General features: G+C 34.7%; 3 protein-coding genes across 4 annotated transcripts in view; 1 reads left to right on the top strand and 2 right to left on the bottom strand.

Moving 5' to 3' along the window:
- The window catches only part of LOC147077992 (facilitated trehalose transporter Tret1-like), a 40,038-nt gene extending 9,517 nt beyond the window's left edge, over positions 1-30,521 (top strand). Inside the window, exons 1-9 of one of the 2 annotated variants that reach the window (XM_085961086.1) lie at positions 4,845-5,232; positions 8,036-8,235; positions 8,898-9,045; positions 9,838-10,013; positions 11,964-12,081; positions 22,228-22,445; positions 28,769-28,951; positions 29,043-29,129; positions 30,240-30,521. In XM_085961086.1, the coding sequence (XP_085817212.1) occupies positions 5,127-5,232; positions 8,036-8,235; positions 8,898-9,045; positions 9,838-10,013; positions 11,964-12,081; positions 22,228-22,445; positions 28,769-28,951; positions 29,043-29,129; positions 30,240-30,410 (1,407 nt within the window). In that variant the 5' untranslated portion in view covers positions 4,845-5,126 and the 3' untranslated portion in view covers positions 30,411-30,521. Of the gene's footprint in view, positions 1-4,844; positions 5,233-8,035; positions 8,236-8,897; positions 9,046-9,837; positions 10,014-11,963; positions 12,082-22,227; positions 22,446-28,768; positions 28,952-29,042; positions 29,130-30,239 lie in introns of those variants that run through there. The other variant, XM_085961087.1, reaches the window with a different exon arrangement.
- Positions 30,522-33,424: 2,903 nt separating this feature from the next.
- On the bottom strand, positions 33,425-50,029 carry LOC147077991 (modular serine protease-like). Its single transcript, XM_085961088.1, has 9 exons — positions 49,898-50,029; positions 48,906-48,972; positions 44,848-45,050; positions 39,782-39,997; positions 39,123-39,299; positions 38,266-38,396; positions 35,617-35,796; positions 34,203-34,356; positions 33,425-33,897 (listed from the first exon to the last, which is right to left on the bottom strand). Exons 1-9 carry the CDS (start codon positions 49,947-49,949, stop codon positions 33,695-33,697), a joined length of 1,383 nt encoding a protein of 460 aa, XP_085817214.1. The 5' UTR covers positions 49,950-50,029; the 3' UTR covers positions 33,425-33,694.
- Positions 50,030-57,452: 7,423 nt separating this feature from the next.
- LOC147077990 (ovochymase-1-like) lies at positions 57,453-135,526 on the bottom strand. Its single transcript, XM_085961075.1, has 20 exons — positions 135,473-135,526; positions 122,125-122,212; positions 114,341-114,416; positions 107,122-107,202; positions 105,176-105,381; positions 103,576-103,791; positions 101,626-101,802; positions 101,123-101,253; positions 100,061-100,240; positions 98,856-99,015; positions 98,096-98,294; positions 94,411-94,613; positions 92,795-92,846; positions 75,323-75,516; positions 74,605-74,817; positions 70,520-70,696; positions 69,466-69,599; positions 67,235-67,414; positions 64,503-64,665; positions 57,453-58,844 (listed from the first exon to the last, which is right to left on the bottom strand). The coding sequence occupies exons 2-20, from the start codon at positions 122,210-122,212 to the stop codon at positions 58,645-58,647; spliced, it is 3,030 nt and encodes a 1,009-aa protein (XP_085817201.1). The 5' UTR covers positions 135,473-135,526; the 3' UTR covers positions 57,453-58,644.
- Between the last annotated feature and the right edge of the window lie 8,653 nt (positions 135,527-144,179).

The following is a 144,179-nucleotide window of genomic DNA, read 5'->3' as shown; positions in this document are numbered from 1 at the left end:
TCTGGAGAGTTGTAAGGTCGTTGATAGACCCTTCCTGAAACCATATTGGGTGTCCGGGAGGACTTGATTGTGGGATGGTAGAAAGCGTCGAAGGATCACTTTCTCGAAAAGTTTGCTTATGCCATCTAGTAGACTTATAGGTCTGTAGTTTACAGCCAAAGAGTGGTCTTTCTTGGGTTTTGCTATAGCGACAACGTGAGCCGTTTTCCAGGTCTTTGGAAAGTATCCGCCCAGCAGACATGCATTGAAAATCTTAGCAATATGTATCCGCGCCTTCTCGGGAAGTCGTTTCAACATGTAATTTGTGATATTGTCTCGTCCGGGTGCCTTTCTGGCGATCAAGGTATTGATAGATCTAGAGATCTCGCGCGGTTCAACAATTTTAACATCATCGGGATCGATGTCTTCTTTCGCAAGTGCAAGAATTGAGTTGTTCACCAAGGCTTTAGTAGCTGAATCGGTGTCCGACTGGATTTTTGTATTATTGACGAACGCATCGGCAAGTGCGTCTGCTTTTTCGAGATCTGAGTACACGAAATTTCGACTAGTTGCATTCTCTCTGAGGGGCTTTATAACAGACGGGCCCGTTTTAATCGCCCTGGATAATGCCCAGAGTGAGTTCCGCGGGTCGTCTGTATAAATTCTGCAGTCCTTGAGTTTATTGTCCCAATGCTCGGCTTGTAGTTCTGATACTATCTTCTTGATTTTACCTTGCAAAGTATTGATCTCACGTTTGATGAAGTGATTTGTGCGTCTAGCTTTGTTCCAGTCCTTGCGTAGCTGGTTTCTAGTATTGATGAGCTCTCTGGCCTCATCATTAAGATCCACCCTGATGGGATTTTTCTTGATTTTCGGAATATAGCGACGTCTCGCTGTGAGAATAGTCTCAGTGAGTTCGACAGCCGCTGTCTCTATCTCTACCTCCGTTTGAAAGGTTCTAGGCGTGAGATCAATGCATCGATTAATATGCCTCTTGAATAGGTGCCATTTGGCTTTAGAGTAGTCAAATTGGATTTTACTTCTCTTTATCGTATTCGCCTCCAACTTCGAAATAAATTGGCAGGTGATCCGATTTCAGAGCATTAACAACTCTCGGGACACCGGTTTCTGGGGAGTTGTTTGCTATCACAAAATCTAAAACTGCTGGGTTGCAACGAGCTTGGACACGAGTCGGCTCGTCAGGATGTGAGATTGAGAAATCGTATTTCTCTGTAATCTTTAAGAGGGCATTGCCACGGGCGTTGTTGGAATGGCAGTTCCAAATCTTATTATGTGCATTAAAATCACCTGCTAGGATGACTGAGCCTCTGAGGTTGGCAAGGTAGACCACCTCTACCTCGCTCACTTTTTCTTTGGCATGCCCATATAGGTACCGAAATTATGGCATGTAGGCGTCCATTTAAGTTTACTTCAACTGCCGTGGCTTCAAATCCAATGAGAGGCTTAATTGGGATGTGAGCATGTTTTAAGTCTTGATTGACTAGTATCATGACACCCCCACCCTTCGCTGGGAGAGGGCGGTCCTCACGATAACAGTCAAAACCGGGAACAGAGAAACGGTCTTTTGGTTTAAGGAATATCTCCTGAATTAAAGCAGTGTCCACGTCTAGCACCCGGAGTAGGTCAGTCAACTCCGGTCGCTTATCGCGCTGAGCAATGCTGCGGGCGTTCCAGGAGATTATTTTTAGTGGGCGTGTGTTAGCCATTTAGGGCAACATGCCGCATTTAATAAGCAGAGATTCGGCTCTGTCAAGCCTTTCCTCCATGGACAGGGTAGGGTTTGGGGGTCTGCCGCTCGGGAGACTGATTTGTGCGGCATGGCTTTGGTCTTAGGAGTCGCTGAGGCTGCTCTGAGAGCTGCTATTGCCTTAGCGTAGGCAATACGCTTAGGGCATTGCCTGAAATTGGCTGGGTGGTCCCCGCCGCAGTTGCAGCACCTGACTCCTGGGGAACCTATGGCACTACCTTTAGGGCGGGGGCATTCCTTTGATGCATGAGCATCCATACATTTGACGCACCTTGCGTCTCTATTGCAGTTGTGGGCCGAATGACCGAACTGTTGGCATCTATAGCACTGAGTGCCACCATTGTTTGACTTGCCCCTGAATTTCTCCAGGGACACCTTGACATGAAAAATTTCTCTAACCTTGTTTGACATAAACTGCATGTCGGAGCCAGGGGGCATTTGCACCAGGAGGAGGGGATTTCTGGTGGTGGTCGGATTTTTGGATCTCATTAAAGAGACTGATATTACCTCAAAGCCTCTCGCTCTGAGGTCCTCCGAGATTTCTCTCGGTTCTATGTTGGGAAGTCCCATTAATAACTACCTTGCAGGTTCTATCCTCTGAAAGGGTGAATGTGCGAAAAATGGCTCCAGAATCTCGTAGACCGTTAACAAGAAGTTTGTGCGCAACTACTGATTCCGTTTGCACGAAGTAGTTTGGTCCTCTAATTTGGATGGAGCATTTATTTTCACACAGGAATGTATTGAGACGGTCTATTACCGTCTTATGGTTTTCTCCTATTACTGAGAGAATGACAGGAGGGACTCGGGTTTTGCGAACCTTGGGAGGATTTGCAGAAGAGGGGAGGAGTTTTGGTGGGGCAGTTGGGAGTATTTCCTCTGGGTTAAGTGCCATAAATTTGTTCGCTGTTGGCACAGATGTTGGGGAAATCGAGAGCGGCCGTTTTGGGGCCTTTGCAGTGACTCTCTGCCACTTAAAAGGAAATTTGGGAATCTGAAGTTCCGGAAATTCCGTCTCCATATCCTGGGAGAGGTTATTGAGGGTGACCTCAATAGCGGTGTCCTCAGTGGGGGCTAGAGACCTTGACGAAAAAGTAGGGTTTATGACTCTATCATAGGGTTTTATAAGAGGGGGTATTTGGAGGGGTTTTCGCACTGAAGATGCTTGAAAGAAAGGTGAAGAAAGTGCTTTTTTCATATTTTTCTCCATGGTAGTTTTAAGAGATTTATCCTAACCGGCAGCTTGCTAGGCAGGCTACCGGTGAGGGCGAAAGGGGGGAGGAATGTGCCCCTTCTATTTTTTGATTGTGCCTGTTTACTTATGGGAAAATAAGAATAATTTGGGTTTATTTCTTACCACACTCCTCCGCTCGTCCTAGTCTAGGATATTTTATAGTGAGAAAATGCGCATGCGCGGATTTTTTGGGCGACCATTTTTTTTTCATAGAATGTCTTTTGTTTTCGGTTTAATGGTTTTCATATCCCAATATAATAATATCATAGATATTGCTCGTGAGTGCCAAGTGAAATTCAGATCACATCGACTGCATGGCTTTCAACTACAATACAATATAATCCAATAATCCAATAATATGTACTATCGCCAAATACATCGTTTGATCGTGGTTGCATTAAACATTGTATTATCTTGCTAAAGCTCTGTAAGCCAGATAAAAGAGTGTATTTTTGGCGTGTGACATGTAACACATAATTTATTTTTTCACACGAAAAAAAACGCACTCGATCGGATTCGAACCACCGATTGTTCGGTTATCAGCCGAACGCACTATCTTTACGCCACGATATGGTACTGCGATCGTGACGATTATACAGTATAATATTATAGTTTAGAATTGTTCCGTTGCCTAAGCAGCGAATTTATTATTTTTTGCCATTTGCAATTCCTTACGTAAACAAACTATTAAATGCCAGAGTGACAGTTGGTACTTAAAAAATAAAAACAACAGGAAACCATTAAATAATTTAGTAATATAAGTTAAAGTGTATAGAAATAAACCAACGGCATTCCAATAGCGGTCCTTTTTCCTGAGTGTGTAATTTTAGAAGATAATTAAGAGCTAGTCAAATAATCTAGTTTATCACAAGTTTTGTTTTTGTTTTCTTACGCCAAAGAAGTATAACTTCTAACGCGCGTACATAAGTATACACACCGACTATTTTTGTGGGTTTCCTAATAAAAATGATTATTTATCCAATATGGCGAAGGGTCGCATGTTACTTGGCTTTCACAAAAGAGCGTCGCGATCTGTGCTCAGTGACGTCCTGTGGGGGTAGGCAGAATGAGCGTCGCTTGGGGGCGGCAATTACTCGAAAGGTGGCAAATTGAGGAGAATCATTAGGTATATATAGAAATAGGTAGGTACCACAGCTTAGCTAAAATTCAGCTCATTGGTTGGAAATAAAATGTATTAGTTAACATAATAGGTTTAACAGGACGGTATTTTTTTGTCGGGGTCGTGATGTCTAGTTTACTTCCGTTGTCCTTGGATGACACGTCCTTGGTGAGCAGCAATGATACATGCAAGTTGTCAGGTGTAGTATTTTTAAATGTATCTGAAACCGTGGGCTCTCAATATTGTCTATTAAAGTAGAGATAGCATTTAAATTAGGTTTAGTGGTATATTTTGTTAGTAATGTATCCATACAACACCTTTCTCAGATATTGGAGTCATGAAAGGATGATAAAAAAATACTGTATAACAAAATGGGGCGGTATTCTGGCGCTGCCTAGGGGCGGCATTTTGTTTAGGGACGTCACTGCCTGTGTTAGTTAAGACTTTTAGATAGAAATAGGTATCCAATACAAATAAGAAAAATAAATGGAAACGCAAAGTACCACCATGTTATTTGTCTTCTTAAACGTCGCCCATGAAGTGGTTACCTATAAGTATATTAAATAAAAGATTCTTTAAATTAATAAAATTGTATCAATTATTATCAATCCAGAAACCTATTTTTACCCGGGCCCGGCCCTGTAGACACGTGCAGATAAAACATAGCATATTATATTGTTCGCGAATTGTACCTACTATAATATACTTTAAAAAGATAGCAACTCTCTCACCTTACATCATAATTTAGTATTATTTAGTATAATCAGAAAAACTCACGTATAGTGATAGAACAATGTCAATATAATAATATAATCTCTCAAATCTCAACGTATTATAAATATTATTATTTTTAAACCAATAGACTTTAATATTATAATGCGTAAAAAATCTATTTAAACTATAGAAAAGTATGTTTTACAGTGACAAAATAAAAACAATACAATATAGTTAAATATTACTGTTATTTATGAAAGTTAAGATCAAAATTTTAACTACTTTTTAAATAGTTAATTCCTTTTTATATTAAAATGTCTTTAGAAAACATACAATTCAACAGTGCTTCAAAAGAAAATGTCATTGTTAATAAAAACGAGAAAGAAACTGTTTTTAAACAATTCATAGCAGCTAGTATATGTAAGTACTTACCTATATTATAAATTTAAATTGGTATATATTATTATTAAATTCCGCTGTCCCACATGAATAAATTCAATCGTGGATTATCAACAGTGAACCGTAAGCGTTGTCTGAGGTAGGGACCAATATTTACCTTTGACCAGCCCCAAGGTATCGGCCGCCTTGTGCGAAATCCAAAAAAGCTTTACTTCTTCCCCGATTAAAAAAACACATGACAATTTTCAAGATTGTTTTTATTCAAAAGTTAATATTCCCCCTATACATTCGGGTCACTCTCGACTAGGGAATCCAATCGCGAGCCAAATTTATGATCCCGGGATTTCGGGATTACAATTTGACGATTGGTCCCGGGATTGGCATTTTTTCGAGAGTTAATATAAAATTTTTATATATACAAAAAACATTGATAAAATAATAATGTGAGAATAAAACAGTTTTGTTTATTTATGAAAAGATAACGAATACAAGTTCAACTGAAATAAAAAAAAACATATTGTGTTGATAATAAATATAATAGAAAAAATTTAATATTGAAGTAATTAAAACATTATTCTGAATAATATGCCCAAGTAATACCAAAGCATGAAGTGTTAGTTTGTTTAGTTTTTTCTGATGTTGTTACCATTGCGTAAGGCAGCAAAGAATGGTTATTTGTTATCCGGTGATTCCCCCTGTGACCAGTGGGGTCTCCAGATAGCATTTCCCGGTAGAAACGTCTCTCAAATGTTTCTTGACTCTATTTATCGAATTCATATCACGGATGTTATCAGAATCGTACATATTATATGGAATTTTTAATTTATGTTAAACTACTTATAAAACTAAGCGATTTTCATTTATAAAATTTCGTAGAAGTTTAAGTTTAGAAGGTAGAGTTTAGCGTTTACATTTATTATGTGGGATTGCTGTTTCTGATAGTAAAGACTTAATCAATGGATTAGCGAGATTATAAAATATAGTAAAGTAAATCATGGTTTATGGCCTTTCCGCTTCATAAATCTAATTAGTCAACCAAATATGAAACTGTCGTAAAACGTATGAGATCATGGTGGAATCACTTTGTTAAAACTGCGAAGCATTGTTTTTTTCCAATCTTTCTCATTTTTATTAATTTATGTGAAACAATAAAATGAATTGGCAACACATGGGTAATAAATCAAACTTCATTCAAACTCGGTTTATTTCTAATGTAGTTATAGTTTATGTTATTAAAAGTATTTTTTCTGTTATGTTTTATTTCATTTTCCATAAAAATTGATAAAAAAAAATCAATCCCGAAAGTTTCGGGATTATGTCTATCTTCCCGGGATTCATAGGTATCGAAAATAGTTCGGGATCCCGGGATTGGAATCCCTCCCCTCGACTAACGGTATATGGTTGTTAGCCCTCTCACATCAGTGTCGAATAAGTCGATGTGACGTCATCGTTATTCACAAAACACACGTTGCCAAATGGAGCTCAGCAGATTGGTCGAATGCGACTTTTTAGTTTGAAATAAACATAATATACTGTTGCAATCGACAAGTTGCATACTTCTCGTTCTACGACTGCTACGAGTCGAAGACGCACGGTCGCATACAATCACCTACGAATTGGTCATTCCTATACCGGCTCGTCAATCGCCGCATCCAAATATGTATACGTTTCGAAGGTTACGTGCGACTGTCGATAGGTAGATGTGTGCGGTTATCATATGCAACACCGAATCGAAGTTCTTGAAATGTTTGATTTATGGCTGTGTAGCAGACGGGCGGGTTTAGATGTGAGAGCCGGCTTATAGGTCCAGTCTCGTGAAGTTTTGTACCGGGATACGAAATTGAGGCATTATAACGCTTTGGTTTTGAAAAATGACCGTGCCCAAACAGCGGATACATATACATGGGGGCGCGCCAAGCGGGGGGTATTAGGTGTGCGAAATACCAGTCCGCTAAATGTCCCAAGAACAGTCACCTGAAAATTAACCGACAAATTTATTTGTCTCACGAGCTTGTTTCACAGATAGTAAAAATGTCGCATGCTGCGCAATTTTCTGACATATCATTAAAGACTATTTTTTTTATAAATTTTGATTTCCGTGCTCCATCGATACATATCGATCATTTTAAGTCACTTTAAAATACTACTATCAGAATGTTATATTATTAAATGGGTAAAATGTGTCATAATTTTTATTAGGCCTGATATTTGCCTTGCGACGCTTGCATTCTGACGGTGCTGCTTTACGGTAGCGAATCATGGCACCTTACGAAGGCTCGGAGCAACCGTATGCCGAGCTTCGAAAACAGATGTTTGCGATGGATACTGTGCCGTGGGGTAGTATGACTTTAGGAGTAACGAGGAGATAAGAGAACGCACCGAGCACCCTCTAGTGAAGAGGCGACGCTGGACCTGGCTCGGCCACGTGCTGCTGATGTCAGAAGAGAACCTCAACCTGGCTTGCCTGTTCTTCAAGCCGACCGGATTCCGTCCTTGAAGTCCGCTAAATTCTATCTATAATATAGTATAGAGTGTATACGGCGGAGCTACGGGATGCTGGTTTGATCTGGAACGAAGCAAGAAACTGGCGAGGGACAGGGATTCTTAGAGGCGCCGCGTGGTGTCCATATGCTCCAACTAAGGGGCGGATATGGCCGAAGAAGAAGAAGATTTTTTATTATGAATACTTTGATGATAAAAATAACTTTTGCCAGATATCTGAATTGGCGGGGGGTATTTTTGGGCACGCATCCGGTGGCAGACACGCGTCCCTGCTTATTCAAATTACGTGGAGATGCGGTAACTTTATCTATTTGACTTCCAGGTAGTATGTTATCTTATATGGACGGTTCCGCAATGGCCTGGACCTCCAGTGCTCTACCACAATTGGAGACTGGAGATGCTGGTGGATGGGTTGGTGGCGCATATTGCATAGGAGCTCTTGTTGCCTCTCCGTTCTTCGGAACAATAGCTGATGCCAGAGGACGTAAGGCCGCAGGCTGTGCTGTAGCATTATGCTTTTTGGTGAGTCAAATAGTGTTAATTTGTATATTTCCAGCCAAATTGTCTTATTTTCTACATTGGCAATATTATTCTCTCATGTTTAATATACAATTACATATTTTATGTTTTAATAAACTTTTATTATTCAACGAATAAGACACGATTTGAGAATGCAAGATCTATATTATATTGAACATACATAATTTTAAAATATCTCATGCATATGCCCACTAGAAATTATTCATTTTAGAAAAAAATACGACACCCGACGGGACTTTTTTATTATCAACTATTGTCAACTAACAGGATCAATCTGTGAATATAATAATATAATATAGAAAAAAAAATAATAATATGTGATGGTCCCAATAACAGGCGGACACAAAAATCATAATAAAACAAATTAAATTAGATAAAATATTATGTACAGTTGTAATGACTATAATTGGAGAGTTATTAAAAATCGTTAAAGAAAAATAAAGAGAAAAAAAAACAGACTTGAATCTATATCCACAGGATTCGCGCCAGTGTGTTTTTCCAATTAAACTACGGGCATCCTAGTTAACTAAGATGATTTTAACTAGTTATTCATTCTTACATGATATGCTTATCAAATTGCGTTACAATGTTGGCTATCGGTTTTTGTATATTAAATCTGTATTATTTTTTTTTTTAAATTTTAGATACACTGGACATTGATCCTATCAAGCAGAGAGATTGCTTGCTTGTTGACGGCTCGAGTGTTCGCAGGTGCAGGGGCCACTGGAGCCATCATTGTGCCATATATTTATAATACTGAGATCGCAGCGCCCAGATTACGAGCAGTACTAGGTAATCTGGTGGAATAATTTATAAAAATGGTTTCGCAAGACTTTCAAGCTATGATAGGAAGGGATGATCGAGAACTCTCGAGATATAATGAAAGAATGAAGCTAAAAAAAAGGTCTCGAAAGAATACCTAAAAAAGTCTCGACTTTGGTTTCGGATGATTTTTTTTTGTCAGAAGCTAAAAAGGCGTCTCGAAATAAAATTCACAAAAATTTTCTCGCTCAATCAAAAATCTAAATTTCGAGTTTTCGTATCGAGAATCGAGAAATGTCCTGAAATCACAAGCTCTATGCTCCACTGGTAGGTATGGCCCCCACATCCTGAAGCGGGCCCGCGTGTGTAACCCGGTAAAATTATTGTGTACATTCAGTGTTTTTTTGTATATTTTAATTCAGCTACTTATATTTGAATTATGGAGTTGTCGAGTATCAATACACAATTAAAAATTGTATCGTACAACCACATAATTTTAATAATAAGATCATTGAAGAAAAGTAGCGCCGCATGCGACTTCTTTACTATAAAGAGAGAATTTATGATGTGTGTTTATATCACTTATCTGGTCGACAGGCCACGTCGGGCCCTTACTGAGCCCGGCCCCCCAGGCTAGAGCCCTGTCAGCCCCCCCTTTGTGGGGGCCATGCTGGCAGGCTTGTATTTTGTGATTTTGATTGATTTATTAAGCTCGAATTTCATTTCCTTCGCCGATCTTCATGACGCGATAAATACCTCTTTTAAAGATGGTTCCGTTAATATATAAACTTTAAAATATTGACAGAAATTTTAACTTTTTAGGAGGAATGTTGGCGCTCTTCTACGCGCTCGGCATCCTAGTCGCGTACGCCTTGGGCCCATCTCTGTCATACGACGCAGTCGCTTGGTTTTATACTGGAGTTAGTTTATTATTCTACCCACTGTGGTGGAAAATGCCAGAGGCACCAGCTCAACTCATTCTTAAGGATAAACAGAAGGTACAAACGTTTCCACAAATTAATCCCCACAAAGTCGTGGTCGCGAATTCGAATAATCCGAGCACAAATTCTCTTATTTTTCAATATGTATTTTATTTAGAATGAAGACCCAATGGGATCGGCGCAACATCCATTCCTCATAAATAAAAGAATCAACAGCTCTGCTCTATCAACATTCAGGCATTTTTTCGTTCACTGGATGAACCCAGTGCATGCGTAACCTGCGAATTGCCTGCCTCAAAATGGCCGTTTTTCATGATGAATGTGCTAGCGCACGTAGTTTCATCACTGATGGATATCGTTTCAACATCACGCCAGTGTTGTCAACCGACTGATTAAACAATTTAAAACAGTGTATTATACTATAATTTTGCGCCAAATAAGCCAAAAATTTTATAATTTTGAAGGGTTCAATCAATGACATTAATATGGACGAAGCATCTGGGAAAAAAATGACACTCACTTTTTTGTCGGGTCTGCCGAATGGCATAATCTGTTCTAACGCCATTTACATTAAAGGTGGTATTGCAATAAATTCCCTATGCTTTTTGTCGGGTCTGCCGATTGGTTTGGTTCGAACGGGTTCGCTCGAATGAACATTGACACTAGAAACACTCTTCTAACGACATTACAATAAAGGTGATATTGTTATAAATTCCCGATGCGTGATATCGCATAATGGAAATTGCGTGACGTCTACCTATACATGTGCAAATGTCGCTATGCGCGAATTTACTTGCTAGCTACTGTACTGAGTGCGTTGTCCATTAATAATGTCATTGGGTTCAATACGAAAAATGTTCAATGTGCCTACTATAGTTTTTACAAATTTGTATTAACTGTTAACACTGTTTTCGCGTGAAAAATGAAAACTATTTTGATGTAGGTACAAACGTAATCGTGCCTGACACGCTTTTCAACGCATGCGCAAAATTACTCAGTTAAAACTAGAATTAAAAAGTTGAAGTGAAGTGATCAAATGTAGACATAGCTTATTATATTAATGTAACTAAAACCTACTTGGACACCGTTTAGAAGAGAAAACCGCATGTAGCTTTTTTATTTTAACCATTTTCCATTTGAGTTTCTTATTATAGTATTTTGGTTATATATTATCTGCCACTTATTGTGGCGGCATAATATGATATAATGATTGTCGTGCAGAACTGGAAAGAGCGGAGGAGATAGTGAGAGATATATCGTGTCCGCAAACTTGTACGTAAGCAGTTTGTCTTATTACAATTCACCGTGAAATGCTGTATCGGAAATATATGGAATTCTAATAAAAAGTGCCCATGGGAGAGAGGAGCACATTGAACTAACAACAAAATAAACGACTCTAATTAATAAACATATGTATTATTAAAAAAAAACAAAGACAAATACTGACAGACAAAACTATGCGAAGAAATCTTGACGTCGGTTTTTTTAAAGCAAAAAAGTTGGCCTTTTTGGCGACCAAGTCGGATGGCCCGATGTGCCCAACAGCTAATCGAATCGACTTGAGAATCTCTCTCCTATCCGGACACATTTTCAGACATTCCCAGAGGAAATTGTTTGCTTTCTGTAGTTTCCGTCACATGGACATGTTGGTAAAGTGACAAGGCAAAGCTCATAGATCTTGCAGCGAATCCACTGTGTCCAGTCAAAAAATTACAAGAGTCAAAGGAATTATTTCCAATCACTATTGCACATTAGGAAAAAAATAAATGTGTGTGCTTGCCCATGGTGGAGGCGTCCCATTTTCGCTGCCAGCTCTTAGGACAACGCCGCATCTGGCGTCATTTGACGTATAGTCCGTTTCCTTAGTGATACTTTTTCAGCATCAAGGTTTGGAGGCAGGGCAAGGTGAAAGTCAACCTTTGAGAAGCATCATGAGTGCATGATTATAGTCATCATAATTATTTCTCAAACAATCTGAAAGTAAACAATGCCCCGTTTATTTTTAAGGAAGCATTGAAGGCTTTGACCTGGTTGCGAGGATCCTCAGAAGTAGCTGAAGACGCACTGAAAAATTTGATTCTGCAGCAAGCTGGTGCAGTCAAAACTGCGTCTCTCGTTTCTTTTTGTAAGTTTACTAATATTTTACGTTACTAATATTGAATATACATAATATTATATTATTATTCTGAGACCCTTGTATACCATAGTCAACTGTGCTGTGTTGCCACGTGTATACTTCCGAATACATTATTATTATCTAGATGCTTTAGATAAGTTTGAATTAAAAATTAATTTCCATATTGTTGCATTTAACCGATAAGATTAATAATTGTTTATTTACTATTAGGTTGCATTAATATCACTATTTTACTGATTTAATTATTCAATTGTTACGTGTACATAACCCTATTATCTTTATCTCAGAAGACCATCATCATTGTTCTTCATTGTGAATAATAGAAACTGATATCAAGAATCAAATTGGGAAATGTTAAAAACTCATGCCGCAAATCTATAATTGCTAGTTTGCATCTATCATAATTATAATCTTTAGTTATATCTAAAATAGTTAATACACTAATGTTAGTAATTTTTGTTGAGTAGTGTCAAAGTTGCAGTAGTTGCAAACTTAAATAAATACTGTTAAAAAATTAACAAATAAAAATAAATTTGACACAACCTTGTTGACATTGAGTGTCAACCCTGCTTAAAACAATAACCGTTGTAAAAATCAACCAATAAGAAATCTTCCCGCTTTTTGAATATGATGCAATATTTTGTTTCATGGAGGGGGTTATACCAAACAAACTATTTCCGCCCACGAAATATTCACACTCCAAGATTAAAATCGAGACAGAATGGATGTCTTCCGGTTTAATTGTAAATAACAGCTCCTTCGCCATTTTGATGATTCCCTTTTTCGGACGGGGAATTGAACAAACAACAGATTCAGCTAAGCTGAAAATGCAGTCTTCAATTTAAAATAAAGCTAAGTACCATTTAAACTCTATGACCACCGTACCAATCGAAAATATCTCAATCTTGTATTAATTTTCTATTTTTTTTTTGTATTATTTCAAAATTTAAATGTAATACGTAATTGTGTTGTATAATTAAATAACTTTTTTAACAAATGTACGCAATATTCTTATTTCATTGTTCATTGCTATTTGTAAAATACACACTTTATAAATACCGCCCAAATATTATATTTTCATATTACAAACGTGATTAAAAATGACAAGTTAATTATGGGATGAGGCAATTCGTCACAGAAAGTTCAGGTTAACCGATAGCCGAGTCTATACGCTTTGAGATTAAAAAGTACTTTATTTCATGTTCTATCTATTAAACTATTTGGCATTTCATTTTAACTATTGTTCATTACAATTTTAACTCATAATTATTTTATTTTAACATGTCATTTGCTTGGCTATCAACCTTTAAAATATAACAGTAGTTAGCTACGTATTCGGCAAATAGTAGCTCACGCCTCACATATCAATCGACGATGGGTTTATACTATGTAATGTTAAAATATTCAATTAACAATAAAAACAGGACTCGAAATGGCCAGGAGCGCACCGGAGCGCCATTCTGGTTCATAAAATCCTCAAAACTATCGCTCCGTCTCGTGAGAAAAATAAATTGACCGTCTGAGCTAAATAGGCCATATAACGAAAAATCAAACAAACTTATTTTTATAAAATACATATAAAATTAGATAATGTCTTTTCCTTCCATTTAAGAAAGTGAAAAGATGCTGTCACTTTTATTCTTTTATGGTTTTTCGTCTGAGTTCGGGACTTAGAGGTGGACAAATAACACACCGGAATTGTGGTTAGAGTTTTATTTACGTTAATATCTACTAATGGTTACATTTTTATAATTTCTTTTATGCGAAGTGTGAGTCAACAATGTTTACTGTTTGGCAGTCTGCCGCGTTCTGTCCGCCATATTATATTTCGCTCTCAGCGAGAAGCGCCGTTTTCGACAGCGACCTCTTCCGCTGAAAGCGGTCTACAATGGCGACGTGGCAGATATTTTTAAACGGCCGCGATTTACAGCATTGCCGACTTATTATTATTTATTTTCGTAGTCGACCCTTACTATTTGTCGGTTTGGTACCGATTTGGGATTCTCCAGATTCACAGAGACATCCCCAAACGGGGACCATTTGGGAGTGTAACAATAACTATGCTGATATTTTTGTAAAATTATCACGCGCTCCGGTTCGTAAGATTTTCCATTTCGAGCGCTGAATAAAAAAACATATCCATAAGTATTTCAAACCACTAAAAATGAAGTCATTCCCGAATCGCCCTTACAGGGTGGGGAGGCAAGGGATGGGCGTGCCTAACGTTGAATGTGCCAAAATAAAGTTTTAAATTTTTGTATGTAGAAAACCAGTGATAATTTAATAAGATTTAAGAATATTATAAGTATTTTTCATTAGGTATAGAATAAACGAAATTTTGAAAAACCTAAGCAGATCATCTACTGTTTGGTGGAATTAAAAGTAGGGACCTTAGTTAAAAGTTATAAGAAAAATTTCATATGTTCCATAGACGGATATGATTAATGCGAATGGAAAAGTCTAGGAGCCGAAATGTCGAAAAGACGTGAGTTCAATCCCTGAGTGTGTTTCTGAGGTTTTTCAAAATTATGTTTTTATGAATAATATGTGTTAATCTAACAGTTTAAAAAAAATAGTAACCAAAATGGTTTCAAGTTGTGCAATTTTAGCAATATTTAGAGATTGCGTTTAATTAATATACAAATATAAGTTTACTAAGTACCTAATAACACCAAATAAACCCCTCCCGAAAGAATGTCTCTAATGCCGCACCAAAAATTAAATCTTAATATCAACATTCCTCAAAAGTTTACAAGCCCTGCCTTACAAACAATATCATGAAAACAGTTTCATTTCCCGCACGCCCGGACTGATCTCACAAAGAGCTACCTGAAAAGAGACATTCTACTTTGTAGATGCGGCGGAGTTTACCGTCAGATTTGTGTAGATTTCCAGAAATTTGTCCAGTCGACCCCTCTCCCCGCACCTTAGGAGTGAACAAATCAGTGCAATTTTGATCTGGAAAGGGTACGTAGGAGATGACCCTCACGCCCGCCGCCCGCGTGGCGGCTAGAGAGTAAAATGTAAGCTCCACTCGTTTCAGTATTATAAAAGTGTACCCCATAGAAGTATAAATAAAAATAGGGGCAAGCAATTGGCTTTCTCAAACAACTGAATGAAGCAGGCCAACAATAGCCAACAACTTACGAGAAATAGCGACGCGATAAAAAAATGCAGGGCATCACGGAGGATTTACTTTGGTCATTATAACGTACCCATATAATATAATGTTAACGTGGAAATTTTGCCGCAAATTGATTACCAGTCCGCCTCACCATACTTTTTCACCAGACTTGCCTGCTTCACCATACTTTCATATAATCTGCCGCCCCTAGGTGTACCCACTTAGTGTCCTCGTGTTAAAAATAAGCAAACAAACGTTATCTTTTGTTAACAGAAGTGATACCCCTTAACGTTATGGTGTTAATAATCAGCGACCCGTGTAACCTATTATGAGTTTTTTTATTTTTATTTTATTTATTAAGGAAACAAACAGTTACATATTGATTACAAAAATTTAAAATATAATAATGAAAAGTTATTGCAACTAGCAAAGTTTCCATGTATACATTATAATATAGTTAAGCCTAACAAGATAGAGAGTAAGATGGTATAAATATAAAGAAATTACATAAGAAAATTACATGAGAAAAATGAGAAAGAATAATGAAAAATTACATTATATACTTACAAAAAACAGTAACATAAAAAAATATATATATATCTATTTATACAAAATTTTGGAGATAGCGCGTTTAAATGAAACAGGTGAATTATTAAAAGGATCAACGGTGGAGAAATACATATTATAATTTAAACAAGAGCGCCGAATAAAAGAGTTTTGTGCATAATTAGAATTGCTACGACTGATATGGTACAAAGTTTGGTTTTGCGTAAATCTTGATGGACAATGGAAACCCACCCTTTCGAGTAGGTTTGGCCAGTCAACAAAACCATTGATATTTCTAAAAAGAAAATATTGATCAGATATAGAACGTCGACTTTCCAAAGATGGTACCATAAAAGTTGCAGTGGTCGAAATAGAATTAGGTAAATCATAACAGTAAGCTTTAAAATTGACGTGCTTACGAAATCGCTTTTGTCTTCGAGACGATTTATATATGTAACGTACTATGGATTCCACACGACAGAAGCAAACTCAACTATGGATCTAACATATGAGAAGTAAAGTACCTTCAGAACATCAGGTGATCTGAATGGTTTAGAGATCCGAAGAATAAAACCTAGTAATTTTAATGCTTTATTGATAGTTTCATTGATATGTGCGTTAAAATTCATCTTACTATCCATAATGACACCCAGGTCACGTATTTTTGAGCTGCGTTTCAAGGGTTCGACTCCTAGCTTGCATTCTGTGTTGATGGGGTTCATACTTCTGGAGAATGTTATTGACGAGCATTTGTTGACGTTTAGATAAAGGTGATTCAATTGACAGTATCTATACAGTCTATCTAAGTCAGATTGTAACTCAATACAATCATCGACTGATGAGATATTTTTATATATTTTTGTGTCATCTACATAGATGGAAAATTGTGAGTTAAGAAAACAGGTGCTCATATCATTAATATATAAGATGAATAAAAAGGGACCGAAGTGGGACCCCTGCGGTACTCCAGATGGAATGTGTATAAAACTTGAAACGAATTCTTTAATTGCAACAGCTTGCGACTGATTTGAGATGTATGAATAAATCCAACGAAATAAATCACCGTGAATCCCCAGGGCCCAGAGTTTTTCAAGTAAAATGTAGTGATTGATTTTATCGAAACTTTAGAAAAGTCCGTGTACTTGTGTTTTACTGCCCATAGAATTAAGTATGAAATCAGTGAACTTGAGTAGGTTAGTTTCTACGGAGCGTCTCCTGAAAAAACCATGTTGATTTGGTGTGATGAAGTTACGTAGAGCTGCAAAAATGTAGTCGGAAATGATCTTTTCTACCAATTTTCCGAAAAAAGGAAGTTTGGATATCGGCCTGTAATTAGTAATGACGCTTTTGTCCCCACTTTTAAATATCGGAGTAATTAATGCTTTCTTGCATACATCAGGAAAACATCTGCTTTTAACAGAAATGTTAAATAAAATTGATAATGGGGATGCCAATTCTTCTCCACAAGAAGCAATCAAAATGGAAGGAATACGATCAGAAACTGCGCCTTTATTTATGTCTATGTTTTTAATGTATGAAAGAACTGATGACGGAGTGAACATTATTGAACTAATTATCATAGTGCTAACATCTTGCAAAACAGGTGTTTGTAAGGATGACGAAATAAATACAGATATAAAATAGTCATTGAATAAATTACATATAGATTTGCCATCTGAAACAATTTTTTCATCAGGGAGCATTTCACCGGGAATATTGGACCCATTGGATTTGGATTTAATGAATGACCAAAAACATTTTGAGTTTCGCTTCTTCGACTTAGTTTTCATAACATTTTTTAGCAAGGCGTTTTTGCCTTTTTCTTAAAATGACAAATTATCATCTGCACTTTTTCCATTTTTGATGATACTTTAGTTTTTCATTTATAACTTTTATTAAAGGTTTGGAAAACAAGGGAGGATAACGATGACTTGGAGTTATGCATTTTTCCGGTACGTTAGTATCAATAAACTCCCAAAGCTTAGCATACAAACAAGCCGAGGCATCTTCCATATTCATGTTTGGTAACTTAATAGTTTCCCAAGACACTGCGGAGAGATTCTTTTTGAGTTCGGTATAATCGCAATTTTTAAAGAAATATGTCTCACGAACGTAACTTGTAACGTTTTCTTTTTGGTTATACTAAAACTAATAATAAGGGATTTATGATGTGCATCTTCTGGAATAAGGGGTGTAATACACGAGGTAACTACGCACTTACTAATGTCAGAAATTGCAAGATCAAGAATGCGATTATTAATATTACACTTAGAGTTAAATTCGTTCGTGAAAGATAAAAAATCAGTTAAACTGGTACAAAACGGATCATTGTTGTAATCAGGGTGAAGATAATTGACGTCATCAGATTATGTCTAGTCTAAATTTGGAAGATTGTAATCTCCTACCACAATAAAAACTTCATCAGTATGAGAATGGTATATGGTAGAGCTTTTTTCCAAGTGCGCGCTCAGATTGGTTTTAAAATCGGTTCCGCGTGGATGGTAGGAACAACATAAATTTATAATTTTAGTGAGACTTTCAGTCTTCAAGGTAACCCAAAGATCCTCATTACTACTATTCTATTGAGACTGAAGGGATGCACTGAATTCCAATTTCACTGCGATTAATACACCACCACCCATTTTTCCCCAACTGATTTATAATCGCGATCTCGGCGAAAAACGTTACACCTAAAGTCAATTAGTTCGTGATCCTTAATTTCGTCCATAAGCCAAGATTCAGTAAGACAAATTATATCATAGTCGCAGTTAAGGACACTATTTAAAAAGTCATGCGTCTTCTTGCGGACTCCACGTATGTTTTGATAATAAATTTTGTTGAAGTTAAGTTGAAAATGTCCCATTGAAGCGGACGAAACCGGTCCTAATATATTAATTAAGGTGGAATAAGTACTATAAAAAAAATTGCGTTTTATTAAATAAAAACAACAATACAATGCAGTTCCACCATGAATTGACAGTTAACAAAATAAAAGAAATTGGATATCAGAGCCTGAGATAACTTAAGTAATAAATAGTTAAATAAAAATATATCGTTGCGCCAATAATGTTAATTACACAAAATATGATATTCCTCGGTATCTCAAAATTAATAAAAAGTGAAGTGCTCACGAAGCTGTGTTTCATTGTATAGTTTATTTGCGTTTGATAGTGCGTCCTGGCCTCTTATACTTAAAAAGCTCCGGCTGAAGAGACTACCAGGAAATTTGTTCGCGTCAATTCAAAGTTATTTCACCAATAGATCGATCGAGTTTCGAGTTGGATCAACCACAATAGAGAGGAACACCAGCATGGGATGTCCCCAGGGCTCAGTCCTCAGGCCCCTTCTCTGGAACGTACTCTTCGACGATCTCCTTAGAATTCCGCTTCCAACCGACTGTACTGTCATCGCCTACGCAGACGATGCGCTGCTGCTGGTCCAGGCCGACAGCAGGGCGAAGATTGAGAGCACTGTTGGCGAAGCCTTAGCGTCAATTGAGGCTTGGGGTAGATTAACTAGACTATCATTCGCACCTTCCAAGACAGAAGCCATTGTACTCAAAGGACCAAGACGACTTAGCTGTTCGAGACCACCCACAGTCCGATTCGGTGACACGAGAGTGAAAGTGTCGAAGATCGTCACCTATCTAGGCGTCAAAATGGACACAATGTTAAATTTCCAACACCATGCCGAAACCCAAGTCCACAAGGCTGGGGTGGCCTTCCAGTGGGTCGGCCGCATGGCTGGTGAAAGATGGGGCTTAAAAGTAAGGGCGCTCAAGATCGCCTACGGCGCCATTTTTATGGGAATCGCGGCGTATGCCACCAGTGCTTGGTGCCCGCGCATTCCCAAAAGTGTCAAACTTAGAATCTCTCTGTTAAGAGGACAGCGCATCGCGCTTCTGTCCATTACCAAGGCCTACCGTACTACCTCAACTGACGCGCTCCCGGTCCTGGCCGGCATTCTCCCACTTGACCTGCACATTCAGGCCAGCGGCGCTTCAATATTGCTCCTCAAGGGCGAGGAGACCGACGTTGGTGATTTTCACCTCGTCCCCCCTCCTCGGCTAGCTGGCGAAGGAGTAGCATTATTGAAGCGCAGAATTAGACTTATGTCGCTCGATGCGGCCATTAAAACCTGGCAGTGAAAGTGGGACGAATCGACCAAGGGCCGGCACACATATACGTTTTTTCCAGACATACAGTGGCGAATGGAGATAACCAAATATCTGACGCCAGACCATTACACCAGTCAATTTGTGACTGGTCATGGTGGATTCGCTGGCAAGCCGTCCGACATGTCCATGCGGAGGGAAAATACAGGATGCCAACCACATCCTATGGGAGTGTTTGAGTATGTGCTCCGAACGGGAGGAAATGCTCAGGTCGGTCCAACCAGCTGTTGGACCCATCGGCCCGTCCGACCTGGTTGCTACTAAGGCCAATTATCTTGATTTAAAAAAATTTGCGGCGTTTTACTACGGGCGTGAAGATCTCTTCACATAAATATTGCTGCCTGTATGATTAGCTTCGTTCTTTGATTTAATAAACAAGTAGCTTTACTTTCTTTTTAGTAATTGCCATGTGCTTTTTCTCTCCCTGGCACTTTGCATTAGAGTAAACTCAGTAAACTCAGTCAGAGCTCACTTTGAGCGTAGCAACCTAAGTCTTGGGCACTTTCTCCCAGGACACTCCCAGGCCAATTCTTAGATGCTTCACATCACCAATTGACGGGTCCCGTGATACTCTCGATTAAGACCGAGGGTGGTACGGGGCGGGTTTGGTGGAGGGAATTTAGCTTCAATGTATAGTTTATTTCATTTTCTCTAAATCTTCCTCTTTTGCGATACAAATAGCAGTGGAGGTATCGTTTTTCCTTGTGAAAATTCGACCATTTCTGACCCAGGTATAAGTAAACCCCAAATCTTTTGCCTAAGTTTTGGTTAGTTTCAGCAGTATTTTGTTTTGTTTAGTCAGATGTTCGTTAATGTACACTAGGAGTGATATCGGCAGAATGTAACATTCTTCCGCTGGATTCAGATTTCCGCGGTCCCGATATAATTGCAGCTTTTATATCCCTGCGACATAACCTTAATATAATGGGATTAGGTCTATTCGGAACTTTTCTTTCTTCTTAGGATTCTTATTCTTGATACATAATCGACATCGTTGGGAGGAATAGCTACTCCAATTTTGGCCCCTAGCATAGAGACAATTTTTCGAAGGTCTTCGTCCTTTCTTTCTGGAATTTCAATTATTTCTACATTAAGGAGACGATCCCACTGAGAATTTTTGTTGTTTTCTTCTTGAAAGTCATTTAACTTTATTTTGACCGCTTCTAACTGCGTTTCTAAATTTGTTATTTTGTTAATTTTGTTTACAAATTCTTTAAACTTCTTGTCGAAGGACAAAAATTTTTCGTCCATAAAATTTAAGTATTTTTTTATGTCTAAGATTTCTTTTTTCAGATCTTTTATTTCCAAAACGTAAATTTGAATGACCTTAACCACATTAAATATGTCAGTTAAACTGGGATTATCATGTAAATTATGTGAACCGACGAGAGATTTAGCAGGGGTATTTGTAGTATCGCTGCAGCTACCGCACTACACATTTTGATCGGGTGCTGGAGGTCATTTTTTTGAGTGTTGATGCTGGTAATCCGGTACACTGTTGATGGAAGGTTGATTTGCATATGCTGCATTCCAAGTCAGCTGCAGCTCCGGTTGTCAACGCGCAGTTAAACTTAGCACACGGCATCGCAAATATTATTATGGTAGAATGTACTTGTAAATAATATCGTTGAGTGCGGAACACTAATAATGATTACGATAATTATGGCTATCACTGCTAATTGATCACGGCACTGGCAGCACAAACAGAATGAACAAAAATTGAATTTTAGGTTTAGGTTTTAGAAATTTAGGTTATGTAAGTATACTGCACGAGTATAAAATATTGATTTGTTAAACACATTAATATTTAAATAAACATCAATCAATATATTTATGTTACACACGTCACACACTGTTGTTAAATTGTCTTCTACGGCTTGCGTAATTTTAAAAGAGTTTACTTTTTAAGATCAATTATCAAGCGGTTAAAACAAATCAACCGTTCACTACGGCGGCTACAAGTATTTACTACAAGTATAACTTAATCAACACATCAGGATACAGTGTAATGTGAAACCGAACCCCCCCCCCAAAGTTAAATTATTAAAATAACATCATAATACTTGTGTTTGTATAATAATTGCAATAAAATCCAACCCTGCGCAGGGTTAACAAATCAAAGTTCGTGTTAATTTTGTACTTTTTGCTGACCTATAATATGTAACACAAATCCCGCAATGCCTCTCGGACACAACAAAATACCAGATTTGAAGAGACGCAACACACGTCAGTTCACCGTAGGTATTACTAAAAAGATTTTTATGGAAATAGTTTTTGTGTTGTTCTTTAGTCAAAGACAGAGCGGCAGTGAAGGCTTTCTGGATATGCGCTGTGATGGCGGCAGTCCAGTCATTTTGCGGGATCATGGCAGTCCATGCGTACGCGGAGACAATCTTCAGCCAAGCCGGCGGAGCGATTACTCCATTGGCGGGCACTATGATCTATGGAACTCTCATGGTCGTCGGTGCACTGGTTCCTCAAGTGTTCGGGGACAGAGCACCACGAAAGGTACCCGTTTTTAATGATATTTTTTCGCCAAACGTTGTATAGCTGATCTGAATGTTAGCACATAATACATTATGTATTACGTCAGAAGTTTATCTGTTTCCTTAACATTATTGTCTGTTTAAGACAAGTTTTCTTAACTTTTGAAACCGATATCTAGATTAGAGTAATCTATATATTATTTTTTATTGTTTTTTATTGTTCGGGACCCATAAGTTAAAAACCCCTGGCTTATACGTGTATGATTAATATATATAATTTATGATTATAAATCATGACATATAGTAAATAATAGGTACTGCTTTATTTAGAAATTGATTCTTAAAATTGAAGGGGCGGCATTTTAATTCTGATTAAAGGCAATACTTTGCCTAGGGACGTCACTGGTTTATCCATATTCATTCATTCAGTGATGTACATTAGTAGGTATATACCAGTGGCGAAGGGTGACTTTTGGAAACAGGTAGACTGTGGAGAAAGCACACTTGTTAGATTTATTTACGGGAAATAAGAAGATAATCCGACATAACTACTGATGAATAGGTAGGTACACAAAAACCGATGAAATTTCAAAAGCTTACTGATGGTATAAAAATAAGCAATTAATTTGAATTATGTATTTTCTTAAATATAAACGCAAGATACGCTCAAAATATTTTGAAAATATCCGTTTTTGTGAATCTGTTCCATAAAAATTTATAATTTAACCCGTAAACTAGACATTTTAAAATACTTCTACATTTAAAACACAGACTTAGATACAATATCAGATTTCAACTTACATAATTGGCTGAATAAATTGTCTTAGTCTATGAATAAACTAACTGACAAATAAAAATCACGAGATAAATTATTTATTATTTTTAACAATCAATATTTATATGTGATTGAATCCCATAGAAATTATTTTTTTAAATTATCTTATAAATTATTTTGAATAAATGTGCACTTACGTAAAATATAAGAGCTCCTTAAGAGGGGGCTCAAGAGGAAGAGATTGAAATATAATCTAGTATCAAAAGGACATCGGCGTCGTTAGGACGTTAATTTAAATCGATATTTTCGCAAAAACCACTAATCATCGGAGATTTTATTTAAAAAAAAATATATATTATTGGCATTGTCGGCCGTCTTACACATTATTATTTGATAAACAACTGCACGTGTCCGCCGATCAGAAAACAGGACTGTCAAAATATTATATCCATTAATATTTTTAAAATGTTAATTTCGTCATAGTATTATTATTACCTAATTCAAATTGAGCGTAGGTTGATACTCAAATACTATTATAGTATGTTTATGATTTCGAGAAAATAATACGATGATATATAATCCATATCAATTATTTGAAAGCAATACATTTGCATGTAGGTACATGTATAATATAGTGAAAAGGTCAGATACCTGTTTAATTTTCAAGATAACATCAAAATTTGTATATACTTACCTAAATGAAGAATATTCGACATTCATGAGTGAGCACGGCTCAAAGCTATGAAAATGTGTTTTTTTCAATTTGAAAATATTTTAATTGTGTATTATTTTATTACAGATTCATAATACGTTATATAACTAATACAACATACTGTTTTTTTCTATGAATAAAAAAGACTGGAAGGAACATATTGTGTCACGGCAATCAAGAAAGACCGGAAAATATGGCCAACAATGCATGATACACAAACATAAAATACACAAAATTACCTATTTAAGTTTACCGCACACGTGCAGACCACACGATATTTGTTTTCGCAAAGTCATCGCTTTCCAAAATGGCGAATTTGGTTGCCAGTTTTTATGGCGATGAATCAGTATGTTCCTTCCTGTCTTTTTTTATTCGTAGGTTTGTTTACTATGTACAACAAGAAATTTCCATTTATAAAATCCAAAATGAGTTTTGGAATATAATGCAACTAAAACTAGAAAAATTCTATCATGGGTGTTTACTTCTTGAATTAGTTGACCCGAGAAACAACAGGTCCATTCCACTACGTGAACCACAGTGGATATTATGCAGGGTCCACATTGGCAACATGTCGCCGGCAACCTCGTTAAATTTTACGATAAGTATGATAATTATCGTAAAATTTCTTAAGCCATTATGATAATTATCGTAAAATTTATCGAGGTTGTCGCGCGACATGTTGCCAGTGTGGACCCGGCATTAGATGCACAAAACTTGAATAAAATATATTATAAATAAAATTTAAAAAGTACAATATAATTAATTGCGTCGACAGCCCTGGCGTCGCCCGCCAGTCGGATGGTCTAATAAAAAAATAATGTATCTAGTGACTGTATGTTAATAATTATTTTTAGGCACTCATGATATAAATTATTTCGCCCATTGCCTTTACATGCAATAATGGTTCTACCTACCACTTGTTTCACTAGTATAAAAGTGAAGTTGCGCAGTCAATAAAAAGTCACTTTCTTTTTATAATAGGCAGACACTTAATTTTACGTTTTAAAAAATATGCATTAGAATTAAACAATACCTATTATTTTTAATACGTAGGTCCTAAACATTACAAATAAACACTATTCATTATTAATGTTTTTTGGATAGCACATGAAATAAAAATGTAGGTAGATATGCATTTCAACATCCTTCGTATGTTTAATTCTCGGACAATTTCAGGTTAAAAAGTTATTAATATATTATTAAGTTTATATTGTGGCAACCACATAATTGAAAATGTCACCATCATATTGGTTGCAATACTTTCTCCCAAACAGTTGATTAACAAATTGAATTTAGTAACATTTACGTACCTACCTATATTAGAAGATATTATTTTTTGGTCACCCCATTCTGTCTTCACGTCGACCGTGCTTATGATTTAAATTTAATTTAGAGACCATTTACATTTGACACAAGCATTGTCGGCGACCTTTGTATATTGCTAGTAGACCAACAATTCCGGACCAATTCTGTAGAGCTTACCCTTAAATAGCTTACCAATTTATATGGGCCGCCGCAGACGTCTTGAAATTATGAGAAACAAACTTCATATAAAAAAAGTTTTCGATTCACGCGAACGTAATCCATACAATATGTGAAGCGAAACGAGATGTCGCTTATTTTTTTAAACCTTCGAGACAATTGTACGATAGATGTCGTTGGGCATATTGAATATATTATTATGTGATTATATTATTTAATATGTCAATATAAAATTTAAAAATATTTTTCTTAAGAAGGTAGACTTTAAATAATCGCCTAGTATGGAGTCTTCGCCACTGGTATAAACGGTATCCATGGCAACCAAAATAATATATAAACTCAACGGGTATCGAACATATTGAAATGAAGTAAACTGATTACTTTTTTTTACTAAGAATACAGACCATATAATATGAATTTTAAACTGATTTTTACTTTCTTTTTTCAATTCATCACTTGGTGTCAATCTACTCCAAATGAGGAGCCAACACTGATTTAGAAGAAAAAAAGAAAAGAAGATTGTAATTACGTGTGTTACTGTTAACATATATTATTTACTTCTTAATTGAAAATGCCCACCAAGATGAGAGGATAATAATTATAAATCAATTGTGGACAAGATAGAAAAAAATATTTACAATTAACAAGTCATTTTGTACTGCAGGTGAATTTGTAGCAAATGTCACATTCACACCCAATAATTAATTCCTCGATTTGCCAAGCCCGCACTAAGAAGTATAAAACTCATATCGACCATTGGCGTTGCAAGCATAAAGCAAGCTGTATTTCATTCAAGGTTCTTGGTTCGATCCCCAGTCAAATCAAAATTTATATATAGTATTTATATTACAAAAATATACAAATCGCTGCATGTCAACAGCACTTTTTAAATCTATGTAACTACTTTTAAGCTAATGTGTTGAATTTGCTATGTTAATTTTTCTACAGTACCTAATTTATTATAACATTAATATGTGTTGATAATATAAAAGTATAAACGTTGAAAAACGCATTTTTAAAATAAGCCTGTTTTACAAATACAATGAAACATAAATAGATGATAATTGGAATTCATATAAACATACCCCCCAATACACTACATTTTGATGTAGGGGCTTGAATGTGTATTTTTTTTATAAACACACATTATAGACGTGCAATAGTGTATTGCAACCTTCAAATACACCAATATTGAATAAGCGTCAGTGCACAAACCTAGAGCAGAACAAGCTTAGAATGATGTATTCTTGAGACGTGTTTAAGTTTATCCCATATTTTTCCACATTTGAGATTGGTTGCCCGTTACTCCACACCCGCTAGGTATTTCAGTTCCCATTAATTCTTTGTTTCCTGGAAACATCACTATTTAAATGGAAAACCACGCAATGAACGTTATTAAGTTATATCTTTTAAATTGTAAGTTACCATTTTCGCTTCTATTTTCATATTATGGGCCTCCATTTTGCGTAGTAACTTTTTAGAATAGTGTTTTTAGCCATTCGATAAAAATTTTGATGCATGCTAGGGAAACATACAAACATTGAAAAAATAACACGTGAATTGGACGTTTTTGTCCTCAGCTCCACTACACTGCGGACGTAACATAATACATTATTAATATATCTACATATTTAATTGTATTAATGAGTAATGACGTTGATAATCGTATTACATTATACACAATCTTAAGTGGGATCTCAATTTTCAATACAAAAATATCAATTATAATGTCACAATGTAATCCATGGATGAATAATAATATTATACTGATTAAATTATTAAGCCGTGGATTATTATATATTATAATATAATATATTATGTGTCCAGATAAAGCGGATATTATATTATAGGTACATACTTACCAAGGTGACTCGAAAGATCAAATTAATGATCCACGATTACATGATTACGCAGCGGCGATTTTCTTTGACGCAGACGACGCTGATGGGACCAATACTGAATAACGGGTCGGAATGTTGGACCCTCGTCAGCGTGCACTCGATATGTGTTTTATTTGAAAGGAAGGTCCTGAGTAGGATGTAATATTATAAGCTCATACTAGAATGAGGAAAATTGCATATTCGACATAACCTAAAGCACTACAACCTCTACTTAGAATAATGTAGGTATCTCCGTATTCGTAAAACTTGGTAGACTCCGATGGGCAGGCTGTGTACCAAGAATGGACAGTGCTCAACCGTGGGGATCCTGGATACCAGACCGGGTGGAGGCTGTTAAGATCCTACATAAATAGTGCACATTAAACTTTGTCAGTCATCCTTATTAGTCTTCTAATCTAATGGATTAGGTTTTCTACTATTCCATTTGAGTCATTTTTGCGACCCTGGTTTCGCCTTTTGGCATCTTCAGACGCTGTGTATACTCACCAAAGGCAAACACAGACCGACAACGAACACTCTTAACTCTGACTTATATAATAATTAATCAATACGATAAAGTAGGTATAAACTCTATTACCTACATATCAAGTCAAGGGTCACAATAAAAAACATAATAAACAAATTATGAATAGTTGAAGTGTTAGTAAAAAACCCTTATCTTATTAATACCTAATAATACACTCGATAAGCATATTATAATAAATCGTCAAAACCTAATAATAGATCATTAGTAGGTACTTATAAACAATAAAAATACTACACTCAAGAGGTATAAAATCGTCAATTCTAGGAACAATGGTAACGTATTGGAGTTAACTAATGAGATATTAAAATTTAAATGCAAATTCCATCAAGTACCTTCGGTCGATAGTGTTAATTTTATTTGTTTTCGTTGAACTAAAAATACACATTGCAAATGGTGCTGGTTACTTTTAAAAATTCAAACCCTGCCCAAACTAAACCGTTAAGTTTAAGAATGCTGTGCGCGATCCGACAAAAATAGTATACATACACCTTTTCAGTCATTGTTTTCGGATGTGTTGAGAAGTTTTTTTTTTAAATTCATTAAGCCCTACCTAGCCCATAAAAAATATTATTCTATCTGTAAAATATCTACAATTTTGTATGATTTAATGGCATAATTTTAAATATTTTATAGATAGACGTATGTATATTTTTTGACTATTATCTATCGAGGCTTGATTTATGTAGGGTTTATTTGAATGTTAAAAACTAACCAACACTATCTGCAATTTGTAGTCTTAGTTCAATAAAACACACACATATGACTGACATTGTGTGCACTATTTAATATATCGGATCTTAATAGCTTACCTTCACCCTTCGCCACTGATAGGAGGAGATGGACGAAGTTCTTGCAGGAGACTAGAACCTGCCTTGGGTTGTTGGGCCACTTACGGTGATGATGGTTGGACTGAATATTCAGTGATTAATATAATTATTTTTGTGTTCAGGCTCTACTAGGATCCTCAACGTTAGTCATGGGTTTGGCAATGGGGGCGATGGGTGCTCAGCAAGTCTTCCCATCAGAAACTTCACCAGTTCCGCCCATAGCGCTTGGAGTCAGCGTCTTCTGTTTCAGCATTGGACTCGGATCAATCCTTTTAGTCGTAATGGCAGAAATATTCACGGACGAGGTATTATCTTATATTATCTACTAATGCTTTGCTAACGTAACCCCACGACTAATAAATCTTTCTCCTTTTTACTAATGTATTTGTTTTTTAGAACAGAGGCGTCGGTGGAATACTATTACTGGTGACTATCTGGATCACAAACTTCATTATTCTGCAATTCTTTGGACAAGCCGTTGAGGTAAAAACACATTTCCCCCCACTAAGTAATTTAAATTATTTCAAGAAAAATGGGTAGGTATATTATAATATTATATTATTATGCCTGACTGAATATTTTTTTTTGTAAATCCCCGGAAACTATTACACAATTTTTACTAAAATATCTAACAAAACACACATCTTTTATATTCCGGGTGAGTGCTCTATTAAGCTACCGATTCAACTTGTTCTTCTTGTGAATAATTACCTAATAACTGTGCTATCGGAAGTCTTTCAAATTCCGTCATATGCTACTATCTTCGCAATTTAACTAATTTTATTTAACGATTTTACTGACAAGATTGCATCAGTGGGTCTGTCCTATACACAAGGCGGCTATCGATGGTAGTTCATTATATTTATGTATCATAATTGTTACACGAAGTTAGCCGTCTAAACTGTCAAAACTGTCTATCTCGCTCTTAAGGTTAACACAATCAAGAGAGGGGCTGTTAAAACATACCACTCTGTTCACAGTTTTTAATATTTTTTGTTTGGACTTTTGATTTTTGCATTAATTATTATTCTTTAAATTGTCTTGAATTTGTAATTTCTAATAGTCACTACATGTAAATAAATAAATTTGAAATTTAAATTGAAAAGCATGGTTGTATGATATACACAAGTAGGGCTGTCAAAAAATACTTTAAAAGATACTTTCTTTCGATGGCGATACCATGTATACATATTTTTTCCGTATGAAAAAAGTAACATTTTTTAATGAACATAAATAATTTTGAAAACAGTTCGGTCATTTTTTCTGGGTGTCCATTTGGAAAAAATACCGTATTATAATATCGTATTATTGATTTTTTACCACCGCACTTGCACGAGTATTTTCAACCTGTCGTAACCACAAATGGTTATCGTGTACGTGTTATGTATTGAATAGCCCTAATTATTAGGACCATTATTCTGTGTCGTCCATTTGGGTGACAGTTACTTGATACGTGAGCGAAACACGTGATGAAAAGCAATCTTTACAATGTGATTATTTGATTTTATAAATTATCATGAATACCTATTGTCACCAAGTAAAAGATGAATCTCTTGGAAATCATGTACAGAGGTTTTTGTTATTAATTCACAGGAATTCGGAGATTACGTCGTCTTCTTCTTCTTTGCCGTGATGTGTTTGTTTGGCGCCGTTTTCTGCATGATCTTCATACCGGAAACGAGAGGCCGCTCTCCACCGGAAGTGGTTGCCATCTTGTTAGGAGAGAAGGACGTCAACAAAATGGACGACATATCACACTCGTAAATCTATAGCAGCTAATCCGTGATGTGAACATTTACTTATGTAGTTAACCAATTGTTATTGTTTAGGTGATTTCAAAAATAAAATAACATAGGTAGCATATTTAATTTTTTGAAATCAAAATATTTCATTCACTCTCTCCCATTCACTTTAAACAACTAATACCAGAAACAAAAACCTATTACTGGCCTAATAGTGGACCGGAAAATGTCAGTCCACATTATTAGTCCAATCGCCCTAAAATAAAATTTTAGAATATTTATATTATGTAATAGGTAAGTGTCTGTTCGTTTCTGTTTGTGACATTTGAGTTGCGCACATCGCTCACACCTCGCCGAACGCTGTCCACTCAGGCCTTACACTAAGAATTTATACATATTGTTCGATTAATACATACATTGAGGCCTGGAATGATTTACTCAAATCGATTTGAGTTCATTTGATAGTCGAGACGCAAGGCTAAGCTCTCGATAAATTGTTGTTAAAAAACTAATCACAATGTAAGGTTTCCTGGTGCTATTTTGATATTTTTACCCTGATTCCTTCCTTCCTCAATATTCTTGACTTGTTGCATCGGTCGTCATTATCAAATGATAATGTGGTATGTTGTATTGTTATAGATATACCATCAAAAATCGTCAGGCGTTCGAATTTAGAACTGAACTCATTACAGTATAAAAAATACTGAATGCTATGTCAAATGTTAGCAGTTGGTGCCCTCACTCAGTGGAAAACTTATACTGGTGGACCTTATAGTTGTATACGTATGGTTGTTACAATGATACCTCTGGTTTAAAGAAATGTGTTTCAAATTCTTATGGGACAGCCTGACAAGATAGGATAGGCACCTAGATGTCGTGTGGGTTTTTAAGATTTTTTTATAACTACGACAAATTACTTTGATACAGTTTTTTGATGAGAAGCATATTAATTCTTTTTGGTAACATGGTTGAAATCGACCAAAATATTTGGTGCGTCCTTTCAAGAGCTTAAATTTTTAAACTAAGTATTATGATTATATGAAATAGAAGACAAAAATAACATTCAAAAATCGATGACGAAATACAAATTATTGTTTTAAGCAATTGTGGTAATTCTATAACAATTAACGACCTACATAGAAAGGACAATTTTTTTAATAACCTTGAATTATTATTATTTAACAATAAAACTTAATATAACTTGAAAAATAGTTAATAATAAAATATATAACGTTTTAACAGCAAAATGTAAATGAACACAAATAATAAAATTGTCAAAACATTCAAAAAATTAACTATTTAAAATAATTATAAATTAGTTATCTGGCTTAAGGCCAGATGAGGCATGGTCTAAAAAGATCGAGGCTAGGCGATGCGCTGATTATGCAAATGACGCGTGCCGAACGAAATATAATTTGTCACAAAAATCCAACATGCGTCCTTTTAGTGTTATGTTTATTGTTATATTACTAATAATAATAGTATATTCATTGTCATGTTTTCTTTTTTAAGTACATACGTAAAGTTTTTTAGTCATCTTTACACGATTTAAGAATATTTTCATCCGACGCCATGATAAAACAAATCGATGTGCGCACACTTCGACTATCGGTCTCCGATTGGCGAGTCCAGGCGACGAGTGAGAAATTTCGTCGCACCTACTGTTGAAAATTATTTGCCGTTTCACTGAAGTACACTCTTAAAAATTGAGAAAAGAAATTTTAAAACAAACAAAATAAAAAAAAATAGTAAGATAGGTATCTACGTAATATGTAAATCTATACCATTATACAAACAAATATATGTTAGGTACTTCAAATCAAATCAAATAATTTATTTTTTATCAACCGTGTTATTTAATCGTGATGTAGATAGTAGAAGATAAATATTGGGAAACTTTGTTATATTTTCTAGGGCCGGATTTACCGTAGGGGCAAAGGCGAGCTTGAAAAATTAATTAAAAAAGTTTTGCAACAATAAATTACGCGCTTCATAGGTGTACACTGCACGTAGTACACCAGTGATTCTTAACCGGTGCACCGCTAGCTTGTTGCAAGTGCACCGCGAAAAAATGATAAAAACAGAAAAACCCGCAAAATATTGAAAACCGAAAAAGTCATTCGCGAAATTATGAAAGCCGACGAAAGATCAAATGTGATTTCGATTTTGCCGAATCGGCTTTAACGAAAACATTGCCAAGGGAATTATTTCTGCTATAACAGAACATTTAACTTTATTGGAAGAAAATATTGCATTACAACATGTTATAGAAATTATTACTGGATACGAAATTCATTTGCCATGATTGATACATCGAGTTGTGAATTTTCGTACTAAGAATAAGAATAATTGGTCACATTGTCAACGGATCGTACTCTAAAAATTAAATTTTCTGAAATAACTGTGGAGGAATTTTGTATTTCTGTCCAAGACGAATATTCAGCTCTCTACATAAGGGTACTGAAAATCTTGTTACACTTTTCAATATTATATTTGTGTGAGCTCGGTTTCTCAACAATAACTAATATAAAAACTAAACTAGAAAAACTTACGAATGTATAATCTTTTCTTTAACTGTTATATAATCTGTTAAATTTGTAATAAAAGTTACGTCCGCATATTTTTCTTTGTTTTCTGACCATTTGTTTTTGTTGCACCGCAATTTTTTCTTATGACCAAAAGTTGACCGTGACTTCGAAAAGGTTAGTAGGTACACGATAGACACATGTGTAACATCATAATATGCGCCTCGATATTTTTTTTTTGCACACTGTTATTTTAGTAATATGACATTAACAACAAAATGGAAAATTTTTATTGGATGAAAAAAATACTACTTCATAGTAATACGGGTGATTATAAATAATTTTATCAAGAAATATTAAAGGTAAATTAAGCACAGTTGGCAGAGCCTACCAATCATGAACGACCAGCTAACCTTCCCTTATAGCCCATTGTTATGGCCAATTTAAAGGTTTACATGCGAAATTGTAATTTTGTATAAAACATAGTATAAGTAGGATTAAAAAAAACTTAGCCTTTAAGTAAGTATGACAATTTAATTCGCGTACTGAATATATCTATTAATAGTGAGTAGGTATCACATTATCTACTACAGGTTTTTACAAATGCTTAAAATATTGAAAAAAAATATTTGATCCTTTACTTAGTAGGTTATAAGGTTTCTACCTTCTTTTAGTGCATTAATAATTATTTATTTTATATAAGCGAGAGAGACTTAACTGTATACGTTATTGAAAGGCGAAACGACTCAAATGTAAGTAAGTACCTATTACAAAACATCAATTACAGTTCAATACCTATTATTTTTTTTATAAAACCTCTTAAAGAAAATGTTCTAGTAAAAAGTGTGTAGGTATCATCGCTGCAGTCCTCATCTGCGTTCGGGCTCAAACTCACGACGCCTCTGAGGAACCAGATCTTGGTATTATCTAATGTGGTACTGACCACCAGTCCACTCCCACTGTCTCCTTTACAAAGTCCAGGTTCTGAAAAACAAAACAAAAAAGTTATGGGCATTATTTATTTTTATTCAAGATTATATAATCAGACACAATGGAAAATTATATTCATTGAAAATATATTATCGCAATTAAGCATAGAAATTGGATTTAAATAATTCCGTTAGAAATGAATGTCACATTTTATAACGATGCAAATATGAAAATTAGGTTTTCAATGTTTTTTTCTGACATCTGTTATACGTGCAAACGTTTTCGGCCTTATTGTATTCGTACAATTAAAATTTGTAAGGGGAGAAATGCAAACCTCGCCCCGCCACCTCCACACTCACCGTCAAGGTATCCTGCACAGATTTTATCAGCAACAAGATATCTTTCAGACTCCTCGGGAACACCAGTCAGGCACTGGCGTCTACTGACTATAGACATCAATGCTGTCTTTAATGAATGGTTTTCGTCTCTACTTTTTAGGCGAAATGCGGCTACCTGAAATTTAATATACGTAAAATGAGAAATAAAAAAAGATGTCTAAGGCTAGTTTCACGTAATTTGACGCAAACGAGGCAAGATTGGTCAGAAAATTTAAAAAGGGGCCTCCAACCAGTTCAAACAAGTAATACATTGTTAAATTATACCTAAAACTATGCGTATTTCTCATAAATTCATATTTGTTTAATATTATCGATTTATATTTTTCACAGAACAAACCCTCAACTATCATTCTGAAATCAGTAACGTCTTGTGGGAGTTAGCAGGGCGTGCGTTGCTAAGAGACAGCGAATGAAGACAAAGATCGTGGATATAATATTATATGTACCTACATCTTTAATAGTCGATTCCGAGGACGTGATTTTTTTCGTCTGTGGCGCTAACGTTTCGTCCTACGGCATTCATGAAAGTCTATTCTCTATCTATATTATAACAAACCTACTATATAGTATGAAGCTCCTAGTTTTAAAACCTCCTAAAACGATTTTAGGTAGTTTTGATAAAAATGAGAAATCTATTAAATCTGTGAACTTTATGTATTTATTATTTAATTCGTACATTTTAAAGAGTTTTTGGCTTTTCCATTTTATTTGAAAAGCACTCCCAACCAATTTAGACGGTTTTGAAATTTACCCTATTTTTTGATCATACGTATTGACGGTTTTTAGCGGTTTTTAAAGTTCAATCTTTGGCCATCATATAGGTAACAAAAATATCCATTTAAATACAAATCTAAATCAAAATTTTTCAAAAACCGTTTAAGGGGGATTTGAAACTAGGCGTTTCATAGATTATAAATATATACCTACTTATATAAAAAAAAATATTTTTGTTTTGTATTTGCGTGTTGTGTCCAATATGATTGACGAACTGGTAAAGTTCGGCGGAAATACGTGGCAGGGAATGACACAGGACCGAGAGTGTTGGAAGAAGCTTGAGGAGGCCTTCATCCAGCAGTGGATTGACCCCGGCTGATGATGATATAAAAATTTATGTATTTTAAAGATTTTAATTAAAATTACCATTATTATTGTAATTCACTGACTTACTTGACTACACTTTAGTACCCGACTTGATTCATTTACTTTGGAATCAGGCGGAAATAGTCATACCTAATATTTTCTTCAGGATGTGTGACTCCTTTTGAAGGATTTATTTTTGGCCGGAGTTTTTAAAACTGATTACGGAAACTAATTTGATTATTTTGTATGAATTTGGTACTTAAGAATTTCTATACTACTTGGTATTACTACATACCTTTGCCATTATTCCAGGTGAAGTCTGCTCATCGTCAAAACTCTCATCGCTGAGGTCTAAACATATCGGGAGTACCAAGTGGGAAAAGTGAAGGTCCTTTTCTAAAACCAGGATTGATATGTCATGTGTATAGCTAGATGCCTCCCCAGAATATTCTTCAGGAATTTTTATGTCCTTGATCTGAAATATTTTGTGTAAGAATCTGTTAGAATATTTAAATTACTAGCTGTCCGGATTAACTCCCTCTGGGAAAAAATTTGGTGTGATGTGAGATTTTGTATCTACGAAATAGTATATTTAGCAGAAATTTTAAATTTTGCTTTTAATATTATATAAAAGTGGAGTATTATAGGTATTTGTTAAAATTGATTTGTAAATAAGTTAATAATGTTTAGCTTGCCCACTTCACACACAAGTTTGTTAGATGGAAATATTTAGATCTATATAGGCTATTGCAATACCGAATGAAAATACAAATACCGGTATTTCGGTATTTCCTATTGAATACCGGTATTCGTGAAATATAATAAGGAAAAAAAGAAGTCTAGTATCTACTAATATATGACGTATATTATACATTATATATAAAGCTCTTTAAAATATTAATATTTTATAGCACGTGCCATTGGTGGTTTCCAAGGGCGTTGAAGGGCAATGGAAGTAAACCAGACATCGCGTAACCCGACCAAAATAGAGTCATGTTATATCTTTTATGTTAATTAATACATTTTGTTTCCACTTTCAATACCGAATATATCGATATTGTCTGATTTTTAAAACCGGTATTTCGGTATCGGAAAATATTATGATAACAGTTTTGAAATACCGGTATTGCAATCCCTATGCTGGCCAAACAACTGAATAAAATGTATCAATCGGCAGAAAATACATTAAAAAATTTCTGAGGGCACCAAAGTTATTCTGCTGAACCAATAATACCATCACATGCCTGCAAGTAGGTCCAATCACTTCGATATAATTGCATATGCTGCTGTAGTGCATTTGAGTTTCTTTGAAGCAGCTTGTTTAGTTAGCCCACTCCACAGGCATTCTTTTAGAAAAGCAATAATTATTAGATAAGTTATTTCGGAAAAACTGTATTATTTTAAATTCTAATGGATTTAAGTTTTATACTATTTCCATTTGAGGCGTTTTTTGAGACCCGGGTTTTGCTGTTTGTCATCTTCAGGCACTATGTGCACTCACCAACAGGTAAATACACAATGACAACGAATATTAATAATTATAACTTACATTAATTACATTAATTAATACATTATTACAATAAAATAGGTAAAAACTTTATCACCCACCTATTGAGCCAATTATGAATAGTGGAAATGTTTGTAAAAAATGCCTATCACTATTGACGATTTACACCTCTTGAGTGTAGTATTTTTATTGTTAATAAAGAATAATGATCTATTATTAGGTTTTGACGATTTATTATAATATGCTATCGAGTGTATTGTTATTAATAAGGTAGGGTTTTTACTAATTAGGTTTTTTACTGACATTTTAACTATTCATAATTTGTTTATTGTATTTTTTGTGACATTTGACTTGATAGGTAGGTAATGGAGGTTTTACCTACGTAATTTTATTGGTTTATTATATAAACTAGAGTTAAGAGTGTTCGTTGTCAGTGTGTATTTACCTTTGTTGAGTGTACACGGTGCCTGAAGATGCCGAAAAGCTAAACCCGGGTCGTAAAAAACGACTTAAATGGAATAGTACAAAGCTTGAATACATTAGAATTTAAATTGAAATTCCATCAAGTACCCTCAGTCGATACATTGTGAAACCCTAATATTATATCATTAAATATTAATCAATACTAATGTACTACATTCAAGAGGTGCAACATCGTCAATACTAGAAATTTAGTAGAGTTAACTAATGAAATATATTAATAATACCTACCAGTCTTTAAAAAATTATATTAGTTAAACAAATATATTCTTACACGCTACTTTTTTATTTTTATTTTATAACAAATTCACAAATATACACACATATGTACATAGTATATACTGATACCCAATATCATAATGCCTAAATCCCCCATCAAAAATCCTCCTATCGACAGAGTTGGGAATATAATGATATTATTATTGTAACTGTAAATGAGTCAAGGCTAGACCAGGATGCACCGCGAAACAAACAAAAATAAAGTACCGTTATCTGTTTCTGGGTGGACGAAGGGTTGAGAGTAGGTACGGTCAGTCGGTAACCTACCCTGGGCTTTGAACGTCGCCTCTAAAATACAATTTGCTACCTTTTTCGCGCCAAAGCGTGCGTTTACATATGTTGTTAGTAATTAATTATTACTTGTCAAGCGAAATATACTTAATGTCCCTGAATCAGTGTTTTTAATAAGTGAAAAGTATAAATCAACATCCTACGTAAACCCATACCCATCAATACATGCACACATACAAACAGTACAAACCTTAAATCCATTACAATTTAAATTCAAATTTCAACAAGTACCTTCGGTCGATAGTATTAATATTATGAATGATTTTTATTTGAATGAAAAGTGAAAATACATTTTGAAAATTTTCAGGGCACTGAAGTTGTACCGGTCGGTTTTTTAAATTGTAGAAATCAATAAATAAAATTGACTTGAAAAAATATAATATTTACCCCAAGTATTTGGACATGCATTTGGTTGTTTTCAATATGATTGTAGTCACTAAACGTTTTTCCAACTGCAGCTTTGAATAAGCTGTGGTCGTAAGTAGCTCGTATTTGCGGCCTGTAAAAGCAGTGAGCAGCTGAAACAAATACATACAAATACACTGTGGTCCACAGGGAACTCACAACTGTTCTGTGGTGGTCCATATTGCAGTCAATGGCCCCACCAAATCACACCCTGTCTTAATTGGGCAAATCACGGGACCCTACGTTAGGCTGAGAAGCAACATTTTTTTATGACTGCGAATGTCTCATGAGCACTTACCCAATACTAAGATCGTCATGAACTCTAATGTGCTTTGACTGAATTTAAGTTTTAAGTACCCATGTTGGGAGAGAAGAGAACGTAAAGGCAAAATTAAAAATTATAGTACTTAAGTATAATAAGCTAATACAAAACTGCCGAACAATCTAAGTGAAGAAATCTTCACGTTGGCAATATGACGCCGCAAATTTCCTAAATTGCAACAAAAATGGCCTTTGTGGTGACCAAGTCAGAGGGTCCGATGGGCCCAACAATTGGTTGAACCGACTTGAGAAGTTCTTCCCTTTCCGTATACATTATAAGAACTTGCCGGCGAAGCCACTGTGTCCAGTCAAGAATTTACTGGTGCAATGATATGGAGTCAAAGCGGACAAATATACAAGCTGGAACGTAGCTTTGGAACTGGTCTATAGAAGCAATATGACGTAATTATAGGGAAATTGTCTGTGATACGATTTCTGGCTGTCAGTCACAAAATGTCCGCCGTTCATTGCAAACCAACATAGTATTCTATATATTATTTTTATTATTGTAAACTTACCGCTGATAACTAGGTTTCTGGATATTATACTTCCTCCGCACCAATATGTTGGAGGCATGTCGCCACTTTCCTGTCCATTCTGAGTATACACTGCCACATGCCAAGGGAACTCTACATCAGTTATGGTTTGTCCATCAACCACATGATTAACATCATTTGGTGTTATGGTTCCACAATCTGAAAGATGTAAAATTAAGTTACCGAAACAATTAGGGACTTCATCATATATATGTTGAAGAAAACTTTATTCTACAGAGATTGAGCCTAAATATATAAAAAATGAAGCAAAAAGGGTCACTGGTCTACATATTAAGTTAGCTACAAGTCAATCTCGCATTTTGTTTTAAATAGGGCTTCACTCACATAAAAATGCTCATGTATTTCCAACGCTCTGCAAGCCTGATTGAAGTTTTTTTTAATATTCTTTGAATACTTTATCCTTTAATTTTTTCTTTTTAATTCAATTAATTCAATTTAATTTCAAATTTAATTTCAATTTAAAAGGGAATTTGCCGAATACAAAAGAAGGCACCCACCATGGCAGAGTGGTAACATGTCGTCTTGTAATGTCGAGGACTTCCTCATGGTTAATTTGAAAACGACTTTTATGTAAGTAGGTTAAGAATCGTGTCAGAAAAATAGTATCCTGCAAAAATTACCTGCAGTGCAGCGCGGCATGGGAAAGTCCCATGAGCCGCTCTTGCAAGTAAGCATTCGTTGAGGGGCATTGGAGCGATGCCCTCTTTGACACTTCTTGGAGGTGGCTGTTGATCCAGACGGCAGTTGTTTGTCAAAGTCCGTGATGACTTTGCCATTCGTTAATGGAATGGAGCATGAAAAATCTATCATCAACGATTTCGGAGGATGGCACATCTCTAAAAAACCATTAAAGAATATTATCAATAAGCCCATTTATTATCATAAAAAATGAATTTTTATTAGGGCGAAGAAATCATAAAGAATTATCATAAAATATTCTTCTTTCGACGACACAGTAGCCCAATGAATCTTGAACTCTTTTACTGCCTTCCTTCTTCTGGTAAAATCCATTAAAAGTATTCATTGTAGTGGATTATCATTATCAATCATCATATTATTTTATTTCACATTGTCTCGTATGTATGCAGGCGCGCACACAGAAAAAGGTTTTTGGAATGTTCCATTTTTTAAATATATCTATAATATTTTTTTTGTGATTTTTTAGATGGCGGGAGAGGTTAAAAAATCTAGCAGGGTCACTGATTATGCCACCACCTACTCATAGCTTCCCAGACACTACGAACTTTGAGTCTAGCAATAAGCACCTGTCCTGCAGGTATAGCTCAGGATGTTAACCTACGAGTTATTGCTAGATGTTGCATCCAAAATTCGTTATCGAATGTGCGTAGGTTAACGGTCTTAATAATTATTAGAATTTTACTGTCCGTTTGTGTCGTCCGCGCTGTCATATCTTTAAGATATCTTCTTCTTCTTCTTTCACCCTGTCAATCCACAGCATTGGGCATGGGGAAGCACATTTTCGCCCCACTTCCCTCGGTCCATCACCAACTCTTGCGCCTCTCGCTATGCCAGACCTGCAGCGCGTGGATCTTTTTTATAGCACCGCTGCAGGGTGAGGGAGAGCCGGCCATGGTTACGAACCCTTCAGGCTCTGCCACAAGGGTACAAAGTGTCGTACTCTCTGGCGGTATCCAGAACACATGTCTCAGCCACGTAAAGCTTCTCTTCGTGGATTAGCTCAATAACCGAGGGCTGCTGTGTCCGCTCACGTACTCGAGTATTTGTACCCCTAAGATTCGACGGAGACATCGATTCTCAAAGCTTAAAAGCCGAGACCTTTGAATCTTTGTAAGATACCACTTCTCACAGCCATACAGGAGCCCAGGTATAGAGAAAACGTTTTACAGAGTCATTGTTGTACGGCAAAAGTGCTTCACATTTGTATTGGTATTGTTTGAGTGTATACATTGAAGCTTGTAATAAAACCCTAATTAGCACGGCCTGCAATTATGGGTCTAGGACGATTTGGCACCGGGACAACTGCACGCCACGGAATTCAAAAATAAATATACGTTAGGTACTTAAAATCTTTATTATTATTATTTATATTTAAATGATTATATTATGATTTAATAGTTGGTGAGTATGTAAATATGCAGACGTAAATAATGATTTAATCGTGCATATGTTTAAGTTCCAACGAAAAAAGAGTTTTTTTATTTTATATAAAGCCTAAGGCATGGTAATTCTCAATCCGCAATAAAGAATACAATATTATATTAAGAGTAAAATGAATTAAAACTACTAAGTAGTAGATAGAAATTGATTAAAATACCTCGTCTACGTTCTGTACACGTGTCTACGACAGTGCGGCGTCCAATTGTCCGGAGTCCGGTCGTCCCATTCCCGCCGTTATTATCTTATCACCAATTATTGGTTAGACGTGCAGTGGAAGGGGCGTGCAAAGCGGAGTTTCATTGTCATTGAGATTCGATGGTAATAAATCCATTATTTGCAGAAACTTTTCATCGTCTACAGTGTGTCCATAATATTACTAATTGTTATCGAAACGATTTTGCGTACTGAATTATGATGTCCCGTTTAATTAATCATTATATTAATTCCCAAACGAAGGAAGTTATGTATAATATAAAAAATCGGTGCGTCTACTTATGTACGCGCGTTAGAAGTTATACTTATTTGGCGTAATAAAACAAAATAATCGCACTCCGTGTTAGTCAAAATTCACATCATCCAAAAATATTCAAACCAGTGCGATTCTCCCTTGAGAGCGCTGGAGCGGTGCACACCCACCCACTCAATTTATGCGAAAAGACTTTTTTTAAATGAGTATTTAATTTATATTTGATTAATTAAAAGTGTTCTGATCTATTACCGTAGTCATTAATTCATATACAAAAACAAATTTTAATATGTGTTTTTAACCGGCTATTTTAAATAATAATATTATATGTTGATGGGAGCGATATTCGCCATCGCTCGACCAAAGCGCCCAGTAATCTAATTTCGATTTCTTTGCAATGAGAAAGAGCGTCGTCTGTCGCGTGGAATAGCAATACGTAAATATTTTTTCTACGTGCTCGGGAGCGACAGTTTCAGTCGCTCTCGGCCCGAACGCAGATTCATCGGTTTTAAAACAATACAGCCCGTATCACACATACAAATATTGTTTGACAATTTTTATTCAATATTATTATAAAAATAAATTCTTTTCACAGTACGCATTTAAATTTCCGCACATGTTTACAACATTTCTCAAATTTAGGCGAAGTACAATTTAAAAATAAACTTCAAGTTTTTTTTCAGTTTGATAACTAAATTCACAATGTTTATCAATTATGATATCTCTCCAAACTAGCTCTGTAATACGTCTGACTTTTTAGATAAAAATAAACTCAAAAATGAATTGTCTGTTATTTACAGCTTGGATAATTTTTATATTGCTGACACATTTACGGAAACGGTTTTACTATTCAATTTAATTTTTACTATTCCGATGACATCAGTGGAAAGCGAAAGATGTTTTTTCACACTCAAACGGATCAAGTGTTTTAGTAGAAACACCATCGCGCAATCAAGATTGAACGCATTATGTATACTCAGTATCGAAAAAAGAATGATACAAGAGATTCCTTACTTCAACAAACGCGTAATTGAAAAATTTGTGTCAATGAAAAACAGAAGAATGGATTTCTCATACAAATGAACAATAAATCCCGGTCACTGCCAGATACGAGATATTTCAGTAGTACTAATAATTCGGTCAAAACAAAATAGTTCGTGTCAACCAGTTTGTGTTAATGTTTAAAATCCATTTTTTCAAGAAAATCTGTTTTAAGAGGTACAACAAATAATAAATAGTGAGTTATTTATGAGTTATTTTAAATGTACTAAATTAAAAAAACCAATAGTTTTATTTTTTATTTTTTGGTAAAGTTTTGATGAAGGCAAATGCCTTTTTACGGCAGTCAAAAGGTGAAAAAAGTGAACTACCAGTAAAATAACTCACCGGTCGCCACTGATTCAAACATAATACCAAACAAAAGTAACGTACCTATCACACTTAAAAATATAAGTAAGCTTAGTTTTGACAACTAATCACATAGAAAAAGAAGTACAATTTTATTATTACCAAAGCGAAAAAATATTTTTCACCAAGCAAAATAATCCACATTCTTTAGTAGATATATGGTCACTATGATTGGCTATGATCACATCATTGAGCGAGACGTCATGTTTCAGATCTGTCAAATATAAAGTATGATATTAGATAGAATTGATGTTTTAATAGCCCCATATCAATTACCAAACTAAAATAAAGGAGGGCCGCTTATTGGAGTGGCGCTGGTTTATTTCTATACACTTTAACTTTTATCACTAAATAAATTATATATGTACCTAATTATTTCTCGTTGTTTTTATTTTATTTTGGCCAACAATAATAAATTTGTTGCCTAGGCAACGGAACAATTCTACTATCAAACTTGCTTTGTAAACAACTGACAGATTCGCAGCTAACTTCATACTGTCAATTACTTTCGTAACGGCTCCCAATTTCATTCTCTACCAAACGCCCCAAAAGAAGTATAACTTCAAAAGCGAAATGTGTAGTGAACTGAGTGTTGTGACAGAAGTTTTGGATGCATAATACAAACGACATTTTGGTCATCACAGAACAGCTTTTTAGTTACCGTATAGATTTTACCGTTTAGATACCGTATCAAAATATTAAATGCCCGATATAGTTGTAACGATTTATGAGTCCTATGGGTCTTCTACAGACCATGCATGTCGTAGAATGGCGAGAGGAATGAAGCCACCCCGTTAATATACTGTTCGACAACCGAATCATAATTAAAGGCCTGAACAAAAACGATGCATAAGTGCGAGTGAGAAAGTATTCGGCACCCTTATAATCTCTGCGACACGCGCTAGAGTAAGATAAAAGGTGTACAGATGTGTAGAAGATTTTGTTGTCGGCGTAGCCGCCAAATCTTAGTTTTTTGCTTAATTAAGTCTACGTCCTGAGTGGCAGCGTTCGGCGCAGCGTTGAGCGTTGTGCGCAACTCAAAGGTAAAACCGTATAAATTTATAACCAAAAGAAGACATTGTCTACGAACACTTTCACACACGGTTATACGTTTGAGTTGCGCAAAACGCTCAACACTGCGCCGAACGCTGCCACTCAGGACGTACACTAAGCGTCGATAGCCTGCGAGCGCGTGTTGCTAAAATTGATATTTTTTGTGTTAAAAATAGAGTCAGTGGTAAATATTTTTAGTTAATTAAGTAGAAAAGATGGTTCTGTGTGCTGTATTAAAATGTGGTAGCCGTACTGATAAGCAAGAAGATGGTATTACGTTTCATAGGTAAGTTGATACATGTTCGTAATAATTTATTTGTATATTATTTTATATTTTAATATCAAGTGACCGTGTTTCTTTAAAATAACTTAAATTATGGATACTTTTACCTAATGGTTGCATTTTGACCGTTTAAAAATACTATATAACGTAACAAAAATAGAAAAATATATTTTAATTTTAAGCGTCTAGTGCGAGCACTTGCGAAATGGTCTGTGGTCTCGAACATTTGTATACGAATGCGTTCGCTCGCCCACAAATCAAACGCACGGCACGCAGCTTCATTTAGTGATGCAATGGGTGGCGTCTAGATGTATTTATAGTCTAAGGTCGTTACTCACCTTTGCAAACTGGTATTTTCCCACTCCAATTAGTGTCTTTGCAGAAGATGTGGTCTGTTGATGTGGGATAAAAATCACCTGAGCACTTCAAATTCAGAAAAAAAACTTCTTCACCCAAGGGCCCAAATTTATCGAGATTATTCACATGAACCAACACAGAATACTGAGCATACAAGGTACTTGCTGGCAATGTACAACGCATTCTGAAAAAAAATATAAGTAGTTACACATTTTGTATTAGCAGTTAGATCCTTTCTTTGCAAGAGGAACGTGTCGTATTTATTAGATTTTTCGTTGGGGTATGTTGGATACAATATTTATATTACATATATGCATCATAACCGGGTCATACAAAAACAATGTGACAAGTGGATTATATTTTATGGCGCGGCTGTACGAAGGTACCTATGATTATCGAGTGTGGAGAAATATGAGATAAACTTAAACACTTGTTAAAGAATATGTTATTTTCAATATTATTGACGTATGTAATATCATAATATGCATTATAGTTTGTTACGAAAACGAAACTCACATTCAATTTTGGTAATATTTTTAAACATTCAGGGGAAGTAGCGAAGGGTGGAGGTAGGCTGTTAAGATCCGCCATAAACAGTGCACCATACAATTTGTTAGTCATACGCATTTGTTTTTATTGAACTAAGACTACAATTTACAAATGGTGTTGGTTAGTTTTTAAAAATCAATTAAACCCTGCCTGAACCAAAACATGATAGTTTTGGTATACTTTGGGCGATAAGACAAAATTTTGCACACTTTTACATTCATAATTATTTGTTTTCGTTGGATTAAGAATATAATATATTACACGTCATATTGTTGGTAAATTTTTTTAAATTTATTTAGCCCTGCCCAAACCAAACTACAATAAGTATATTCAAATATTATTCTATCTATAAAATATTTAAAGTTATGTATGATTTAATTGCATAATTTTAGATATTTTGTAGATAGACGAGTATTTTTTGACTTTTATCTATAATGACTTGGTTTCGCAGGGTTGATTTAAAAAAAATAACCAACACTATCTACACATTGTAATCTTAGTTCAATTAAAACAAATACTTTTACTGACAAAATTAAGTGTGCACTATTCATAGATAATTTTAAAACCCTACCTCCACCCTTCGCCACTGTTTAAGGGTTTGTATATTTTGCGGTAAATGACTTGCTTCCCACTTAATCATAAACTAAAACTAGCATCAAAGTCTTGGTATATGGCAGTTGTGGACAACCTATTTGCAAGAAGGGCCAATTTATCAATTTTCTAATGCCGCAGTGGGTAAAAGTGATAATAAAATAATGATATATTAGTATTATACTAGACATAAATTTTAATATTTAAATTTAGTAGTTACATTAATTGTCACTGGTAAATTATCAGCTATTGCAATCACTCTCCACTCTGCATTACGTACATTATACCTATGTATTCGCACGATAGAACTTAGTATATAGGAATTTAGAATTTTGTCGTATTCAATGAAAAATTTGGTGATGAAGTACTTGTTATTTTGGGCCGCAACATAATATGTTGCGGCCCAAAATAACAAGTACATGCCATTTTGGGCCGTATGCGGGTGACTGAATTTTGTAAGTATATCAATTTTAATAATCCCATGACATTTTTTACAACGTTTTTATTAGGTCGTATTCTTATTTGTCCGATGGTTGTTTATCCTGTACAAATCTTGCAATCGATTTTTAACTAACTTCCCGACCAGCTAGACATTTGAAACATTTAGAATATATCAGAACACGATGCCAATGCATTTTTTAATACTTTTAGCCATCTTTAAGTAGAATTGAATTCATTTTCAGTTAATTCTGTTTTGTATGAAAAGTTATTTCGGAAGAAATCCGTAATTCAATCCACTATTATTGGTTGCTAGGGTCTGGGGTTCTAGCAACTAAATTATTAATATATACGTGCGTTACTATGGAAATCAACATGAAATGTCAAAATGACATTTCAATGCCGCCACATAACCTTGCCATTTGGAATAGATTTTTTTGAATTAAAACGTGAGTAAACCAGTGCCTGGCTTTTATTAATATGGTTGCGTATACATAAAAGTGTGATACGGTGAATTATATACGTGCAAATTTCCGGACACGGAATGCAGTGCCCAAAGCCAAGGTTACAAAACAGGATTGGCGATGAAAAATGTACCGTTTGATACGATTTACACGCTGGTGGCATCATTGGACCTCATTTCTTCAAAAATGAGGTCGAAGCCCGCGGTTATGATCAATGAAAATCGTTACCTGAACATAATTCATATTATTTTTCGAAAATATGGATGACATTGATCCGGAGGAGATGTGGTTTCAACAGGATGACGCTACGTGCAGACGGCCACCGCAACCATCGGATTATTGAATTTGGCGATGAGTTGATTTCGACAAATAATGGACCTATCAATTGAATTCCAAAGTCGTACGATATCACTGGATTATTTCCTGTAGAGCAGGGGTAGTCAACCTTTTTATACCTACCGCCCACTTTTATATCTCTGTTAGTAGTACAATTTTCTAACCGCCCACCGGTTCCACAGTAATGGTGATTTATAAAGTAGGGAAGTAACTATATTTTATGTTTACTTTCTTCATCATATCTAATTTCTACCAGTTCTTCTTAGCAAGTTGTATCAGCATAGATATAGATAATAATTATCTTTTATCTGTGACGAGATTTATTGTGAATAGCATTCCTTCTCATAATGTATTGTTTTCGTCAAACGATACGGGGTTATTTTGTTTGCAGTCGCATTATAGCGCCATTTAAAGTCTGTATCATTCAACCTGAATCAAACAAACGAAATGGGACCGTTTGGTAAATATCCACGGAAACGCTTTTCTGACGACTAATTAGTGTTGCCAGTAGGTAATTAAAATTAATTCATAACATATTAGTCTCTAAAACAGAAACATATTTATTGAAACGTCAACTTGTTATGAAATTCTAACCTCCTATCGTGATATCGACATCATCGGATCATTCCGGGTTGATTTAACACAGTTTGCAAAATGAAAATAAATTCTTGGTCTGACTTAATAATTATTATAGTAATGATATTATTAAATTGAACTCTTTGCATAGAAAATATGTGCTGGATTTTGCGATAATAAGACCAAAAGCGGCGTCATGTTCGCTTATGGTTACTTACGAATAATGTGTATTGATTATTAATCTATAATATACATAATTCAAGTGAATTCCTATGGTGTAACTGTCTAACATATTAATATGAACACCTCACGATATATAAATGCCGAATAATGCTTATCAACACTTTGACAGATTGCCATTAGTCTATGGATCGTCCGAATTGGCTTGACGTTTCATGTCAAACCATTTCTGATGGTCCGAGAACGGTTTGATTTTCAATGATACACTGAACCAAACGTCAAATCTCAAACCATTTCCGGTCAACTTTCTACTCATACAATTTGTATGTATATTGTCATTATTGTCTATGGTTTAATTTGATTTGTTTCGTTCAGGTTGAAAGAAACGAACCTTTTGTTTCACTTACATAACGTGAACTAAACTTATTGCGAGGGCGATACAAATAGTATATTTTCTGAAAATTAAATTGTCACGGGGAATTTTATGAAAACATAATGGAAATGTTTTTAAAACCCCTACCGCCCACCATGAAAGCTGGAACGCCCACTAGTAGGCGGTAGGAACTACGTTGACTACCCCTTCTGTAGAGCTACGTAAAGTCACTGGTTTATGCTGGTAAACCAGCAACAACTAACATCTTGGAAGCCAACATCGTTCGTGTTTTTCGTGATATATTGCCAGCAGTGCTCGAAAAAGTCTAGATATAATGCGCTTCGCCATGAACAGCCGCGGTGGGCGTATGCCCGAAGCTATTTTCAACTGTTAATGCCAAGTATCGATCTTTAGAATAAAATAAAAATTGATTAAAATTTATTTTTGTGTATTATTTATTATTGACAATTTAAAGTTCTATCGTGATTAAAAAACACCTTTATTTATATTATGATGTCAATGGAATACCAACTCTTTGGATAATATTGACAGCTTCGATGTTGCTTCAGAAATAGGGGATGAAGTCGAAACCGTCACAACTGAAATAAAATGCAAAAATATGAGAGCTCCAATAATAATAATAGTTTATATACTAATAATGAAGATGGAAAGATTGTGAACATCTTAAAGTTAAACCTACATTATAAATAATAATATATTACTTTGTAGGCGGAAGTAAGATTTTTTAAAATGAATTTTCTGCTTTTTGCTTAGAAAACAAAGAAAAATATAGATATTTACGTACTTACTTATAATAAGCTTACATAATATATAAACTTATATTTTTTTTCTAGAGTACTGTAATACTTTGTATATTAATTCAGTGTTTTCAAACTAGTGTTGCTAGTTTAAAATGGTTGAAAAACACTGCCAGTAGCGACACTTTATTAGCCGCATATAATTTACAAAAAGAGCAAATAAATGACAGGGAACACAAAATAAATTATTAGTGGCTTACATTCCGGGTAGCAGAGTTTGCTTGATTATTTTAGGCCATAAAGCCGAAGGACACAAAGTGCGCAGACTGTGCTCAAATATTGAATGCGAGTTATGTTTACGTGACAAAATTTAATGCATATTATGAGACAGACGTAACTATCGAAAATAAGTAATATATTCTTTGACACGTCGTCTTTAAGTTTATCCCATATTTGCCGACACCCGAGACCTGAATCCTGTTATACCACACCCGGTAGTTAAAACCCACAGAACAGATTTTTGTATTCGGTAGGTAAACCAGTTTCCATTCATTTTGAGTTCCCTGGCTGATAATGTTAGGGTGTCCATGGACGAAATTCGTTTTTTAAGTGAATAAAATCTAATTGATTTTTTTATTAGTTTTACTGTGTTTTTTAACAACAAATAAAAATTCTTTTGGGGAAATTTTTATAAAACCAAAGAAATGTGAGTATAAATTTACAAGTAGGTACCTACTTACTTAATATATTATATATAAATACTTACCAATAAACTTAGCTAGCCATATAAGTATTCCATAGTATCTTTGTGGTGACATGGTATGGTAGTATATTCAAATAACTGTTTTAGTAGTTTTCGGTGTATCAGGATGTAGCACAATATGTCTAAACTCCAACTTTAAATAAAATATTCAATAATTACATTACAAAGTTTGAACATTTGTACTGTGTTCTTATGCGACTACATATATTAAAATATCAGCAATTTATTGAAATTTGACATGGCCACATTACTCCGAGATGCATCGCCTGTGAGTAACCTGGAGGTGTAAAAAATACAGTATTTCTGAAAAAACTATGATTCCCGACCATTTTACGTATTGAATCCTTAAAAATATGTCATTTCCTGTATATTTATTATTACTATTTTATATTTTTGGCGAAAGCCGTTATTATTTGTTGGCTTCGATACCGATTCGGGCCTCTTCAGATACACAAAGACATCCCGAAATGGGAACCATACGGGGGTGTCACATAGTGCTAATGTGATTGTTGTTTCGTATGGCTGTCGTGCAATCAATAATATCGCATCAATTTCTCTCGAGCGTCACTTCTCCGACTATGTCTGTTTTGAACTATCCCCGAGGTTATCGCTCCGTCTCGTGTAAAAGAAATATTTGAGCATTTGAGCAAGGTGGGCCACACAATAAAAAAATCTAATACACTCATTTTTACAAAACATATCGAGCGCTGCGGTTTGTAAAATTTTCCATTTCGAGCGCTAATTCACTTGTATTTTTAAAAATTGTGGGTTTAAAAAGTGTTCCACGCAGGAAAAGTTTGGGAAAATCTGTGCAATGATTGCTAAAAAAGATTTAATTTTGATATTTTTTAATAACATTGGTTAGATTTTTCAATTTTTGGTAAATTAGTAAATGAGTAAGTATTTTGAAATGTATTGACTATCCTACAAACGTGATGACTGTATTTCAGGGCTCCAAATGGACCGGCATGCACTGGAGCGCCGTTCCGGTTCATACAATCCCCAAAATTATCGCTCCGTCTCGTGTAAATATTAATTTGACCGTCTGAGCGAGATATGTCATATTATAAAAAAATCTAACACAATCGTTTTTTTTTAAATACATATAGGTATGTATAGAATTAGATAAGTAACAGTGTTAATATTTTCGTAAAATTATCAAGCGCTCCGGTTCGTAAAATTTTCCATTTCGAGTGCTGCAGTGTATTTATCATAGAACATCAGTTCTCAATCAAGATATAAACAGATAATAAACAAAAAAATGTCAATTAAAAATATGTTAAGCGAAATAATATGAATGATTCATGTTTTTAACACATTTTGAATGACTCTTATTTACTTTTAATATCACGATACGGTATGTATTTCGTAATGTTTATTCACCGTGCCTGTGATTCAGATTTTTTAAATATTGCCTACCATTGTATAGATACCTCCTTGTGACAATACAATGTTCAATCGCAAATAATAAATTAACAACAAAGGTAACGAAGCACGTAAAATGGTTTAATTTACCTGCGTGCGAAAACTGTATCCTCCGATCAATGCCGTGGACTATCTAAACACTTGCAGTATACGGTAGACTCAACCCACAGTGCACAGTGTACTGTCTGACCACTATATTATGATCAATAAGGTTAAAGTGACCGACTAAAAATCACATACGGCATGACTTAGCGATAAATCTAGCTTTTAAACAAACTCATTTTAAAGCGTTTTTAAATACCAACAAGACGTATGAGCGTTTTTGTCAATACTCATAAAAGCTCTCACACTGTCTTCATCAGAGAGTTTTTTAGAATCATATCAATTTTTTTCTCATCACAATATTCACGATAATTTTATTTATTTCATGAAATTTAGTGTTTTTTCTTTTTATTAAGAAGCTTTTTTACTTAAGTACTTACACGTTTATCGACGAGAGTTGGCAACTCACGCAAAATACGAGGTTTATTAATCATGTAAGCTAAATATAACTGCCGAGCATAAAATGTATAATGAAATTATTTTTAAAACCATCTGGAATAATAAACTCCGGTGCTACTCTGAGAAACCATTTTAATAATTATTTTATGAATCGATTAGTATTAATTTGTCTAGTTATAATATTAATGTGACACTACATGTAATTTTTCAGTGATAGGTATGGATTTAATTATATATTCCGTATGTTTATCAGTAAATGCATTGACAGGACCGCCTTATTCATGTGCGCGAAATATACATTGCACTAGATTTGAGCTATGTTTTTAAAATGATCAGAAGTTTGTGACCGCCGCCATTCGCAAAGATATCCTCCAATGCGAACAAAATCAATAAAAAATATCATAGAATATCATTTGGGAGTAGTCCTAGGTATTATTTTTGTATGCATTCCTATAATACCATTCATCTGATTGCGATGAAACTTTGGTGAGTTGTTGTGTGCATACCCGCAAAAATTTCTGAATTAGAAAATCATCTTCTTCTTCTATTCGTATGCGTTCCTATACCATTCAACCGATTGCAATGAAACTTTGGTGAATTGTTGTGCGCATGTTCGCAAAGGATTCTGAATTAGTACAATCGTCTTCGTCTTCTTCTATTCTATCTTTTTCTATTCGTATGCGTTCCTATACCAAATTTGAAAAATATATGCTTCTCACATGGACAGATTTATGTGGCATACTCACGCGGATTGGAAATGTGGCATTGGAAAATCTTCTGATTTATTCGTGTACGCACCAGACGGAAAAACAAAAAAAATATTGTATATCCATAAGCACTTCAATAAACAGAATTAAAACACAAACACTTTCTTTCATTGTGTGGCATTGCAACGCATGCCGGGTACTCGCTAGTTTAAAACGAAAGGCTTGAGTTAGGTATATTATTATCGACTAAGATTGATTTAACCGCCCCCATAGGTACTTATTATTTTAGTTTGCAACTGGACTTCATAATATCAACTTTAATTTGGATAATATAAACAGACATAGGTACCTACTTAGTTCTAATACTCATATAGGATTATATATATTTTTAATTTGATTATTTGTTATTTATAATATTTCGATGTATTTTTTATTTGTGATGGAGATGGGAGGCGACCGGGTCTCTTGTGGCGAATCTGGTATCTTAAACCAATTACATTTGACCATGTCCGATCCTAATACGATCATATGGGTCTCCACAGAGTAGAGTTTTGTATTAACAGATTTTGTTTTTTACGAGAAATATGCGTACTTGCCAGACCCAGGATTCGAACCTGGGACCCACGGCGTGATAGTCCAACGCTTAAGCCGCGCGGCCACCGTGGATGTCAATAAAACCAATTACACTCCAATTTAAGCTCACCGACAGCAAACCGAGAGATATTATATGCAGCGCTCGAAATGGAGTAGTTTACAAACCGGAGCGCTCGTCATTTTCCTGAAGATATTTACACAGTTATCAAAATATATGTGTATTTCATAGAAATAAGTGTGTAAGATTTTTATTATACAGCCTATCTAGCTCGGACGGTCAAATTATTAAGAATGTTTTACTTTTTACGAATTATTTCCGAAGTAACTTTCCATACAAAACAGAATTAAGAGGGGGCTCAAGAGAAGGAGATTGAAATATAATCTATTATAAAAAGGACATCGGCGTCGTTAGGACGTTAATTTAAATCGATATTTTCGCAAAAATCACTAATCATCGGAGATTTTATTTAAAAAAAAAAAATAATATTGTTATTGGTATTGTCGGCCGTCTTACAAATTATTATTTGATAAACACTTGCAAGTGTCCGCCGATCAGAAAACCGGGCTGTCAAAATAATACTTGAATTAATATTTTTAAAATGTTAATTTTATCATAGTTTTTAATCAAACCCGTGCAAGTACATACTGAAAATAATACGATGGTATATAATCCATATCAATTATTTGAAAAAATTACATTTGCATGTAGGTACATGTATAATATAGTGAAAAAGTCAGATACCTGTTTAATTTGCAAGATAACATCAAAATTTGTATATACTTACCTAAATGAAGAATGACATTCATGAGTGAGCACGGCTCAAAGCTTGGAAAATGTGTTTTTTTCCAATTGAAAATATTTTAATTGTGTATTATTTTATTACAGATTCATAATACATTATATAACTAATAGAACATACTGTTTTTTTCTATGAATAAAAAAGACTGGAAGGAACATATTGTGTCACGGCAATCAAGAAAGGCCGGAAAATATGGCCAACAATGCATGATACACAAACATAAAATACACAAAATTACCTATTTAAGTTTACCGCACACGTGCAGACCACGCGATATTTGTTTATGCAAAGTCGTCGCTTTCCAAAATGGCGAATTTGGTTGCCAGTTTTTATGGCGATGAATCAGTATGTTCCTTCCTGTCTTTTTTTATTCGTAGGTTTGTTTACTATGTACACCAAGAAATTTCCATTTATAAAATCGGAAATGAGTTTTGGAATATAATGCAACTAAAACTGGAAAAATTCTATCATGTGTGTTTACTTCTTGAATTAGTTGACCCCAGAAACAACAGGTCCATTCCACTACGTGAACCACAGTGGATATTATGCCGGGTCCACATTGGCAACATGTTGCCGGCAACCTCGTTAAATTTTACGATAAGTATGATAATTATCGTAAAATTTATCGAGGTTGTCGCGCGACATGTTGCCAGTGTGGACCCGGCATTAGATGCACAAAACTTAAATAAAATATATTATAAATAAAATTTAAAAAGTACAAAATAATTAATTGCGTCGACAGCCCTGGCGTCATTTTTTATTTGCCCGCCAGTCGGATGGGCGAATAAAAAAATAATGTGTATAGTGACTGTATGTTAATAATTATTTTTAGGCACTCATGATATAAATTATTTCGCCCATTGGCTTTACATACAATAATGGTACTACCTACCACTTGTTTCACGAGTATAAAAGTGAAGTTGCGCAGGCAATAAAAAGTCACTTTCTTTTTATAATAGGCAGACAGTAAATTCTACGTTTTAAAAAATATGCATTAGAATTAAACAATACCTATTATTTTTAATACGTAGGTCCTAAACATTACATATAAACACTATTCATTAGTAATGTTTTTTGGATAGCACATGAAATAAAAATGTAGGTAGATATGTATTTCAACATCCTTCGTATGTTTAGTTCTCGGACAATTTCAGGTTAAAAGTTATTAATATATTATTAAGTTTATATCGTGGCTAACACATAATCAAAAAAGTTATCATATCCATCATATCAGTTCAACAGTATCAATACTTCCCACCAAAGAACTGATAAAACATATTGAATTTAGTAACATTTATTAGAAAGTACTATTTTTTGGTCACCCCATAGCTTCACTTCACAAGCTTCACTTGGAGGGAGTTTATTGAGACAAACATTGGCGGCAACTTTTTTATATTAACTAGTAGACCAGTTATTATGGACCACATGTAAAAAAACCATATTTTCAATTCTTAAGGCCGATTCTGTAGACTGTAGAGCGTCCCCTTAACTGAAAATGAATTCAATTCTATTTAACGATGATTGAAAGTATTAAAAGAATGCATTGTAATCTTGTTCTGATATATTCTAAAAGTTTCAAATGTCTAGCTAGTCGGGAAGTTAGTTAAAAATCTTCAATCGTCCAATACAAATCTTGGAAAAACAAGATAGAATTTGTACTGGACAAACAAGAATACGAGCTAATAAAAACGTGGTAAAAATATTTTTTTTCACCTACTATTTGCATTTCTCTCTTTGTTTGTCGTCCTGTAGAGTGTGGTGGCCGTAAGCAACACATGACCTGTCTACTCACACAACACTTTTACTGGATCTTTATGCTTAAGCTTCAAAGTCGTTTATGCAAAACTAATGAATATCCCATTTTAGAGATCAAGAAAATTAAAAGTTTATATCCAAAGCGACATTTTTCCTAATTTATCAATTTGTACGATGATAAGTTGTTACTTTCTAATGAAACTACACTCATCATCTGCTTTATAGAAAACCGCCACTGCTCTCAAATCTTGTACCCAATCCTTCATTCGCCGTTCTTTATAATGTGCCGCCCCTATGCAACACATTACCAGTTTAACTCCACGGGACGTCAATGAGCACTGATGCATTCGCACTCTTTCCCCAATTTTCCGTCGCCTTATAATGTGCCGCCCCTAAATAAAATACAAATACTTCCCTGTAATGGACATCTTTGATAGTACTCCGTAAATTACAATTAATCATTACTTACATGTCAATTCCTCACTTATTTTCATTAATCATTACTGCAAAATTTCGTCAAACATTTTCAAAATACTTCATTTGTTTAAACTAGGTCATATAACATCTTTATTACCACAGACTTTCTGTGAATACTCGCGGAACTTCTGGTAGGTATTCTTCGAGGATCCCTAGAGTTCCGCGCAACCCGGTTGGAAATCTCTGTATAGGGAACGTTGGATACGAGTACAAAGCATATTAATAAAATAGAATAATATGAAAACCCTGTCACCATGGATTGAGGTTTTAAAGCAGGGTTCGATTTATTACTTTATGCCAGTCAGCATAATATTATGGTAAATGCTTAGGTATGTACTCAAATGACTATGGATATAGATAAATGCCATTTATATTAGGTATAAAGTTTATTCAAAATAATAGTATCTAAATAATATTATTATATTTACTTGATTATAAAATTATTGTTTCGGTAAATCGATAAAATTCAAAACATTAGTGAAACTATGATTTATTTTATCGAAGTCATTGGTGTGTATGTTGGTACATATATCAATTTGTTTCTAATAAAAACAACTAAAATGTCATAATAATTAAAAAATTAAAATTATTCGTGTTCTTATGTTCAACTATACCTACTTTATTTCAAACCAATTTAAACACTACCCCTGCGTGATATTTCCGCGAACTTAACCTTCATATTTGTAATGGAGAAGTTTGAACAATTACTGATCTATGGTATAGCAGTGCTCAAAATAGAAAATTTCACGAACAGGAACGATCTATAATTTCCCGAAAAAAAGTGTATGATTGTTTTTGTTACATACGTACGTACTTTGGAGGTATCACTATATTTTGAACTTTTTAGGTGGATGCGCCGCAGGCGAAATAATCTCGTTTCGACAAAGTATAGAGTCAAAACTTGCATTATTCTATATTCTCACTTTATCTACCACCCATAAGCAGTACATGATACCTCTATCACCACTCGTCACTGCTTATAACTTAATATATTACTGTCCATCCATGGTATTAATTGTGTACTGAAGAATAAATTTAATAAACTACACAAACGCAAAATTCATTGAACCTATTGCATTGCTTAATAACGCAAGTTAGGTTTTCACCATTTGTAATTATAATAATATTGTAATCAATGTCGACTATGTAGTTCACTCCATGTAATAAGAATGTCTATTACTTAGTGACTCTCGTCAGTAATTAAATTAGTATTTTTTAGATTTAGTTGTCCACAAACAATCGTGCACTATCGTAAAAAGTTGCATCAATAGTAGAAGGTATTAAATAATACAAGATATTAATAACTTATCAATTTATTTCTTTATAATATTGGATTTTGTCATCATCATCTAAGGGCAAATATTCAAATAAGAAATTTTGAAAACAAATAAAACAGATAAATAAATATAACAACCATTAGCTCATTTTGCATATTATCTTTAAAACGTACCTACACCATTTTTGACAATAATTTCGCAAAACACTCAGGGCTGTTCATTTGTCAGACAATGTTAATTTGTTCTAATGTGAATGGGTTACTAGAAAGTATAATGTTTTATGACGTTATATCATTATGCTATTTATAACTAAAACTTGACGACACAGTGTGCAGCGGAATACTGGATGAAAAATGTTGCTGTAGACCAGGGGTCGGCAGAAGCAGCTCGCGAGCCGCATCCGGCTCTTTGCATAGACGTTTGAGGCTCTACAGACATAAACTCCAATTTCACCTCATCTCAAGCAGCCTTATAACGAGTCATATGAGTTTATGAAATAGGGCTGCCGAACAAACTCCTACGTCCTCTCAAAATAAATGTCAATGAACTAAAATTGACACCGTTCGACACAGATGCTGGTTCACTCCAGATGCAGTTCATAGATAAAGCAAGGAACTCGAAAGAGAATTTGATCTCTCAGCACAAGTGGACAGCTATAAAATAACTGCCTAAAATAGAAACAATAATATTTGATACATGGAATAGTTTGCCTGAAATATAATTACGACGCGTTAAAAAAACTAGCTTTTGGTATTTTCAAAATTTTTGGCTCTACATATATATGCGAACAAACATTCTCATCTATGAATCAAATAAAAAAATAAACTTAGAAGCATAATAACGGATGATAATTTACAATCATGCATTCAATTAAAAATAAATAGCTATTTGCCAGATATAGTAAAGCTATCAGAAGCGATGCATGGGCGCCGTTATAATTAATTTTTCTAATAAAAAAGCTTGAACTTCCCCCCCCCCCCCTAAACATACATATGCATATAATATAATATTATGTATATTACATATATGCGGCTCTCTGGTACCTTTGTTATCCTGTTTTCTTGAAAATTTGGCTCTTCTCACTTGAAAAACTACCGACCCCTGGATATAGACCGTTGAATGCGTCAATATATTCATGATAAAAGAAAACAATACATTTAATTTGATTGAATCTTCTCATTTAATCAGATTCGATCCCTGTGATGGTTGGTAGACTAATATAATGAATTTTCTATAAAACTCTTTTGGTCGAATAGTCGTGTGTAAACTGAGTAAGTGTTAACGCTGCACTGGTCGCCATTTTCGTTTGCAGGGGCTACACTGGTGATGCCTCTTAGGTACCATGTCTCGATATTCTTTACTTTGGTGCTTACCACCAAACCGCCGCCGATGTCACCTTTGCAAACACCAGTACCTGAAAACAGAACATTAATTTATTGTCAGTTGCCTAACGAAAGCTATATTTATGTACCAAATCGGTGATTTTGAGGTATACTTTAGTTTCTAGGATAGGATGCAGGAATCGAATGAAAGTTACAAAATACGTTTAAAGATGAAAGCTTCAAAGACAAGATACCTAAATGATAAACTCCTTGACTGACTTACAAATGATATTAAAAACATAAGTTAGGTGTTCCACAATCAAAATGTTTTAAGCGATCGAACATTGCAGCGTCAATATGATGTACCTACTCTTTATTCATTTTTAATACCGAAATCTTGAAAATAATTTACATTAAGATGCTGCCTGCGAACAACAGGTAGGTGAGCAAAGAACACGGCAGTATTTACGACCTGTTTGTAGGTACGGAGGGTGTTGTTGTTTGATTCAACAAGTTCCAAACGGGATAGGGTCTATCGTGGTAATTCAGTGGTCGGCAAACTCATTAGTCAACAGAGTCAAATATCAATAGTACAACGATTGAGATTTCTTTTGAGAGCCAAATTTCTTAAACTTATACTATATACCTAGGTAGGTACACTGTTTAATAACATAATAAAGTTTTAAGTCTTAATTAAAGTATATTAATATGTAGGTGGTACACTGAATAAAATTTGATATGATACAATAATGATCTTATTTATTGATAAAAAATCAATTTTAAGTAAGGTACTTATTCATTAAATTAAATCACTACTATGACTGACAAACACTTTAAATGTGAACTGTGGCCTTGCATCTTCTTGGAAAGTTTGGGTAAATCAGATTTGTATTCTTTGTTTGTTAAATCGAGCAATTGCAGTTAAAAGTTGCCGGTGTCAACATTAAAGGAAGAAAAACGTAATTTTGTTACAGTAGTATCAAGAGTTTTTTTTTAACAAAGGCTATCGTCGCTTTGCTGTTTCTGAATTCCTGGAACCTGTTGAGAAAGGCTTCCCTCATATTGAAATTGTTGTTTTGAAGTAGCAAATGTCAATATCAGGATTATTTTCTTGGCGATGTTTCAGCAGGCTTGGAAAGTCAATCAAAGTTTCTCTTTCAAATTCTTGAGCAAAAAGGGATAATTTGTTTTCGAATGAAATAACTTCTTCCAATATCGAAAAAAAAGTGTTTCCTTTCCCTGTAGTTTACGATTAAGTTGATTTAGATGAGACGTAACGTCTACTTCGTTAATTCTGGATAGTGAACACCATTCTCAAGAAGAAATGCTTTAATTTCTGTTAAAAAGGAAGCAGAACGTTTCCTCTTCATAACGAACATACCTTGTTATGCAGCAGAAGATCTGCGTGCTCACTCTCCATTTCAACTAACAATTATTTAAATTGGCGATGATTAAGAGCTTTAGGTATAATGGGGTTGATAATCTTCATCACCAATTCCACAACTTCGCAAATTTATTCTGGAAATGTCTGCGCAAAAAGTGCTTCTTGGTAATGATGCAATTTTAAGCAAGTACCTATCTCGTGATTATTTTTATTTTCAAAATAGCGACAAACCATTTTCTTATGCCGATCATACTTTTCGCCCCATCTGTTGAAATTGACACAATTTTTTCGATTGGAATATATTGTTTTTCCATGCCCTCAATTACAACTTTTGTTATATCGTTAGCACAATCCTAAAAGTTCTTCTTTAGGACCTGTAGATGAAATAAATCATACAAAAAGAGAAACTTGCGCTGTATCATTTATGTAAGAAGACTCGTCAACTGCTATTGATAAAGCTGAAAACAATTTAAGATCTTTAAAGAATTTACTGGTTGGACATATTCGAAGACATTTTGACTGTTCTATCTTCCATTGTTTTAACAGACAATGAATGATGACTTTTAGAATATGTGCTCTGTTCTTAAAATCCCGAAATAGGTCTTCTTATGCATTTATACAACAACTTTTTATGTATTCGCCGCCTGTGTATGTATGGTTTTTCTCTCTTAGTGCTCTTGACTTACTACCAAACTTGCAATATTAATTGTTGGAAAATTGTATCCAGTAATTAAATACAGAACATGATTTTTCTCGACTCTTCTAAAGATCATCAACTGCTTTCTTCCTTGCATCACCGACAGAATATTTAGTGCCAAATGACGCGTGTTTAGTTGTAAAGTGTCTCTCCAAATTTGATTTCTTGTTATGCGCCATTTTTTTCTGACAAATAAGATAGGTCGGAAGGCCAGCTAAGTTTTGAATAAACGCAAAAGTCTCGGTCCATTTTCAAAGTCAAGGTTTTCGTTTTCCGTTTTTCTTTGCTTCTTTGTGGCCATGTCAAATATGGCACCTAAAAATGATTCATTTTATAAAAATAAAGCCACCAACACAAAATAATTACAATTTTTTAATTGATGACAAAAATACCTGTAGGATTTGCAGCTGGTAGAAAAATACAGGTAACTTTTATTCTTCGAGTGAGTACTTTTGTCACCCGCGCGTGATTTGCGTTGCGACGAGCACTGGGCAATGCACACAATGAGACTGCTGACTGACTGACTCACTCAACTCGTGCAGAGTCACGCGAGCCTCCCCCGCGCCGCATACCCCGCGGTCCGCCTGCGCCACGTCTCCCGTTACCCGACCCAACCAAATGACACCAAGGCGCGTGCCTGCGCGTCCGCACGTGGACATTTGTGGCAGAGCCGCACTCAAGGAGCCAAAGAGCCGCGGTTTGCCGACCACTGATAGGCGAATGTTGTATATTGTGTATTGTTAATATAACCATCCTGTGAAGGCCCATGCGCTCTGTTCACAAGCCAAATGGTACTTAATTAAGTTTTTGTTTATCATTTCTTCTTCTTCTTCTTCCACCCTGTCACGACCCAACATTGGGGCATAGGGCAAATACAAGTTCGCGCCACTTCCCTCGGTCCATCGCCTTCTCTTGCGCCTCCCGCCTAGGTCGCTCCTGTACCACCGCTGCAAGGTGAGGGAGGGCTGGCCACGACGACGGAACTCTTGAAGCTGTGTCACAAGGGTACGAAGTGTCGCACTCTTTGGTGGCATCCGGAACACGTGTCCCAGCCACGTGAAGCGTCTCTTTATGATAACCTCAATCACCGAAGGCTGCTGTGTCTGCTCACGAACTCGGGTGTTTGTAACGCGGTCGTACTAATGTTACCCTAAGATTCGGCGGAGACAACGATTCTCAAAGTTAAAAAGCCGAGACACTTGAAGCTTAGTAAGATGCCATGTCTCACAGCCATACAGGAGCACAGGTAGCATGCACGCGTTAAACAAACAACATTTAGTCCTTACAGAATACAGTCTTGACCTCCATGCGACTCCAAGTTGGTTGAATGAAGCCCGCCATATCCATGCGGATTCCAAGCTCACTAGAAATACCACCATTGTCGGCAACCGTGGCACCTAAGTATTTGAACCTGGATACCAGCTCGACGGGCAGACCGGAAACCCGCAGAGGAGTGTCGGCGTCGATGCATTCAGCACTGCACATGGATTTGGTCTTAGCCGCATTCAGATGAAAACCCACACGTTTCGAGTTCGCGGCGAGCCTGTTCGCGGCCAACTCATTATATTGTAGCATAGGAAACAACATTTTTTTTCCTTATTGAGGTTACAGTAGTAGGTACATGGTACCTACTAAGAGCAGCTACCCTCGAAGTCTTAACTAAAGCGTAAAGCACTGGGTCTGGATTCCATTCCCGGTAATGTCACAATACATCTGGCTATGTGTTTTTTTTTTCTTCCAAACTCTTTTGACGTTTTGAAAAATACGTTTCTTTGATTCTTTCACTCTTACTACCACACTACTGTTATTGGGCCTAATAACTTGTAATAATTTGAAAATACTTCTGCGAAATATATTATAACCAATAGATTTTTTTTAATTTGACACCCAGCCGTATTCAAACTTGCGTCTCTCGGGAATCGCGCCCATGTGTACAGACCATCATGCTATAGGTATCATATCTAATTGCGATGAATTTTGACTAATTGCACTTACAACACTCTGAAGCGCTTTCTAAATAAAATTGCTTTACTAATTGGGAATCCACTTTTGTATTTTAAATCTATGTATTAAATTACCAAGGGGGGACATGCTCGTCGAAGGTCAAAATTGAGTTTTTATTGTATTTTCAAACCATGATCCTGGACACTCCTTAAACGTTGTAGATAATCTATTTATATAATTTTGAAGCCATATTATCCTTTATAGTTATTTTAAACATTTAATGACTGCATAAAGTATTTTTGTTACATAAAATAGTATTCTTTTAAACCTCTCGCTCTAATGTTTTAGAATATAGTCATATTTCGGTACATAACTGTGCAGTGGTGTTAAGATTTTTTACATTTATTAATTTTTAAACGCATTTATAAAACTATTAGCATAATTTATTACGAGATAATTTTTGTAAAATATTCACGATAAAAAATTATATTGATAATCTCTGTGATCCCAAATTTGACAAGAATTAGGCATTTTATTATTCAAAAAATCGGCAAGATTAACACATTTGAAGATGATTCTAAAGATATTTATTATAAGCTATGTCTTTGACCATTCAAGTGTGATAAACATCTTATGAATAATGATTGCTTTATAATAATTATTGACCTAAGAATAAGGTAGTGTTTTTTTGAAATACGCCATTTCTTTTGGCATTCCCCAGTGGTTAAGCTACAACATACGGCCGTAGCCATAAATTGACAAACTATAATTAAAGTAGGAAGTAAAATTATGTTAACGCGCGTGTTTGAACATGTACCTAACCGAATTTATTTTTTTATTTTTTTTAAACGGTACATGTTCAAACACGCGCGTTAATATCATTTTACTCCCTACTTTAATTATAGTTTGTCAATTTATGGCTACGGCCGTATGTTGTAGCTTAACCACTAGGGAATGACAAAAGAAATGGCGTATTTCAAAAAAACACTACCTTATTCTTAGGTCAATAATAATTATAAAGCAATCATTATTCATAAAATGTTTATCACACTTGAATGGTCAAAGACATAGCTTATAATAAATATCTTTAGAATCATCTTCAAATGTGTTAATCTTGCCGATTTTTTGAATAATAAAATGCCTAATTCTTGTCAAATTTGGGATCACAGAGATTATCAATATAATTTTTTATCGTGAATATTTTACAAAAATTATCTCGTAATAAATTATGCTAATGGTTTTATAAATGCGTTTAAAAATTAATAAATGTAAAAAATCTTAACACCACTGCACAGTTCTGTACCGAAATATGACTATATTCTAAAACATTAGAGCGAGAGGTTTAAAAGAATACTATTTTATGTAACAAAAATACTTCATGCAGTCATCAAATGTTTAAAATAACTATAAAGGATAATAAGGCTTAAAAATTATATAAATAGATTATCTACAACGTTTAAGGAGTGTCCAGGATCATGGTTTGAAAATACAATAAAAACTCAATTTTGACCTTCGACGAGCATGTCCCCCTTAATAATTATTACTAATCAATGTCGGAATTAATCAAAGATTTTTGTTTTGTTTTATTTGAATAAAAAAAGTAGTTTATTAAAATTATTAGCAAGCGCGAGTATCTTCAATAAAAGAATGTTACATTCTTAAATGTTGTGATGTATTTGTTGAATAAAAAATAGCATTTTATAGTGTTAAAAAAGAGAAACTTACCATTTAGGTATCCTGCGCAAAATTTGCCACCAATAATGTACTTTTCGAAGTTGAGAGGAGAATTCTCTCTGCAATCTTTGATGGAGATGATCGGCATCGTAGTTATCTTTAATGTTTTTGATGGTACTCTCACGTCTGTCTGTTCCAGACCAAATCCTGCTACCTATAATTGAATATTAAATGATCATGATACAAAATAGTCATGGGATCTATTATCCCGTATGTAAAGCAATGGTCCCGTTTTATAAGCATATTTTATCTGCTCGCGAGAAGAAGGGGAAATGTAACTAAAATAAATAGTTTTCAGGAGAGCCAAAAGAAGCAGTGGGAATTTTCCATGTTAACATGATGTACCTTCTACGTTTTCATCTGGAGATATTTGTGGTCAATGACTGATTTCGTTGTAATGTTACCAAATTAACAGTTGAAGCATGTTAATTATGTATCACCTACATCTTCTTCTTCCACGGCGCTATATCCTGGGGTGGGATTTGGCCTCCTCCACAACCGCTCTCCACTCACTCCGGTCTCTCGCCACACTTCTTCAGTTACTGGTTCTTCCTATATGAAGCCAGTCCACTTCTACGGCATCAGCCCATCTCCTTCTTGAACGGCCTCTGAGTCTCTTCCGTTGGGGTAGCCACTTCGTCATGATCCTTGGCGCTCTAACTTCAGGCATTCTCTCCACATGCCCCGCCCATCGTAGTCTTTGGGACTTACAGTAACTTATGATTGTTTGCTGTTCAATCAGCTCTTCCAACTCGTGGTTCATTTTTATTGCGTAGTTCCCATTTTCCAACGTGGGTCCAAAGATTTTTCGGAGTATTTTGCGCTCGAAGACAGCTAATTTATTTTCTTCGTTTTGAGTTAACCACCAAGTCTCACAGGCATAAGTGACCACTGGCCTTATAATTGTTTTATATATTAGAAGTTTACTTCTTCGGCCTAAAATTTTTGACCCCATCAGTCGCTTGCAGGCATGCCAGCATTTATTTCCGGAGATAAGGCGGATTTTTATCTCCTCTGCTGTCTTATTCTGGGTATTTAGGCTGGATCTGAGATAAGTGAACTTGTCCACCCCTTCATATGCATGCTGTCTTATGTCTATATTCTGCAGCTGTACTTGATCGCGTGCGCTGACCATATACTTAGTTTTTGACTGGTTTGCAATTAAACCAGTCAAAAACTAAGTATATGCCCAGCGTTTTCTGTTTTTATTTTCATTGGGCCACCATGGTAAATCATCCTCTGTTTGAATCTGCTTGTAATTACTATGTCGTCAGCATAAGCGCACATCTGTGTTGTACAATTATCTACCCATCCTCTTATGTCACGAGCTATAGATTCCACCACAAGGTTAAATACCATAGTGGATAGCGCATCCCCTTGTCTCACAACTTATTCGATTTTGAAGCTTTCAGTTTGCACGTTTTGCATACTGACAACTGCTTGAGTATCCGTCAGTGTGGTCTTTATTGGCCTTAATAGTTTTAAGGAAATTCCCAGTATTTTTAGGCTTTGCAGCATCTTATCCCTATACACGCTGTCGAAAGATCAATAAACAGGTGGTGGAGTGTAAGATTGTATTCGTGCGCTTTCTCCATAGTTTGCCTCATGAGATAGATGTAATCTATGATGGATCTATTTGGTCGAAAACCGCATTGGTATTCTCCCAGGATTTCCTCATCATAGATCATTAACCTGCTATACAGTACAGATGAAAAAACTTTATAAACTGCGTTTAGAATTATGATCCCTCTGTGTTATCGCACATTGTTTTGTCTCCCTTTTTCAGAATTGGCACGATTATACCCATCTTCCATTCCTCAGGTAAAATTTCTTATTCCCAAATATTGAGAATTAGCTTGTGGATATTTGCTTCCAGTGTTGGGCCACCACTCTTTATCAGCTCGGCTGTTATCCTGTCGGTTCCAGGTGCTTTATTGTTTTTTAGCGTTCTTAATGCTCTTCTTACTTCAAACAGAGTAGGCTCATCAATAAATTCCTCAGCAGTGTGGTAAAATACTTCTTCCGTTTCCTCATGATCATTACTGATATAAGCCTGATTATGAGTGTTGTGAAGTAGCCTTTCCATCTTTCCATAATTTTCTCCTTTTCGATCAGCATTTGTCCTTCACTATCCTTACAGGAGTTTAATCTGGGTTGATAGGATTTCGTTAGATTTTGAAAAGTCTTGTAAAATTTTCTGGGATTATTGTTTCTTCTTTGATATTCCGTGTCTTGGAGTATTCTCTTGAGCATCGTTTGCTTTTTCTCTCGACAGAGCTTTGTTGCAGTTTTTCTCTTTTCTTTATAAGTTTCGTAATTTTGGCGAGTTTCCCTTTGTAGGCATTTCTTGAATCCCAGGCGCTTTAAACGGAAAATTTTACGAACCGGAGCGTACGATAAGTTAATAAAAATTATGACCTATTTATCTAATTTCAAGGGTATTTTATAGAAAAAAGTGTGTTATGAACCGGAACGGCGCTCCGGTGTTTTCGAGTTCTGACGCTACGAACGCATTGCCACGGTCACGACCAGCGTCGTTATGGCCACCGGTTTTCATAAATTTAACGTGAACTCGTGCATTTAAAACGTGGCTGGCCACAATACCGCCAGTGGCCGTAACGACTCTGGTAGCCGAATTGGTGCGTGCGTATCGTCTTGTAGATACTTGAAACGTTGTGGCATATGAATATATTCCTAAAGTAAGTATAGAATACACACCATACCTTAGCAATTACCCCGGGGGACGTCTGGTTACTGTCAAAGTTTCTATCGTCGAGGTCCAAACAAATTGGCAAAATTAAATTGGAAAAATTAAGTGGGGTCTCCAGAACCACTATCGCTATGTCATTAGAAAAACTGGTCGTCTCTCCACTATATGATTCAGGAATTATAATCACTTTCACCTGAAATATTTGAAAATTATAATGAAATGACCGTGTGTGTCCTTGAAGATAATTCTGGGTCATGAACTATATTTTACGCTGGATTGTTGAATAGAAGAATCGTTAATAAATTCAACGTAATATCAAAGCTCTAATAACTATTTCAATTTATCGATGTCGACGCTATGTCATTAGCATAATTGGTTATCTCGCTACTATGAGATTCAGGAATTCTAACCTCTTTCATCTGAAATATATTTGAAATTTATAATGAAATTACTATACGGCCTTCCCTTTAAAAATTATTATGGGAAACGCTAAACCATAAAATGTGCAGGAAAGCAAAATTTAGAAATTACGAACCTATACTTAATTCGATTTAGTTCTGCAATATAGAAATATAAAAAAAACGTTTTTTGTGTTTAAAATTACAATTAATTTTGTGGAATTTTTCCAATTTCAAATTTATTAAAAATTCCATACATTGGCAAATAATGTCACTTATGATATTTAAGACGTGGCACGAATACAATTGTTTCTTAAATTCAATATAATCATATGCATTTAGATTATTCAGAAATGTTGGAAATTTCACTGAGTATTGATTGACGTAAAAAAACGTATTTAGAAAAATTGGCGTTTAGAATAGTTTAGAGCTGAATAAAAGATGTCTTGTTGGACTGTTTGCAATCAAAAGAATCGTTATCAATTATGAAAGGTTTTATCTAATAACAATGATATTGTCTCGTTCTAATTTTCCTTTATCAGTTTTGGATTTATTCATTAGATCGATTACAGTATTTTTGTTTTTAAATAAATCACTACATCACAGATCAATATTAAATAACGTTATACGAAAAACTGTTAGCCAATTGACCGATTCATTAGGTTTTTGGTAAAGGGAAAAATAAAAAGTACTTATACTTATTACCGCAAGAATTTAAATTTATGAAAAACAAAATAATCATCGCAAATTGGCAAAAAAAAAAAATCACATCAAACTGATATTAAAGCGAAAATCCACCCCAAGCCAAAAATCATGCTGATATCCTAAATACCTACTACAATGAGTAATCAAACATCACAAGTTAAAGCAAGCTGACGAGATAGCTGGCAGTCTGTTGGTAACTGGTTCCAATAGTCATACAAATTAAGTTCATGAGGGGTATTTTCATATATTTAGTTGTAGATAATAAATAATTCTTAATTCAAAAGGCAATATTCTGGTATCCACTTATTTTACTCAAGACTTTTAAAAACAAATAAAAGAATGCCGCGTCTTATGTTACTTGCATACAATATAATTTTATAGAACAACCAAATGAAATTAATGTCAGATAGTATCTATGAAAAAGTATTTATGAAAAGTAATTATTTATTGATTGTATCTTTCATTACCAAATATAACATCTCACACTGCACCACGTTTGATCCCATAGGGAGTCGTTACTTGCAGCTGGTATAATATTACCGAAATTTAATAAACACCTCAGTCGTATATATATTTGTTATTTTCGTCGTAATTAGGTATGGTTCAGGTGGCTAAATTGGTCAACCACATTGGTTGGAATCCGATGGATGAGATTATGTACGATCATTAATGAAGCAATCGTCACAAAAATTTTATAAAAAAAAAATGATTCCCCATGCTTGTGTAAATACTATTAAATTTGTGTCATGCATTCTATGTTTTGTCGTAGAGATTTTTGACTAATTCATAGTTTTAATATTTATCTTAATAATTCGTGAGTAAAATATGGAGATATTTAATAGTTTATGAATTCTTCGTGTGTTATAAATGTTATACTATGTAGATCATTGCAAGAATCAATAAATGCCATCTTTTGACTTTTCTTAGTAATATTTTTCTGTGTAATATTCTAATTGTATCTATATTTGAAAATGTTACACATGTTTATATGGACTTTGTTATTCAAAATAGTCAATACTTCCACCACCTAACATATTAATTACCATTCCTCCCTAAACACTGGAAAACAATAATTTCACAGTTGTATGCGTTTTTGTCAATTAACAGTTTTCATAATAAATTATTATATAAAAACTAATACCGTGGATTTTTGAATTTCAGGTTCCGCGGTGTCTTCAATATGGTTAAACTGACTAAACTTTTTCCCAACTGCAATAGTGAATAGGCTGGGGTCAAAAGATTTATCCGTTAGGGGGTCATAAAAGCAATGCGCAGCTGAAAAAAAGACATACAATATAAAACACATTATCAATCCATATGCACGTTATTTTCACATTCCTTGAATAAACATTAGTAAAGTTAACACCTTATGAATTCTACAAATCTCTACATTTTTTTTAAAAATAGCTACGTCTCTAATGCAATTTGAAAACTATTCACGTTATAATACTCGTATTATTATCATATGCGATCATTTTCGTTATATGTAGTTAAGCATTTTGTTGAAATATATAAATGAATATACAATTATAATGGAGGGAGATTAGGTACTACAACATACCCCTCACCGGTATACGGAGTTGAAGCATGTTGAAGTTGAAGGAGTTGAAACGAACAGACAATAAGAACACTAGAGTTGTTCGAGATGTTGGAGATGTTAGCCAATAAAACAAGAGAAATTATAACTACCACAAAGCGCAGAAAACTTGCATACTTCGGCCAATTTTTCTGCAATGCAAAGTCTGATTTAATCCAACTCTTCGCAAGGTAAAGACGAGGGCGGTAGCAGAATAGGTAGAAAAAGATTCTATTGACCGTACAACCTTCGTAAGTGGTTCAATGTCGAAGGCGTGAGGGGTCACATACGACCAGCCCAGGGAAGGGAGGTGTACTGCAATTTCCTCGCGAGCCTTCGACAGGAGACGGCAACAAAAGAAAATGATAATAGTATAGGTACAGGTAATAGCAATATTTATTGTTTCAACCATATTATGGTCTATTCATGGGGTTTACAGCAATAATTGTATGATTCCTACGTGTTATTGATTTAATCCTACAACAAGAGTAAAATTTTGGTCGATTCTTAAATTTTACTACACCAATTATCGGATCATGTCATTTTAACGTATATAAAAAATAGTAAAAATAATAATATTACTATTACATCGATGATATTGCATTTATTCTGAACATACCACTGATGACAAGGTTCCTGCGTATGATGCTTCCTCCGCACCAATATTTAGGAGGCAAGCCTTGTTCTTTCTGTCCGTATTGAGTATATATTGCAACGTGCCAAGGGAATTCTCCCCTGGTAGCATTTTGTCCCGCAATTACATTTGGTTCTCCTTTTGGTATCACTATTCCACACTCTGGAATATATAGGTATATTTATTTTTCAACAAATATATTTGAACACCATGCATCGGATATTGGAATAACAATATCCTTGAGCCTCACGACTGTAAATGGTAACACTGCAGTCTAGTTATGCTTGGCCAAATCCAATATATTTCTCCTTTTGGTCTTATTATTCCACACTCTGGAATATATTATAAGAATAGGGTTTGGGTCGAAATCCCGAAAGCCGAAATCACAAACGCCTAAATTCCGAAAGCCAAAATCCCAAAGGTTGAAATCCCGAATGGCCGGAATCCCGAAGGCCGAAATCCCGAAAAAGAAACAAAATTTTTGAAAAAGAAAATGCAATTAAAAATATGTAATTTTACAATTTTATTAATGCCTGTATTAAAATCAGATTTTTAAAAAGTTACTTGAAAACAATATTTGCATTATAGCCAAACGTTTTCACTTTTTAATCCAGGGATTTCTAACCTTATTTTCATAATGAGCTAATTTATTTTGTAGACAAAGATGGAATGGCGGGCGCTATTTTTTTCAGTAAAACTTATAGGTGTACCTTACTTACGACGACAATTATTGACAAATAAATATTGGTTTTATTTTAAAACAAATTATACATAGTGAATAACCCGGTATTATTGACGATTAAATATAATTTAAGAAAACATTCGGGATTTAGGCTTTCGGGATTTTGGCCTTCGGGATTTTGGCCTTCGGAATTTTGGCCTTCGGGATTTCGCCCGGCACCCATATAAATATTATTTATCAACAAATACGTACCTTACATTACATAAAATAATTATATATAAATCAATAATATTTTTCACGAGTTAAAAAAACGGTTTATTTTCGGTTCTGTACATGTTCAAACACGCGCGTTAACATGATCTTACTCCATACTTCAGTTATCGTTTGTCAATTTGTGGCTACGGCCGTATGTTGTAGCTTAACCACTGGGAAATGCCAATAGAAATTATAAAACAATCATTATTCGTAAAATTTTGTATCACAGTTGAATGGTCAAAGACATAGCTTTTAATCAGTATTTTTAGAATTATCTTCAAATATGTTAATCGTGCCCATTTTTTAAATAATAAAATGCCTAATTCTTGTCAAATTTGGGATCACAGAGATTATAAATATATTTTTTTATCGTAAATATTTCACTAATGACACAACTTAACAACAATTTTACTAATGGTTTTATAAATGCCTTTCAATATTAATAAATCTAAAAAATATTAACACCACTGCTCATGGATGTACTGAAATATGCCTATATTCTAAAACATTAGATCGCGAGGTTTAAAAGAATAGTATTTTACGTAATAAAAATACTTTATGCAGTCATCAAATGTTTAAAATAAATATACAGGATAATAAGGCTTCAAAATTATATAAATAGATTCAGGAATGTCCAGGCTTATGCTCTGAAAATACCATAAAAGCTCCATTTTGACCTACGTGGCACATGTGGGCCCCGCTAAAAATGTTATATAACGATATAACGAGTAATGCTTATTACGAACAAACTCAGTCGGTCCCATCTTCCTCGTAATAACCAAGTTCGACTGTATCTGATTTTCTCTATGCTAACAACAGTAGCGTAGATCAGTGTTCCGCAACCTTTTCTCACCCACGGCAAGCTAAAGGTCTTCCCAGAATTCAGCGGCACACGACACGTAATAGGTACAATTTATACACCATAACATGGACCCCACATACTCTAAACTAGCGTTTTGAAATTGTGTTCGAGGTAAAATTACTAATGGTATTGATTGAATGTTCAGCATTTTTTTGTATTTATTAATTATACATCCACTTGAATTACGGTTAGTTGTCGGTAAGAATAATTTTTTGTCGAGTATTGACATAATGATAGTAAATTGTATCCTACAATCGCATGTTTTAAAGCATTAATACCTGCGCAGAAAAATAGCGCTATTACCACGCCGGCCCTACCCTGAGCCTGGGTCCCCAAGCTAGAGCCATGTCAGCCTCCCTTTGTGGGGGCCATGCACCAAAATTACACTGATTTATGTTTTTTTTATTTGATAAATTTAATAAGTAATTAAATATACAAACAACATAACACACGACGAAGAACTAAATGTACATATTTTCATGTGTTTGTATTATCAATATAATAACTAATTAATGTGATAACTGAGCTTGTTTCAATGAACGCAGATGTTTTATATATTTTGATTTGATATTTGAAAGAGCAACACGAAGTTTTCGGTGAAGACCCTTCAAGCAAGACTGTTCATTATTTTTAATTAGGTATATGTTGAAAATTTTTTCTCACCTAGATATGTCATAGAAAATGGGAGCTGAACTGCGATAGCCTTGTCGGAAATCCGAGGATATTCTTTATTAACCGAAATCTGGAAAATAGCCAATGGAACATCGGCGAAGTTCAGTTTTAGCATCCCGTCGTTTCTCAATTCAACCAATTTCTCTCAAATTTATAAAGAAAGTGTTTCTATTGAATTTTCGGCATCGGTTGCAAAAGGGTTTCGAATTCAGTCGTATTGATTGTATGAAAGTAATGATGAAATTTCTTTTGCAGCAAAATTAACTGTTTGTTTTCAATGGTAGGTCCTTTTGTACATTTGTAGAGATCCTTGTCTTAACTCTTTCTAATTTATCAGAGCACGTCAATTCTGACCTTGCATTGTTTTATTAAGTTCATGCAGGTGCTCAAATATATTACCTGCCATGTACGCAAATTTGGCTATTAAGTAAGTATTGTATAATTAATATACAAAATTATTTGTGTTTTTTTTGGAAGCAATGCACCGCGGCACACCTAGCATCGTCCCGCGGCACCCGGTTGCGGAGCACTGGCGTAGATGATAAGAGATTACACAACTAAATGCTTAATAGTTTTACGGAAGAGAAAATATTCAACCACTAATCAAATTGTGGAAACATTGAACCATTGAGGCCAATCCCGACTAGATGAACAAGTATTATAGGCCATCCATGGAGTGAAACCGTATGCGGTTTCGAACCCTGTACCCTACTAATCTTATATTTTCTGTTCATGGAAATATATTGTCACAAAGTATATTATAAATATCCGATCGTATCCGTTTATGCCATACAGTTACACTTACAAATTTAGTGAAATTATATTTTCATGAAAAAAAATCATAAGTTTAGTATGACACACGGTCCATGGATGGCCTCTTATTAGTTGCGTCACTTGCCATGTGCATTTTAAGGGAGAATATTATTAATATCCACTTCTTCCTATTCTCACTTCATAGAGTATTATGTATTATACTATAGACCAGTGACGGGTGGTGGAGATAGGCAGATAAGATTCGCCATAAAGTGCACACTAAACGTTGTCAGTCATATTTCTTTGTTTTCATTGAACTATGAATGCAATTTGATGATGGCGATGCTTGGTTTTCAACATTTAATTTAACCCTGACTAAACTTAACCATTATAGTTGTTTAGGTATGCTATGGACGTCCGAAAAAAATAGTGCACAGTTTCTCAGCAATACTTATTTGATTTCGTTGAATTAATAATACCAATTACATATTATGGTTAGTTTTTTTTTAATTCATTAAACCCTGCCCAGCCAAACCATAATCGATAAAAATATTCTGCTATCTAAAAATAATTTGCTTACTATTATCTGGATATTGGATTAGGCAGGGTTTAATTGATTTTTTTAAATTAACAAACACTATCTACACAATATTGTAGTCTTAGTTCAATGAAAACAAATACGATTTTCTGATAAAGTTTATATTGCATCATTTTTGTCGGATCTTAACATTCTGAACAACATAAATCCACTCTACCCTTCGTCACTGCTATAGACTATAATTATACAGGGGTTGGCAAATAACTAATCGTAGTAGATGTCTCAATGTGAACAGTGTGGGTACAAACTTGGAATGCATTCTGGCATGGGGTAGTCCCACAAGCCGTTTCTGCAAGTGAGCAGTTGCTGACGGCCACTATAGATGTGTCCTTCCTGGCAAGTGGGGGATGCCGTTGACCCCGAGGGCAGTCTTCGGTCGCAGTCCACCATGTTCCTACCCTCCGTTGTGGGAACCGTGCATGAAAATTTGACCGTCAGCGAGTCGTGAGGGTTGCATTGCCCTAAAAAACAAATATTGCACACACATATTATTAATGGTGATTCCCACATAGATGTTTTGGCGGTACGCGCGGGTACTCTACACCCGTTCGTTGCACATTTTTGTTCTGAAAATATTCTAAAAAATAAAGATTCCAGATATTAAATACCATTTGTGTGAGCGTATTTTAATGCCATATTACACGTAATTATTTGATTATTAACGCTAGACTTTTTAACAGTAGGCATGTATATAGGTATTTATTATTGTATAAACAATATTAAGGGAAAACGTGCCGTATGAGATCGAAAATGAAGAATTTTGTCTTTGGGGGCCAAGTCTGAACAATATATACACTTTGTAGAAAATTACGTGTATATAGTTTGTAATAATTATGTCCTGTTTTTGTAATCTGAAAGAATGGACCCTGAGATTATTATAAACTGATGACGATTGACCCATAATAGGGATTGGTAGCAATATTTTATCAGAAGATAAAGTTATAGGTTAACATGTATATAACTCACTCTCGCAAACAGGTATCCTATTGCTCCATTTGTCACCATCACAGTATATTCCAGGTGAAGTGTTAATCGTACCGGCCGAACATTCGACATTCAGGAAGGAGAATGGTTGAGCAATGTCTCCTGGATTGACGATGATGCCACCCATCACTGAATATTTAGTATCTCGGGTAGATGCAGGAATCACGCATGCATTGCTAAAATATACACGTGATATCAATAATATAATAAAGAGACGTCTAAAAAAAGTTTAAAAAAGTCATGTGTTTTTTAAAACAATAAAATATAATGATGTTGAGATATAATTTGATTTTTATAAAACTAGGTATCTATTTAAAATCGTCGATCAGTATTGTGACCATATCAAAACTTGATTTGATATAAGTAATATGGATTTCAAGGGATTCATATTTTGATTTAATTAAACTACATTTTAATGATAAACAATATATAAAAAATACCTTGGATGTATTTCTCTTGAATAATCTGTAACAAATAAGAGAAAACATCAAAATATGTGTGAGAGAGGGACAGGGAGAACAAGTCTTAAAGATGCATGTATAAAATAAATACAAATTCTAAATTTGACAAATGGAGGTATCGTTTATTTTAATCGGGTCATGAAAAAAACATATAACAATCTCATATTTATTTGATAGATGCTTACAGTGCGGTAATAGCATATCGAGTGATTAGAGTATCGAGTAATTAGTGTATTTTCCAAGAGATTAAGGGTAATTAAAATTTGGATATGGCGCTGTTGTTTAGTTATAACCTCAGGCGACATACACAATCAATAATAAATTGAAAATGGATGCGGGAGAACGATCAGCTAGCGTCGCGACGCACAAATGAAAGAGTTCAGCGATGGCGTGCTCGGCAAGGTCATGAGACGCTACAAATACTTCGCCAGGCTGATGCAGCAGCTCATAAACAAATAATTGAGTCTGACATAGCAGATCAAAGATAGTAAGACATATCATACACGTAAACGTATGAGATAGAGGGAGACAGGGAGAAGCCCATATGAGAATATTTACAGATGGTATTGCCACCGGGAAATATTTTTTAGTATGTAATAATATGATTGTATTCGAAGAACGCATATTTTAAACAGTTTTTTTATTAATATAATAACCATTACTCTGATTTTAGATAGGTTTAAAATATACACCATTTTTGACATTTTGTAAAACAGTAATTGCTATTCATTGGTTAGGTTAAACGATATTAGTTTGTTCTCGTGTGTGTGGGTTGCTAGAAAGTAAAAGGTTTGATGTTATGTCGTTGTTTTCTTTATAAGTAAAACTAGACGACACACTACGAGACAACTCATGGCATACCTACCAGTGTGCAGTGGCACACCGGTTGAAAAATCCTCCTATAGTTATTGGAAACGTGACTTTTTGGTCTTACTTGTAAAGAAGTGCAGCTCTTAGCATAATAACTGGCCGTAAAAAATGAATTTGACAATAATTTAAATTCTGAAAAAAAAATGCTTGCAAAAGAGGATTTCGACATCGACATCCAGACAAGAAACCTATCAGCTGCTAGAGCGCAGACATTTAATAAACCACGAGTTCTTGAATATGGGTCCATTATCTGGAGGATGAGAGGAGGATCTCGTAATGAGGTTTCCTATAAGCTTGTTTTAGATCGTGTCCAGAAGAAATTTCTTCGACATCTTTATTTTAATATTCTATATGACTATTTTCCTTTTGGTAATTTCATAAACGAATATTATGCATTAAGCATTTAAAGCATTTTCCCCGCTGTCACGTAGTATAATTTCCAATTCTGTTATTCTGGAAAATTTGAATTTCTATGCACCCGTCAATTACACGCGTGGTCGCAGCCTGACTTATTTCGGATGAACGCTGTTTCCTCGTGCAAGGCTTATAAGACACCAATATCGAGGGGTGTTGCGGCTGGTCAATGCACTCGCTAGAGACGTAGACATTTTTAGTGATGCTCTTTGTATTAATACTTAAACCAAAAATCTTTGAATTGACATACACACCATCTACTTAATAACTAGAGATTTTCTAAGAAACTTACTTTGAAACAATAGTGGTTTTAGCTGCACGGAGGTTTGTGACGCTGACAGTTTTGGATCACCCATATAAAATATTGCATGTGCGATGAACCACCATTAAAAACATATTACAATGGGTATTATAATATAACAATAGTTGAATGTAGTTGATTAGTCGATACTTTCTAATGATGTGACCTAGGGGCGGCATGGTATATGAAAGTATGGTGAAACAGGTTGGTAATCAATTTGCGGCAAAATTTCGACGTTAACATTATATTATATGGGTATGTTAGAATGACCAAAGTAAATCCTTCGTGATGCTCTGCATTTTTTTTATCGCGTCGCCATTTCTCGTCAGTTATCGGCTGTTGTCGGCATGCTTCATTCAGTTGTATGAGGAAGCCAAATCGTTGCCTATCTATACTTTTAATACATCTATGGATGTGACCTAATGGAAAACCGCCACTGCTCTCAAAAGTTGTAATATTTGCATTCATGACCTGCTTTCCCTCCCGGGACGTCACTGGTTTTTAGCTACGTATTTCTTGCCAAATTATGCGTGCTGTAAATGAAAACTCTGCTATCTTTACTTTAGCGTTGACTAATAATTATTATCCTTATTTTAATGTATATCAACTGATAAATAGGCAGACTAAAAAAGTCATGGGAGATTTTCTTCATATGAATTGTAAATTATTATATTAATCTATTAAAATAACGACAAAGTAACTTACTCGAACAGGTTCCCTGGTAAAACTTCCAATTGTTGGTGTTACTGTCGCAAATATTTGCTTCAGAAATAGAATAATTAAACCCAGGTGAACATTTCAAGGAGATTGATGAATTTGGTGGTACAATGTCTCCTGGTTTCTTGTCCTCCAGACCCAATGCAGTATATCTACCGTTTGGTGGATGATTTGGTATCACACAGCCCACACTGAAAATTTTAAATGTTAAGTTAGGTAATCAATTGGTTGATCTACTAGTCACTAGTTGCTTTCAGAACTACATGTCAAAATGTAATATGTATAACTAATAATGCCGTAAAGTGACGGCCAAAACACTAGATTCACGAATTTTATTCCCGAGGTTACGCCGAGGAAGAAGAATAAAACACATCTCTTGATTGTCACTGTATTATGGCTATTCACTCCCCGAGTAACGTCATGTATGACGCACAATCGTGTTTGTTATATACCTATTACCGTTTAGTTTCTTGTGGCCTGCAGCTTTTACGCAATCTTTCTTTACAACCATGCATTCAAGGATACTGACATGCTCCTGGACTTTATCTGGATAAAAATGTAAAATGTATTTTGAAAAATATGTAATAAAAAAAACCCTTTCAATGATTGAAAACCACTGGTATAAATGAGATAATGTTTTAGATTTAGAATCTCCTATATATTATTATCCTACAGCTTTGCCCGTTTTTGCGCGCGATTGTGTGCCTTAATCGTTATGTCCGATGGGTTCAAACGTCAAACACACTAATTAAATGTTCTTAATTCAAAACGGTCGAATAGAGTGTGAAAGAAAGGGTTTTCCGAATTTAAGTTATCTTGCGATATAATATTGATGTTTCTCTAAAGCTTTCCGGCACGAACGTCACTTTATTGACAATACGGGAATTTATTTTTTCACACTGTTTGCAACACTCAAACAAACTAAACAAAGATGGCCACTTTAAATTTAAAATGCGTTTTAACCGATATATAAAATCAATTTTCACAAACTAATCATAATAAGATTAACCGATAAACATATTAGAACTGATTTATTAAAATTTTTATGAATTAAGTTCTTTGTTTAAGTTAAGTTTCTACACCTCTGACGGAACGGAAGTCTTTTGACACTGCGCGTATTTATCACGCTATGTATACTAAACTACGGTATTTCAATTGACTCACCACATATTTACTTATCAGATGCATTCGAGTGACTATAATTTGAAGTGAGCACAATTTTATAAAACTTAACACAGTCACAAAAAAATCACTTTTAAAAACTAGGTACCATCCGTCATTTGTTGTTTATGTAAAAAACGACAGGTGATATTATTTACGTCTCATAATGGTTTAAAAATGCACAGCACTATATAATAACTCACATTTATAACAAGTACCCATAGATAACTATAATTAATCAAATAAATAATAACATTTATACGAATTCCGATTAAAACTGATCATTTCATTGAAACGCGGGCGCACGAAATATCGGCGTTTTAACATTACCAAGGAATAATATTTCAAAATGTAATGTCACTTTTTTTTTTTTGTACGGCTGTTGAATAATTTTTTTTTTAAACCAATGAAGCTTATATACATTTAATTAGCTCATTATATAGCCCAAAAATATTTAAAAGGTATCAACCAGTGTTGCCAACTAAAATTTTCAAAGTTCAGTAGATTTTTTGATTTTTTTTCAAAATATCAGTAGATTGACAAAAATGTATAAAATTCAACGATTGTGTTTGGTGAAAGCGTGCATATTGACATAACCTCACAAGTGTCTTTTGAAAAATCATGTAAAAAGTGACTTTTGTTCATCACAAATATCATAATTTCTTCTTTTCCTGAAAATGTCAGCAGATCTAATGAAATTCCAGTAGACATGGCAACACTGACTATGCGATCAACCCAGCAGTGTTGCCATGTCTACTGAAATTTCAGTAGATCAACTGATATTTTTTTCCAATATACTGAATTTTTGATTTTTTTTCGAAATTCAAGAAATCTACTGATATTTGTGTTTCTCCATAATTGTAAATTAACTGATGATTCTTTTAATAATAAACTTGAAATGATTTACGCATGACCTTTTTTGATGTTATACACTTCTAAATTGACATAAAAAGCATTGTAACTCTACCCAAGAGCGCCATTTTACCCATTAATATCATCATTGTTTACAGTAAATTAATTTAATTAGTTTTTGTTATTCTTATTATTTTTAAATCAATTATTATCTAATAAACCACATTTTTCAAAATTTACTGATATTTTATGAAATCTACTGATTTTTTTGTAAAAATCTACTGAAATTTAAAATTTTGAATTGGCAGCACTGGGTTGCAGTGTTGCCAAGTCAAAATTTAAAAATTCAGTAGATAGACATGGCAACACTGACTATGCGATCAAACCCAGTGCTGCCAAGGCAAAATTTAAAATTTCAGTAGATTTTGACAAAAAATTCAGTAGATTTCATAAAATATCAGTAGATTTTGAAAAATGTGGTTTATTAGATATGATTTAAAACTAATACGAATAACAATAACTAATAATATTAATTTATTGTAAGCAATGATGATATTAATGGGTAAAATGGCGCTCTTGGGTAGAGTTACAATGCTTTTTATGTCAATTTAGAAGTGTATAACATCAAAAAAGGTCATGCGTAAATCATTTCAAGTTTATTATTAAAAGAATCATAGGTTAATTTACAATTATGGAGAAACACAAATATCAGTAGATTTCTTGAATTTCGAAAAAAAATATCAGTTGATCTACTGAAATTTCAGTAGACATGGCAGCACTGGATCAACCATAGAATATTATTTCAAAATTTGATAACGTAACATTTTTTTTATGGCTGTTAAATGATAATATTTTAAACCAATGAAACTTATATACATTCAATTAGCTCATATAACCCAAACATATTTAAAAGGTACCTATTCAACAATAATTGGTGTTATACATATTATTTAAATCATTATCAACCAGGATCAATCCACTGCTGGATAAAGGCCTCCTTAGCCTGATTCTATTCCTTTCTGTCATTTGAATTCCTGTATTTATCAAAATCGGTGATATTATATTTATATACATATTCGTATCGTTATCATCATCATCATCAACTAGGATCAATCCACTGCTGGATGAAGGGTTCCGCAACCTGATTCTACTACTAGCAGTTAAACGAATTTATGATACTTTACCTATTTATATCATCCTTATCAACATCGACCTGAACCAATCCACTGCTGGATTAAGGCCTCCCTAGCCTGATTCTATATCTTTCTGCATTTTAATTACTGTATTTATCGAAATCGGTGATATTATATTTATCTAAATATTCATATTGTCATTATCATCATCGACCTGAACCAATCCACTGCTGAATAAAGCCCTCCCTAGCCTGATTCTACTCCTTTCTGTCGTTTGAATTGCTGTATTTAGCAAAATCGGTGAAACTATATTTATCTACATATTCATATCGTTATCATCATCATCATCATCAACTAGGATCAATCCACTGCTGGATGAAGGGTTCCCTAGCCTGATTATATTCCTTTCTGTCATTTGAATTGCTGTATTTATCAAAATCGGTGATATTATATTTATCTACATATTAATATCGTCATCATCACCATCGACCTGATCCAATCCACTGCTGGATAAAGGCCTCCCTACCCATATTCTACTCCTTTCTGTCATTTGAATTGCTGTATTTATCAAAATTGGTGATATTATATTTATCTACATAAAAATATCGTAATCATCATCATCATCAACTAGGATCAATCCACTGCTGGATGAAGGATTCCGCAACCTCATTCTATTATTATTAGCGAAATGTCAAACTGTCTGACGTGAATAAAAAACCCATCTCGAAGAGAAAACTATGGCGCCATCTATGCATACTTATCAATTATAATAAAATCCAACACCGCCAAGCCGTCTGCAAGACCTAGCGAGACAGACTGGCGAGAGCCAGCTGGCTCAGCTAGTCTCCTATATATTATTATCTTAAGAGATTTTGGAAAACGCACCAACAGCTCATTTAAGCGACATTTTATTGTTATTTTTACATCTTCACTTCAAAATGTGCGCTACCGATTCATCTACCGATTGAATTGATCACATTTCAGAAATTTTCAATGATTTTACAGAAACGTGACGTTTATAACCGATATTTTCTCATATTGCGTATACAATTCGCCATACTTCTTTTAACGTACGAATGACGTCTTCGTCGCTTAAGAACTTCTGATCCTTAATTTGACAAACGAAATCGATTATTTTTATTCAAATATCGTAATGTAGGCATTGGCGCACTTTTTTCCGGTGAAAAAAACATAATCTTGGTACAATTCACTACGTATAATATCTTCTGACGGCGGGGTCCGCCACTGTCCGCCATTTCATAGATAACGTGATATTCCAAATTTGATTTTTTTAAATACTTCTTTGTGGCTGTTCACTCAATCTTTTTTTATTGAATAATTACCTAGGCTACTAATTTCCATAGTAGTCATATTAAACTAACAAAGTTGCCATTGCAAACAATGAAAGAAATTAAGACGAATTGTTATAGTCATCAAAATGTGTGATATTGTATAATATCTACCTATTTTTATCGTCCCTATCATCATCAATCTTGACCTGCTAGATGAAGGCCTCCTTAGCCTTATTCTACTCCTACATGAATTGTTATATTTATCAAAATCAGTGATCTTATATTATTATCTACCTATCTATATATAATGCCATTATTATCACGAGCCTCAATAAATCCACTGCTGGATGAAGGCCTCTCATCGTTGATTGTATTCTTGACAGATTTGAATTTCTAATGTTATTTATCTACATATTTATATCGTCATCATAATCATCATCATCATCAACCAGGATCAATCCACTGCTGGATGAAAAGTTCCGCAACCTGATTCTACTCTTATTGGTTTAACGAATTTATGATATTATACATATTTCTATCCATCTTATCATCATCGACTTGAACCCATCCACTGCTGAATAATGGCCTCCCTAGCCCGAATCTACTCCTTTCTGTCATATGAATTGCTGTATTTATCAAAATCGGTGATATTATATTTATCTACATATTCATATTGTCATCATCATCATCATCAACCAGGACCAATCCACTGCTTAATAAAGACCTCCATATAGACTGATTCGACTCCTTTTTGTCATATGATTTTCTGTATTTATCAAAATCGGTGATATTATATTTATCTACATATTCATATCGTCAACATCATCATCATCATCACATCGATCTGAACCAATACACTGCTTAATAAAGACCTCCCTAGCCTGATTTTACTCCGTTCTGTCATATGAATCCCTGTATTTATAAAAATCGGTGATATTATATTTATCTGCATATTCATATCATCATCATCATCAACCAGGATTAATCCACTGCTTAATAAAGACCTCCCTAGCCTGATTCTACTCCTTTCTGTCATATGAATTTCTGTATTTATCAAAATCAGCGATATTATATTAATCTACATATTCATATCGTTATCATCATCATCATCGACCTGAACCAATCCACTGCTTAATAAAGACCTCTCTAGACAGATTCTACTCCTTTCTGTTATATGAATTGCTGTATTTATCAAAATCGGTGATATTATATTTATCTACATATTCATATCATCATTATCATCATTGTCATCATCAACCTGAACCAATCCACTGCTTAATAAAGACCTCGCTAACCTGATTCTACTCCTTTATGTTATATGAATTTCTGTATTTATCAAAATCGGTGATATTATATTCTTTATTTACATATTCATATCGTCATCATCATCATCATCGACCTGAACCAATCCACTGCTTAATAAAGACCTCCTTAGCCTGATTCTACTCCTTTCTGTGATATGAATTTCTGTATTTATCAAAATCGGTGATATTACTTTTATCTACATATTCATATCGTCATCATCAACCAGGATCAATCCACTGAGATGGGAAGAGAAGGGTTCCGCAACCTGATTCTACTACTATATTATACCTATTTCTATCGTCCTTATCATCATTGACCTGAACTCATCTACTGCTGGATAAAGTCCTCCCATGCCTGATTCTACTCCTTTCTGTCATTTGAATTGCTGTATTTATCAAAATCGGTGATATTATATTATATCTATTTATATTTCCCTTATCATTATGAGCCTGAATCAATCCACCGGTGGCTGAAGGCCTCTCTAAGTTGTTTGAATTTCTGTCGGTCATATGAATTGCTATATTTATCAAAATTGCTGATATTATATTTACCCATTCATAATATCGTCATTATCATCATCAACCAAGATTAATCCACTGCTGGATGAAGGGTATCCCAACCTAATTCTTCTTTTCTTGGTTATATAAAATGCTATATTTTTTAAAATTTGTGATTTTATATACCTATCCATTTATATCGTCATTATCGTCATCAACCTGTATCAATCCACTGCTGGATGAAGGCCTCTTTAAGCTGTTTCCACATCTTTAGGTCTTATAAATTCCTATTCTTATCAGATATAATATGTATTGCTTCATTATTTATCAGCATTTCTCTCAATATGAATGTCCCGCACCGGGAAACTATATTGTTTAAGGTTAATTTTTAATTCAAATTTTGATTTTTTAAATATTATTCTAAGGCTGCAAGCATTTATTTTTTATAGACAATGAAACAAAATAATGTTTAAACTTATTTTTTACACTGCTAACCTTCTTCTATTATCTCAATGGGACCCGAAGGAAATTAATATTACGTTATATTGGATCGCTATTTATGATAATCACATATTATATTGCTTTATATTCGAATGATTGAGATGTATAATTATTTATCATATTTAACTGTACATACTTACACATATATTGTATTAAAATTAAAATGTCAGTGGTAGCCCATCCCGAAGGGAAAAATATGGCGCCATCTATGCATACTTCACAATTATATTAAAATCCAACACCGCCAAGCCGTCTGCAAGACCTAGCGAGACAGACTGGCGACCGCCAGCTGGCTCAGCTAGTACTTATAATTATTATATGTTCATGGTTATAAAATTGCAAACCATAGCATTAAAATTGTAAATAATTTTGTACGTAGAACATTGTAAGGGTACAGTATGTAATAGTAATAGCTTGTAAGCAATGACATATTGTAAGTCTATATAGGATTTTTAAATGCGTATGAAGGAGATGGATGTTAAAGTTGCATCACTCGAGGAAGAGAGATAGCATGGGCGTCATGAGATTCTTTTTTTTATAGCGGTCTATGCGGCCATTTTGAAGCAGTACTAGCAGTAGAAAAAAAGACATACGCATGGACGTGAAAAATTAGCTCGTGAAGCGCGCCAAAACTTAACAATAACGCGAATTCAGATAATTATAATTAGAATATAAGCGATATTAAGATATAATTAACTTTAGGAACGTAAAAATCAGAGGCTCAGTCATCCTAGCAGGTGATTTTAATGCACATAATAAGATTTGGAACTGCCATTCCAACAACGCCCGTGGCAATGCCCTCTTAAAGATTATAGAGAAATACGATTTCTCAATCTCACATCCTGACGAGCCGACTCGTGTCCAAGCTCGTTGCAACTTAGCAGTTTTAGATTTTGTGTTAGCAAACAACTCCCCAGAAACCGGTGTCTCGAGAGTTGTTAATGCACTGAAGTCGGATCACCTGCCAATTTATTTCGAAGTTGGAGGCGAATACGATAAAGAAAGTAAAATCCAATTTGACTACTCTAAAGCCAAATGGCACCCATTCAAGAGGCATATTAATCGATGCATTGATCTCACGCCTAGAACCTTTCAAACGGAGGTAGAGATAGAGACAGCGGCCGTCGAACTCACTGAGACTATTCTCACAGCGAGACGTCACTATATTCCGAAAATCAAGAAAAATCCCATCAGGGTGGATCTTAATGATGAGGCCATAGAGCTCATCAATACTAGAAACCACCTACGCAAGGACTGGAACAAAGCTAGACGCACAAATCACTTCATCAAACGTGAGATCAATACTTTGCAAGGTAAAATCAAGAAGATAGTATCAGAACTACAAGCCGAGCATTGGGACAATAAACTCAAGGACTGCAGAATTTATACAGACGACCTGCGGAACTCACTCTGGGCACTATCCAGGGCGATTAAAACGGGCCCGTCTGTTATAAAGCCCCTCAGAGAGAATGCGACTAGTCGAAATTTCGTGTACTCAGATCTCAAAAAAGCAGACGCACTTGCCGATGCGTTCGTCAATAATACTAAAATCCAGTCGGACACCGATTCAGCTACTAAAGCCTTGGTGAACAACTCAATTCTTGCACTTGCGAAAGAAGACATCGATCCCGATGATGTTAAAATTGTTGAACTGCACGAGATCTCTAGATCTATCAATACCTTGATCGCCAGAAAGGCACCCGGACGAGACAATATCACAAATTACATGTTGAAACGACTCCCTGAAAAGGCGCGGATACATTTTGCTAAGATATTCAATGCTTGTCTGCTGCGCGGATACTTTCCAAAGACCTGGAAAACGGCTCACGTTGTCGCTATAGCAAAACCTAAGAAAGACCACTCTTTGGCTGTAAACTACAGACCTATAAGTCTACTAGATGGCATAAGCAAACTTTTCGAGAAAGTGATCCTTCGACGCTTTCTTCCATTCCACAATCAAGTCCTCCCGGACACCCAATATGGTTTCAGGAAGGGTCTATCAACGACCCTACAACTCTCCAGAATTACCGGGATTGTGATGGCCGATATGAGGCAGCACAAGACCACTGGTATGGTTCTGTTGGACCTCGAAAAGGCATTTGATACGGTCTGGCATGACGGTATAATCCACAAACTTTTTACCACGTACATGCCCGTGTACATCACAAAAATCATCCAGAACTACCTGAGCGGTCGAGCGCTTTTTGCAGTGGTCAAACGGGAGAATTCATCTCACCGCACTATCGATGCAGGGGTACCATAGGGCATTTTTGATGGGGCCTAGGCTCTTCAATCATTTCATAAATGATATGCCAAATCTCGCCAACTGCACACTGGCGCTATACGCAGATGACACAGCCATCCTTTCCACCAGTCGCCAGACTGACACGGCGATTAAGAACTTAGAAAAGGGCACTCGACAGCTAACTGATTATTTCAGTCGCTGGAGACTTAAAGTTAACGCGGAGAAGACGGAGGCGATTCTCTTCTCGCGGAGCCAAAAATCATATAAAGGAAAAATTACTGTTTGTGACATCCATTGTTCATTCAGTAACACTGTGAAATACCTCGGAGTATACCTTCGCCATAGATTGAACTGGACACCTCACCTATTAGAAGCCAGGCGAAAAGCCTTTATGGCGATGGGGGTTCTTAGACCCATCTTCAACCGTAGAAGTTGTCTCTCAGAAGAAAACAAAAAGGCACTATATAGCATGGTTATTAAACCAACCATGCTGTATGCATCCCCAATTTGGACTACTGATATCACCAAATCCAATTTAAAGATGCTGCAAACAATAGAGAACAGATGCCTTAGAATCGTCTACGAACTCAAGCCTCACCTACCTCACCAAACACATCAATTCAAAACACGATGGAATCGACATTGCCGAAACCATAACTAAATACAGAGAGACCTTCTTGAATAGATTGACAGAAGGGCCTCATAAGAAACCTACACTATTTGCCAACAAAATTCAAAATTTTAAGCACAAGCGCAAGGAAGCTAGGCTCCGTCATAAGATGATGCCCCCTGACTCTCCAAATCCTGATGATCCACCCCCTTCTCACTCAATTACAGGTACCTCTTCCACAGCGGATGCGGCCAGCAGTATTCTGACCCCGCCGGATCCCTTCAAGGGTCTAGCGGTAGAGGTAAAAGAATGTTTGGAAGCCCTAAGCGTTAAACTAGGTAGCTTTATAATGTACATCAGAATGAGACTCGGGCTCAAAGCCCAGGTGAGAGCTAAACTTGTGGAAAACAGAAAACGGGGTATACCCCCTAAGGACTGGGCGAACATCTTTGATGTTATAAAATGATCCACACAAGATCATAATAATTTAGAGCCGAACATCCTGCTAAAGGATGAACTTTTTGTTTGTTGGACCCATAAGGACAATATTTGGAAGAGGGTTTTTTTGTTTGTTTGTTTGAAAAGCGAAGGTAAATGTAAATTCAACAGCTCAATACTTAGCCAGATTACATGCGGGAAAGGGCAATAATGTACTTACAAGACCCAGCCCTAGAAATAATAGTCAGGAAACTGAGGTCTGCCTCTCAGACCTCACAAGGTCTCAGTTAAAAGAAAAGGTAGGAAAAAAAAATTGAACAATCAGTTAGCAATGAGCCGGACTTGGCCTTGACTTAGCTTAGCACTGTAGTGCTCTGACAACGGTATACACGGTTAGCCGTGACTCTATCAGAGTACAGTGAGCTATTGTGGTGAGCGAGGCACAAGATCAGGTTTCGCAATAGTTCCACCTTCAACATCACAACGAACTTATTTCAAATTTATTAAGGAAGTCCCTGAATTTACCCTTATATTATTTAATTTTGTGAATCTTGGGTTCTACCAACATCTTGAGCTAGCCACAGAACCCGGGATATCTCAGTACCTCGCTACCTACTTAAAAAGATGAAGGTCTTAATCAGATAGCCCCTAATAAGTGATGTTAATTTATTTAGTATGAACCCAATTAATTTTATGTAATTTCTACCACCAAGTTATGGTACATGCGACTTAGTTTAGTCAGTTGAGTGACACCAGGTTAGTAGTTTGAAGGAAAATAATTCATGTGGCCGCATCAGTTGTGTCCAGAAATTATCGATGACTACATCAAAGAAACCGTGATAAAGACTTGATGAAACCACCACAACTAAATTGTATACATAATAATATAGTGTGCGCGCGCAGGATGCATATACCGGTATGCACACACGTGGCGGTCAAGGCCTATTAATTTACACCAGCAAACTCGCAGACATAACCAAAATCAACGATAGTCGTGATCAATCGCCGACTTTTAATAGTAATTACACTGGACAATTCAGTTACCAACTCGATTGCGTGAACGTTTGATTCGATTGGTTCATAATATACGTTCAGTTGCTACTGTTACAATAATAAGTTAAACAAAAAATATCTCTTGGTCAGCAGGGTGAAAATACTAAACAGTAAAGTAAAGGGGAATATATATTCAAACAATAATTAAAGAAAATGTTTTTACAAAGTGCCAACAACGTTTAAAAAAATGAAATTCACATCGAAAATGGATGATTTTACAAATAATTGACAACTGTTAAATGTTGGATTTTCACTATGGAACGAATTTTTTATCACTTTTCAATATATTACTCAAAAATGAATAGGTATGATATCGAAGGAAAATATATTTTGCTGTTCTTTGCGGTAAGAATATTTTAACATGAGCATAGGTACTTAATTGTATTGTGCATATTATGATATTCAGATACAATAGTATATTTTAATATGTACTTATATAAAACTATGAACAAATTCATTAAAAAAGAAATGATCAATTTGATGAAAGGTTATAATTATTATATAGATACAACCAAGCCCTCCGCAATAGCCGCTTTTATTAAGTCATGTTTTAGCAAGGTGCATAGCCAACACGCCACGAAAACGGCAGTCAGTCAATAAACTGACATTGTGCCGACAACATCTATACAAAAATCGGAAAATATGCCGTCTTGTTCTATAAAACGATGTCAAAACACATCTAGAAACCAAAAAAAGGAACATGGGATTACTTTCCACTTATAAGTACTTCATAAACAGTGATTATTCTATATTATTCTGTAATCTGAAAACATTTCCTTGCTTAGCTTACATTTCGTTGCGTACACGCCAGAATTCTGCAAGTGTGGGTAAAAATGTTGCCAGATTTGTGATTTTTGATTTCATCTGTTTTAAAATAATATTGCACATTTTACGATATTATACACATATTTTAATATTTCGTATTCAAGCTTATCTGTTGTATGAATAAATCAGCTACGGCTGCTGGTGTATAAAATATAGCGGTAGTTTTTACATATCATTTATCACCTATTTATCGGATTCGTATCACCATAAGTAAGTACCACACTATATTTTGAAACGTCAGAGTTTGTTGAAAAACTTGTATACAAAACGACAATTTTTAAAAAAACTAATCCAAAACCAAGGGCTATAATATCTTATTCCTTGAATATCTATATAAATTGTCGTTTTATATTAAAATTCATGTTTAATTTTCAGAATTATTTTCCTAGCAAATTCCAGTACATATTTTATTCGCATTTAAACTAAATATGTCTCATTTTTAGTGTTAGCTACTAATAACGTGTTCTCCAGCATTTATCGAACGCATCACTTGCCTCTTTATAACGCGCCATCTCCGATGTACCTACTATATGATTGTAAATTTACGTAAATGTGAATTATTGATTTTGTTTTATGTATCTGATTTGACTAGGCTATTTTTTTAGATTTACTAGATTTGTGTAAACGTCTTTGTTCTTTCCGAATAGTATGTGGCGCATGGAGATAACCAATAGACTCCAGACCATTGGACTTCCTAGTTCTTAACTGGTCACGGTGGCTTCGTCAACGAGCTCTGTCAGCTTGGCTTAATAAAATTCGATACATGCTTATGTGGCAAATAGCAGGGTGCCAATCACATCCTCTGGTAGTGTTCCCATTCATCGGTTGAAAGGGAATGCTCCCAGCACAATTTTGAAGGACGCTTCTCGTTCGTTACGCCATGGTATATGCTTGCAAGGGTGTTGAGACGTGGCGGGTGATGGAGGGGAAAGCATGTATCCATAGATCTGTATTTTTTTTTTCTAATATAATCGTTACCTAATGTTTCGATATTTAAAATTCAGAATAAACCGATTTTTATCATAATGGGTCTATTTTTAAAATCTTTATAAATTGTGGTATTTTTGTGTTTACTTATGCGTCAATTACATTGAGCTACTTTACGAGCTGCTTGTTGCCGAATTTACAATCTGCCTGTAAAGTCGCTTAGTGTCATCATCGAACAAGCAGATTGTAAACAATTTACCGAGAAAAGTTGAAAGCCGGTCAACTTTGCACGCTACACGCCGGCGTTTTTATGAAAGCGACAATTTTATGAAAACATTATTTCTCCGAACACCTTTAGGAATGTAATAAATATTGATCGTATTTTTGAGATTGTGTGTTACCTAAATATATTTCTTATTACCAAAATTCACTCTGCTAATATTTATTAATATAATATAAAAATAAATCGCTTGTAAAATCATTCGAAATCTGGCAACACTACGCCAAGCAAATGTTCACGCACACTGTCATGTATTTCCGAAAAACCCTTGAAAGGGTCGTGAAGGACGCGTGGTGGGGGCGACCCAAGCGCGAGAAAAATTTCGTCATCTGTTCAGGGACAAACACTCATAATAGCTCCATCTATATTTTTCTATAATCTAAGGATACAACATACATGGTGTTTTATGTGTCTTCGATTTTATTGACATAACGCTGTTAAAACGACATTTTCTACTGTAACATCATTATGTACTTTATTTTGACAGATCTGAAATATTATGACGATTCGCACAATGACGTCACCGTAGTCGACCATCGTGAAGTTAGTCACGAGCGAGGATTATTTTGCTTGGTGAAATATTGTTTCGCTTTGTGAATTTCCTCTTTTTTCTATGTGACTAGTTGTCAAAGCTAAGTTAACTTATATTTTTAAACATGATACATTACTTTAGTTTGGTATTATTTAGTTTATGTGGAAACTATTTTATAAATGTTTGAATATTTTTTGTAGATATGAATCTTGGCTAACGCGACGTGCGATTAATTCCCACCCCTAAGTAAATACCATAGAGATGACAATTAACGAGTAACGAGTTGCTAGATGTATTTTTCAGTTCGAATGTTCCAATTCGTTCACGACTCTAGAAAACAACTCAAAAGTGACTTTTCACGTTGCGGGCACCTGTTAGATTTTTTCCGCAAAAAAATAATAAAATAATATAGGATGGATATTTTTTTTCAATGTAGTGCCCCAAACGATTTTTCTTTGTGCGCGCCTGATTGTAATTGTTGTCGTTGCTAAAATTGTAGCCATTGCTATAGTCCGGCAACATAAACGTGCACTTTTTGATGTTCGGTTGCGTTCGGCTGTTTTCGGCCAGTACCTACGCAGCTATAGGTCATGACATCGTTATATTATGTAAGTACTTTTTGTTCAATTAGGTATCACAAAAGTGACCAAAGAGATACCTTTACGGAAAATGAACACAATTTAAACACGAAAAGAGACAACTTGCTCATGTATATAATACTTATAGCATCAATACTACTACAAAAAATAAACTAAATATATCGCCAATGTTTTAAGTTTTAAAAAAATCAGAATTATTTTAACAAATGGGAATAAATAAAAATGTGTTGAGAATAATATTATGCCTTTCAAATTAATTTCATTAAGAGTAACGCCGCGTTCATCAATGCATACCATGTACATATTTTATTTTGGATGGGGTCAAAAAAGGGGGTCACGACGAAAAGTTGGAAACCTGCGTTCGGGGGCTTAATGTAATGTATCATTGAGTTTACTTGTTCGAGGCGTCTATTATTTACACATTATTAATTAGTTACTTACCTACTGGTTGATGGTTGGGTATCCGAAACACTATCTTGCGTCACAGGAGTCACTGAAAAGAAAATATTATTCAATAATCAACAGCTGTAACAATTCAACTAGGAAGTAAAATTTTACAAGGCACATATTATTATATCTCTGAGTATCAGACATTGAGACATTAACTTAATGATGAATGCAGCATGTGAAAAACAAAAGGACATTTGTAAAAAAGTGTATTTGAATGTGGTTGAAAAATAAATCACATTTTATTACAATACTGGTCTTTATTGAAATCCGCATTCACATCTTAAGGGCGGGCGTGGGTCAAAATGGAGCTTTTTTTCTATTTTAAAAGCATGATCATGGACATTCCTTAAACGTTGTAGATAATCTATGTATATAATTTTGAAGCCTAATTATCCTTTATATTTATTTTAAACATTTGAAGGTATTTTTATTACATAAAATAGTAGTATTCTTTTAAACCTCTCGCTCTAATGTTTTAGAATATAGTCATATTTCAGTACATAAATGTGCAGTGGTGTTAAGATTTTTTACATTTATTAAATTTTAAACGCATTTATAAAACCATCAGTATAATTTATGTCGACATTATTTTAGTGAAATATTTACGATAAAAAATATATTGATAATCTCTGTGATCCCAAATTTGATAAGAATTAGGCATTTTATTATTCAAAAAATGAGCAAGAAGACATTTGAAGATAATTCTAAAGATACTGATTATAAGTTATGTTTTTGACCATTCAAGTGTGATAAACATCTTATGAATAATGATTGCTTTATAATAATTATTGACCTAAGAATAAGGTAGTGTTTTTTTGAAATACGCCATTTCTTTTGGCATTCCCCAGTAGTTAAGCTACAACATACGGCCGTAGCCATAAATTGACAAACTATAATTGAAATAGGGAGTAAAATGATGTTAACGTGCGTGTTTGACCCACGCTCCATTTTGACCTACGCTGAGCCCCCTTTAAGTCAACTTAATCACAGGCTCAAATATTGAAGAATTTTTTTAACCATGCCCGATCCTAAAAATATCATAATATGGGCCTCCATAAAGTGGAGGTTGTATTAAGAGATTTTTTACGAGAAATGAATGTTAGCCACTTGCTCAACATATTAGGTCCATATTCTAGTCCAAAACACACATTGAAAATCAATTTGTGACTTTACCAGATTGGGGATTGGAACCCCGGACCAACGACAATATAAACCGACACATTATCCACTCAGCTATCGTGGGCATTAAATTGACACATATGTACCTACACATACAATGAGTAGGTATTGAAAAATTGTATTCATGTTAGATTGGAAATTGGCAGTGTCTACTACACATACCTAAGTCTTTTAAAATTTCGTCGTTAAAGAGTTTTCGTCGATTAGATTTCACATTTCTATTTGACTCACGAGTCAGTCAGGCCGAAATAGTATTTTCCTTAGTAACTGACTTTAATTCAACTAGTGATTAGTTGACCACCTCCGCGTTCTCACGTGGCGATTTTTGTCGTATTTTTTTTTGTCTAGGAATTTTTGTGATTGTACCACTGCTTCACTACTGTCATAGGGCTTAACAGCGTATTGTAGTGTTAAAATAAAAAGCCTACCTTCGCATATTGGAAGTTCTTTGATCCAATCATCGATAAACTCATCGCAGATATTGTTTTCAATGTCTGAAGGAGTATAACCTTTGTCACATCTTAAACTGATCTGTGACCTATGATTAACCCCTTCTCCGGGAGTAGTCTTCCGCGGTCCAATGAGCACGAAGTTTCCATTCAAAGGATTAATTGGCATCGTGCATCCTTGCCTAAAAATACAAACAAATATTTGGTAAGGTTCTCCACAAAGTTAGTCATCCAGTATACATCGATTCAAGGCGTAGTTGAAGTACCTACACAAATTGGGTATAATGCAAACATGACAATTTGTACTAAACTTGTGCGAATAAATAGTCAAATTAATAATTGACCAAGAAAAGTTCATAATCTTTAAGTTCAATTCATCAATACGCACGTAATGTTAAAAATCATGAGACACATAATATGTAATTACCTCTATAAAAAGCCACATGACAATCAGAAGGTTGTAAGAAGGGCCAAAATCCATAGTAACTAACTATCAAGCGCAAACTAGCATTTTTATAAAATTATTGACAAGGGCTCTCAAAAAACATCAGTAGCCTGATAATGAGTACCTCCACTACACGGAAGTACATTGGAACATGTAGATGTCTGAGAGCAATTGAAGACACATATCCACATTCCAATGTACTTCCATGTACGGAGATACTCAGCATTTACCCACTAACCAAATATTTTTTTCAAAATTGATTTTTTTACCCAGTCTCTCAAAAGGTTACCGACCACTGATGTAGATAGTGTTTGTTACTTTTAAAAATTAAATTAAATACTAAATCCAAGTCATATTATAATTGATAATAGTCAAAAAACATTCATTTATTTATTCAATATCTAAAATTATGCCATTAAACCAAACACAATTTTAGATATTTTATAAATAGAAGAATGTTTTTATCGTCAATTTGTTTAGTCTAGTGTTCACTTATTAACGTATATTTGTCTTACTATGGTAAAAATATAAATTAATGATTTAAGAAATACGTATAAGTAATAAAATAAAATATAAAAATATTTGTCGGAAGTTGGATTCGAACCCACGCCAACAGAACTTCAATTCAATTTTTATACATTTATTGCAGCCTTAGACCGCTCGGCCACCATGCTCGTCACGATGTTGTGGAAAATTGTAATAAAATGAGTATTATCATGTCATGGTAAAATTTTGCGTTACACTTGAATTTGGTGCACAGGATTTTATTTTAATGTCACGGCGAGCGGTAAAACATATACATGTTAAAATCGTAGTAAAAGTTGGCACGAATGGGATTTTGTCATTGTTATCATTGGCGTAGTTATTAGCAATAATTTTCACAAAGCGACGAATTGATAAATATTGACGAGTGCTCATTTGGACAATGCAAGAAGATGCGAGTTCTAATGGAACTCCGTCAAGTACCATAGTACGATAGTATTAATATTGTAGTCTTAGGATTCTAAGGTATTTAAATATTTTTTGAGCGGCTCTACAACAAAATGACTAGCTTAGTATCAAAGTGGGACATAAGCCATTTACAAAATTTTACAAGAGACTCACAAACATGTGTGAAAAGTGTCCGTTTTTCATAAAACATACTAACTTTAAACTCAAAAATCTCTATGAAAACCACCGTTTTTGATACTTTTGGTGGATTTTTCTGAAAAGAGCATCACTTGCACTACCATAATCAATTAAAACATGAATTTAGTGGGAGGTGGCGTTTTTCCTACTTTGATATCAAGGTACTCAAATATCAAAAATATCTATCTGTTTCAGATAATTTTGAAACATTTAATCCCTATTTGTTAGCACCTATTTGTACATATTTTTGGATAATTACATATTTTTACATATTCTAGGTTTAAGCACATATTTTCACATAAATACAAAATTTCAATTTCAATTACTACCCCCTTAACCCGTGATTACTCGGTGGGGAACTTGGCTTAGTGCAGTAAATTGCTATACTGCGAATTTGGAAAAAATAATAAGAAATTATGGAGATGATTGATGAAGAAGATTCCAACTCTATTTCAATAGCAAAAGAAATAATGGGAAACCGTTCCATAAAAAATGAATTGGCATTCATCACTTCAAATTATGGTCATCTGGTAAACACAACTGAAATGTTAGAATCATCAACACCGTCACTAGTCAAGCAAATTAATATTTTAAACAATACTGATTCTAAAATGAGAAATGTTCCTGGACGAATTGGAATAAAAATAATTACAAAATTAAATAGCGTTTCAAATAAAAATACTGAACTTCAAACGCTGCAGAATATTAAAGCTGTTTTAGAAAATCCATCAGATGCCTCAGATGTTTCAATTTTTTCTACTTGAGAAATAGTTTCATTTACATACGAATAATAACATCAGCTGTAGAAGTGGAAAGAAGTTTTTCGATGTATAAAAATTTGCTAAGATCAAATCGTCAAAGATTCACTTTCGAAAATTTTTGAAGCATTATTTTATTATTTATTGTAATAAAGCGTTTTCTGTTTGTGAATAAAAAAAATAAAATAAACTGTTGAAATATATATTATGATACTTCAATTTTTAGCACCGATTTTTGTTTTTTAGCAGATATTTTCCAATTATATCTACATATTTTAGGTACCTGTTATTAATTTTTTAGCACCTAAAAATCCTAAGCCTAATTATTAGTAATACATGACGTGTAGGGCAAGACCCTAAGTCAGAGTCTATTTATTATGGTGGTCGTAGTGTAGTGTATTGAGAATTGAGAATTGAGATGCAAAATGTGACTGTTTTGAAAAATACTGACGTCACGGCTGCCACCTTAATTTATAGATCCCCGCGAGCTGTCAAATATCGAGTGACTAGTAGTAACATAATATTTGTTTCACTACATGCTACAATGGCATGACTAATAGAATTGTAGGTTATGCGATTGACGTTTCAATCAAAATTTCGATCATTTCGAGGTTCGGGTGGAAAAAAAACGTAAATACCCTACAGTGTTGCATGTCTACTGATATTTTTGGCAATATACTGAAAAAACCTAAATACCTAAAAAACGAGCCGACTATGAAAAATTGGGAACCTGCGGCCCGCGGCAAAATATTTCTCGTCTAAATTGAGGAACAGAAATCTACTGATATTTTGTCGAATCTACTGAAATTTCAAATTTCGACTTGGCAACACTGTACCCCGGCACGAACATACCCGAATTTGTATCGAGGCGTATTTCACATGCATTTTTGGAACTTAAATTCGCCGTATTACGAATTTACCAATTATTGTAGATAACCGCCGATTGCTGCTGATAACCGACTTGTGTATGCAATAGCTTCCGTGTTAATTTGGACCAACGAAAATAACGAAAGCGTGCTAAAGTGTTAACTGTTAAGAATAGCTGCGCAGGCTCAACTGGTTGTATGATGGTACGGCTTGGTACACAGGTACCATTGTGAAGATTTTCAACCGAGTTCACAAGCTACGCTCTAGACCTACTACACAAATCACTGGGTGGTTTCACTATGCATACAAAATTGTATTTTAAATATTATGTAAATATCTACTTTTCTGCTTCACGACTTCAATTCTGCACCAAATAATTGCCAGGTAATGCATTGTTTATATTTTTAACGTTAACTTGAACTTGGATTGATTGCTAGAAATATTATTTTCAGTTCATAATACATACTTGTCTATAACGTCTTTTATAAACTCTTTATGCGAAAAGGGTTTTGTGAATGTTGAATATGTGTTTGTACTGCATTCATCATTATTTTCGCTTTTGGGAGCAGTGCTCACAATTCCTCTCAAGTACCATGTCGTAGTGTTTCTTTCAATACTGCTGACCACAAGTCCACCTCCACTATCTCCTTTACATACTCCAATTCCTGTTAAGAATACATAATTATTTTAAAATGTCACAATAGGGCTCTAAATTACAAAGAACGCACTAACTTCAACTAATAGCTTATAATATAAACTATTAATGCATATGATTAAGCCTGATCAGTGCCACGGAAGAGTTAACTCGCCGAAGCATGTATGTCGCGTCAGGCGTTTACACGCGGGTTCTTGTAAACGTCGTAACTTCTGAAGTAACTGTACGTGTATACTTTCTAAACAATATTCATGATTTTAGTGTAAAAATAATCACAATAAACTCGAGAAACATGTTGATTTGGTAAGTTTTCACAAATATTTATCATTCTGTTCCTGCGTCATATTTCTTAAGGGATTTATTTTATTCCAAAAATAGCTGGCCTACAAGTGTCCACCTAGTAAAAATTGGCTGGCAGTGATACGGTTGATATTAATATTATATAATATTATTATGAATAATTATTTTTCCGTCAAAGTAAAGCATCTTCACACATTATAATTAATTTTCTATAAAATTTAAAAAAAAAGATATTGATATTATAATCGTTGTAGTTTTTCAAGCTTTTTACCAGTAAGGTATCCTGCACAAAGTTTATCCCAAGTAATGTATTTTGTGAATCCCGATGGCGACTCTGACTTGCATTGATTTTTGGAAATGATTGGCATTCTGGCTGTTTTTAAGACGGCAGCAGGTTCTCCGTCCACTTGGTCAAGTCCAAACCCTGCTACCTGTAAAAGTAACGCAACATTGTATTTCCGCCAGTAACTACCTCATTTTTACTGTCTTTTGATGTTGATCATCATTCATAAGCGTTAGTCAAATACCGCACACACAAAAATATTAAACTATTTATAAAATAGTTCATAGAAAAAGGACGAAATTTACAAAGTGAAACGAAAAATAATTCTTACTCGTGGCTAAAATGTCACTATGATCGGTTATGGCCATGAGTGTCATGACATATTTCAGATGTCAAATAACGTATGACATTACTCTAGAAATTGTTGATCGAATATCTGATTTTGACGTTTGACGTAAAATGAAACAATGAAAAATGCGAGCCATTTTAATGTTTTATTGCTGAAAATCTTTTGCAATGTAACTAAAAAAAATGACGATATATTAATATTAATACTATTGACTGAAGGTAATTGATGGAATTTGAATTAAAATTCTAATGGATTTAAGTTTGTACTATTCCATTTGAGTCGTTTTTTGCGACCCGGGTTTCGCCTTTCCGCATTTTCATGCACTGCCTTAGTGCCTCCTTGCTTAGTGCCTGAAGATACCGAAAGGCGAATACCGGGTCGCAAAAAACGACTCAAATGGAATAGTATGAAACTTAAATCCATTAGAATTTTAATTTAAATTCCATCAAGACCATATAAAATTTTAACATACAAAATACCATTAAAATCTGCTCTATATACTATAATGGTACATATATAAATATGTACAATACTATTAAGTATAATGATGACTACAATCATGCTAAAATATTCATTATTGAATTTAGCCACTAAGAAGAGCAAAATGTATTATCCGTCGATACACCTATACATTTTTGAGTCTTACAATAAACTATTGACAAGTAGTAAGAACTATTTTTTCCATAGAGAAAATCTACCATTTTGACAGTTGTCAATCATTAATTTGGGAAACCATCCATTTCCGATGTGACTTTCATGGTTTTCAATCTTGTCGGCAGTTAGTGCAAACATGTATTTGTATGTATTTGTATTTTGTATGAATGCAAAAAATAATTTAAAAAACCTTCGCGACCACTCCAGGGGAGGATTGATCTTCATCAAAATCTATGTCATCCAAGTCGAAACAAACTGGCATTATGAGGTTGGAGAGTGTTAAAGGAGTTTGCAAAAGTAATATCGCCAAATCATGTGTGTAACTGGACAATTCTCCATTGTAATCAGCAGGAATCTCAATACGTTTTACCTGAAATAGTCAAAATAATATATTCTACTTTTTATTTAGTATAATAATTTTTAGTATAATTGGAGATATCGAATATGAAGGTTGAACTATTTAAAAGAGAATGAATTCGTGACATTGAATATTTAAGTTTGATTATCAGTCGTTATGACTATGCAGTTCGTTTCTCCCCTTTCTTTATTTTCGATAATTAGTTTTCGATTTCAAGAATATTTTCTCTCGATAATCATTTCTGATATCTCGAGAATCATAATAAATGTTTTAAAATTAATTTGATAAAAAAATACTGACATCTATGCACATTTTAGAGAAAGAGAGAGAGAGGAAAAATATTTAATAAACTAGGTAGGTAGGTATTGTAAATCTTCAACAGAAAATATACATATTTAATTTAATATTAATATTTAAAATGAAACTCAGCCAGAAAAATATATTTATGATGCAAAATGCAAAAGTTCACCAGCAACACAGAATCGTGAATCAGAATTTCATGAACCAAATCCAAAATTTTCTTATTTTATTTACTTATTAATTCTTTTTTATCACATTTACCGACATTTTAGACGGGGAAAGTTAATTGCCTGGGATATTTATATATGAGGGGTTATTTCTTTTATTATCCGGGGGTTTATGTCCAAGTTTTGTGTTTTAACTATTATTAAATATAGTTCAATTCTATTAGGTATACAAATACATAAGTAGTTACAACTTACTGCCACTTCTTTCGTATTTTCATTATTTAGACATGGGTATTTTACATATGATTAATTTATATGGCTTTGAAAGAACCTTTAAATGTTTTGGAAACTAATTTAAAAATAAATAATATTAGGTAGAAAATGTCAATGTCAAAAAAGAATAGTCATCAAAAATAATATTACTTACTCCAGTTTTTTCTATGAGGGCTCTTCTCTCTTCTGGATGAACGAATTCACTGAACATTTTTCCGGCAGCCGCCGTAAATAAATCAACATCAAATAATTGTTTAGCCAGTGGGTCGTAAAAGCAATGAGCAGCTGAAAAAAGTTAATTAAACAATTAATTTATTAACATCTCTCTAAAAATTCCGTTTTTTTTCAATCAAAATTGTTTGCCAAACAACTCCCAATCTCTTGAATGTAACCTAAAACTGATAATAAGTCGATTTAACTAGTTAACTTCCCTATATGTTATCGTCTCTTTGAACTTTGAACTATAATATTATTATGTATATTGTAGATCGCAGAACAGATTAATTTCCCTGTATTAGATAGTGGTGGATCACACACCCACCTACCCACCGCTGAGCCTTACTGAGAGAGGTAAATTTAATTTTAACCCTTGCAACATGATCGGCATATTTATTTGCCCATTGTACATACTGTTGTAATATTAAACATGTTTCGTACCACTTATTACAAGAGTACTTGAAATCAAGCTGCCTCCACACCAGTATCTAGGATTGGAGGTCGTTTCCTTGTTTCTGTATGTAGAATAAATGGAGATATGCCACGGGAATTCCCCTTTTTTGGCATTCTCCCCATTGATTACGTTCACTGATCCGAGTGGAGTTGGTTTCCCGCATTCTGTGGAGTAAAGTATTGTCCGTTATTAGTTATAAAATATAGCCCACGGTGGTCGCGTGGCATAAGCGTTGGACTATCATGCCGTGGGTCCCAGGTTCGAATCCTGGGTCTGGCAAGTACACATATTGTTTTTCAATATGTGTGTGAGTCAGGGTATGGACCTAATAGGTTGAGCAAGTGGCTGACATCCATTTCTCGTAAAAACAAAATCTGTTAATACAAACCTCTACTCTGTGGAGCCCATATGATCTTATTAGGATCGGACATGGTCGAAAAAGAAGAAGAAGAAGTTATAAAATATATTAACTATCATTGCCTTCGTTTTGCACGACGTATTCGGATTGATGGATACGTTGTAGAGCTTTCAAACTGGTTTAAACCAAAACTAGCTAACCGAGTAACCACGAGTTTCTAAACTAACCGAAAACCGGTTAATTTTACGTGGTTAGCCGACTAAATTCTTAGTAGGTATTTGTACGAAGAAAAAACTCGGCGCCGTGCGCCTCGCGGGGGGGGGGGGTGTCTCCGCCCCCCTTGGGCGCCACAGATGATGGTTACTTAAACCCTGACGGCTAAAATTATTAAACATAGATACATGCTTTGCCTAGTAATTCTCTGAATGCTGGTTGACCAAATTCAAAAGGAAATTTGTTTCTCAAAGTAACCGAATCCGAAGGATTCAAACAATTGCACTTTTCTGAAAATTAAAATTTATGAACTCATATATTAATGTTGGTGCGTAAGTATTTGCTACACATAATCGGTAGAAGTAATGAAGTAATGGTCAATATGGGTTTATGATAGATAGCTGAAATAAGTTGTGTAATTTTTAGAATGAAGTTTGTCGATGTAGCGAGCGAAGATCAAATCGATGCACGACCCACCACGAGTAGTTGCGATAGCTGGATTCGTCCAATATCAGCAGAAGTCCGTACGTTCCCTCCATGAAAGTGATGAAATGTTGGTTTTCTTCATTATTTATGTAGAATTTTAACATTCTTAACAGCTTACCTCCACCTTTCCCCATTGCTATTTACTATATATACAGAGTTTGGCAAATAACCAATAGTAGTAGATGCATTAAAATATATCCATGTTTTAGGTACAAAGTGAACATGGCGAATATAATTATTTGGAGAGCACTCTGGCATGGAGCGGTCCCACGAACCGCTTTCGCTTATCCTTTTTTTACTTTTATTTGCTATGGCTTGGTTAAGGCAGGGTTTAATTTAATAAATCTAACTAACATACACTGTCTCCACACTGTAGTCTTAGTTCATTGAAAAAACATACGTCTGACTGAATGAAGTTTAGTGTGCATATTTATGTGGGATCTTAACTTCGTGTTACGCGACTGCTACCTATTGTTGGTACCTTAATTCAAACGAAATCAATCGAATTACTGAGAAGAGAATTATTGGTATAAATTAATAACCTAATTTCGCAGAATTTGTTGTGAATTTAGTAAAAGAAGTGAAACATTCACAAACACCCATGATTTGAGAAAATCACATAAATATATCGTGTTATTAAATTGAGCCCGGGTGAACTAACAGCGCCTTGCGCACTGCTCCGCGAGAACCGCTTCTTCTACACGCGACTTAAGTGACTTCCTGTTCTCGCCGATTTGTTTCTGTCGAACAAGTCGGTCATGAATAGTGTTTTGTATTGTGTTCTATCGGAAAACTATCCCGACATGTAGACATGCATCATCATAATAAAAAATATGGTATCCTTCAAATAGGATCTCGGAAAGATACCACAATTCATTACCTGCCTTGCAGCTAGGCATACGGTATTCCCAACGACCGTTCGTGCAGAATATTTTTTTGTTGATGGAAATTGAATGATGGCCAGTGCGACATCTTGGAGTAGCGGTTGTTCCAGAAGGCAGCGTTGTATCGCAACTCCCTCTAAGGAACTGTCCATTTTTATAAGGAATCGTACAATTAAATTCAACTGTTCTTGATTTCGGGGGTTTGCATGTTCCTGAAAATAAAGGTCAACATAAAACATTAGAGAAATATGCAGTTAAGGTGCGACTTCTATATTTCGGTAGATATAACTCAGTCCGTCGCCCTTTCCTGGTTCCGCCCAGTGACATTGCATATCGGCCAAAATTGAACGTCAGTTTGTCAATAAATCAATATATACCGAATATTTATAATTAATTGTAAGAATGAGACGATTTGACACGGGGGACTGGCAAAGCTAATTGGACGATCACCATCCTGATGCTGGTGAAGATGATTGAAATGTATGAGAAATTTAAAAGGAATAGTATTACTTTTTTATTTTTTATTTATCTAGTTCAACCAACAGGATTGATCACAGAAGAAAAAGTACGATTTAAGATTAAAAGAAAATTAGAATAACTGATGGTCCCAATAACAGGCAGACACAGAGGGCATAATTAAATCAAATTAAATTGAATATTATAATATACAGAATGAAAAATAAATTAGAGAGAGCTATTAAACATGGTTGTTAGAAAAAGGAGGTAGTATTTCAAAAGAATGAAAATAAGATACACTTATACCTATAATACTGAACAACATAAAAAATATGTATGAAGAGAAGACAGGCAAAATAAGGAAAAAAGCAATCAATAATTCAATCGTCCAGTTTCAAGTTATTTCAGCTTATGGAAGATCTATCGTCATAATCTCTTAATATTATGTCCTACGGATGGAAACCGTTATTTTCAAATGGCTAATATAAATACCAAAAACTTTCTGAAGGGAAAACAAAAAAATCACCTGCCTCCTTGATGGGACAAAAAACGGATTGCTCATCACTGGTGATACTGATTTAATTGCCCAATATGTTGTAATTTAAATAATAATGTCCCGTATTTTTAGAAATAGCAGGCATGAGGCTTTGAAGATAATCGCCCCACCAAATAACACCTGGGCTAATAAATTATCGTCGGTGTTTTGTAAAAAGGGCGAATTAACCAAAATGTTATTTTACAGGAAGATAATTTTAACTTTTAACATGTATTTATTAATTACCTGTGGATGATTATAAATATCTAACAGGTTTATAATAAAGCTTAGAAAGAATACTGTCCTTATAATAGGCAGTATAATGTAATATTTTAAAAGGCCTAATATGTCTCATTCGCTTTTTATTGGTATTCGCCGTTTTTACACAGTTAGGAATATATGGGTTTTTCATTGATTCGCCCTTTTTACAAAACAACGACAGTGAATGAGTTCTGACTGAAGATTAAGGTCGCACGCACTCAAGTGTGTAAATTGTAATGTAATAAGTACCAAAGGGTGGAATAATGACTCCTATCATTGTATTTTAATCTCTTTGTTGTTAAATACTAGTGTACCATTATATATATACCGGTTAAATAACTTACTTTGACATGTCGCTAACTCTTTTTCATTCCAGTCATTCTTACTATCATCACAAAAATTGAATGCTCTATTAGAAAGAGTGTAGCCTGATGGACAGGTCAATTGGAGAATAGAGTTGTATGGCACCAATTGCCCTTCTTTGACCACGATTGAGCCACGTAAGCTGTACGTGCCATTTGCCATACTCTGCGGCATAACACATCCACCACTGTAAAATATTAATAATATTACTATCGATTTTTGGTAGGTAGGTTTGTTTCCGTATGAAAATCTCAAACGGGTCCGAATTAGTTTCTGCGCCAGGACAATTGGGCGCCACGCAATCGAATGAAATTCGAAAATAAATTGACGTTCGTGAATTATAAGTACTTTTAAAATACCTAAATATTAAATATTATTATTTACTTATTTTTAAATTATTATACGAGTATTATTATTTAATACTTGGTGAGCATTTAAATATGCACACGTGAATAATGATTTAATTATGCACATATTTAAGTTCCAACGAGAATACAGTTCTTTTATTTATTATATAAAGCTTCAGTGATAATAATTCTTAATCTGCAATATATAATAATTAAGACCAAAATAAATTAAAACTACTAAGTAGTAGATAGAAACTGATTAAAATTCATCGTCTACTTTCTGTATAAAATCGTAACGAACGTCTATTTATTTCATTCGACAGCGCGGCGCCCAATTGTCCTGGCGCCCAGTTGTCCCATTCCCAACGTTTTAGGTAATATCGTGCAATTCGATTAGACAAACCAGTAACAATGGATAATAAACAAACAGCAACAATGGATATAGACAATGACATTGATATAGATAACAAACAGCAACAATGGATAAAGATCGATCTCGATCTGAGAAAACGTTTAAAATGTGTTCGCTAACGTTACAGTTAAGTATAGAAAAGAATTGATTTATACAAAAAATACTATCGACCGAGGGAGAGCAATTTTATTGATGGAATTTGATTTAAGTTTTGTACTATTCCATTTAAGTCGTTTATGCGACTTGCGTTTCGCCTTTCGGCATCTTCAGATACTATGGACACTCACCAATGGTAAATAGACAGGGACAACTTGTAGACAGGTACTGATTTATAGTCCAAATGTTAACACAACTCATATACCTAAATATTATTAGTTATTTAGGGGCAGCACTTTACAAAAGGGGGGAAGATTATAGAAGCACTAATAATAGACTTTTGAGAGTAGATTTCGTGGAGATGACGAAGTTTTCGCTTACGGTGCTAACATTTTGAATATTTTTGGACGTGTTTATCAGAGTTTCATGAATTTTATCACCATGTATCTTTTGCAGGAATAGTAAAATGCAGACAATAATACACGTACCTATAAACAATTCAAGGTGAGAGTCAGTAAAGAGCGGCATTACTTAGGTTTGTCACTGCTTATTAATTTTCACATCCATTTTGTGATTTACCCCTCCAGATCTTAAGTCTTTCACTCCTAAAGATGCGCCAGGCGCGTGGCCATGAGATAATTTCACTGCTGACTAGTTAATTACCACATTTAATTATCATGCCAATTGCTACACGCCAGGCGTGTCTTTAGCAGAGACCGAGTTGTGGTAAATAACTGGCCAGAATAGAATGTGTTAATGTGTCATCCAGGTATAAGTTTCCCGAGATTTAAAAAAATGTCCCAATGGTTCCCTCAATGAAAAAAACTGGAAAATCACTCGTCTAAGTTATTGAAAAAGAAATTCCGGCCAGTCTCTGATTATGAAATGCCATTTTTGTTTGGCTTGGCTTATGTTAGATTTTCGGAAATTTAAATCAAAACGAAAGTAAGCGGTAAGGCGCAGGAGCCAAAAATCAGATATTTTTGTGACGTGCTTTACTGGCTTTTTATTTTGGGAGACAATAATAATAATTTTATTATTGTAGGCTAAAATGAAATATGTATAAACTTACCCCGGAGTTTGTCTTCGACTTCGTAATACACTGGTAGGTAAATCATTTTCCAGATAAGTTGCATCCTTAGGAAGATCGATACTTAAAGAAAAAAATTGATAAAATTATACATAACATAGTTTTTAAAATTACCGTGTAAAATTTACAAACTTTTGCAAACTGCGGCCCGCCGGGTATTTTTTTGCGGCCCGACATCATTAATTGTACTTCTGATTACGAATAACTTTTTTAAAATTTTTTTAAAAAAATATTTACAATAGATTAGAATTTGAAGAATTTGTTGTTTCGTAAATGTATTATCTCAGTACCTACGTCTTCCTTGCGTCTCGTCTCACACTATGTACTCACTATTTTCTACGTTGAACATCGTGACACATTTAAATACTTTTATCTTTTAAGTTTAGCAATATCATTTTCAATAGATATTGATACCGACAGCGCTACAACTTGAGATTATTGACACTGATTTAAGAGAATTGCATTGTCGTGAAGAAATCTCCAAATTTTACAATGCCCTTAATTCAGACAAATTCGACCAACTTAAAGATTATGCCAGAAAAATGTTCGTTATTTTTGGATCAACCTATATATGTGAACAAACATTTTCGATCATGAACCTCAATAAAAACTCTTTACGATTAAATATCTCCGATGCCCATTTACAAGCAGTTTTGAGAATATCAACTACAAAATCAACACCTGAATTTAAAAAAATGTTAAAAAATGTAGAACAGTTTCATTCTTCTCATTAATTTTTTTGTAATGTTTATTTTTCGTGATAATAAAATAGTGTATATCTAAAAATGGTATTTTACTTGCGGCCCGCCGCTCATTTTGAAATCTTGAATTTGGCCCTCCATCCAAAAAGTTTGCCCCCCCCCCCTGGTGTAAATAAAGACACTTGTAAGCTGTTGGTTTTGTCGACAATAATCGCTAGCTTTAATGTCATATTATATCTTATATTAGATGCGTTCTTAACAAACTGAGTACCTACTCGAAAATGCTCGTATCCGGAAAATAACATGTATTGGGTTGGCCGTATCACAGTCAGGTGTTGTATCGGCAACCGATGCCCGTATAGCATTGAGCTCATATACATGTCTAATAAAACATGTCCATAAAAACCACCGTAATACAAGGGGAAGATGGAAAGTAGAAAATATTTAAGTAAGTAAATCATAAATACAATTATATTCGTATGTATTTATTTAGAATTATTCAAACGTAGGTTAGCAAGTAGGGTCTCGTAAGTATCAAGTTGTACCTATCACATATCTGATAATTATGACAGCGTCCCACCAATATCATATTAATGTTCTTATTGAATCCAATATAATTTGAGCATTAGGTACCTACTGTCTCAATTCTCCACGAACAACACGTTATTCATTGATCTCAATGCTATATGGCCACCTCTTTCGGATACGAGAGCTCACGCGTGCAATATGTAAACTTGCCATGTAATTAAGAATGATATATATGTAATACGTTGGCAAGGCCGATGGTGTTATTTGACATTATTTTTATACAAAATTCCATACGAAAAATAGCTGTACTTCCCTCTAAATGCACTAATTTGACTAATGGATTCAATGCAATATATAATTTAGCGTAATTGGTTCTGTTCTATCTTACAACTCAACATAAATATTTAGTCATTGCATAAAAATACGAAGAATATCAAGCCAGTAGATTGAAATATTATTGTATGTACCTATTGTTTGTTATTTAATTAAATTAAAAAATCTGAAAGCATAAAATAATATGATTAAATTGCTGTCTCAGTACAACTATTTGACAAAAACCTGTTAGGAGAAAATGGTTGTCAAAGTTTGTGCATACCAAAAAGTGAGTAATTAGACATATTGTTTATAAATTATTTATATATTATTATTATGTAAATATTCTAGAAAATGAAAATCTTATATGAAATTATAAAGAACCACCTTAAATTCTTTCCCATATTTAAATTAAATCAATTTATGTAACAAAGTATAGTATTGCACTAAAACAATAATTATTATACTTATATGATATTCATGTTGATGTCATACAAAATTATCTAAACATTATGGTAAAATAAATTTCTACAAAAATAGTGCGGCCTTGCCCAGAAACTTCAACTGATTCTCCATATTTTGTAATTCATACGTCAAATTAATAGTGTACGCTTGTACTGAGGCAGCGAAATATTAATCTATAAATGGTTTTCTTAATTAATTGTGTAGATTTTTTAAATTAAAACATTTTTTCATTTAAAAAAAATGCTTTATTTTAAAAATCTTAATATTATAAGTAGTAAAAAGCTCTGTATGAACGGCAGCTTTGCTGTAAAAACCATACCTTTCGAAATATATGTTGATATTTTTTTCTCACAATGAATATTTCTCTTTTTAACACACAGCATTTATTATTGAGAAAAAGATACTTTACAAAGTAAATAATTCACGAGAAAAATAATATTATCTTAAAATGTCATTCGGTTTTTTTGTGTTTTTTATGTCAGTTTATGTCAGGTTTATGTCAGGGTTCAACTCTGTTGAACAATTTACGAGCTTCACCTATAGCTAAACCTTATCATTTGGCATAGCGATATTTTCTGTCGTTTAGACTACATAGCATTGATGTAAAATACTGGATGAACCATATGCTTCTTAAAATGACCCCCGATTTTCTCTGACTCGGCCAGTGGCGAAACTTACTGTTTTAATATCAATTAATATTTGTCTCGAAAGCCACATGGCAATACCCACGAGTAAGCCTTATCTATCTTCCGTCTTACTCGAACTTATTGTCAGCTCTGCGCGCCAACGACAACTTTCTCTGTTCACCAACCTTTGCATTTTTTTATTTTCTTGCAAGTTTTATGTACAGGAGCGAATTAACATAAAAGAAAATAAAATATATTAATTTGTAAAAGAAGTGCTGCAATTTAAAATGACGAATAAAAATGAAGGGAATGTTATGTGATAATACTAAATTTGGCGTGTGGCGTGTGGCGTATTTCTTATTAAAATAAAACAGTAATCTCAATTTACAATAACTACCAATATAATATGAAAGTAATATTTTGTTTTACCATACGCTTTTGATATCGCGTAGGTATATTATTTAGATTATTTATGTTAATCAGTAGGTACCTAAGCTTTAATGTTTTTCTTGTACTGTCATGTTTTCATATTCGTATATAATCATTCAATAGTTAATCTAACGATATATAATTTTTTTTTCAACCATGTCCGATCCTAATAGGATCATGTGGGCCCTCTACAGAGTAGAGGGTTGTATTAACAGATTTTGTTTTTACGAGAAATGGATGTCAGCCACTTGCTCAACCTATTAGGACCATACCCTGACTCACACACAAATTGAAAAAAAATATGTGCACTTGTCAGACCCAGGATTCGAACCTGAGACCCATGGCGTGATAGTCCAGCGCTTAGGCCACGCGGCCACCGTGGGCGATATATATATAATTACCTATCATTAATATCATTGCAATTTTTATACCGTTATAGTTGTTATATAAAATATTAAAATTAACATATTATAATTAATGGGACTTCAGAATTCCTCGCGGCGCAGAGAAGCATTAAATGGACAGAAATACAGAGTTTAAATAAAATAATAAAAATATAATAATTTCCATTAGACTTATTAAACTAGACATTTAAAAATGCTTTATTGATAAAAACATAACGTGAAAATGTAATATTGTTTGATTTTGTATGGTAATATATCTCCATTATCTCCATCTCTCATATTAGGTACAATATTAAGACAATTATGTCAATGTGACTAATTATTGTATTCGTATTCCTCAACACGGTTATTAATCTAACAATGCATATATAGATTATACACAGTGTAGCGGAAAAAGCAATATAGTATATTAAAATATAATAAATATTACTAAGATAATATTTAAAGAAACGAAAAGTAATATTGCCAGTTCGTTCCTGATTATTTTTGAATGCCATAAACAGTGTTTTTCAAAATCCCTTGGAATCACTATTTCATGCAGAGAAATCAAATTTTACAGCCCTTGTAAATACGGTTGATATTCATCCATGATAACGGTCTTAACGCATTATACCTACAAGGAAATATTATTTTATAAGGTGATATTCGTAGTATCTTCTTTTGCGGGTACAGTTTTAAAATGGCATTTGTATGGATACTACTCATCTAAGTAATATATTATCAATGCTACATAGCTATAACGATTGCTTAAAGTCAATCAACGTTATCTACAGAAAAGTATTTTTAGTTAATAATAATAAATATTTTTTTTTCGAGATAATTTGTTAATTAAACATATTTGTTTTCATATTAATACTATCGACCGAAGGTACTTGTTGGACTTTGATTTCTAGTGGATTTAAGTTTTGTAGGTAGGTACCTACTATTCCATTTGAATAGTTTTTTGCGACCTGGAATTCGCCTTTCGGCATCTTCAGGCACTATGTGCACTCACCAAAAGGTAAATACACACTGACAACGAATACAATTAATTTGAACTTATATAATAAATTAATACATTAAAGTAGGTAAAAACTTTATCAACTACCTATTAAGGGGGGACACACTCAGCGTAGGTCAAAATGGAGCTTTTGTTCTATTTTAAAAGCATGATCCTGGACATACCTTAAACGTTATAGATAATCTATTTATAAAGTTTTGAAGCCTTATCATCTTTTATACTTATTTTAAACATTTGATGACTGCATAAAGTATTTTTGTTACATAAAATAGTATTCTTTTAAACCTCTCGCTCTAATGTTTTAGAATATAGTCATATTTCAGTACATAAATGTGCAGTGTTGTTAAGATTTTTTACGTTTATTAATTTTTAAACGCATTTATAAAACCATCAGTATAATTTATGTCGACATTATTATAGTGAAAATTTACGATACAAAATTATATTGATGATCTCTGTGATCCCAAATTTGACAAGAATTAGGCATTTTATTATTCAAAAAATTGGTAAGATTAACTCATTTGAAGATAATTCTAAAGATACTAATTATAAGCTATGTCTTTCACCATTCAAGTCTGATAAACATCCTTCGAATAATGATTGCTTTATAATATTTATTGACCTAAGAATAAGGTAGTGTTTTTTTTAAATACGCCATTTTTTTTGGCATTCCTCAGTGGTTAAGCTACAACATACGGTCGTAGCCATAAATTGACAAACTATAATTGAAATAGGGAGTAAAATGATGTTATTTTTTATGTTACTTTATATTTAAAATAAATATAAAGGATAATAAGGCTTCAAAATTATATAAATAGATTATCTATAACGTTTAAGATATGTCCAGGATCATGCTTTGAAAATAGAAAAAAAGCTCCATTTTGACCCACGCTGAGCACGTCCGACCTTAAGACAATGACCACAATAAAAAATATAACAAACAAAATAAAATATGAATACCTAGTTGAAGTGTTTGTAAAAAAAACCCTATCAATAATAATACAATCAATAAGCGTATACATCGTGAAAACCCCAATAATAGATCACCAATAATAATACTACACTCAAGAGGTGTAAAATCGTCAATACTGGGAAAACAAGGGCGACGAATTGAGAATACAATGTAGTTAACTAATAAGATAATAATAGCAGTCTTTAAAAAGTTATATCAGTTAAACAAAAACTCTTACATGTACTTTTATTAAAATAACGAATTTACAAATAAGTCCACATACCTACATACCCAGTACACATATTCTATTATATACCCACATGCACACATATATACGAGAGTTGTCCAAGAATTAAAGACCTTTATTAATTTTTGGTGACGCGTATGTTATTTTTCAAAAGATAGCAGCAGAGGCGTGTAGCGTAGAATTCCCTATCCAGAACGAGTGGTGAGCCGGCTCGATAGCTGCTTCAGTATAACCTTTGGGTCTGTTTGAGATGGACGCTCCGCTGTCGAATGCCGCCGCCTGCGAAGTGCGTTTAATCATTCGGTTTCTCAACCAGGAGGGAAATTCACCCTGTTGAAATCCATCGTCGTCTCACATCCAATTATGGTAATGTGATGAACCAACGGAATGTCAGGAAGTGGTGTACTGAGTTTTTAAGTGGTAGATGAGTATTCATGGTAGGAAAATGAGGATTTCTTCAATTGGTGACGTTTTGTTGAAGGAAATCAATGATAAAGTTCGTGAAGATCGCCGTCTGACAGTCCGTGAGCTTGCAATTTTTAATCCCAGACATCAGTCTACCATAAGTCTACCATACAAATGCTTATGAGGAAAAAATGGGATATGCAAAGGTGTGCTTGTTGGGTGCCCAGAATACTGAAGGAAGCTCACAAACAAAATCGTGTGAAAAGCGCTTAGGTCTTTTTGAAGCTTTTGGACTCATTCAAATGGGATGTCCTTGGTCATCCTGCTCATATCACCTGGCGCACAGTTATTTCCTTTTATCTACACCCGAAGCAACATTTGGTCGGAAAACGTCCGACGAGGACGTGGAGGAAGAGATGAGAAAATTTTTGAGGTCAACGGGGCTGGCGTCTACTAGGGAATCAAGAACCTAGTGCCACGGCTCATCAAGTGCATCGATCGTAACGGGGACTGGGTGCCGGACGAAATCCCGAAGGCCGAAATCCCGAATGCTGAAATCCGGAATGGCCGAAATACCGAATGGTCGGAACCCCGAAGACCGAAATCCCGAACACTGAAATGCCGAATGGCCGAAATCCTGAATGGCCAGAATCCCGAAGGCCGAAATCCCAGAAGCCGAAATCCCAAAAAAAATAATACAAACATCAATAATTGCGCATTTTTACAAGAGAGAAAAAAACCCATTTTTTATGGTAAATGGGCTTTGCAGATTGCGCAATTTTTTGCAGGAGAGACAATTTTGTAGAACAAGTGGATTTTGTCTCTCTTGTAAAAATTTCGCAATTCAAGATTGCGCAATTATTGATGTTTGTATTTTTTTATTTTGGGATTTCGGCTTTTGGGATTTTGGCTTTAAGGATTTCGGCCATTCGGGATTTCAGCATTCGGGATTTCGGCCTTCGGGATTTCGACCCAAACCCACGGGGACCTAAAATTTCGTATGCTTTTTTTTTTAAATAAAATTTTCCTGATTTTTAAAATAATAAAGGTCTTAATTTTTGGACAACTCTCGTTTATAATATATTATCCAAATATATAATAATATTATGTTTTGGTGATTTCGATTTCCTACCTGTTTATTGGAGCTGGTAATGAAGTTTCAGGTAAGTTTTCAAGTAGTTTTGCAGAGCACGCGTACGATAGTAATCCTATGAGAATGTAATAAATAACAATAATATGATTAATTTTATACGGAATAAAATATTCATTTGCACAATACAATTTATAGAAATGACAATGGTTCAGTACCTATCTACTAAGTGGGTTCTTCCGCAGTTTAATGATAAAATTAGTAGCTATTGCCATAATAGTAAAGTGAATACTTAAAGCTGACTCTTTACCAAATTTTCAGTATTTTTATTGACGTAATAGTGAATGAGTGAGTTTTTTTTATAGCAGGTTATGAACTAAACAAAAACAATGTTTTTTAAAATTTAATAATAATACAAATAAGTAGGTAATATTGGAATATAACATATTTTTATGTGGTTGGGCCATTTATGGCCGTCCTCATCCCCATATTTCTCATCTACATCAAATTCCTAAATTCCTAAAACAGGCGACCAGCAATTACGGGGCATGGGTCGACTGTGATTGAGAACATTTAGTAAACTCAAGACTATTTAGTTACATCCAGACAGCGGACGTACCTAGGCTTGTAAAAGCTAAGCCGTCGTTAAGTGGCACTTGTGAATTGATCGTAAACCGCTGTGCGTACATGATGGTTTGTCCGTCGAATTGTCTTTGTTATTGTCCGACGGCTATTACTGCCGCCAACTTATCGCTTTTCGCTAATTTTGCTCCTGACCCTGCTTTTTAACCGTTTTCGTTCCCGTTTGCCTTTTCCACCCGTGCTTGCCCTTAGACTTTGACTCGTAAAATTTTCAAGTGATTTCTCCCGGGATTTCCCCGGGAATTTGTAACTTTTAAGTGCATCACCTGACATTAGACTGTGACAATTTATAAACGGCTTTACTCGCCATAAAAACGACGCACAAAAGCTGCCAGTGAACAATTCGTGCTGCTGATACTGTTTGAGCAATCATCTGTACTTTATACGACATATATGTTTTTTCAGCGGTTTTTCGTTCAAGAATCTTACTCACAAAAGCAACTTTGAACTTTGAACCCATCACGATTTGCTGCAAAGTCGCCGCTGATCAACGTACTTTGTGCGTACAAAGTTAGTGTCACCAATCACGCAAAGAACTATTAAGCTGATTGAAAGTGCGGCCAACCACATGAAAACAAGCGAGCGATTAACAAGATAATCGTTCTTAAATCACCTGCAAACCAACCTCATAATCGCAAACAAATTTATCACGCGCTCTCCACAATTCCAAAATCCACGCCCACTTCTTCACTTTTTTGCGTCAGTCGCATTTTGGTGGCCGTCCAAAGCGGGCGGTCATTTTGCTCTGTCCACACCCATTATTTTTCCAAATTCACTTTGGACTTGTAAAATTTCTAACATTTCTTATTTACCTACATCAAGCCCATTTTGGTCTTGTAAAATTTTCAACATCTCACACATTTAGTTACCTATACCTACATCAAGCCCTTTTTCGACTAAGCATTTTTTTTTCACATTTCTTATATTTACCTACTTCCAGTCCAATCTGGACCTATAATTATAAATATATATTATAAATATTTCCAACTTTTGTCACTATAAAATACCTACGGCACCTAGCATTTTTCATTTCATTTCTAGTTATCAATAATTACTGCTCCGCCATTATTCCCTGAGGTATGCCATACCCTCAATTGAGCCCCTGACCATTTTCTCTTAAAATTTGTACTCATATGTCATCAACTCATCGTGTCTGAGGTCCGTGACACCCCTTTCTGTGTCCCTGTCCAGTTTTGGATAAGGACCATTTTTGGACCGCGGGCCGAACTTGACCTTCCTTTACTGGAGGTAGAGGGACCCCATCTGAACCCCGACCCCCGACTTGAGCACCCCTGATAGCCAGGTAAGTAGCCACCTTACATACCTACCGCTTCGCTTCGACTGCTCCCACCATCTCAAAAAGTGTAAAACACTAACACTGTCAAGACGGCAACCCACCGGCCGTGTAACGCATTATAATACAAATACTATTTTGTACCCTGCTTAAACGCCATCCCATTGCATGCCCAAGATGATGCGAACTCCTCCCTAGGAGGATCCTAACCCTCTCGACCCCCGCAACTCCTCAATCCTCGCGGCATCCACGTCCGGATCTACTGCGTATGCCCCATCATCGGCCAGACCGGCGAAAAACAAACAACGGTCGCCAAAAACCCCCACGAAGAAAATGTCAAAGAGCGTATCGCCAACTTAACACTAAAAAACCAAACAAAGGAACCATCAGCCAGCCCCCCCACAACACGAAGACTCTTCCTCCTCTGGCGAGGACTACGAGATCCTAGTAGACATCTCCAGATTAGACCCAGACCAACACGATGAAATTTACAACGACGTATCAACCTGCCTTAAAGAAGTTATAACGGCCTTCCGCGGCAAACAGGCTGGCGCCAAGGAGCAGATAACAAACGCCCTCCTGAGCCTGTCGGAAGCCCACAGCCGGCAGAACCTAGCTATGGCCAAGCTAGAGAGGAAGTACATCGTTCAAGAGCCGAGGGTACAATACCTGGAAAAACTACTCAAAGACAGAACCACCGGCCTTAAACTCCAGAAAAAGGGAATAAAGGACCTACACGCACAATTCAAAATTCTTAAGTCCATCCAGCTACAGGCGCCCACAAACGCTAAACCCACCGCCACGACACCTGCACCAATGTCATGGGCCACAGCATTGGGCAGGAAAAGCCACCCTCCTACGGTCACGACAGCAACAGTTGCCCCACCCTCTACCTCTACTTTCGCCAATCAACAATTCCCGTCCCTACTTCCCCTCGCCCCCAGACCGGGAGTTCTTTTCTTCCCGACTGGCTCTGGGGAGAAGAAATCAGACCACGAAAGAGATCCTTAAGAAGGCCTTCGACCCCAGGTCCCTTGGGGTTCAAATCACGGGTATCCGGAATATAAGGAACGGAGGCGTTTTTGTCCACCCCCGTTCTGAAGTCGATGCCAAGGCTCTTATGAAAGCCCTGGAGACCTCGGAGGCTGCCCTACGAGCCGAGTTTGCCGGGAAAAAGCAGCCTCGCGTAATTATCTTCAACTTGCCATCGACTCTTACAGAAACTCAACTCCGGGAAGCTATCTTCACCTCCAGCAAGGAACAGACCGGCCTGCCAGAAACAACATACAAAGTGTGGGGATTAGCATGGAACCTCAACTTAAAATACGAATTATCATAATATGTTAAGTATCTAATAATATTTGTTACTATGTAAACTAGTTGATAAGAAAGGCGTGTTTCATGATTCACACAATCTGGCTGTTGGCACAACGCCAGGTCAGTCAACTCATTTAGCAATTTGCAAGCCATCAAATTTCATCATAACACATTTGCTTTCTTGATAAAATGTAATTATTCATAAGAATTACTTAGCAACATTGTAACAAGGAATGCGTGATTAAGCATTGCATTGCCATATAAAGCAATCAGGAAATGTGCTAAGCTATCAAATTTGATTGTACCTAGGCAACTCACAGTAAACAAGTGACATGTGGTCACCGGTCAACGCTCCTGACCTCAGATGAACATTCTTTGTTAGAAATTTCTATAAAAGCTCAAAGCGGGGCGAATCTGATAACACACGTCGTAAAATCTTGCTAACAGATAGTCAAATCTCTGATCGGCGCATTCGGTTAACTTTTCTCATAGAAACACGTCATTATAATTTACTTTGTCAATTTAATATTAACCCTAAATATATTGTCTGTAAGAATTGTTTCAAGTATTGTTGAGGGGAATAAACTGTTATTTACTCAAACACGCATCCGCCTTCGATTCATCAGAAGTCCACCTACATCATCCTCATCATCTCTCCCCTTACCAATAAAAGAAATAAGATTAAGCCACAAAGCCGGGCCTCGAACAGGCAGACGCCACTTTGTGGTCTTCGCCCCGGCAGCCAACTGGTCTACCTTACTGGCAGAAGACAGGCTGTACATGGAGTGGGAATCCTTCCCTCTGAGAGACTACGTTGGGGTAGTAAAATGCAACGTATGCCATCTCTTCGGACACATGGCCAAAGGATGCTCAAATGACCGCGAGGACTGCCCCAACAAAGGAAACCCACCCAAATGCGTGGCCTGCCACTAACACAAGCAGCCGTCTGACCATTCCACCGGCAGTCTCGATTGCCCAGCAAGGCTACACGCTGAGCTGTGCGAGAGGGCGATGGTGGACTACACTGCCACGCGATGATTATCTTCGCTCAGTTGAACGTCAACCTGAGCGACGCCGGCTCGGCGGAGCTAATTAAGACTATGCGGGCCACAGGATTGTCTCTAGCGCTGGTGCAGGAACCGTACCACTAGGGCTCTGAAAAGGGCCCCAAGGTCACTGAAAAGAGACTCGGGTGCGCGGGCCTTGTCGTCAGCGCCAGATGTGCAGAGCCAAAGGCCTGCGTCTTCGTTCTTGACCCTCGCCTTGGCGTGCTGTCGCTCTTGCACCTGTCAACTGAGCTAGTTGCGTGTGCAGATATAAGCTTTCCCGGAGGAGGCAGCGTGATGGTTACCTCCGCCGACTTCAGCTTTAAGAGTACAAAGGAACACGTGGCATCGGTGCTCGACGGCATCTTACGCGCAGTTGGTGGCAGGGATGTCATCATCTGTGCGTATGCAAACTCGCAATCCCCCCTCTGGGCGCCTGTGGATATCCCCCTGTGCGACGCGGACGTCATCGAGGAGTTGGTTCACCAGCACAACCTGGTTGTCCTCAACGACCCCAACAGCATGCCGAATTTTGTGTTGCACGCAAACTCCGGAAGCACCCACATCGACATAGTCCGTCGCGAGACGAATCAGCGGCTGGAGAGTCCATGAGAGCGCTTCCATGAGTGATCACCGGTTGATCACTTTTAAGCTGGCCTCTGACTCCTCGCACGATGGCGTCTCTGACGTATTCCCACCCCCGCCCACGCGATTTAGAACGCGCGACGGGAATTGGGAAAAGTTTGAAGAGGTGCTTTCCAAAAAGCTTGACAGGACATCTAGAACCCGATTTCCGGACCTACACTCGGCCGTCTTACGACTGACTGAAGACATCACCAAATCAGCCGAAGCTTCACTCGGACGCTGCAAGCCCAAGCCACCAAGCCAGTCGCCGTGGTGGACGCAGCATGTTTCGCGCCTGCGTGACCTTTTCAGAAAAGCACGCAATGCCCATCAACGTGCACGCCTGCGCAAGCACCCACCTGCCTCCATTGATCCCCTTGCAACCATGGCCAAATCCACCCGAATGGAATACAAGAAAGCGATTACTCAAGCCAAGAAAGAGTACTGGCGTAACTTCGTCACCATTGAGGGAGGTTCGGACCCCTGGGGTCCTCCATACCGTGCACTGAGGCTGGGACTCAGACCGACGAGCCTCTTGTGCGGCATCGAGAAACCGGGTGGCGGATTCACCAGTACTGAGTCTGAAACGGCTGCGGTCCTTCTCGAGGCCCTCATCCCACTAAATGATGAATCCAGGGATGACGACGCCATGAGGATAGCCCGCTTTGAGGCTTCTCTTCCCATCGACACGGATCACTCATCGTTGCTTTCCGAACAGAAGATCAACCACATCATACGCACGTTGATTGCTGGCAAGGCCCCGGACTGCATTGATAATCTACTTGTCAAACGCACATGGGCCATCGCCGCGCCAGAGATTACAGCCCTCTTCAGTGACTGCATCAGAAGCGGTACGTTCCCCTACTGCTGGAAGAGGGGCTTACTAAAGGTAATCCCCAAAGCTGGCAGCCGAGAACCGTCTAGCCCCAAAGCCTACCGCCCTCTTACACTCTTGCCCGCTCTGGGTAAAGTGCTGGAGAAGCTACTGTGCCACAGGATTGAAGCCCATCTGGAGACACACTCGCCGCTTTCCGATAAGCAATTTTGATTCAGAAGAGGCAAATCAACAGTCGACGCCGTAAGGAACGTGTTTGCCATTGCTAAAAATTCTCGCCGTAAATACGTCCTAAGAGTTTTCTTGGACATTGCAGGTGCGTTTAATAGTGCGTCCTGGCCTCTTATACTTCAAAAGCTCAGGCTGAAGAGACTACCAGGAAATTTGTTCGCGTCAATTCAAAGTTACTTCACCAATAGATCGATCGAGTTTCGAGTTGTATCAACCATAATAGAGAGGAACACCAGCATGGGATGTCCCCAGGGCTCAGTCCTCGGGCCCCTTCTCTGGAACGTACTCTTCTACAATCTCCTTAGAATTCCGCTTCCAACCGACTGTACTGTCATTGCCTACGCAGACGATGCGCTGCTGCTGGTCGAGGCCGACAGCAGGGTGAAGATTGAAAGCACCGTTGGCGAAGCCTTAGCATCATCATCGGCTTATGCCGCCAGTGATTGGTGCCCGCGCATTCCCAAAAGTGTCAAACTTAGAATCTCTCTTTTAAGAGGACAGCGCATCGCGCTTCTGTCCATTACCAAGGCCTACCGTACTACCTCAACTGACGCGCTCCCGGTCCTGGCCGGCATTCTCCCACTTGACCTGCACATTTAGGTCAGCGGCGCTTCTATATTGCTCCTCAAGGGCGATGAGGCCGACGTTGATGATTTTCACCTCGTCCCCCTCCCCTCGGCTAGCTGGCGAAGGAGTAGCATTATTGAGGCGCAGAATTAGACTCATGTCGCTCAATGCGGCCATTAAGACCTGGCAGCGAAAGTGGGACGAATCGACCAAGGGCCGGCACACATATACGTTTTTTCCAGACATACAGTGGCGAATGGAGATAACCAAATATCTGACTCCAGAGCATTACACCAGTCAATTTGTGAGTGGTCATGGTGGATTCGCTGGCAAGCTCTTCGAGGTTAGACTTGCAAGCCGTCCGACATGTCCATGCGGAGGGGAAATACAGGATGCCAACCACATCCTATGGGAGTGTCTGAGTATGTGCTGCGAACGGGAGGAAATGCTCAGGTTGGTCCAACCAGCTGTTGGACCCATCGGCCCGTACGACCTGGTTGCTACTAAGGCCAATTATCTTGCTTTCAAAAAATTTGCGGCGTCTTACTACGGGCGTGAAGATCTCTTCACATAAATTTTGCTGCCTGTATGATTAGCTTCGTTCTTTAATTTAATAAACAAGTAGGTTCATTTTCTTTTTAGTAATTTCCATGTGCTTTTCTCCCTCAGAGAGAGTAAACTCAGTCAGAGCTCACTTTGAGCGTAGCAATCTAAGTCTTGGGCATCTTCTCCCAGGACACTCCTAGGCCAATTCTTAGATGCTTCACATCACCAATTGACGGGTCCCGTGATACTCTCGATTAAGACCGAGGGTGGTACGGGGCGGGTTTGGTGGAGGGACTTTGTCTTCAATATCCGTCGAATACCGTTTCTACCTCTATCGCAGTTATCACAAGTTACTTTAAGACAACGGATGCGCCTAGGCTAGTTAAAGCAAAGCTGTCGTTAACCAAAGAGTGACTCATCTAAAACAGATTTATTCGACCTTTGTTGCGCTAAATCTGATAAGGTTTTAGTGAACGTCACGTCTATCATCCATCCTGAACTTGTCATCATCATAATCTCATTTCATAAATACTATTCATCTTAATCAAAATGAAAATGCAAGCTCATTCAAAATATTTCTAACCAAATAAAACGATTCATATATTTATAATTCAATATAATATATATGTATATAATATAATACTTACACATAAGTATAACACTGCATGCGTAAATTATTATAAATAATTATATGATTATCAATTTTTAATAAAATAATATTTACCAATAAAAATAGTTATCAGTTGTAGTGGTCGACCTCTAAAAGGTGATGCCATCTTTGCGAATTTTAGCAAATGTTTTCGAAATGTCATCTGAAACACAAGAGCAATAATTATCAATAGTCCCTTAGGTAAAGTAGCTGATAGATTTTGATAGATACATTAACTGCTGACAAGATAATTACTTTTTAATTACCACATTTAAAAAATTACATGCTGATTATATCTAATGGCCACCTTAATCGATACGCATCTTTAGCGTCCAATGTATTAAAATGTTAATAACACAATAAATATAATTCAGTTAGATTTTGAAGCAGAGTTTTAAATGTGTGAGTGTACTACGAAAAAGAAACACACATTAAATACGTGCAATAGTTTGTGTTGCAACCGTCAAATACACCAATATTGAATCAGCGTCAGTGCATAAACTGAGAGCGGTTGTCAGAACTAAGGACAAGGTTAGAATGACGTATTATCGACACGTGTTTAAGTTTATCCCATATTCTTCAACACTCGAGATCGGTTGCCTGTTACTCCATACCCGTTAGGTATTTCAGTTCCCATTAATTCTGTGTTCCTTGGCTAAAAACTATCAAAACAACCAATCGATTTATATACTCAATGCCGCCAAATAAATAAGAAAAAATGCTACTACAAAACAGAAAAAATACACACATCCGTTGATGTCCTGTCAAGTTGTATGATAGTGAAATCAATGATTTGAGTTACCCCATCTCCACCCGCTATGTATATGCAGACGCGGTTTGTGCACGGCTGCCTTCCATGACGCTATAAACTTGTCAGAAAGAAAATATTTTATCGTCACACTTCCTTGTCCCGAAGCAATGCTGCACGAGACTGATGTAGCAACGATGCACCATAGTGTTTAAAGAAAGAGTTTTTTAGAAAATAAGAAGAATCTTGACTTGCTTTAATTACATGAATTAGTGTCTTTTGTAGCCGTGTACTGAAACTCTGCCGAAACAGAAGAGTTGTCAATTTTTAAAAGAAAGAAAAGAAAGAAAGAACATAAAATAAAAACGAAAATATAACAGAAAAAATACTTTTAATAAAACTGAGTTTGAATGAAGTTTTATTTATTACCCATGTGTTGCCAATTCATTTAATTTTTTCACATAAATTAATAAAAATGAGAAAGTTTGGAACAAAACAATGCTTCGCACTTTTAACAAAGTGATTGCATCATGATCTTATTCGTTTTAGGATAGTTTCATATTATTTGGCTAACTAATTAGATCTGTGAAGCGAAAAGGCTATAAAGTATAATTAAGCCATGATTTACTTTACTGTTTAAAATCAATCTTATATAATACTAACTGACCCGGCAAACGTTATTCTGCTATATAAATTATTTCTAGTGAATATTTTGGTTGTTAAATAAAAAATAACGAATGTAATGTAAATGTGTGGGGATGGGATCTATGACAGAAAGAGGATGGAGCGCTATATAGACAGTGACCGAAGATAAAAACAAAAAAACACCAACCATTCATTTTCTCAATTTAATATATTTCATTAAAGTAACGGACATATTCATTGTTTGATCTCTTAAAAGTTTAATGTAAAGTGAAAAAAAGTAATAAGTATATTTTTATCCTAAAGTAGAAAAATGAAATAAAGAAAATCAATATTAATTTCGAAGAGCAATTGAGTATACGATATTTTTGTCAGTCCGTCTTTAGCCAACACAAATAAGCTCAATGGTTTGCCCACGCGAGAACATGCCACGAATAATTGTCCGTGTGAAAAACATGGTGTGCCCAAATCTAAGCCGCAAACAGACATCGTTTGGCATTGCAACTTATTGATTGTCATTGTGAATGCCAATCTAATAGGAAATTGAACGCGTTTGAATTCAATTTGCACATCTGTGAGAATCATTGGAAATATTCGTGGCAGCAAAAAATGTTTGGCTCGGAATTTGCCATTCAAAATGGTGGCTTCAATAATGTTCTTCAATTAATTTTTTAATGACCAATCGCGTGCCATTGCACAGCCGTGGTGGGTTCAAATTCCGAAGTAAAATAACCGGAGATCCAACTTTTAGTCGTAGAAGGTGTGTTGACATGCCTGGCAAATCCAGTGAGTTCAAAAACTCTTTACAGCTTCGTTGGCATTGCAAACTGTATCGATCGATTTGTATGATACCAAGTCGCCTGGCAACGACTGCTGTATCTTGAAGTTTAACTCGTCGACGTCCACATTTTTTGTTGCCAAAATGGCTCTTTCTGCCAGCCACGCATGATTTATGTATTGTGTGCGTACATCGGCAAATATGCAGTCAATGAGTGCATTTTGTGAATCAACGATTGTGCAGAAATTAGTGGGCAATTTTATGCATCCAGTATTTTCATAGACAGCAACTTTTCCATCGCCGATATCTAAAAATTGGTTCGAGAATGTATCAGCGGATGGATCTTGTAGCATTTGGACGTGCATGTTTATTTTTAACTGGACTTTTTCAACATTACGCCACAGTGGCGATGATTTCAAGCAAGCGTTGATCTCATCAGCGTATGTTGAACGTGGAATGATGGGAAGTGTTTGTCCGAAGTCACCCGAAAGGAGTAACAGAGTGCCGCCGAATAGTTTATCGTTGTTTTTTATATCTTTGAGTGTTCTGTTCAACGCCTCAAGAGAATGTTTGTGTGCCATAGCGCATTCATTTCAGATAAAAAAATTGCATTGTTCAGCACTGTGGCCATGGACGATTGTTTTTTTGTTGCACACTGCGTCTGGGTTATTTTGAATATTCAGTGGCAGTTTAAATGCTGGATGAGCTGTTCTGCCTCCATCTAATAAAGTTGCTGCAATGCCAGATGATGCAACGGCCAATGCGATGCCATTATTTGATCGTATTTTGGGGCGAATTTTGCGAAATGATAAATATTATGCCAGTTCCACCAGGTGCATCAAAAAAAAAAAGAATCCACCTTGTCCCGCTCAGTGTCACTTTGCAATTCGTGCATGTGTAATTTGAAGAATTTAAATAATTCATTGTGCTCATTCAATAGGGCGTCTAATTCGCCGACGATGCGCCTGGCATTAGGCGAATTGAAGTTATTGTAGCCGCAACGTGCATTCACACGATTGATGTCCTCACCGCTCATGAAGTAGATTTGTAAAAATTTATGAGGTTCGTTTGGCGTTGGCAGTAATGAGCCTACTTTGTGGTACACTTGGCCTTTGATTTTGAACGTTGAATGGAATTGTTGACCATTTGCCTCAGTATTGTGAACTATTTCTGTTGCTCCGAACGAAGTCATTTGGAAGCATGAATTGAATGTGCAAATGGACTTCAGGAACAGGTTTGAATCTGGATCCGTGACGATGAACAAGCCGCTCAATGGTTCTGGTGGTGTCTCAATATCTGGTTGGCATTGTCGGTCATTTGCTGTGCGTGTGTTAACTACAAACCGGCGCGCTTATCTCCGTTCCAATTATCGTTGTTGACTTCGTTCAGCTCGTGCCTCTTGTGATTGAGATCACGCAATTGCGACATGCTTACACGCACATTTTTGTTATCTTGTTGGATTTGTTCGTCTGTTCTTTCTGCTCTACTATTTCGCACGTTTGTTACTTTATTCGTTCGACGGCCCAAATGGGCCCTCTTGCGTATTGCTGGCATTGTTCACTGTAATACACATATAGATAAATTAAAATAAATCGTAAAAAAATTTGCACGCACTGCGTTGTGATATGCCGAATGAAATGTCAAAATGACGCGATGCTTCTCGTGAATTCTTCTCGGACGTAGCGTCATCTGTCATTCAACAACATAAATAATTTCGTTCTGTTTGAAATACGAACGACGGTTGAATTTGTTCTGTAAAAATACTAAAATCGCGATTAATAATGGGAGGGTGGGGGTAGGAGGGTGAAAATTTGGGGTTATAGGTATTTCTGATGCGAAAAAAAAATCTGGATAGGGACACCTTAAGCACTTAGTGGTATGAAATATACTTTACAACCTATTCTCATACCTATTGGTATTCAATCAGGACAACTCAGGACAATAAAATAACCATTCTTGATGCCTTACGCAATCGTAACAACATCAGAAAAATTATAAATCCGTTTATTTAAATGAATTTAGAGGACGGAAAATATTAAATAGGAAAATTAGAGCTTGTTTAAGGTGATAATATATAATGTTTTAATTGATGTAAAATGAATTAAAATCTGGGGAAGTTCATGTATTTTTGTCATTTAAAAATGTTGTTTTGTTATCTCTTCTTTTAAAATAATAACAATTGAAATTTGAAAATATGACGAAATCACAGGTTACAAACAGTTTATGCTTTGGTCACTTCGGGCATATTATTCAGAATCTCCTATATATTATTATCCTAAGAAATTTTGGAAAACGCACCGACTTTTTTATTTAAATACCGTTTTGTTGATTATTAAAGGAATTCACTTCAATTTTTGGAGTCCCGAATCTCCTACCATTTGAATCCGGCACAATCTGAAAAAACTCGACACAATCACAGATAATATCGTTTTTAAATAGCGTTTTATATCCGTCACCATACATTTTCGCATCTTGCTGTCCGTCTACCTCAAATTGATTATATTGTCGCTTAATACTTTCTATATAACCGATATTTCACAAATCTGAATTTATATTCCACAAAACTATTCAAATCTGTAAGCGGCACATTGGCGTGCTACAAGAATTAAATGTATATTTCCTCACTAATTATTACGAAAATATAAGCTAAAACCACGTCACTGCTATTTATCTGTCAAACTAATAGACTAATGATTGTCATTTGTTTTCTTTCGCGAGCTAACTAAAACAAGTTCATTTGACGTGTCAGAATTCAAATTTAGAATTTGCAGGAATAATCGAAAAAATGTGACATTTCTATTAGCACCCATAAATAATCAATTTCAATCAAGATATTTATTGTAAGATGAAGATAATTTTAATACTTCTATCAATAAATTGAATAATTTCAGACTTAATAAATAAGACACTACATTATATAGGCACATATAACGCTCTTCTCTATATTATAGTAAGTCGTCGGTGATCTGACAATTGTATCTATCTGCAGTTTTGGCGAATTTTAGGTTATTGGTGTATTTTGTACAAAATGTTGACGGATCGAATGGAAATATTGTTGTTCTACGAAAAAAATCCTAAAATGCTCAAATTTGACGTGGAAAATGGTGTCTATCTGCATTGAAGTGTCTAAAAACTAAAAAGAAATATTATCTATCTGCTTGATTTATTTTATTATGACATTACAATTTCCATACATCTTTAAATGACTGTTTTAGTACTAATATTAAATCATTTCACTTGAAAAATAAAAATAACACTGATACCGACAAAAACAGTTTTTTGAACCCCCTGAAAAATTGGCTATACATGTCTGATAGATACTATTGTCAGATCAACCTCGAAGTATCACATACTTCCATATATAATAGATAGGTAGTTATCGTAATTCAGTAATAATTGTATTATTTTTACATTTAGGTAGGTAAATGAAATTGATGTGACGTTTAATACAAGTAGGTAATTAAAAATTAATGATGTTTATATATTTTATGATAATAATTATTGTATATAAAATTACAGTAACTTTTTTTCTTCTTTTATATCATTAGTAATTATTAATACCTACTCAATAAAAATAACATTCTAATAATGCTTTTATTATGCATGTTGTTTGCTTTTTTATCATTCATCACTTATAAGTGAAATATAACATATTTATAGTGAAATATAGTCAATTATGAAATTTTTATTACACAATTAGGTACAATAATAATATGTAAGTAGATACCCGCTATTTTTTCCACTTTTGTACATGATAAAAATAATACTTTTTTATTTCCCCACCCAGATAATTTGTTAAATAATATATTTAGCATGTTGGAATTTATTCATTAGTATATTAAGTACTGTAAAGAATTTTAAAATAAAATACCATTTCCGTTCCTAAGCAAAGCATATGGACACACCGCTTCAGGGTGGTAATTACGAGTATCTTAAAAGACGGTTTGAGAAATAGTTTTTACATTTTTTCAATCTAATGGGATCTTCCCCCATTGAATAAATAAAACGTATTATAACGCAATAATCTAAATGTATGAAAAATTAGACTATACTGTAGTGGCGAAGAGTGGAGGTAGGGTGGATCCACCATAGATTGTACAGACTAAACTTTGTCAGTTATACGTATTTGTTTACATTGAACTAAGACTACAATTTACAAATGGTGTTGATTAGTTTTTAAAATTCAAATTAACCCTGGGAAAACCAATCCATAATACGTATCTGTCCATAAAATATTTAAAATGATGCTATTAAATCATACATCATTTTGGATATTTAATAGATAGAATAATATTTTAACTACTATTGTTTGGTTAGGCAGGGTTTATTGAATTATAAAAAACTTACCAACAACTACATTAATATATATATTAATGTATAACGATGGAATTTGAATTTAAATTATAATGGATTTAATATATAACATATTTTGTGATACGTTGTCTTGACTTTCAAATTATTAAGTTATTTAGAATATTAATATTATGCACTATACTGCTCACGCTTTTCAATTATCTTTGATAGTACCGATCAGTGTTACATTTTTCAAACTGTTTGAAATTGAACCCACTGAAGAAAATTTATTTATTATAAATATTGAGGTCAATTATTCTCTTTCCCCAATTATGAAATGTGGTGATAAAACTAACTATTTTCACTCCAGGTTAGGTTTGGTTTGGTCTAAAAAGAAAGTTGTAAAATCTCATGTCCACCTCAGCGGCCGATTTACTACAGATTTTTTATTTTTACGATAAATGGATGTTAGCCAGTCGGTTAACCTATTAGGTCCATACTGGTACAGTTCGGTTATGAGGAATACAGCGGAAAACACATTTTTAAAATAGCCGATATACTGGATTATTTGTTAGGTTAACCTAACCAAACATTACATATCGGCTATTTTCAAAATGTGTTTTCCGCTGAATTCCTCATAACAGAACTGTACCGCAGAATCTTATTAATTGCATTTTTCGACATTTATCCGACTGTCATTTATTTTATCAGCTGTCACCATAGACTAATTGGCTGTCACAATAATTCACAATAACAACCATAATATACTAAAATATTTTTATTCGAACTTTTATATTCAAAGACAACGTAAACATAATTATTTTTAGGGAGGTAAATTATTAAAAATGATATTGACTATAGGTTATTATTACACAACGTTTATAATATTATTTTATTTTATATTGTAAATATTTTATTACATAATATAAGTAAAACGCATGCGTGCGTATAAGCAAATAAAATAGTGAATTATGATAATTTCATACCCTAATCACACTATGAGTCGTCTACGTCGTATTATCCATTATTTCCATTCGCGTGGTTATATAGAAGAATTAATATGTGTCACTATGCTTATTCGCATTCCACTACTGGATGAAGGTTGTGTCAATAATCCTATCGGTCATATGAACTGCTATATCTATTAAAATTGGTGATATTCATATTTACCTACCCATTTACATCGTCATTATTATCATAAACCAGGATCAATCCACTGCTCGATGAAGGCCTCTCAAAACTAATTCCATTCTTATTTCATATTTACATTGCTGCATTTATCAAATATTTTAATATAATATATTCATTTCATCGTTATCATCATTAGACCAGGTCAATCCACTGCTGGATGAAGGCCTCTCTAAGCTGATTCCACTCTTTTTGATCCTATGAATAATCGCTATATAATATACATAATCCACGTATTTATAATGCTATTATCATAATCAGTTTAGATCAATACACTGCTAGACGAAGTCTTTTCCAACCTAATTACTTCCTCTCAGATCTATGTGTTTCTTTTTTTATCAACATTTGTTTCGATATGAACGTCCCGCAGCCCGTCCCGGAAACATTATATTATCGCTGAAATTTTAATTCAAATTTTGATTTTTTAAATATTATTCTATGGCTGCAAGCATTTTTTCAATGAAACAAAATAACTTAATAGTTTAAATTTATATTTTATATGGCTAACCTTCTTCTATTACCTCAAAGGGTTACGCGCGAGAATAATATTTACATTATATATTCAATCGCAATCAAAATTCAGCTATTCTGCTAGGTTTAGCAGCCTGGGATAGTATCAGATGACATCCTGAAGGCCAAAATCCATAATAGATTATACATATGACGCCAAATTTATATCGACGGTAACGACTTGCAAATTGTAAAAAAGTGACAAATCAGCAACATGTCAAACGGCGCCGTCTCTGCATACTTCACAATTTTATTAAAATCCAATATCATGACATTACGACGTCAAGCTGTCTGCAAAACCTAGCTAGACAGACTGGCGAGAGCCAGCTGGCTCAGCTAGTAATGTTTTAATTGGGTTAGTACTTAAACCTTTTTATTTATATATTAAAAAATGTATTTATTGTCAATATAATATGTTATTTTTTGTTTTAATTGAACTTATATTTATATTTGTTATCTTTTCATAAATAAATAAAACTGTTTTACTTGCACATTATTATTTATATGACAATATTGTTTACTCCATTAAACCTATGTATTTCCAGGATTAAACGTACCTAATATTATTAATAAATGTCTTAAATAGTATAAATTATACTAGATATATTTTGACGGATTTTGTCAATGTTATTTGTATTTATAAAAAAATTATATTAACTATCGAAAAAAATGCCTCTCGAAATCTCGGGATCAAAATTTTGGCTCGGGATTGGATTCCCTATGCCCAAGGGTACCAAAGTGAGAGCCGGTTGTAATCAGCGGGAAAAAACATAATTATCGTTTACAATATTATGATCAGTCAAAAAACTTTTGTCATACATAATACGTTTGTAATTTTGTATGGACTGGCATCCTACTGGTAAGTGGTAACTAAGTAAAGGACGGTTTGTGGTCCATCGAATCATTATATTATCAGTCATCATTAGCATTAGCGCGTAATATCTCAAAAAATATATGGTTATTATAGTACCTAGGTAATATATTAGAATAGGGTGTGCAAAATACTTTATTTTATTAAACCAGGAAGTTGGAGAAGTTCTGTTTATCATTACGTTGATATCTTAAATTTTAATAATATGTACTTACTACATAGTCATGAATTGAACCAAGGATTGCTACTTCTTTTATTTTTAATTACCTATGTAATTAAAGATGTTTGAATGAAAATTTAAATTTTGATGATGTAAAATGTTTGACTACAAAGGTTTTTTAATTAATCATCAATACATGTAAGATTTCGAGATAGAATGTATTTTATTTATATGGATCCACATCCCTGCGTTTTTATGAGGAATGATTGTTAGCCATTCTCTCATCCTATTCGCAGCCGAGAGCCGTATATTTTAATATATATTTTATATTATATTACATATATAACATTTATTCAATAATGTCGACCAAATATGTATTTTTGCCGATCATACCTATAGGTCACCACAGAGTGAAGGTTATATCAACAAACCTTTGTTTACAGGGAATGGTTGTTAATCATTCACCAAACCTTGTACGTGTGCGGTAATTGACATGGTATATTTTATAAGTAGGGAGTTTTTCACCCAATATTGTTATTTTTAAGGTAATAGGTAAGGAGCTCGAAGAAATAAAATTAAATATGCCAATATAACAACTTTTATATAAACTATAAATCATTCAATGAACTATTTTTTTATTCAACGAATAATTCACAAGATTTGAGAATGCAACATTTAACTTTTTAACATTTTGTTTTATTCAATATGAAAACATTCACTGTTGACCAGTTAATTACTTTTTAATTACCACATTTAAATATCATATTAATTATATCTAATGACCAACTACTGCAAACGCAGTTGAACATACATAATTTGAAAACACATCATAGAATAATATAGAAATATATTTTATAACCAGTTGAAAAATTCTTTTTGAAAAAATACGACGCCCAGCGGGATACGTTTACGAACCTGCATACACTGGATTCGCAATAATATAATTACGACTAAATTAGCTAGTAGAAATATATTGGTTTGAAGTATTTAGGAATCGATGTTTTATAATAGGTACTTACTTACCTTGGTTGCTAACCAACGTCAGGATCTGATCATTCAAATTTTAGTTTAAACGTGCTCACACCTCGTCACCCTAGAACAATAAGGTATCATCTGGCATTTTGGTCAATTTTGACTTTTTGGTACCAAAATTCTTATAATAATTTTCTCTTTAAAACTGTGTTACAAGATTTTAAAAAATCTTTATGGTTTATGACATAGCAGGGCATTTAAGCTCTATATCAGATGCACTGGTAATTTGTTTTGGAACAATATGGTTCGATTTAAAATTTGAAAGCAACTATGGACCATTTGCTATAAAAAAATTTTTTTTGGAGCAATATGGTTTCATTTCCGTTCAGCTGTTAAACTAGTACGTTTCTATCAAATATTCTCGCTTCGTTTTTCAACAATTTAATAAAAATAACATAAAGATGAGCAGTGAAAGGGGTATTGTGGACATTTAAGAGGATGATAATACTGCGAATATACCTCACCAACCTACAATATCGTTGCTTTAAATACAAGGTATGTTTGAGGTTATGTATTATTTTTGTTATTCATGTATTGCAATTAATTATTCTATTTTGTTTCAAATTTAATATAAGTAATTCTATTATCTATTTATTTTATTTTCAGCAACAATCTCAATTTATTGGATAATATAAACGATCTTCAAGTTATAGGTACTGTCTGATGATATTACAATTGATGTGGATTTTGGGTACTTATGTTTCTTTTCAAATGAGTACTTACTTAATTTATTTGCTGTTCTTTCATATTTTGTAAATTTGACATTACATCTGAATAAATTGTTTCTAAAATATGTCATAATTTCATATATATTCTCCTTTTTATTATTCAGGTAGGTGGAAGTACTTGGAGAAGTTGCAGAGTATGTTGTTTGCGAAAAAAACATTAGCGATGATATTGACTAAATAATAATAGTTGCAAGTTGCAATAGCTCTTTTCATAAACTATTTAATTATTACTGTATGAATCACTGCAGTGACAATACAATGATATCTTTATTAAGTTTCATTTAAAAATTGAGTAATTTGAGAGGTTTCGTAATAATAGTTTTGTGAAACTATTTTTTTATGCCAGTCTATTATCATAAAAACTTTTTTTTTCAGAACTGTGAAGTTATGTGAGTACACTGGAGCGTTCATCATGGATCATATGGATTCTAACAACAAAAACCTTGAAAGTGAAGATACTTTCATGTCATTTTATAAACTATTAATATTGTTCTAAATCTCAGTATTATGAAACATTTTTTTATACCACGTCCTGTCATTTTTCATAAACTATGTTTAATTTAATGTTGTTCTAATAAAGAATTAATCGAAAAAGGTATTTTTATTCAATTTTAAACACAATAATTAAGCCCTGTAGCAAAATATTTTCACAAATCAAGGTTTAATAATCAGATAGAACTTTGTTGCTCTGATTTTTTTTGATTTTCAGAGCAATTAAGTTCCATCACAAAATTTTAATGTCTGGATTGGATAATATCAGATATATTTAGTATACAATGCTTTGAAAATACAAACATAATGCAATAATAATAGTTATGTTTATATCTACCAATTTTCATTGCATATAGTTAAGATTTTATTCATATTCAAAACTTTAGAGCTCGATATCTCAGTTTGGTATAAATGCCAGATGATACCTTGTTGTTCTAGGGTGACGACCTTTCTCAACAAATAATTAAAAAATTGTGACAATGTGACATCCATTGTTGATTGTTGAATAAAGAATATTAAATCAAATTAAAAACATTTATTAAAATCAATATTTAGCCTCTTTTGTGTCACCATTATAAAAATACTGCACATAACAAAGGTTATCAGGCAAATAAGCAGTGCTTCACATCTGGTGACGTGGTAGTCAATTTTTTTACGGTATATCAGCACGCCAACAGATTACTTATAAGATTTTCAAACTGAATCATTCACTTTTATTAATTATATTAAGTATTTTTAGCTCACACTTAATTGGCATATTTTTTATTTAATAGTTGTATAAACCATTTCGTTTACTTAACAAATAGTTCACAAGTGAGAATGTACCATTCTACACATTGAATAAACATAACATGAAAACAGCTCAGGTATACGTCTTATACCTACTAGAAAACATCAAATTTGAAAAAAATACGACGCCTGACGGGATTTGAACCCGTATATCCACTGGTACACGCAAATATGCTTTAACCAATAATAGCCAATAATAACGCAAGTTGATAAGCACATCATGTAGAACCTGCTAGCTTAAATTATCGTCATTACGAAGGAAGCCTGTAGCTTAATTAGTTCAAGCATATTGGCGCGAGTTAAAATCCCGTCAGGCGTCGTATTTTTTCAAATTTGATGTTTCTAGTAGGTATATATATCTGAGGTGTTTTCATGTTATGTATATTTTTAATAATATTTCCGAGTTTTTTTACCAACAGAGCTTTTATAATATGAACACTGGCAAGTTTTATAAAACTCATTAATTTAAGATTAAATTGACAAATAATAATTACACTTTCCGGTAAAATGTTTGAGTTTTCAACAAAAATATGCGACCGATATAACTGTGCTTTTTTGCAATGCATTATAATAAATTCCAAAAGTGTTTAAGTACCGTCAACATTTATATTATGAAAATTTAAAAAAATATATTTTTAGTATACAAACATGAGTTTACGTAAATATTATATTTTTAAGTTGATAAGATTTTTTTAAAAAACTAAGTAGGTAAGTATTGAAACTGTCAAGTAATAGTATCTAATTGTCAATGTTTATATATTATAATATCCAATAAATAAAACCATTTAGAGAACACCCCAGGCAACCATTATTGAATTTAGTGCTATCACTGCGACTGGTGCGTTTGCTTCAGTTGGCCATTATATATAATTAACATAATATTTAAATGTGGTAAATAATTAAATATTAATTAACATGTCAGCAGTGATTGTGTTAATATATTAGATTCATTTTTACTTTTTAAAGTTAATAATAGGTATATCTACCGCAGTAGAATATATCTTGATATTATGTATTTATCGAGGATTTACGTTTTTTTCTTGTATTATATTGTATTGATAATATGATTAATTTTAATTTTGTGGGTGGAAAGACATAAAAAACAATAGAAATTATAAACACTATTTAATTATGCCACCAAACATATGCTGATACTAATTTAAAGTTTTAATAAAAATATATACCTACATACAAATAAATTACAAAACCAGAGCACCTCACTAAACAATGACTTATTTAGCACTATAACGTTTTAAGCCCGTCGTTGATTATTATACCACAGCCATTTAAAACCCTTTGGCCGCTACGATATTTTTCAAAATGCGGGCGAGGATTGCTATCAATAATTGTCGATAAATGAAAGTAATGTATTTTTAGACACCTTACCACTCTAATCGATTCTGCGAAATCGGAATATTACGAAAACACATTTCGTAATTAATTTATCGTTTTGAATAGATAATGAGGCAATTAGATATCCCGCGCTTCTTGTACTGTTAAAAATTATTGACATATCTCTTTCTCGCTCTATCATACGGGCGATCGCGATAGCGAGCGAAATGTACGATCCGCTCACAGAGGTTTGATTTTAACTTATATTTTATTGGAAACAATCGGTTATCCCACACGAGGGATAATACAAAGTAGTGGAATTAGGAAACTACCCGGCCGAAAAGAAAAATTTTGCATGGTGGCCTCGTTAAAAAATCGTGTACAATATGCGTGATTTGTGAAAAAGGTCTTCATATTGTTTGTTTATTGGAACATTTAAAATATGTATTGCAAATGATTTTATTTCATTATTTTTTTATAAATGAAACTATTTTTATATAGCACAAATCCACTTTACTCAAAACACTGAGTTGAGTAAAAGTCTTTCTCATTGTTTCAAATGCATAAAATAAAATAAAACATTGTCCTTTAACCAAGAATTTGACTGTAAACAAATTTTTATACGGTAAACTGAAATTTGTATTTGGAATTGTTTTTATTGTAAAAAGGGTGATACCATGAAAAAAAATACAATAGTTATAAGTTCTAAGCCTACCCAGTCACAAAATATTTATGAATCGGGTTATATTACACAACAATAATACTAAATATATAAAACAATGTTTCGTACCACTGGATGTTCCCAAATTAACATAACATTTCAGGCATCAAAAGCAAAACGACGATCGTTGTTAGCATTTCTGGCCATTATCAAAAACAACGATATATCGTTGCGTAGCATTCTAAGGGTTAACCCAACTAAGGGTTACACAAGTCTGTAAGTAAGCACTAATTTATTTTTTATTGTACATTGTATTTGTATTGGCTCTTGTCTCCGAGCGGAAAATTTTCAGATAAAGTTCGATTCTAAATAAATTATTTTCATAGTCGAGCTGGTGTGTTTTTTCAGAAAGTTTAAAAATTATGGCACACTTATGTATGTACGTATAATAGGTATGTATAATAAATACGGAAAAACCGGTATTGACATTTTCATTCGGTATTGCAATCCCTATGCTTGGCTTGTCTGACGGCACGTGACACCACTGATGATATACAAAAGGTTATCAATGGTTATCAACTCTCCTTATCACCCGGAGTGTCAATAAAATGTCTTCATATTATTATTTTATATAGAATAAAGTAAGAAACCTTGTTCAATCATAAAAGGATCATACGGGCCTCCACGGGGTGGAAGTAGTATTAACACATTTTTGTTTTTATGACAAACGGGTGTTAGCTTAATTATTATAATAATATTATTATATTTGTCTTAATTTATCTCTCTGTTATTCTCTCTGTAACGCATAAAAAGATCCAAATAGTTTGCGTCATTGTTGCGCGATCACGTGTATATAATACTCACGTTGCATCCCGTTCATGCGCGGTATACCTATATGCATTTCACTCACACTGTTCTTAACAAATACCGATGAAATTCGCAAGAAATTCGCCAGCATTATGGAAATAAGTACCTATCAATCTACATATATTAATTGATATTAAAATCATCGCGTTCTTTAGCCACGAATATTGTTATCTAATAATATCGCTTTGCTTATGATATAAATATAAATAATAATATGATTTTAGCTATAGTATTAATGAGCGCATCTACAAGAATGTTGACAGGTGGCTCTTAAATTATGGAGAAGCTGATGGACGACCTTTTATATAAGCTCTCAGAAAGTGTTTTTCAAAATGATGTATGATCAATAATTAGAATGATACATTCTTAAATCTTGTGAATTATTCGTTGAATAAAAGAAATAGTTAATTATATTTTATATAAGCTTCTAGAAATTTCATTAAAGCTATGTCAATCAGTTTAAATTATGGTAACAAATGGTTTTACCTCACCATCTTTGCGATAAACAAAATTATTACCAGCTTATAAATGATCACTTAATGATTTAACATAATCCCAAATCGTTTTGGGGTGGTGGGTTTAGCAATTCGTTGAGATGGAAGAGCGAAGGGGTATGAATGGGAGAAGGTAGTAAAAGAATTTGCTGGTTAATTCAAAATTTTCTATGTAAGTAGTATTCCCTGAAAAAACAAACGACACATCCATTATTTTGTTTTTATTAAGTATGTAAATAACTATTAAATAAATAAATAAAGTACACAAACATCTAGGAAAAACACCAATCGAAGCAGATTACAAACGTTAGTAATCTATAATACCTAGTATTCAAAAGGTTATCAATGCTTATGTTGGTGATGTGTGTTCTTTTTAGTATCACGCGATGATACAATGACCAAGTAAAGTAACCACCGTTTCAGACGGGACACCGGTGTCGCGCTCGTATTATAATAAGGATGCCTTTGTTTTCGAACGCCCAGAGCAAATGAGTCAACGCATAATTTCGCGATATAAATTAGAACATAAAACTGGCTGCGGTCAAAAAACATGTGTATCGGCGGCTTAAAAATGTAGCGGCCGACGGAAAAGTGTACCGGACACGCTAAAAGTCTATGGGATCCTGCACCATCTGACATATCTGGCAGTGTAGCCAACTGTAGTATAATAAAAATTCTATAATTATTATAGAATATAATTTTGGTGCGCGTAGGTACAATGTCCGATATAAACATGGTATAGGACGCCCAAAATACGAGTACTATACTTTCGAATATGGGATAAGTTTTTTTCTTCTCAAAGATTTCATTTCTACAATAAAAAACCAAAATTTTCGAATCATAATTTGGTGCGAAGTATTATAATTTCGTAATAGAGGAAAATTTGTCGAACCGAGAAAATAAGTTGTTAGGTTAGGAAAAATAGTCCTCGAAGCGAGAGTTTTTCAGACTCGCGTGTAAAAAAAATATAACTCGGAATCCGTTTCTTACTTTTTTGTGACAGATAAAAAACCTATAAGTATATTTTCAACGGAAAATAATGAGTAGGTACCTGCTATTTTATTTTTGCACTAAATACTATAATTTTTGGGACCATGTACTATAATTTGGTCATAAAATGATAGCAACACTAGTCTGGTGCAGTGTTGCCAACTGGATAATTTTTATAGTATTTGTACTATAATATTGATCCGCGTACTAAACTGTATAAACGCATCAAAAATTTGCTCTAATAATAATAAAAAGTCGCCTGCGGCGCAAGTTTTCTTCGGGATGATTAAAAGTTAAAATATTATATGGTTGTGCAATACAATTTTTGATTACAGTTTGTTGATGTTAAATATTTGGAATAGATGTAGGCAGGTACCTACTCAACAATACGCTGAATACTCTTACTAATTTTACCTCGCGGAACAACTATTGGGAAACGCTGCTGTAAAGCATCACACTGATGTTAACCTATAGGTAGGGGGGCCCGCCAACGATCTTGGCCTGGGGGCCCCGCTTTAGGATGTGGGGGCCAAGATGTAGGTAGGTAGTGCAATAAAAATACATCTTGAGATAAATACATTCTGAAGTAGAAAGCTAATTATTAAAATTATTTATTTTATTCTATCGGAACTTTTATATCCACTTTCAATGCCGAATGTATCGGTATTGTCTGATTTTTAATACCGGTATTTCGGTATCGAAAAATTCTGGGATACCGGTTTTGAAATACCGATCATCAAAGAGCAAAAATTTAAAAAGTAAAATAGCTGAATAAATAAATAACAACCATAAGCTGATTTGGCATCTTATGTTTCAAATGTACACCATTTTTGACATGACAACACTCAAGGCTGATCATTTGTCAGACAATATTAATTTGTTATTATGTATGTAAGATGCTTGAAAGTAGAAGGTTTGATGTTATGTCATTATGCTCTTTATAAAGTAAAACTGATGACACAGTTTGTAGCGGCACACCGGTTATAAAACGCTGCTATAGGCCATGGAATACGTCAATATATTCTTGAAAAAAAACAAAATATTTGATTTGATTATAATAATAATATATTCTCATTTAATAAGATTCATTCACTATTATACTGGTGGGCAGACTAATATAATGAATTTTCTATAAAACTCTTGTGGTCGAATGGTCGTGTGTAAGTTGAGTAAGTTAGTGTTAACGCTGCAGCGGTCGCCAGTGTCGCTTGTAGGAGCTACGCTGACGATGCCCCTCAGGTACCTTGTCTCGATATTCTTTACTTTGGTGCTTACCACCAAACCACCGCCACCGTCACCTTTGCAAACACCAGTGCCTGAAAACAGAATATTAATTTATTGTCAGTTGTCTAAAGAGTTATGATTCTACATTTGGTGGATAACAAATCTGTGATCTGGACGATGATTAGTTTGCAGGGCAGGATGTCTGACCAAGGAGGCTGCGAATTCATCACATTAAAGATGAAACGCTCAAAGATTAAAACAACTAGCTATAAACTCCATGGCTGACTTATGCAGTGACGGTTTTCCGTGATGCACATGAGGCAACCGCTTAATCAAAAAGTATTAAAATCTAAAACACCCATCAATTCAAACATAATCGATAAAATTATTAAGCTTCTATTATTGTAATTTTGATGCTCAGTGGTAGTTTTTTGAGTTGGCAGGTACGTCAACGTACATATAACCATCACTGCAACTACGTTTAGTAGACTGAGGTGAGTAGTGATGTCCTCCCTGCGAGATCCTGAGAGTGTTCAGGATTCCTTCATTATGGGATTTGAGAAAAGGAATTCCCCATTCACATGGTTATTTTTTCAGTAAAAAAGAAAACATTTTCTTCATCTTCGCCTGGAGTTACTTATATTATTTTTAATATAAAACATTGGGTGCATTTATAAAGAACTGTCAATTAACTATGCTACACATATCGTGTACAATATACATCACAAGGAATTATAACTAGGTTTGTAAGTCGACAATGTATTGAAATTTCGGTTTGTTTGCACGTTGCACATTTTAACTCAATATAATCGATCGTTCACTGTATTTCACTTAAATTTCATACTTTATTTATTTACTGTTATTAATTATCCATTATTTTCTTTCTTTTCTTTTCGACTATGTCCGATCCTAATAAGATCAGATGGGCCTCCAGAGAGTGGAGGTTTGTATTAATATATTTTATTTTTACGAGAAATGGTTGTCAGCCACTTGCTCAACCTATTAGGTCCATTCTCTGACTCATACACAAATTGAAAACAATGTGTGTACTTGCCAGATCCAGGATTCAAACCTGAGACCCTCGACACTATAGACCGGCGCTTTAGCCACGCGGTCATCGTGGGTGTCATTATTTTTTACATTATTTACAATAATGTTATCCCAAACCTTATAGAAACTAGAGTTTTTTTTTGCGGGAACCGACCACTTGGCCGTAGCGGCGTTTTTGTCAACTAACTCAATTGGGGATATATTTTGTACTGACAATTCATTTAGTTTAAAATAATATTCCAAGCGCCAAATAGCTTTAAATAATATTTACTAAAAACAATTTAATTGTTGACTGTTGTTGTGTGACAGAATTCACGTTTGGACGGAGCAGGCCTGGTTTGGACAAGGTATAAAGGTTAGGAAACATAAGGTTAGTGTACTACAATCAAAATATTTTTAACGATTGAACATCGCAGCATCAATCTGATGAAATTTTCCACATTTTAATATCGTGTTAATTATATCTAATGGCCAACTACTGCAAACGCGCCAGTCGCGTTGTTAGCACTAAATGAGTATATATGAGTAACATACATAATTTGAAAACACATCAGAGAAATATATAACCAGTTGAAAAATTCTTTTTGAAAAAATACGACGCCCAGCGCAATACGTTTACGAACATGCGCCCACTGGATTCGCAATAATAATATAATTACGACTAAATTAGCTAGTAGGAATATAATATCTGGAGTTTTTAACAAATTGCATACATTTGTGCAATCGGCTTTTATGGTTTGAAGTATTTAGGAATCGATGTTTTATAGTAGGTACTTACATACCTTGATTGCTAACCGACGTCAGGATCTGATCTCTCAAATTTTAGGTTAAACGTGCTCACACTTTTCTCAACAAATACTTTAAAAATTGTGACAATGTGACATCCTTTGTTGATTGTTGAATAAAGAATATTAAATCAAATTAAAAACATTTATTAAAATCAAAATTTTGGCTCTTTTGTGACACAATTAAAAAATACTATCTACTACGAGTATCACTTACGAACAAAGGTTATCAGCCAAATAAGCAGTGCTTCACATCTAGTGACGTGGTAGTCAATTTTTAACGGTATATCAGCACGGCAACAGATAACAAGATTTATACACTTTCATTAATTATATTAAGTATTTTTAGCTCATACTTAATTGGCATATTTTTTATTTAATAGTTGTATAAACCATTTCTTTTATTTAAAAAATAATTCACAAGTGAGAATGTACCATTCTACACATTGAATATACATAATATGAAAACACCTCCGATTTACTTATACCTACTAGAAAACATCAAATTTGAAAAAAAACGACGCCTGACGGGATTTGAACCCGTATATCCACTGGTATCGCGCATATATGATTTAAACAATAATAACGCAAGTTAATAAGCACATCGTGTAGGACCTGCTAGTTTAAATTATCGTTATTAGGTAGGAAGCCTGCAGCTGAATTAGTTAAAGCATATTGGTGCGGGTTCAAATCTCGTCATGCTTCGTATTTTTTCAAATCTGATGTTTCTAGTAGGTATATTATCTGAGGTGATATTTTTATTAATATTTCCGAGCTTTTATATCAACGCTGTCGGATTTTATAGAACTCATTAATTTAATATTAAATTGACAAATAATAATTATTACATTACACATAAGACTTTTTTTTATAAATTTATCTCTTTATTCATGTGTTATTTCAATATAAGTTTGTATATTTTTATTATGTCCTCAATTTTGGAACTGTAAACTTTTATAAGTATTATAAATTTATTTGTATTTTTTACTAATTAATATCAATATTTTCATATTAAGAGTGTCTTGTATTATGAATGTTTTTAAAATCAACTATTGATTGTCCATTAATAAATTAATTCATTTTATAATTGTATCATACCCATAAGTTTGTATGCTATTTTGGTGTACCCAGATTAATTAATACGATTTATTTAAAGTTTTTTCTCTTTATCAGGTCATGTGGGTAATTAATTATTAAAATAATTAAAGTTTATGTAATTTTATTATTTTCCTGACTTTTCCAATGTATACTGTTGAAAATAATGTAATTTCTATGACATTTTACTATAATAAATTTCGAAATTTGTATGTTAAGTATTACTTATATTATGTATATTTGTAATATGAACTGCCGTATGTCCATTAAAATATTTATAAATGCATTGAAATTGATCATTGATAATATAAAATTGCTTTCAAATTTATTTCTTTAACCTATAAACCTTCCCTTTCTTCAATCCTAACACAATGCTATGCAAAGATAACTCTCAAAAGAGCTGATTCATTTCTGCCAAAGGTTTGTAAGTCCCACCTCATCTTACAAAATTCGATTATTTTGTATGATTAATTTAATTTTTGAGTTTTTTAACATGCAGGGATAACTGTTAATACTTCAATTCATTTAAATAAATAAAGCACAAATAAATTAGCATTATGTCTGATTTTAGAGGGCATGTCAAACTTTCAAATTGCGATTACTCCATAACATGATTTCGAGACTTACCAACATTTGGCAGTATACCGACGATATATTTGTCTGATGTGTTTTCAAAGTTTAGTGCTAACAACGCGACTGGCGCGTTTGCAGTAGTTGGCCATGAGATATAATTAACATGATATTAAATGTGGTAATTAAAAAGTAATTAACTGATTAGCAGTGAATGTATTAATATTGAATAAAACAAAATGTTAAAAAGTTAAATGTTGCATTCTCAAATCTTGTGAATTATGCGTTGAATAAAAAAATAGTTCATTGAATGATTTGAAGTTTTCTAAAGTTGTTATATTGGCATATTTAATTTTATTTCTTCGAGCTCCTTACCTATTACCTTAAAAATAACAATATTGGGTGAAATACTCCTACTTATAAAATATACCATGTCAATTACCGCACACGTACAAGGTTTGGTGAATGATTAACAACCATTCCCTGTAAACAAAGGTTTGTTTATATAACATTCACTCTGTGGTGACCTATAGGTATGATCGGCAAAAATACATATTTGGTCGACATTATTGAATATAATCAATGTGATTTGTTTAACAGTTATATTATCTAGCTCCGCAGTTGTTAAAATATACGGCTCTGATTCTCTCAGCTGCAAATAGGTCGAGAGAATGGCTAACAATCATTCCTCGTAAAAACGCAGAAATGTGGATCCATATTAATAAAATAGATTCTGTCTCGAAATCTTACATGTATTGCTGATTAATTGAAAAACATTTATAGTCAAACATTTTACATCATCAAAATTTAATGTCAAAAACATTGATTTTT

The sequence above is a fragment of the Rhyacophila brunnea genome, unplaced genomic scaffold (assembly GCF_057557595.1).
Source record: "Rhyacophila brunnea isolate RB1 unplaced genomic scaffold, BYU_Rbru_1.0 scaffold_12, whole genome shotgun sequence".
NCBI lineage: Eukaryota > Metazoa > Arthropoda > Insecta > Trichoptera > Rhyacophilidae > Rhyacophila > Rhyacophila brunnea.
The sequence above is the reverse complement of the archived record's forward strand: the minus strand, read 5'-3'. Positions and strand labels throughout refer to the sequence as shown.

Coding starts and splice junctions, on each gene's coding strand:
- LOC147077991 (XM_085961088.1), bottom strand. CDS start 49,949: ATGTCACCACAAAGATACTATGGAATACTTATATGGCTAGCTAAGTTT. Junction 45,051..48,905: donor CTGTCAATATTATCCAAAGA/GTTGGTATTCCA, acceptor ATTTTTTTTCAG/AATGCGTTGTACATTGCCAG. Junction 39,300..39,781: donor CATGCCGCGCTGCACTGCAG/GTAATTTTTGCA, acceptor TACATCTTTCAG/ATTGTGGAACCATAACACCA.
- LOC147077990 (XM_085961075.1), bottom strand. CDS start 122,212: ATGACATTTCGAAAACATTTGCTAAAATTCGCAAAGATGGCATCACCT. Junction 114,417..122,124: donor ACTGATAACTATTTTTATTG/GTAAATATTATT, acceptor ACATTCTCATAG/GATTACTATCGTACGCGTGC. Junction 101,803..103,575: donor TATGCCTAGCTGCAAGGCAG/GTAATGAATTGT, acceptor TTTACTCCACAG/AATGCGGGAAACCAACTCCA.